This window comes from Thalia democratica, chromosome 7, assembly GCF_965202585.1.
Source record: "Thalia democratica chromosome 7, ktThaDemo2.hap1.1, whole genome shotgun sequence".
In the NCBI taxonomy this organism is placed as follows: Eukaryota; Metazoa; Chordata; class Thaliacea; order Salpida; family Salpidae; genus Thalia; species Thalia democratica.
In genome coordinates this window covers 52,808,152-52,952,330 of record NC_139171.1, presented here as the reverse complement: position 1 = coordinate 52,952,330, position 144,179 = coordinate 52,808,152, and the positions used below count along the sequence as shown (strand labels likewise).

General features: G+C 28.1%; 5 protein-coding genes across 5 annotated transcripts; 2 read left to right on the top strand and 3 right to left on the bottom strand.

Annotated features, from left to right (window-relative positions):
* The first annotated feature begins 1,144 nt into the window (after positions 1-1,144).
* On the top strand, positions 1,145-19,717 carry LOC145840143 (uncharacterized). Its single transcript, XM_082947289.1, has 13 exons — positions 1,145-1,382; positions 3,707-3,949; positions 5,950-6,099; positions 8,623-8,728; positions 9,957-9,985; positions 10,201-10,338; positions 10,651-10,769; positions 11,004-11,101; positions 12,476-12,663; positions 13,122-13,268; positions 16,275-16,596; positions 16,768-17,591; positions 17,733-19,717. Exons 1-13 carry the CDS (start codon positions 1,230-1,232, stop codon positions 19,224-19,226), a joined length of 4,011 nt encoding a protein of 1,336 aa, XP_082803415.1. The 5' UTR covers positions 1,145-1,229; the 3' UTR covers positions 19,227-19,717.
* Positions 19,718-67,623: 47,906 nt separating this feature from the next.
* On the bottom strand, positions 67,624-76,479 carry LOC145841566 (putative transporter HI_0519). The gene is made up of 15 exons (XM_082948922.1): positions 76,402-76,479; positions 76,277-76,332; positions 75,876-75,967; positions 74,936-75,125; positions 74,300-74,441; positions 72,975-73,103; positions 72,534-72,738; positions 71,988-72,133; positions 71,224-71,354; positions 70,678-70,843; positions 70,156-70,224; positions 69,503-69,722; positions 68,767-68,865; positions 68,139-68,247; positions 67,624-67,916 (listed from the first exon to the last, which is right to left on the bottom strand). The coding sequence occupies exons 1-15, from the start codon at positions 76,477-76,479 to the stop codon at positions 67,841-67,843; spliced, it is 1,908 nt and encodes a 635-aa protein (XP_082805048.1). The 3' UTR covers positions 67,624-67,840.
* A 7,004-nt stretch (positions 76,480-83,483) lies between these two features.
* Positions 83,484-95,913, bottom strand: LOC145841090 (lysosomal dipeptide transporter MFSD1-like). Its single transcript, XM_082948461.1, has 14 exons — positions 95,745-95,913; positions 95,362-95,458; positions 94,160-94,213; positions 93,738-93,811; positions 93,066-93,226; positions 92,361-92,457; positions 91,274-91,390; positions 90,769-90,886; positions 90,320-90,376; positions 89,018-89,174; positions 87,620-87,717; positions 86,531-86,643; positions 85,133-85,235; positions 83,484-84,433 (listed from the first exon to the last, which is right to left on the bottom strand). Exons 1-14 carry the CDS (start codon positions 95,896-95,898, stop codon positions 84,388-84,390), a joined length of 1,446 nt encoding a protein of 481 aa, XP_082804587.1. The 5' UTR covers positions 95,899-95,913; the 3' UTR covers positions 83,484-84,387.
* A 13,694-nt stretch (positions 95,914-109,607) lies between these two features.
* Positions 109,608-114,111, top strand: LOC145840951 (uncharacterized). Its single transcript, XM_082948308.1, has 3 exons — positions 109,608-109,684; positions 112,909-112,991; positions 113,292-114,111. Exons 1-3 carry the CDS (start codon positions 109,646-109,648, stop codon positions 113,986-113,988), a joined length of 819 nt encoding a protein of 272 aa, XP_082804434.1. The 5' UTR covers positions 109,608-109,645; the 3' UTR covers positions 113,989-114,111.
* A 3,982-nt stretch (positions 114,112-118,093) lies between these two features.
* On the bottom strand, positions 118,094-135,044 carry LOC145841565 (uncharacterized). The gene is made up of 15 exons (XM_082948921.1): positions 134,494-135,044; positions 128,475-128,652; positions 127,671-127,858; positions 127,187-127,346; positions 126,553-126,701; positions 125,711-125,862; positions 125,349-125,465; positions 124,547-124,750; positions 124,064-124,182; positions 123,242-123,485; positions 122,734-122,823; positions 120,761-120,966; positions 119,562-119,765; positions 118,816-118,978; positions 118,094-118,242 (listed from the first exon to the last, which is right to left on the bottom strand). The coding sequence occupies exons 1-15, from the start codon at positions 135,042-135,044 to the stop codon at positions 118,094-118,096; spliced, it is 2,874 nt and encodes a 957-aa protein (XP_082805047.1).
* Positions 135,045-144,179: the final 9,135 nt, after the last annotated feature.

Genomic DNA, 144,179 nt, shown 5'->3' with positions numbered 1-144,179 from the left:
TTCTCTCGTTTTTTCTAGAACGAGAGAGCGCAGAAGCGTAGTATTAGTTCGAGACTGCAGAAAGTTGCTGTGCAATTTTGAGGACAGCTGCTCGAACGCGCTAGTATTTGCATTTAAATATTTTGTTTCAACTTGGTTTTTGTTTTGCTCGGTAAGAAAGTTTTTTTTTTTGTTTTTTTCTGGAGCGTGGTGTTTTCTACACTGAAGCTTTTTGTTTACGTTATCTCGTTAGGCTTGGAAAGTTTTGTATTTAAAGAAACATTTATGTTGAACTTAGTTCCATTTTTTGTGTTTTTGTATGGGTTTAAAACAAATTTTGAATAAAAATAATTTAGTAAATAAATTGAAAGTTTTCGATAAACTGTATGTTTGGTCTGAACTGCTTTATTTTTAGTTTGCTAAGTTACTTTAAAAAAAGCCTACTCTTTAAAACTGTAAACAAACTCTAGTTAATACTACAGAAACCAGTCTTAATTACTTCCACATTAGAACAATTTGTTTAATTTAAACTTCCAACTTTTGATGCAAACTGCACATAAAAACGCGCAATAAATTAAGCGTGTTAATCTTGAAAGAAATAAATAATGACATACAGCGAATACCGCACAATTCACGCTAAAACGCCTGACATATCGCACACACGTTTAAACTATGTAAATTGCAACTTGAATTTTTTCCATCAAATTTTTATTTCGAAGCTCGACAAATTGCTCGGCTTTTAAGTTTAGACGAAACAATACAAACATCAAATACCTCACTACCTTTTTTAGAGTTTGTACAATTATTTGTTAATTTTATTAGTATCTTATATTTCAATGTAAGTGTTGTTTTTATTTTACAAAGTGTATTGTTAAGTATAGGTTCATTATAGTAAGTAAATTAATTTAACTAGTTTTCAATAATAGCTAGTTGTTTTTGTCCTTTTATTACTCTTTAAGTTACTTTATAATAACTTTTTACTATATAAGTTTAGAAGTTCTATCTCATGTTATTTTTCAATTGTTAAAAATTGCTCTTAGTACATCTTTTATACCAAATTGTGTCCTGCTTTTTACTATATAGTTACTAGTCGGAAATGTTTGATTATATTAAAAGGAAGTATGACAAAAATGTTTAACCCTTGCTACAGCTTTTTACAGATTAAAAATATTACAAACATCGAGCAAAACACCATACCTTTTTAAACAAAATACAACAGCCAAACGAAAAAAAAAAAAAAAAAAACTTAAATGGAATTTGCGGACGTCAACATGCAGATCGGAGGGTTTCGAGATTTTAACGAGGACAAAGACGAGGACAAAGATGAGGACAAAGATGAGGACAAAGAAGATGAGGAGGACCAAGAGGAAGATTACGAAACTTACCCGTTCGACGAAATCGAAGTTTGAACCTTTTTTTGATTATATTGGATAAAACTGATGTTATTAACTATGGTATTTTATGAATTTTTGATTTTTTTAAACCGATCTGAATTAAAACTTGTATTAAACTTTTTGGCGAAAGCGAAGTTCGGTTGTTTACATTTTATTCAATTTTGATTGTTCTTTTAATTTAGGTAGGCAACGTGTGGCCCGCTCCGTACGTTCTAGCTTAAAAAATATTTTAAACAAAACAAACTGAACAGATTTTTTTGAAATGAGCTTAATATTTTATTGTCAGCAAGCAACCTACTGAACGATCGTTTCAACAAAATTTTGCTTTTAATAGGGGTTTTAAGCTTTTTTAGTACATCTTTTTAAAATAAGCGTCCCTCAACCACTTTTGAACAAAATTGGTTATTAAACCCGTTTCTAAGTTATAAAACTTCTAATTCAACTAATCTCTGTTTCCATATGAATCTTATTCGCTTCCTTATTTATTATATAATGGTAATCGGTTTTTTCAATTTATATCAAAATTTTTGCCGTTATTTAAGTTACAAGCTATGCAAAGCTTTGTATGTTAAAAACAAAATTTCCAAAACATAGAATATTAATCTTAAATATAAAATAAAGGTTTTTTTCTTCCGTTCTTTATTAAAATCGATTTATTTTAGTTTATTTTTTTAAAACTTAATTCTGACCACTTTGTATTCTTTAAATTTTTTGATAGAAGTTTAATAAATTTATAGCGTAGAACTTTTGCAGTACAAAAAACTACTTACCTACTAAATGAGACACTGATATATAATAGTAGGTTTAATCTTTTGCTATTTTGACTAAATTTCCTAAACAAAGAGCATCCAAAAACTATTGATAAATCTTTTTTAGTTTTTATTTCTAACAATTAAACTGTATTCCTTAGAAGTATACAAAACAACTTTGTTTTTGGCAAGTGTTTTTTTTAAATTGATAGACGCCCCAAATTTAATCCAAGTTGTTTTCTGGCAAGGGAAGTTCTAAACAGGTTTATGGTTTCACACTTAGTATTATAATAAATTTAACAGTATTAACTTTACAAGTTAACCAAAAATAATCAAAGAAGCAAGCTTTAATCAAGTTAAAAATGCGTTTGAAATGTTTTGGCTTAAATTAAAGTACTAGACAATATGATTAAGGAATTTATGAACAACAGTAAGAAGTGAAAAACTGAAAAATAATCAGTCATTATAATTAAACTATTTTGTTTGAAATTTTGCAAAAAGTACTTTATTAAGTACTACGTAATATTTAAGTCGAAAAACTTCAACCTTAACTGTTTCATATCTCAAAAAAATCAGATATAAAATTGCTATTGACTAATCTAATTTAGGGTTTAGTATAAATTGTATCTCACAAAAAAAAAAAACTGAATTAAAAATAAATTACTTATATATTTTTTTTAAGTTATGTTCAAAAAAAAGAATATTAATATCTAATGTTATATTGTTGTAGTTTTGTGAAAATACTTATAAATCGATTGATTTTTTAAGATCTGTTTAATTTGATGGATAAGTTGTAAACAAGCGGTTCTTAACCTTTTTTTCATGTTTTACTCTTTTTTGGATGGTTGTTACTAAATTTACCCCCAATTTACAAAGTAGTGTTTAATTTTGAAAAATTTTTTTTTGAACTTTAAGCTTATTAATAGTTAAAATTCGTAAAATTTAAAGAGTTTATTTAACTTTTGAAAAATTACAGTTATACACTAACTTATAAATAAAAAGACAATTAATAAACATTAGTTTACATAACTTGTAATAAAGAAAATTTATCTCCTAAAACAGGGGAGTTTATCCCCAAGGTTAAGTTTGCCCCCCAGGTTAAGAATAGCTGTTTTAAAATCTAAACAATGCTGTTCAACATTAAAGTAGTTTTAAATAGCATTTACATTGTCGTTTGAAAACAAACTAATTATAACTTTTTAGTCATTGCAATAAAAGTTTGGTTTATTTTTAATATTTTATATTATTATTTTACATCAGTAAAAGCTTAAACCCAAGCTTTTTAAAGTTTAATAAGAAAATTGCACAACAAGATATAGAAATAAAACTTACAAGAAGTATATAAAACATAAACCAACCATAATGCCGCAGTAGACTAACAGACATAAAAAAATTTCACAGAATGTTTTACAAATAAATGAATATACATATACACAAAATAAACAAAACAATAAACCAACAGCAAAACCAATATTCCACTGTGGAGGAAATTTTATAATTGTATCTACTTGATATCTAGTATAAAATGTATAAAATACATCCATATATGTTAAAAAATGATGTGAAATAAACACATCTTTGCAGCAACAGAAGCAATCTTCAGCCGAGGAGGACAGCATTCAGAAGCAGAAGGATTCCAACAGGTCGTCCCGGGGTGAGGACCAGTCCTACGACATTCCGGTCACCTTCGTCAGGGTGCCGTACACGGACCTGAACTTCCTGCAGTGCTGCGGGGAGGGGTCGTTCGGGTCGGTGTACAGGGCCGAATGGAAGTCGCATCGGAACAAGATCGTGGCGGTGAAGAAGCTCAACCAGATCGACAAGGAGGTTTTTGAATTAAAGTATTCGCAACATTTCATTTTTTTTTAGTTTTCAGAGTAGTTGAGTTATTTTAGATCGCAAAACGTATCATTCTTTTGATAATTTTAAGTAGACCAATTAAAAGGTGAGGTGTTTTATGTTGAATTTTAAGGTGTTAAACGAAAAAGATGTTTTGAAAAAATTAGATGCTTTTTTAGTTCCAACCAAGATAAAGAGGTGCGGGTCGGGCAGTTTAAAAATATGTGTAATAAATTATTATACCGTTTTATTACATATAAAACCTTTTTTTTTCATTTTATGACTTTTAATAACAAAAGCTAAAGAAGTGCAAGTATTGTAATGAATTTTAAAGGTCAACAATAAAAGTTTTAATGATTTTATTTGAATTTATTTAGCTTTAACCGAACTTACCAAATTAATAAAGAGGTGCAAGTTTTTTTTAGTCAGTTTTTTAAACAGTTGAATGGTTTTAAAACATATCGAAGTTTATATTTGATGATATTGATATGATTTTTTAGCTGAAAGAGAAAATATTTTGTATTAATGTTTCGAAAAGTTTAACAGTTGTAGGCTGAAACGAAAACAAGTTGTTGGTGATAATTAATGGGAAACGGGTCAAAATTGCACGAAGAAAATTTTGCACGAAGATACTTTTGCACGAAGACAAAATTGCACGAGGAAAATTTTGCACCAAGGGTCAGTTTACGCGAGTTACAATTTTGCACAGTGCGTAATTTTCGCACGAGAGTAAAAAAAAAAAAAAAATATATATATAAAAACAGAAAAAAAATTAAAAGATTAATTACTAAAGGCACAAAATTAAAAAAAAAGTTACCGACCGAGGGTAAGGGTTAGGGGTAACAGTGATAAAAAATAAAATATATAAAAAATTTTATAAAATTTTTTTTTTAACTAATAAAAAAAAATTATTAAATCCGTACAAAAATGTCTCCGTGCAAAATTGTCTGCTCGTACAAAAATGTTCCCTCGTGCAAAAGTGTCTTCGTTCAAAAGTGTCTTTGTGAAATTTAGTCCCCTCGTGCAAACTTGACACCTACCCAGTTAATTTTTTTATTAATTAATAAACTCTAAAACTTTGTAATATATTTGCTTTCAATCGTTTTCAAAACACCGTTAGTAAGACTTGATAAATTTTCTTGGTGTGCATTCAAAAAAATTTAAAGGTAGAATAAATTCAAAAAAACTCAACTATATCTATAAGAAAATGCAGAATTCATTTATTCTTATATTCCAAGCTATTTTAATGTTGCTAAACCACAATGACATTTCGTTGTAATGATCTATTAAACTTCAATTACTAAAACTTTTGAATGCAATTAATTTTTTTTATTGTTTTTATTCATTTAAACAAAAAGTATTTAGTAATGAAAAATTGTTAACTGAGTTTTAACTAGTAACAAGACTTTTATTTGAGCTAATGATGTTAAAATTAATAAGATAACTTCAAAATTAATGAATAATTATGTTTTCTTTTAAAACACTATCTATTAAGGAAATAGAAATGTTGTATTTTACTAAAAATTGTCCTTTGGACAAAATAAAAAGCTGAAATGTAGTAACACTTATTAATAATGATGACAATGTAAACTGTAAACATACAATCAAACTTAATATTTAACATTTTTAGCTAACTAAGTTTTAATGGGTGAGTATGCTAGGTTAAAGTTTTCTAAAATAACTTCATAGCTGATTAGAAACTAAATTCTAGGTGCTTTGTATGATATTTTACTAATACTAAAACTATGTACAATGAAGGTTTTAATTTGTCCTATTTTAAATACATGATTTTGACAATTATAGAGCAAAAAAAAATCTTTTTAGTCAAAAAGTAGGGTTAAACGATTTATTTTAGTTATATAATTAGATTTAAATAACTTATAATTTAAAAAAGTATTTTTATTAAACTCTTACATTCGTTATTTTGTGTATTTATGAATATTAAAAAAACTTTAATTTGGATATCTAAAAAATATATATTTTTACAGGCGCACGTATTGAGTGTGTTGAGCCACAGAAACATCATACAATTTTATGGGGCCTGCATGGAAACCCCAAACTACTGCCTAGTTACGGAGTACGCCCCCTACGGCAGCTTGTTCGAATTTCTTGCCACTCCGGAGAGTAAAGATTTAGAAGTTAGTAAATAAATGTATCTAAGGAAATCTGTTTTGTTTAACTTTTCCAACAAAACAGTTAACAATTTGAGCTGAAGGTTACTTTCATGTTTATCTTAAGTATGTATAAATTGACTATAGACAAGACTTAAGGAAGCTACTTTAAGAGATAAATGAATAAAGAGACTTAGACGCTATTGTTTCACCAAAAAAACAACTTTTACTAAAAAAAACATACCCTTTTTCAAAATCAATTTAGTTTATTCAATAAACTAGGTTTTCGCTTTTGTCGTTAGTACATTTAAACTTTCACTGATATAGTACTAAAAGTAAGCTAAAAATTTAAGAGCTTTAGGATGAAATAAGTCAGCATTATAGTTAAGAAATTTAAGTTCTACAAACTTGTTTATCTTATAGAGATTTACCTGAAGTTTAAAAGTATCTAATATCATTCTCAGATACTTTAAGTTTAATCTAAATGCACTTTGAATTCAAACATTTTAGATTATCAGCTTTTTAAACCCTGTTTTTTTATGAGTTTCTTGCTTAACCTTTATAGAATTTATAAAATTAAGTTTTTTTAATTTCTAGGTTTTTCTCATAAAGTTTGAATGATAACAAAAATTTTTGTTTAAAACTTTGAAATACAGAATATGCTTGACAAAGAAAAATTACAATACAATTGTATTGTGATATTTTGCTCACTTTTTGTTTCATCCATAAATTTGTTTAAAGTTTTTAATTGATTAATATTTCATTCAAAAATACTTAAAAATAACTTGTATATAATTTTCAAACTGTTTGATTTTCTAATGTTTTTTTTTAGAAAATATTATTAGATACTTTCCTTTAAAAAGTAAAAAAATATAGCGCAAGTAAATACCAAATACATTAAATTTTTATGCAAACTAAAACTAACGATTTAAGGATTTCAAACAAAGACCTTAAATAGCTTTAATGCGATATGCGCCATAGTTGCCAATTAAGTAGTTTAAATTTTGATAAATTCGCAGCCACCAAAGCTACTAAACCCAAAATAAGCAGCTTCTAAATGGGTTGCGAAAAAACGCTGATAATTATGATTGATACGGTGCTGCCCATTCATTTTCACACCGCACACAACCATCCCACAAACTAACTAAAAACTGACTTTCAAAAAAAAATCTCCCAGTCTTTCTATTTTTACAAGCCAGACGACCAGAGTGCAAGCAATTAAAGTCTTGCCCTTTCCGTAGCAGCGTTAATTATAAAACGGGCGTTACGCTCGAGTGGTCACGCGTTGTTGGAAACCGAAACGTTTAAACTTCATATCAAAGAGCGGAAGACAGTCACGTTCAATTGCAAGTGCATTATGTTGGCAAGCACCAGAATACGCTTTTTGCTTTTCACGCTCGGTTAAAGTTTATGCTGTCGTAACTGGCTTCGATGAAAGTTTTAAAGTTTTGTTGGTCGGCCCTTTGTGTGTGTGCGTGTGGTCCCTTTCAAGTTTTTGGTTGTGCTAAAAATAAATTAAGGTTGAGTGCCATGGTGTATTGAAGTTAAGTTGTCTGAATCTTTTGATGGCTTTACTTTGGCGGCCATCATCAAAAGTTTGGTTTTTTAGGTTTTCACTTTTAACGACTAAATGCAAAAGTAAAAGTTTTGACTTGTTTAGCAACTTTGGTTACGGGTACGAAATTGTAAGGCACAACGTACGTACATGTTTACATTGTTTATGTTTGATATACAACACTTGTTTCCTAATTCAAATCTAGACAACAAGATATCAATTAAGAAGCCTTTTGAAAATCCACTCGCCCATATATATTTATTTTACAACAAATTTTATGCTGGTTTATTGGGTTTTAATAGTTAGCATAAAATCAAGCATTGTTTTTAACTAACTATTTAGAATGTTAAAAGTGACTTAAAGTTTTAACTTAATTGACATAACAAGTAAACAAAAAACTTTGAAAAACATTTATTTAGACTTAGTAGTTATAAAAAGTGTATGAAAACATTTCAAATTCAATGTTTAAAACTCCTTTTCACAAGTGGGACAAACATCATGTTCCTTCTGCTAAATCTTTCTATAATGCACCATAACTTGTAACATCAAAGCTTAATGATGTCGAATTTCGATATTTAATACCATTAAAGTATGGATAACCGTGAACCAAATTGACAGTAAATATATAAATACATGAACAATTTTGTACTGAGGCGAGCGCGTCAGAAAAATCAGCCAAACCACATGAAATAAACTTTGAATAATTAAATAAACTTTTTTTAAAAATTTTAGCCAAGGTAACGAATGACTCAAAAATATCGTTGACTAATCAAGACAATGTTGAGAAAGATATTAAAAAAAAAGATTCACTTATAATTGTATACAGGATAGTATTTTAAGAACTTAGTGTAAAACTAAACTTTTTTACTTTATGTTTTATAGTAAACATTTAAAAGCATACTCTAACCTGCTAGTTTAAATGGTTATTAAACTTTATTAGCTATTGTTTATACTTTTATATATACATATAACTTTAACGCATATTGTTCAAACAGTTCCAGCAGCTACTGATTTGGTCACGTGACATCGCATGCGGGATGAACTACTTGCACGAAGAAGCCCCGGTCACCGTCATACATCGCGATCTCAAGTCGAAAAACGGTTTGTTGTTTTAAACTGCGAATAAACAAACTAAAAAGTTTTCTACGTGGTTTTTTCACGTAAGCATGGTTTCTCGGAGATTTTTCAAAGTTATGTAATTGGCTTGCCAGTGTTTTTCCTTGAGTAGGCTAATTAAGACAAATAACGTGTCTGTCGAACTGTGTTAGGAGAATTGCGTACGAAATCATGTACAAAGAAATAATTTGCAAGCAGTATGAAAAAAACTTTTGCCGTTTCCGGAGAGGTTTGAATGTAGTAAACATTCATTTTTGCATTCATGACGTTTCTTTAATGGCTTTTTGATAATTGAATTAAATTGGGTTGGACGTTTTATAAACCACCCTTTTCGTGCTTAATTGTTGTTTTCAAATTTCGGTAAACCGTTTAAAATGAGAAAGGGTAGTACTTTTTTAATTTGATTTTTAATACATATACTTTTTTGTTCTGACTTAGTTTACATAGAAAATAAAGTTTTACTTACTCATTGCAAAGCGTGGCGCAGTTTTACAATGTAGCAGTCTCTGGGGAATTTCTAATCCATAAATGTGCGACATATTTGTTCGTCTCATACTAAATACACACTAATAATTGAATGATACGCTTGCCTTCTAACTGAAGGAAATTTTCAAATTTTTTTTATACAACCCAGATACAGATACTTAACAACCAAATATGGTATACGCTGAGCTGTGTGTTTTATTGAGAGTGCTTAAATTTAAAGATACAATCGGTCAGCTACTAGCCAACTATTCGTCTTGGATTTCAGCTTACAAAACAACGAGAGCACAAAACTCTGTAGTTGAACATCGGTTTGCATCACGTTTATCAGGTTAACTCTGGCGACGTGAAATGCCAATTTGAGCACGACACCAGCATGTAAGTAGGTTGTTTGCGTCGTTAACAACATCAGTGATTTGAACAAATTGAATGGAAAATATCGGGTAATTGTTTAAGTAGGCATTCAACTGGCTTACGCTCTTTTGATGTTTTTTGGGGGCTTTCAAACTTTCAGTCGAGATTGGAAAATAATTTATTGGCTAGACGAGTTTTAAGTCTTGCCCGCTGGTTAGAAGCGTTTTAAGTACTTAAATCCAGTTCGTGTTTGCCATTAGTTTATTATTTTGACAATAAAACAACTTTTAAGTAAAGACAACTTGTCTACTTTTTTTTCAATGTACGTAAGTAGTTTATATTTTTACAATTATTAATAAGAACTTTATTTTTACAGTTGTCATATGCCAGGACTTCACTTTAAAGGTTAGTCACACATTTTCTTTTCTTCAATGAAGTATTTCTACATACACTTTTAGTACATTTCGTGCTTAAAATTACGGCTGTTGTTACAAACAATAAATATTTATCAATAATGTCTTTTTGAAAAGCCTTTTTTACTGTAAAAACTATTTCTTAAATTCTAACAAGCAAATAATTAAAAAAAATATTATTCAATATTTAATAACATTTTTTCACAGTTATGCGATTTCGGGGCGTCGAGGTTTTTCGACGACACAGTTGTCATGACGGTGACGGGAACTTACCCCTGGATGGCGCCAGAACTTATACAGGGCCTCCCCACATCCGAACTATGCGACGTGTACTCGTTTGGCGTGGTTAGTTATTTTTTTTTCAGCTTACATTTTAAATGTAACAAGCTGACCTAAATCCCAGCTTAGCAGTCTTTTATTACTTCAGCAAGTTAGGGAATTGATAACTTATATATCAGTTATTAGTTATTTACCAACTATTTTATTTTATTAATTTTTTTAGCAACAAACTGACCAAAAAGATTCGTTAAAACAGTAAATAAAATTTTAAAAATCTTCCACAGTTATTATTTATTATCAGTAACTCACTGAGTTGCAACAAACTAGTCCAATTTCTTTGAAAGTAACAAGTTAGTGACTATAGAAATATTCCTGCAGGTTTTATGGGAGATTTTAACGAGAGAAGTCCCCTTCAAAGGGTTGGCGGGTTTCCAGGTGGCTTGGGTTGTCGTGGAAAACGGGGAGCGGCCCCTGATACCTGAAAACTGCCCTAAAAAGTAAGAAAACTGCATAACAGAAATAAGTAGAAGTGTTATTACATCCAATATTTTTAAATTTCGTTCGTGTGTGAAAATATCGAAAACTTTATTAAAAGTTCATAGAGCCCGAATACTGCTGAAAAGTAAGCAGATACTTAAACATAATAATAATACAAGTTTTTTAGACCACGGAAACAAAAATTAACTTAATTTCTCTTATTGCTATTAATTAACACAGTCACCTCTCAACAGGTTGGCCGGCTTGGTGGAAACGTGTTGGAACGGGGAACCGGTGAACCGACCCTCCTTTTCCACAATCGTCACTCAGCTCAACATCATGATGAACGATGGTGAGTTTTGTGCGGTTTAAAGCTAGAAGTGTTCGAATTATTTGTTTTGCAGTTTACACAGAAAATTTTATTTTGAAGATTTAAAAAACTAAAAAATCGTTTTAGTTTAGTTAGAATGTCATTTCTGCGCTATAACTCACAACAGTGTGGAATTTCGATTTTGAACTGTGCACACAGTCGTTATGGGCCATTAACTTAATTATCCGCCGCATTAACCTTTTTGCAACCCCATTTCAGACCAGTGGTTGCTGATGGCAGTTTAAAGTTTGTTGTTTGAGTTGTTTATATGCAGCATACACATATAAAGTTGTAGGTATAGTAAATAGTTTTTATTCAAGCATTTATGTTTAAAAACTTCTTTACATGCAAAACCTACTTAGTTGTTTCGTGTTTCTTTTTATACAAAACTAAGATACAAGCTTCTTTTAAGCAAAATAATATATACTGTACTCGCTGAAACACTACAACAGCTTTTTGTTTATAGTTTGGACACTTTTACCAAAATTTTATTTACATTATCAGTACTGTTTTTGACTCCAAATTAATTTTTGACTCAAAAAAGCTTGCATCAAGAAATTGTTCAAACAAAGCACTTGTCTTTTGAGAAAAAAAAGTTTAGGTAATACGAGGTTGCTCACAAACTGGCATAAGTACATGGTGTTAGCGGCTCTGAACAAAATTTGTTTGTGCGCGAACTGCTAACTATTCTGCAAACCTTATCGCGATTGAAAAATTACACGGTGTAGGAAGTTTGGGGGCAGGTTACGATTATGACGTCATAATTGTACAGAAATAAGCTGCAAATCGAAAATTAAATTAAGTGCGGTCATCACATTGTGAAATACCTTTTTGTTTTCGCTCAAGAAATACAATTAAACGGTAGTGCAAAAACTCATTAAAAACACAAAAAAAAATCAGCAGTTTAATGAGATTTGTCATTTGAAACGTTTCCCTTGGTGGCTGAAAACCTTAAAGGGCCGTGAAATACGATCCGTCCCACCAAAGTGCAATTACGGTGTTACGGATTACAGAGGCAAAGTTTAAGTTTAAGTACGCGAAGCTTTGCTAACTAGTGCTAATTCTAAAAAATGTATTTTTTTATTAGACATTTCCCCCTGTTTGGAAATTATTGTATTTTACGTAATACACAGTCAATTTAAAAAGATTAACTTCTTAATTAAAGCATTTAAGCATTGTGTGTTGAGATAATCCAACCGAATCGTTTTAATTTCGTATAGAAATAAAAATTTTGGTGGGAGACTTAAACCCGCACGATAAGAAAGTTTATTTTCTATCAATTAACACCGCTCAATCGAAATTCCCGCGGTTTTTTATTGAATTTAAAAATTAAAAACTTTTTGTGTTTTCTCGCAGAGGAGCTGGACGACGGAGCTTCCAAGTTCATGAAGAACAGGGAGGAGTGGATCGGGGAGGTGGAGGGCAAGATGGAGGAGCTGCAGGATCAGGAGAGGAAGCTGCAGGAGAAGTCGAAGCGGCTGGAAGAGCGGGAGAGGAAGCTGAAGGAGTGGGAGGAGAACCTGAAGAAGCAAGTGAAGAAGCAGGTTTCGGGGAGTTTTTATTTGATTAGCGGCCGAAAGATCATTTCACACCTTCGCAATTACCGAATGTGAATTTTTCAAATGATCAAAGCGCGCTTTAAAGTTTCCGATTTCAATTTGGCGCGCCGACAAACATCATGACTGTATGGCTGCGTTTTTGAAATTGTTAACCACGTGATAAACATTTGCAAGTATTGTTAATCTCGACTTAAAAAGTTTTTAATTACTATGTAGAAATTATAAATATAAATATAGTTTTAAAATATGTTAAATCACGTGGTTTGAAAACTGATATTTTCGTTAATTGAATTTTAAGTACTTGTAAATGTAAACTAGTAGTCGCAACGATGTCACTAAACCTTTTAGTCACTGGACTGAAAGAAGTTTTGCAAGTTTCTTAAAAAGGTATTTCTAAACCACTCATAAACTTTACTTTTTTCATTTAAACTTCTTTCGCACAGAAACTGGTGGCGGCAGTGAGGTACAGGAACGAGGTGAAGCAGCTGAAGTGCGAGATCGAGGGGAAGGGGGAGGGAGCGGTGGAAAGCGTGAAGGACGTGTTGAGCCACATCATGTCCAAATCAGGGTTGCAGAGCGAGGCGAGAAACGTGAGTCGTAAAAACAAGAAATTATTTCTTTGCAAAACACCGCCGCTTGATGCTTTTTATGCAAAGAAGTTAAATTTGCTTGAAAAAAAGGTGCGAGACATTTTTACAAAACTAAGCGAGGAACGTAAGTAATTCAAGAAAATATTTTGTGGCTTTTTATCGTTTTTGTAATGCCTATGTTTTACTAGCGTAAGTTTTGTAATAAGTTAAAAAGAAAGTAAACACAGGGTAAGTTAGCTGACAACGAAAAAGACTAAGAACGTTTATAAAAAATATTTTAACTTTGTTTTATTGTGTTTTTTTAAAAGCGAGTTGATGTTTGATGCTCATTATGTAAAAAGTTTGTAAACACTAGAAAATTAAGATTTTTAATAGAATACTGCTTAGTTTAAAAAAAATTAAAACATTAATAAAATACTAGCTTATTTTTCTAAAAGCCATCAAAAGCAATCAGAAACTAAATTTTACAAACAACTTTTGGCTCAAAACATGTGTGTTTTAATTACCAAAAGTATCAGCAAGATCGTGCTAAGTATTGCAATGTAGTAGGGATTACAAAGTAGACGAAGAACGTGCTTAACTAAAAAATTGTTTCTTAAATTTATTTCTTATGATTTTTCTTTCTATCGTTACGTAATACGTTTGCATAGATCTTAAATAGTAAAGATATTAAGTAAAGTTTCTTACACAGAGAAATTTAATTTATACGAATAAATTGTTAGAATGGTAACTTAATCAAAGTCTTTAGGTCTCTTTTAGAAAATCTTTCAAAACTTTTAAAAACTAAAAAGTTAAAACAAACTTTTAATTAAAGTATATTTTTTTGTTTCAACGACCAAAATATATCATCAGCAAATAGAAACACCAAGTAAATAAAAACACCAAGTATAAGAATATGAAATATAACGCTAATAAAATAATATCTTAACTAATGTATAAAACGTTGAACCGCAAACGCAATACTATTTTTTAAATTAACTCACGACAAACAGTTAAAAAGTTCAATTGAAAATTTTGAGTACAACTAGGTTTTGGCTGAAAGTTTAAGGCTTGTTCTAGCAATTAAGTATAACTATTTTTCCTTTTCTTGCTCAGCATTCTTCATCACTTTTAGCGAAAATTAATTAAAATAATGTTTTAAAAACAAAGTTTACAATGTGATTTTAAAACGTATGAATAAATTTAAGTTTAAAACTTTAACATCTAGTACAGTTTTTGCTTGAAAAGTAACCTCTATCTAAATAATGCAGTAAATTTACTTTTAATGTTAAACTTCAAAACAAGTTTTTCACACTTTTACAAGTATTGAATTATTAGCCTTTATAACAATGCTTCTAATTTTAAACATAGTCTAAAAGATTATTAAGAAAATAAACTTACAACCAAACTTTGTTGACGGTTTTTGCATTATCTTTGTAGTAAGTGAATTACTACGATGAGCAGTTTTGCACGCTGAAAAAGCACATAGGCTTTAGCTGAAGCCACATTTATATACATTTATATATATGTATGTTCCGACCTTGGCTACAACAAGCCACAATTACCTTAATCCTCGTAAATTACTCTACTTTATAGATTTTTCTTGTTTTCCACACAAACTTTACATAATCACATTAAACTTAGACGCGCTTAAAATCGCCTTTTCGGTTTTTCGCGTTGATTCATGATATTTGAACAATTTTCTGGGCGATTTATCAAAATTATTAATGAGATTAATAGTACTTTAACTTAATACCTCCTCTACTGTGTAAAAATGAGTAAAAAAGCAAAGTATTTTTAAGTTTAACTGAAATTGTTAATGTTGTGTCAAAAATTACTGTGTTAACAGGATACAAAAAAAAAAATTTAAAGAGTAAATCTTTACTTTTCCGAAACAAATTTACACTTATTTAATACTAATTAGCTTTATTAATGTCAAATTATGGGTTTCTTTAAGCTCTCACGAAATTTCTTAGTATTGTGTTGTTAAATATTTTAAGATTTATTATAATAAATATTAAAAGCTTTTTTCAAACTTTCTTAAAATAAATAAATTAAACTTGTCTAAACTTATATAAAAACAATGCTTACCTTTTTACAATGTAAAACTTTTATTTATACTTGTAAACTTTTAAGATTTCTTTTACTTATCAACTTTTAAATATTTGTTTGACCTTATTTAAACTATTTACAAACTAGGCATACACCTTTTTAAATTTTACAAAAGCAAAGTTTTAAAAATATCATTGTTGTATGTATCATTAAAGTCAGTTAGAAGAGAGCTTTATAGCTCATAATGTATTTTACTACTAAATTAAGTTATAACTGTATATATTTTTTCTTGCTATTGTATTAAGGTAAAATAAATGCTTAATGAATGTACTTTATCTATATTTAAACAACTATAAGATTTTTCTTAACTTAATTGTTTATGACTCTGCATATAATGTGGTTAAGATAAAAAAATATTTAAATTTTTGAAATAAATTATTTATTCATTTAGTTAAAATTTAACAGTCTGCTAATTAAAATAAAAAGTTATTGGGATTTTAGCAATTAAATAACTTTAATACGTGTTCAAAACTCACAAAACTTCTTCTACAAAATTAAAGATTTTGAAATCTTTGTTTAAAATATGTAACTGTCTTAAAAAGTTATAGCAATACTTAATGTAATAGTAAAAACAACATTTATAGCAGGGTTTCCAAAAGGGCGATTTTGGCAATCGGGGGCAGGAAATAACACGTAAGGGGCATATAAATAAATGGGTAATTAGTTAGTAAAAATGATATACTTAAAAGATAAGGGCAGTTATAAAATAGAGTTTTGGAAACCCTGTTTTTTTTAACCAATGCATAAACACTTACTTTACGTCTATAAAATTGAGAAAATAAAAACTAAGCTTGGCAGGAAAAATAACTTTTGCTTCTTTAAGTTTAGGGTTTTGCAGTTTTATTTCAATTTCATTACCAAAATGAAAACTATTAAGGTATGTTTTTAAGATAAACTTTATTTAAAAAACAACAGGTGAAACGAGGATCGCACTTCGATGGCGACTTCTTCGGCGAGCCTTCCAACTTTTCCTCTTCCTTCGACCGCCACAAACCCGCCATTGGCCATTTGAGGCAGCAGAGCGAAAATTTGCCTCCAGTGAGGAGAAAGAACCCGGAGATTCGCTCCAGCATCGATTTCACCGACAAGAAAATTGCCAGCGACGTCGACCTCTTTCAGGAGGGAATTTCAGGAGGGAAGGATCAGGAGTGGAGAAACGCGTCATCTAGCGGTCCAACCAACGGGAACGGAACGACCATCCAAAAGGAGGAGACGTCGGCGGCGTTCAACTTCGAAGGTTAGCACAATTTTTAACAACAGTTTGTCTCCTAGCTCGCAATGCTTGCACAGGACCATCTGAGCTTGTCAGTGAAAATAAATAAAACTGAAGCGCACAAATATACATCAAGTTAACTATCAAGTGGCAAAATAATCAGTAACATTTAATAATCAGTAATCAATTTTGAAGGTTCCAAGTTCCACAAGTCGACGACGAACAACACGGACGACCGGGAGGGAGAACCGAAGGTGGAGTCGTGGGAAACGGCGAAGGGCGACGCCGACGTCAAGAGGAGCAGCGAGAACTTGAGGTTTGGCGCCGACGGCGACCTGCAGCGTTTCGAATCGGGGACTTTCCCTAGTCAGGGGAGTTCCCGCAGAAGCGTGCCGTCGCTGCCAAAGCTGTCGGCGCCCAGGACGTCGAGGAGCGGATTCTCAGGCGGAGTGGGAAGCGGCAGCTTCTCGGATGAATTCATCGTGCCGAGCAGGGAAGTGCTTAAGGCGGCGCTGCAGAGGACCGGCAGCCAATTAGACGGCGCCCAGCTGGACGATTTCGTTGAAAGTTTGTCGCGCGAGCTGAAGATAATCGGGAGGCAGAAGCGCACTTTCGCCCGCTCGCCCAAGTCGTACAGCTTCGACTGCCCGGGGGAGAGCCCCTTTTCCGATAACTTCCGGTCGAAGTTCGACAACGACGATTTCGGCGACGACGCGGACTCGACGTTTGAAGCGCCGAAGGACCATCAGGGAAAGTACAAAATCTCGGAGGAGAACACGTCCGAGACGACGGAGCACAAGAAGTCGGAGTTGAGACGGCAGAAGACCACCGAGTTTTCCGACCTGTCCAACGTGCAAAAAGTTCCTCTGAAGAGACGGCTGTCGACGACGAGGACGAGGAGGAGCAGCGAGGAGACTTCCAGCTCGTCGACGGAGAAGGTGACTCAGACTTCGACGAAGAAGAAGGTGAACAGTGGGGATCTCACCCCGGATTCGGTGATCAGCTGCGACGGCAAGAAGGTACTAAAACTTGAAAAAAAAATATTATAAAACTTTTTTTATTTATTCTATACAATCTACCTCTATAATAGATAAATTAAATTGCTATGCACCCAAAGATAAATTTACTACAAAGTGTTCAGTATATCTGTTACGTTTCAGGTCATCTTACCGACTCACATCCAGACGGAGGAGTCGGTGGAAGAATCGTCTTCTATGACGTCACAGAGGGAAGAGACCAAGACGTCGCAGGTGAGGACGGAGGAGATCGAGGAGGTGATCGCCACGCCCATATTCGAGACCAAGGACTTTCTCACCGGCGGCGAGGAATGGGGCGCCACGGTGTACGACGTCTCCACTCAGACGGAACCCAAGTGCTTCGCCGACCAGTTTTCCCAAACGGGCCAGAACACGACCACGTGTGTTGAACAGCAAAATGGCACCAAAAAAATTAAGCAGCAAAATAACAAAGTGGCAAAAAGTTCAAAGGAGCTGAAAGAGTCTACAAACTTGAAAAGCGACAACTTCGAGTGCAGAAATCTCAAAATAAAAATACCTGACGCCAAGCTGAAAACGCTGAAATCAAAACCTCTTTCGGCCCCCTGCGCCGCCACCGAGGAGAAAACAACCAGAAAGTCAACGCAGAACAAAGAAAATGTGGTCAAGTCGAAATGCTCCAGCAGGGAGCGGCTGACGAGTAAAATTCTGCGCGACGAGAACCAATCAAAAAGCAGCTTTTCTCCTTTCAACAGGTCCTTCTCCTCCCCAGGATGCATGAACACTCTCTCACTGGCCGACGAAGTCGATTGTGACGTCATAGGGGTTTGCGACAAGCTGCCGCCGCTCAACCCCGCAACCAGCCGCAGGTCGTCGCTGAGCAGAAGCGAGGTGCAAATAGGAACTAACGAAAAAGGAGAAATGGGTGAAAGGACCAATGATAGCCCAACAAGCGCGTTCGAGCGGAACATCGGCGTCGAAGTTCCGACCGAGTTCAAGAGGTCGCATCACCACCAGAGGGCGAAGGTAGACTCGAGGAGGCCACCGCTCTCGACGGCGTCCGTAACCGAGCACAAGAGCCCGCAGCGCCGCATGTCGCGGTACAAGGAGATGCAGATGCGGAATTCCCCCAGTCCGGAAGTTCAAGCTTCGATCCTGCACCACCAGCCCAACGACGAGGTGATCATCAGGAAGAGCGGCAAGGCGAAGAGGTACCGCGTCAAGGACCACTACCAGGAGCCGGTCCAGAGGTGTGCGAGCCCTGCCCAGGACCCGCGGAGGTTCAGGTCGAGGGCGCAGGGGAGGGAAGTGCCGGTCGAGGTGCAGGGCCCGAGGCAGCAGGACTTTGTCGACGGTACGAACCTGAGGAGGGGGTCGGCGAGGAGGAGCAGCGCCAACCTGGAAGAGAGGAAGGATGACAGGAGGGCCGTAAACCCGGGATATCCCCAAAACAGAGACGTGTTTCACCAGAGGAGGCAGGACGGAGCGTCGAGGCCGCGGAGCGTGACGGGCAACTGGAAGCCGCAGAGCTACAGTCCCGTGATGGGGGAGACCCCTAGTACGATAAAGACCAGGGACAAGGTTTACAAGCCGCGGGAAGTTTACGAAACGGACGACTACACTTTCGTCATTTGCCCGAAAGGCAGCAGCCGCCGCTGAGGCTTTTCTGTGAACAATTTTGTTTCCTTTTGTAGTTTGTTTCAGAAAGCTATTTGATTTTTGAACGAAGTGGTTTAGTACTCATAGTTATAAAACAAGGCTGGTGTTTAATTTATTTTTAGCGAGAACTTTGTACTAGAAACTTTAAAAAGATTGCTCTACTTAATTTGTCGATTTTAAAGTTTAAAATTACTTATATTTTCTTGTACTGAGTTGATTTTATTGAATTTAGTTGGTTATACGTTTGCTAAACATACGTTGAGCTAAAAATGAAGTGCCTAAGGTTTTTAAAAGTATGCTTTAAAATAATTTTTTAACTTGGTTATGTTTTCGAATACTGTATTTTTATACGTTTTAAAGCATTTGTTTAAGATGCTAATTTTTATTTGCTTAATTTATATAAGTTAGTAATTGATTACTAAGAATTAAAAATTACTCAAATAGAAGTTTGATTTTTTAATCGTTTTAGTTGAACACAAATGAGTATTTTTATGAGCAATATTTTCGGTGAATCAAAATTGTTTTTCATAATTAATTTAACTAACATGTTAGATTAAACGTTCTAAAGAACTATGACGCTTTTTATAAACTAAAGTTTATTATTGAAAATAGAGGTAGAAAAAATATACTAAAACCAATCTCCTCTTTAGCTTTAACTTATAAAGTATATTAGAGATGTTGAAAATATACAAAAGTACAATAATAAGATAACTTTTAGTTTAAATAGTTCGTTTATAAATTTACTCAACATCTTTAAATTTATATTTTCAATTAAAAGATTGTTACATTTTGCGCAAATAAGCTCTACAAACTATTCATATTTTGAGTACTTTTCATACAAAGAGCAAAACTTTTTTACTTTTGAAATTAAATTGTTTCATTTCAATGCATCGCAAAACTTTAAAACTTAAAAAAGTGTTGCAAAAGGTTAAATGTTTATGAATATTTCAAAAATGGTATTTTATTTCTTATAAACCCGCAACTGGAAAAAGCATTTTTTTAAATTGGTGGCTAGAAAGGCAAAAATCTAGCGCAAGTAGTGCATATAAACAAATATAAAAGACTCGTCTACAACATATGTTATTTTAGTTGGCATGAAGCGTTGTGAAGGGCTTTTGCTATATATAAGTTTTTGTTAAATTTGAAAACAGCAAACAACTGGTTAAAAAAACTTTTAATGATTATTTTTTCATAATATAAATAATTTCTTTTATCATGTTTTAAAGATAAATCTTACAGACATCTACACATTTATTTTAACTTTAATTATTTATAATAGCATTTTCAACTACAAACTTTATGCAAACGAGTTAAAGGATTTCCTTTCACACGAAAGCTCTCATAAATTATAAACTAATTATGAAATTATTGAGGACTTATAATTTAAAATTTGTTACGACTGATCATCTCAAGGTACTCATAAAACAAAAGAAATGTGCTTAATTTAAGTTTACATATTGTTACAGTATTTGGTTGGCTATATTCAACATTTAAAGCTTTAGTATGAAAGCACAAGCAGTTCTACAACAACAAGTATTTGAATTACAAACGTCCTCAATTAATAATTTTAACTAATTTTTTTATCTTATTCAGCTATTTCAAGTATAGCACATGCACTAGGAAACAAGTCTGGATCTGCCTCTGGTGTGTATGTAAAATAACTATATTTTGTTCATTTATCTAAACGTTTAAAGAAAAAAATGCAATAAAACATCTAATTAGTTCTCTATAACTTCACTTTTCTAAACGCATGTAACTAGTGTAAAATTTAAAAAATATATTACAAACAAAATTATCATTAAATTGAGCACGGAGACAGTGTTGTTGCCTTTTATTTTCATTAGAACTTAACAAATTAAAAAAGCCAACTTAACTGTTTAGATAATCAAAAAACTTACTCCAAAAGAATGAAATAATAACAAAAAAACAAGCCAAGATAATAATGAAAACAAACAAAACATGAGTAGTTGTACTTGTGCAATATTTAAAGTCACAGGTTTCGGAACGAAATAGATAAATAGGTTGAATTAAAAATGATATTTACAAACATAAAAAGGGAAAAATTTTATTCAAATTAAAGAATTCTTAATTTCAATAAAATAAGCGAAAGACGGGCCAGACCAATTGATAGAAGATTAAGTTTAGGCACATTAATAAAAAGTAATAACACAATATAATTATATAGCAGAAAAAAAAGGGCAAAATTGTATTGAAATAAGCTTCCATAAAGCTTATAACTTTTAAACTATTTGTTAAATTATAAAAATAACATGTATTCAATCTTAAACTAATGTAGTACACTTAATCTAAAGCTCTTATTAGGATTTTTGAAGAAAAAAAAAAACAAAATATTGTTATCACTCCTAACAGCACATATCACTTTTAATATATAGATGAGAAACGAAAGATAAAAATCAAAAAAAGAGAACACTTATAAGTTTTTAACTACTGTTTTGATTTTAGTAAACAGAATGATATAAATTCAAGTTTTAATTTAGTAAAATTGAAAAATTTTTAGCTTAAAACTGTGTAACATGGCTAAGTTTTAATTTAGTCAAGTTACTTGCTTCTTAACTTTAAACAACGAAAGTATAGTAACTACATTTATCATATCAACAAGTGTAAAATTTTGTTATTTTGTGTTTAATTAAGAGCAAATTATTTAACCATATTTTATGATAGTTTTTAAGGTTTTTTGTTTAATGATTTTTAAATAAGCGGTAATTATAATTCTTATAAAAGTATAACTTTCATTAAACAATTTTTACTAAACCATATCTAAATAGTTTAGTTATGATATTGGTAATCTTGAAAATAAACTATAGCTTAAGTAATCAGTATCATTATATTACGTTATTAACAAAGTAAAACGTTTAATCAAACAATAACAAATCATAACAATGTCTTTAAAGAAAACGTTTATTCTTAATCTTATTCAGTTGTTTGAAAAAAAATCAAAGGTTTTTAATTTTGAATTAAAGTAATCTCAAGCTTTTTATCTTTTTTACTCTTATTTTTATAACAGCATTTAGTAATCTTTTAGATTATAGTCTATTAAATATACTTTATACTAAGCAACTGTTTTGAGGTTTGACCTGAGTGTAGGCGAGTCTAGTTGTCGTTCAACTAAAATCGAATTCCAGATGTATTATTAATAAACATGTTTATCTTATAGTAAAAATATTCTTATTTTTTGGTTGTTTTAGTTTTAAAAGTTCACTTAATACTCCAAAACATTACTATAGTTTTTTTTAAAACTAAATTCAAATATATGCTTTCAGTTAATAATTAGAGTAAAGTTAGTATTAGTAAAAGAGATTTTAGTAAGTTAGGACTGTAGCATTTAAAAATCAGATGTCTCTAAAATCTAGTTTAATTGAATTAAATAGTAATGTGATTTTAAAAAACAAATTAATAGTTTATTACATACACTCGATGAGTTTACATTTTTATATAAAGTTCTTGAGCGTCATATAATATACTTTATTTAGCTTTAGTTATGACAACTATAAGCTCAAACTTTTCTCCTAACAATGTTGTTATAAGCAATCATTTCCATGTTTTATTGTTATTATCCTAACAATTTTAAAACTTTTAAGCCATTTCCAATAATACAAGGTTTATTTTTAGATCAGTACTATTTAAAAATAGAATTTAATTTTTTGAAGGCTAAATAACATAGATAAAGCTTAAATTTTCCGAAAAAATATTATTTTTTAACTAGTTTTTAGATGTTTATTCTCTAAAAGTTTTAATAAAATTACACACATAATAAGTATTTGATGTTTTAAAATACTTATTATTAACATATATATAAGAACAACAAGTACTATTTTCTTATAACATCTAAATGTTGTAAGTTGATACATTTAAGTTATATTTTAAAAACAGCTTAACTTTTTAAACAGAATATTCTTTGAAATTTCATTCTAAAAGACCGTTTCAAAGTTTTTAGGTAAAATGTTATCAGTAATAACTTATTTACTTCCAACAAACTGGGGAAAAACAGAACACATTCTCCTGCTAATGTTTCTAAACCTGTTGTACGCTTCAGTTATTCTGTCCTGCACTTCACTACTAGCTCTGTTAATACTTGCAGTAATCAAATTAGAATTACAGTTTGGAAGCGTCATAGCTGCAATGTTATCAGGATTGATATTATCAGCCGTCGTGTCAACTGCTGGATTAATTCTTTCTTCATTGACAGTATATGGTCTCTACAAGAAGCTTCGAGCAGAAAAGATAGTGGATACACTTTTCCTGGTGGTCCTGTTTATCACTGGAGCAGCAGCTTTCCTGTTCACCGCAGGATTTTGTATCATCACAGTGAAAGCGGAATACATAATGAAAAGCGTGCACCTGATGATCACTCACGTGGTGGTGGGAGAAATTGTGAACATCCACAACTCTCTGTTGTCAAAAGAAGGGGTTTGGAGCGACATGATGAGAAATTTGCTGCATCCTGGCATCGTTGAGAAGATTAAAGTCAATCACAATTATAACAAAGAAACGTTGAAGCTGCTGGTTGGTGTGAATAATGTAGCTATTATGTTGTCGTTTTTGTTGCTTGTTGCGGTTATTTATTTGTGTATACGTCTGATCGTTATATTTTGTAAAAAAAAAATTGCTAAAACAACTTATGTATGATTTAAAAAATTCTTTGCCACATATTTGAAATTGCTGCTTTGCTAAGCAATCAAGTAGTTTGTTGTGCTGAGATATATGATATTGTATAAGTAGATTTCGTTTATTTTGAACCGTCTGTTTGGTTAATAAGGTTTGCAATTATTTTGTTTCTTAAATAAAATGCTATGTTTAAGTTGTTTGTCATTAATTTTATCTTAATTTAATGTTTGTCATTTAACAAAAAACAACAATTATTTTTTATAATACAGACTAGTTTTCGAAGAAGGGAATTATTATTTGTCTATTTATTATTGATCTTATTGTTTTTTAAATAAATCCTCTTAAAAAAACAATTATAAATTTAAAAAACCATAAAGCTCCAAACAGTCAAATAAACTTGATAACTTTGTATGTATAAGCTGAATACAAAAAATTTTGGATTTTCTCGTATAAAAAGTGAATCTATTTTACTTCCATAATAAATCAATAAAATTATGTAGTGTTTATTTAACGAAACTAAGTTTAGTCTTAGGACGAGGTGTAAGATAAAACCTTGGTTATCGAATCGTCCACTAATTAAATTATTTTCTAGCTTTTCATCATAGTCATAAGATAGTTCAATGAACTTATTTTAAGTAATCAGCTGTTTTTACACCTTAACACTGTTTACTGTAACGAAATCCCTTGATAGTAAAAAAGCAATTAAATTTTAAATAGTTTTTTGATATACTGACATTAAATTATAAGTTATAAAAAACAAGAAAAATTATTTATTGAAAAGTTCGTTGAAAAGAAGAAAAAAAAAAAATATTTATTATATACATTTAGTTATTAAAATGTATCAAAAAATAAAACTATGTATTTTAGGTTATAACAAAATAAAACATTACTCATTTTTGTTCCTTTTTATTTCTGCTTATAAAATTAAGCTTAAACTAAAACAACAAATACTTAAAAAAGTTAAATCTTTATAAGTACAAGTGTTTTAAAAAGTAAAACCATACAAATTTATTACAAATAAAAAATTATCAGTATTGATTAAATTTCAAAAAATTCTACATTTTCTTACATTAAACTATTACTTGAACAACCTTTATAGAAATGTTTGTTTTAAGTTTTTTAAATAAATAAATTTTATATGTTTTGTTTACTTTTCTGATATTGATCTATTGAAAAGTAGTAGTACGTAAAAGAAAAAAATAAATCACAAGCAAACCTTTGATAATCAGTTCCACAAAATTTAGCTATTCTATTTAAAAAAATTAATTGAACATAAATATAACAGCCTATTAAAACGAAACTCTGCTAGAAGTAACATATAGAATAATTGTACTTTAAAGAGTATTTGAAAACAAGTTTAGCTATAACCATCTATCATATGACCATTTATAATAGAATAAAAGCATTAATACGAAAGCTTAAATTAGATTTTGACTTATATAATTAACCAGCTTGATATTAAGTATATATGCTATTAGGATGGAACTTATATTGTGGGAAAAAAAATCATACAAAAAAGTGAACACAAAACTCTTCACATTTTTTTAACAAAAAATATGGTAAAGTAAACGATGCACATCTGTATCTTGTCATTCTTCTATTTTAGCACGAGATAAATTTAATATATTTCAGACAAATTAATCTTTCTTAGAAATCTTATAAAAGTTTTGTAAAGTTTGAAAAGTATCATTAAGATTAGTTATAATCTACAGATATTTTCATGAAATAGCAGTTTCACTTGCCGTGTTTTATTTAGTCAAAATTAATTAATGTAAAATCATTCAGCTTGAGCAAATGATTAATGTAAAAAGAAATTAAATAGAAGGAGAAAAAGGACTGATGTAGGTATTGATCATGATGGGAGAAATAGTATGTATGTATGAGTATGTTGAGAAGAAGTCAGTTCTATTGTGGTGAGCCTTAAGTCAAGACCTTCCAGATGTAGTTCCAGAACTAACTTATAACTAGTTTCTGATTTAAATTTGAATAGTTTAGTATATTTTTGTTCAAAACATTCTTAAGTATGTAGAACTTTAACTTAAAAAAATTAAATTTTTATTTTTTTAATTATTTTAAAGGTAAGCGTCGTTTTTTATTTCTATGTTATCGTTAACCAAAAACTTATGTTATGTTATTTACTTCGTCATAAATTTTATTAGTAAAATCAAGACACTGTAAACCAAAAAAAAATTGTTAAGTCATAGATAAAAAACGAAATGAACTAATAAAATGGACAGTTTACTAATTTACTAACATTACAATATGATGTCTATTTCAAACTTTAAACTAAATACAATAAAGCATAGAAAATTAAAAAGAATTAACCCTTACTAGGTACTTTAAAATTGCTTATAAGTTTTATTATAGCTTTAAACTTATACATACTGTCGTTGAAATTTTGTCTTTATTGTCAATAAATCCATACAATTACTTATAATGGTGATGTAGGGCTAAGGCTTGTTTAAATACAGACAAGTAGTACAAGTTGTTAAGACTTAATTGTAATCAAACTTAAATTGTGACATAATTAACTTTGAGTCTGGGCCAAAACAAGATTTATAGGTGTACTTTAACTTTTATAAACAGACAAACTGTAATATAATTGAAATAGCAGTTATTTTAGTTAGAAACTCTTGTCTTAGAATTTGCTACTTGTATGACATATTTCGTACTAAAATATAAGATCTAACGATATCGACGAAAGGTTTTTTTGTACACCAGGTCGTAGGACAAAATATTTGAGCGCTTTTTTTTTCGTTCAATAAACTGCTGTTCTAAAGTCGATTACAAAAAAAAAGTTGTAATAAATTTAATTACAATAACTATTCAAAACTGTTGAATTGTTGAAATATTGTTTTCATTTTCAAATAAATCCATGTTGTAAATCAAAGTTTAGAAACATTAGCATATAAATAAATAAAAATGTATATAAAAATTTATGTTCCAAATATATACAAAACATTGTTAAAAGTATTTCGAATGTAATCAGTATGAATTGTAAGTAGTAATATATACTTTTGAAAGGTGTGAAAAAGTGACAGTTTACATAAATACAACGATTTAAAAGTTACGCAGCTGATGACAGAAATACAATTTAGCTTTAGAAAAAGAATAAAGTAAACTAAAGTCTAAATGGCTATAAAAGTCATAAAATGGTACATTTGAACTTGCTTTAATTTTTTTATGCAAAAAACAAACTAATCAAAGTGTTTTCAATAATGACAAATAAAAGTTTACAATGTTTTAGGCATGGAATTTGAAAAGGCAACGATAGAACGAACAAATAAGATTAAATCAAGAAAACCATAGCAACAACATAAAACAACAATGTCATTCTGAATTAGTTCCATATAATTGATGAACTTGACTTATAGTATATTAGCCGGGTTATTTAGTTTAAATATATATAATTAGTAGTTTTTATAAAACTAATAAAGTAAGGTTAGGTTATTTTGGAAATTTAAAGTATTTCTCTATTTACGATGGGTGTTCTTTTTAGATTCATTAATTCAAAAAAATTCCATTAAATTAAAACTTTTATTTTGAGCTAACTAAGGACATTTTCTAATACAAATTCATTAACTTGTTTATACGACATAAGGTTTTTTAATTAAAACAAAAAAAAAGTGTTTGTTTTAAATATTTTAATTTTTATCATCTATTTCTGGGTAGCTGTCAAATTTTCACGAGCGCACAAAATTGCACAAGGAGACAAAATTGCTTGAATATACAATTTTTTTATTATAAGGTAGAGAAATTGCACAAAGATACTTTTGCACGAAGGGATAAAAATCAAGAAGATACTTTTGCACGAAGAAACTTTTTTCACGAGCAGACAACTTTGCACGGAGACAGTTTTGCACGGGTTGATCTTTTTTTTATATTAATATTATTATTTTTTTTTACTATTACTGTTACCCCTAACCCTTACCCTTGGTCGGTAAGTTATTTATATTTTTTGTACTTTTTTATTTTATTTTTATTTATTTTTCGCTATAACTGTTACCCCTAACCCTTACCCTCGGTCAGTGACTTTTTTCAAATTAAATTATTATTATTTAACTTTTTTCAGTTTTTTTATTTTTTTTATGTAATTTTTTACTCTCATGCAAAAATGTAACTCGTGCAAAATTAACCCTTGGTGCAAAATCGTCTTCGTGCAATTTTGTTCCCTCGTAAAAATTTGGCGTCGTGCAATTTTGTGCAATTTCGTGCACTCGTGCAATTTCGTTCTCGTGCAATTTAGTCCCCTAGTGCAATTTAGTAACCTCGTGCAATTTTGTCTTTGTGCAATTTAGACCCATTCCCCCGTAGTGTGTTAATCCGTTAACACACAGAAACATGTGTTAATGTAATAAAGAAAGGATACTGTATAATTTGTTATTATCATGCACATATATACCTACTTTAGCTTATATTCTTTCCTTACAGTATTAATTTTTTATACAGAGCTCTGTTTTTGTGTGTTAACCCGTTAACACATCCAGTGAACTAGTTTCGCTTGGATCTTTATTAGACGTTTAAATTTATAATTTTGAATAGTTAAAAATGTATAGCAATTAATACTTTTAAATTGTATCTAATGTAATTGTACAGTAGTCTTTGTATGATCATTTTCAGTTTAATTTAAAGTTAAAAAGAAACTAAAACTTGAATTATTAAATATTAACCTGTCGTTATGTTTTCAAAAACGTATTGTTGTTGTTATTTGCAATTTTGTACCTAAATAAAACATAAAAGTTATGCTCTTTATTACCTTCTCATAAACATGTTAAAGGCTTAATAAGTTTTTTCTAATTAAACTAAGGACTAAATTAGCATAAGAATTTACAAAACATTACCTACTAACTATATTACGTTACCGTAAAGATAAATTTTGACTTAACTATTTTCAAGCTCTATCAATAGTAGACTTGAACTAATAGGCAGTGTGGTTAATGGTATGCTGCTCTTTACGAAAAGCACAAATTAACTAGAACTAAAATTTAAAGTTTAACAATTGATAACAACAAACAAATATTTAACACCTAAGTATGTATGTATTAGTTTAAAAATTGTTGTATCGTTTTCCAAAAAGTAAAGAAAACTAATCAATCTGATTCATAAGCTTAATAAACTTTATTATTTAACTTAGCAACATTTATCAACATTTTATTCTTATTTCACGTACTTAAAGTCAAATAACAGTACTTAATAACTTTAATGTTATCGAAACTTACAAAACTTACGAGAAAAACATTTATGTTTAAATAAACTTTTGCTGTAAAAAGCAGTTTGTAAACATATTCGTTGATGCATAATAAATAGTATAAACATAATAAGTATATGCAAATAACTTTGAGATTTAAGCCAAATTTGCTATAAAATTACTCTAGGTATTTCTGAATTAACCAAAAATTGTAATAAATATACATTGTAAGGTAAAATAATATAAAGAAAAATGTGTAGAAATATTTGGTAATTACCTAGCATGATGTTGAACCAATATCAAACTGAAGTTATATTATATTTGATGTTTTTTAACCATAAAGTTTGGCTAAAAATCAATGTTTTGTGAGTAATATGTTTTAAACAAGCTGTATATGAAAGAAAGAAAAGAAAGAAAAAAAATGTGAACGCTCACAACTAAGGTCAATAGATTGGTGTGGAGAAAGACCTTTCGGTCATCGAGCTGCACACCATTTACTTGTAACTAATTCTTTGAGCTAACTTTAAAACAATAATGAAAAAACAAAAACTTAAAAAGTAACTGTATATACAATTTTTTTTTTTAAGTTTAAAAATGGTAAGCACCCTTTTTTAACCCATTACTGCCAATATTGACCATGGAAACCATAGTCTACCATGGGCTCCACACCGTCTCCTCCCCTAGATTTCTATTTTTATGATCATGTACATTCACATTTTTCTTGTTGCCCTTTCTACAAGAGCAATCACAAAAAATGCAACATATATCTCAAAATTGAATAAACGGGGAGAGTTAGTAATGTCAGTATACATAAAATATTTAGTAATGTCATAAAACTGATAAAGCACCATGTATTTTAAAATAGTGTCTTTAAATTTCTAGTATATGTGTTTGTAAGTAAATAAAAATAGAGCAAAAAAAAAAAAAAAGATTGTTTAACTGTTTTATAGATTTGTAAACAATTCAGTTTTAAACAATAAAATCTAGCACTAATAATTGATAGAATTTGTTTAAGCTACTTAAAATAAAATCACTTCTAACAATAAACAGTTAAATTTAAAAAAAATAATAATAAAACTTAACAAATACTCTGAAAAAAATAAGGTAATAATAAAAGTATTTTATTGAGTTAAATAAACTGTTTGTTAACCTAAAACTAATTTTTAACAAATAAAATTAAATAACCAGAATGTCTAAAAAATGTCAAGTTTTTAATTCTAAATTTAAAATCTCTATCTTCTGAAACAAATTGACAAATAATATATAGTAAACAAAAAGCTACAAAATAGAATTGAAAAAGAAAAATAAAACATCTACTTGTTTAATCACACTGTCAATGAGGACAAAGCAATACTATTAAATTTTATGTACAAGAAACAAATTAAAAAAGTATAAATAAAAAATAAAAATAATAAAACCAACCTATACAAATACAGCTCTACCTTCACCCAGTTTATAAGACCAACAGCAATCAGCCCAAAAAAAAAAGGTTTAAGACAAAGACCAATACAAATATATAAGTTTAACTATTGGTAAAGATTATGCTTGATATTTTTCTGATTATTACATAAATAGTTATTTGATTTTTAAAAAGTAAACAAGATAATAACTTTTTAGTTTGTATTTGTATACTATATATTATTTTAGTCAAATTACAAAGTTTTCTAATTGTTTTAAAGCTAAAATTTTAGATTGACCTTCAGAAAATGAATTGTAAAATATTATAACAATTAGTAAGAAAAACATTGTAGTTTGAGCCTAAAATTATTTTTAAAACGACATATAATTTCAGCTTGTTAAATATTTTTAGCCAAAATATATGGTTAAAAAAATTACAAATATAATAATATATTTTCAGTTTGATATTGGTGCAACATCATCCTAGGTACTTATCTAAAACTTGATGGAGGTTCTTTTAAATATCTAAATAATAAAAATTGTTTACAATTTGCTTAGGTTTCTCTTTATATGTATGTTACTCAGCATTAATCAACAAAATCTCCAACAAAAAAGTTAAGTATAAATATTGATATTAAATTATAAATATTAATATACAACTAAACCTAAAGTTTAACTTTAATTTCTATGGTTAAAAACATCTGTCTCAAATTTTGTTTTCTAGGCAAATACACATTTGTTACATCATGTTTAATTTAACCTGTCCCTTTGGTATTTGTTTTTTATTTAACCAAGTATTTAACTTTGTTACCTATTCAGGGTTGCCACTTTACCTGGAAACCTTGAAAAACCTGAAATTTGACAATTAAGGCAAAAATAACCTGGAATTTGAGAAGTTTTGAAAAAAATATGGAAAAACCTGGAAATTTGATCATAAAACCTGGAAAACCTTGAATTTTTAACAATTTTAACATTATCAGTAGTAAAATTTCAATTTGACAAGTATGGGAAAGTAAAAAACTCAAATTCCCAAGAAATTAAAAACAATATATAACTTAAAATAGGGGTGGGTAATGTTTTCAGCCAAAAAGTTGAAAAATTAAGGCCAGAGCCTTTCAATTTAATCACTAAAGTTGGTCAACTATTAAATAATTTTGGCAAAATACTGGTTTTATTTGACCTTTTTTACTGTATTTTGCGTAATTTTCAAATCTTCTGTAAGTTGTACCTAAGAACTTTCAATTAAATCTCAGAATATCCTTTTTAAGTTTTATAAATTGGTTTAGTGCAGGCTTAGTACATGCTGGGGCTATCTTTTGGAGCCACATTTCAATTAGTAGTTGCACAAGGGTTAGAGGTAACAGTGATGATTAAAAAAAGAAAAATACATTTAAACCAAGCTGAGTGCAAAAGTAACACTGACCTAACTAATATGGTTGCAAAGCTATTTAAGGCCATAGGGGGTAGGTCATGATCTTATTTTATAGAGTTTTTAATAAGCTTCTAAATGCTTTTTACCATTAAAAAAAAAATATTTTTTGAGATATGACCAGTCAAAGTTGGGCCGCATGATAGGTTCCTTATGGGAATGGAAAACTAAAACAGCAAAAAAGACATTTTATTTTTTGAAATAAAAGACTATTATTTTAAAGTATTGTCAAAAAATTTTTATATTTTAAGTTATTGAAGTTCATAAGTAACATTTTTTCATATAATATAATTAACATTTCCAGAAAATTTGGAGAAGATTGCTTAAAAATGAAGGAGGAGATAGATTTTTAGTGAACTTAAAAATTTCCAAGAAAATTGACCTCGAAATTTACGGTCAATACTTTGTATTCAGAAACTTATTACAAAATATAAAACTTAAAAAAGTTAACAAAAGTTAAATGATATTTTTGAATTCTATAAAAACTGGCTTGTAATTTGTACTTGAAGCTTCATATAAAAGCCAAAGTTAATTTTTGTAAAAAAAAGTGTTGGACCCCTCTATGGCCTTAAATTTGGGCAATCCAAATTCTGACAATCAAAATTTAAAAAAAATGTTTAACCTGCCATATCTCAAAAAGTAATATATGTTTGAAAAAATTAAAAAAATAGGATGTAAATACCTATAGTTGCTTATTTTTATTTTGCAAAGTTTTAAACTTTTTTTGAAATATGGTTCAAATATGCACAAAATTTTGCACAACAATTGCACAAAGTTAAAAAATAAGTAATAACCACTACTGACTAAGGGTTAGGGGTAACAGTGATAGTAAAAAAATAAATAAATATTTAAAGATTAAATTTTAAAAAAACAACCAAGGAAAAGGTTAGGGGTAACAGTGATTATAAATAAAAAAAGTTTCAACCTGTGCAAAAGTACCTGCCAAGTAACTGGGATCCTAGAAAAACATAGAATTTGACCATTTAGGCAAAAAAAAACCTGGAATTTCAAACAAAATGTTAAAACTAAAAAATGTTAAACTTTAAACTTATTCACGAGTAAAATTACAAAGTTTTGGGTACATGTGTAAAATCTATCATAATTATAATTTTTTTTGTACTATTAAAATATTTTCAAATAAAAAAAACATACTTAAAGTAGTATTACTGTATCTTTTCAATATAGTTGTACTTAGTAATCTACCAAACCCAAAAATTTTGGATTTGGCCAGATCCAAATCCAAGTCTTATTTTCAAATTAGAATTCAGCCAAACCTGAATCTTATTTTCAAATTAGGATTTAACTGAATCTAAATCCAAATCTGAGTTTTAAAATTTGGATTTGGCCTAATCAGAGTCCAAATTCAAATATTTTGATAATTTGAATTCTAAAGATTTAAGCTGCTTGTAATGTAAATACAATACAAGTTTATAAATAATAAATACTTATTATATTATTACTCATTTAGTAAATTAAGTTTGAACAATATTTTTAACTGATAACAAATAAATACATTATTATTTAAAACTATTTATTTTAAAAGCAAACAAAAAAACGAATGTGTTGCTAAAAAATTCAAGTTACATACACAAGAACTTAGTTTCAATATTTTGATATCCATGCAAGCAAAATTAACAATTAACTTTTATTTTTGTTATGCAAAATAAATAAATCATCGACTTAATAAATGCTTAAAGCAGAAAACAAATCACCAACAATGTTAACATTTTATGTTTAGCTTAAGAGCTAGTTTTTATTGTGACCATAAACTTTAGAACATAAACAGTTGCATTTTTAAAACAAAATGTAAATGAAAATAACATGGAGCCGTGAAAAATAGAAATATAATACTAACTATAGTAAAAGCCTAAAATAGAATAGGGATTACATTTGTAATAAAAGGTTTTTAAATCTCACTTAGGATTACACTTTTACCATTACAAAAAAGAAATATAACTTAACCTAACTTAGCAACTGTTTGAAAATATAAAACAAACTACAAATGCAAAAATGTTTTTTTTATCCTACAAAAGACTATTCTTGTTTTTTTAGTTGTGGTGGAAAAATAAAGTTTTTTTTTGGTCTTTGGAAGTAATCAATAACCTTTTCTTCATACAAATTACCATCTTCAGAATACACAGAAGATTATAGTGTAGTGATAAATATTTCCTTGCAAAGCTGGTAAGATATGGGTACTTTGTAGTGTTAAAGTTCCATCAGTTTAAGACTTGATTTTCTTCAGTTTCTGCATTCAAATTCTCTGTAGCAAAAAAGCCCTTTATTTCTGCTCAATTTCTTCATATTATAATCCTGTTGCTCGTTCTACTGTGTAGCTGTGTTTGATTTTTTTTAAAAGAAAGAATATCAAGTTGATAACTTCTTTGGATTAAAATTTACTGAGGGTTGTGGTTTTGCTTTCTCTGGTGACAATATATGAGAATCACATTTTTGATCAGTCTGGATTGAGATATGCTTTTTGAAATTAAATTTTAGCTGCTCTTTAACATTATTTTTGAGGTAAGAAGGGAAAGGGGAAAGTCAATACAGTGGATCAACCTGTTGTGACTAGTAGTAATTTGTTGTCATTCATGTTTAAGTTGTTTTTATTGGTATAGAATAGGAGTGGGCAATGTACAGCCCGAAGAGTTAAAATGACCAGTCCCCAACCGTTTTTTGATTTACAATCAAATTTGGCCCACAGATGAAAATGACCAGCTTGCAATAGAAGTGTCAGGCCCGCAAAGTTTAATGTTACAAAACTTTTATAAAATTTAGTATCATATTTTTACTAAACCAAACTGTAAGATTTTGACATAAAATCATGTGTAAAAATGGCTATTCAAATTAATATCTACTGATAAAAAACCATGTTGTCGTAATGTTTTGTGTTGTTCTAACTTAGTTGGAATATATTTTTGTCAAATACCTAAAGCAAATTGTTTGTTTAAATTTGATATTTTACATACCAATCTTTGTCAATTACTATATAAATTCTATTTGTACACATTACTTAAACATCTGACATGTCTCAATCTACATCTTAAGTTGTCACGTCTGAGAAATTTTTGTGAATTAGATGGAATCAGAAAAGTGATCAACTTCCAGCCGAATCCAAAACTTTTATTTAAGTTAGAATCCTACGGGAACCAGATCTCAATTTAAATTAGATCCGGTTAGTATTAGTATCCAATCAGATCTGCTAATGTTTTCAAATTAGTATCTGACTGGATTTGGATTTGAAAAGGCATTATCTGGATATTGGACATGGTAAATCACTAATTAAAAATGCTCCAGCCTGCCAAAAACAAAAATTTTTTGGATCAGTCCCGATTAAAAACGTTGCCCCTTCCTATTATAGAACCTTCTTTTGCAAGCCTCTCCTATATTTTAGACTAAAGTCTTACAAACATTTGATAATGCTTCTGAATTTTCAATAATGTCAACAAACTTTGTCAGCAATCTTGCATGCGGGATCAATCAATCTTGAGAGCAATGCATTGTTTTTACTACACTCTTTTGTTACAATAAAAAGGTTCGAGCAGTAGAATAATGTGATTAACCAGTTGCCATTTTTTTAGAAGTAATAATTGAATCTTGATTGTTCTTATTGATAGCCACATACTACCAGACACCTGATTTTAGATTTTTCAGTCTCTTAAGCATAAGATATGTAGAGTTCCACCTTGTATCCATATCTTGGACAAGAAGCAAGGCTTTTTGTTTTGTTTGTGCTTTTTAATGTTTTTTGCATTGTCTCAAAAAACAACTATAAAACTGAAAAGGATTTGATACAAACAGGGTTGCCACTTTACCTGGAAACCTGGAAAAACCTGGAATTTGAGGAATCTTGAAATAAACTTGGAAAAACCTGGAATTTTGAACAAAAGATATTAGAAATACCTGGAAAAACCCGGAATTTTAACAATTTTCACATGTTTAGTAGTAAAATTTTGATTTGACTCAAAAATCTACCATATAACTAAACTATTTTTGTCATCATCAAATTTCTTTTTATTAAAAACATATTTTTAATAGCTTTACAGTATCTTAACTTTAACTTAACTCTAAACTATAAATAGACACAAAAATGTGTACTTTTAAAAACCTGGAAGAAATTTGGAAAACCTGGAAAATTTTTGAAAAAACAAGTGGCAACCCTGTAAAAAGCTTTTAGATAAGACAATTACAGTATTTAAACAAACTAACAAATTAAGTTTTAATTAGTTTAATTTTATAACACTTAATAAACTAAAACTAATAGTAGTCTTAAAGCAATAACATACCTAATGCTAAAAAGAAAAACTTAATACAGATAAATAACTATTGTTTAAATTAATTAAATAAAAACTCTTTATATTTAAACAATAAAATAACACTACTTTTAATAAATTTACATGCAGTTTCTATGATACATTTACTAGATCTTTTACTCTTAGACAAGTGCTCTCAATAATCATAATTTCTAATAACGGAAAGTGATTTAAAATGTATTTTATATCTATATTAACATGCAATTGTCATGAAATTGTTTTGGCAGCGACTTTTTTTTTACAATTTTTTGATTTTTTTAGATTCTTTTTAATGAAGCAAAAACACATCCAAATCATATCTCCTCATGTGATTTTTACAATATGACCAAAAAAGTGCTTTACTCCCACCCCTATATACAAACAAATATTTTATACAAAAATTTGTGATTTTGTTATAAACTTATGTTTAAACCATGATTAAGTGTTTAGTAGTGAGCAACTTCATATTTTACAAAATTGGTCTAATTAGTCAGTCTTTTTAATGTTTTTTGGTAAACCATTTAATCTAGGACATTTTGATCTACTTAGTTGGTTTGATTCATATATGTCTTTGAAATAAAATCTTTTGAAACCAATTTCTTCAGTTTTGTTTTAAGTCTAATTAGATTGGAAAGCTTTTTTGTTTTTTACAGTCAATCACTATTGACAAATGAACATTAATAAATTTACTTAGATCTGTAAAAGTTCTTTTCATTTTGCTAATTTTATATTTATTCCATCATGCAAAATAATTTTCATTAATAGCTTTCAAAATGACTATATCAGTGTTGCCACAAAACCTGAAGTCCTGGGAAAATTTGGAATATTAAAGCTATTTCAACAAGTACAAAGTTTGACAGCCAAACAAAATTTGTTTACCACTTTTTTATTATGCAACTGAAAAAATACTTCAAGTTTTTTGTAGGTATTTAATCATAGAAAATATGGGTGCTTAATCAAAAAAAATCTACAGAGCCTAAGCTTGGACTTTCAAATGTCATGAAATAAGTTCAAGGTTTGATTATACCAATTTTATCATCAGACCACAAGCCTTTGGTAGACGGAGACCGGTTTTCTCCTTATAAGAACTCATCAGTCAGAAATACGATAGCACAGAGTTTTTTTGGTTTCAACTGGCTAAACAAGCTTTGATAAGAATGAAAAATGTGATCAAATTGGTATGATCAAATCTTGTAGTTATTCAAATCAGATGTACATTTTAGTTCAGTTTTTGTCTAACAATTTTATTTTGTCATAATCTTATCCAGCTTTTGTTCACCCAAGCCATCATTTTTACTTCAAAAAGTCGCAACCCGTAATGGGCCAAATGTGTGAAAAATTTCAGATGCTTTTTAAGTAAATGTATTTCACAAAGTACAATTAATTAAAATGCATTTTATTGCTTAATTTTTATGAAGTTATTGTATGTAAAAACTTAAAGCTAATGATGTATATACAGTCAGCTGTCATTTTGATTTTATTAATTAGAATAAATCACTAATAATTTATGTTATTAATAAAAGGAATTTACACAGGTATGTTTCAAAAAAATGTTTAAAAATTTGTGCAGAAAGAAAGTTAAAAAAACCTCAGTGAATGAAGAACCCTGCGAGTATAGCTCAAGCTCAGAGTCAAGCAACAATGAATTAGCTTACCAAAAGAAGTTTGTTTTCTTGAAAAAATATGAAGAAGGCTCAGACCACAACGTTAAAGTATCAAGGAAAAAAGTGCAGTATTTGAGGCAGAGAAGGAACAAGACGGTGTTCTTCAAGTTCTTCTTTGGAATATTTCTGCAGCACCTGGCGTACTTTTTTGTCAGCTACAACAAGTTCTGGAGCCTGACCCCTCTTTACGTGAGTGGAGCTGTTGGTTTTGTTGTTGCCGCCAGCATCTGCTTCTCGGACACGCTCTTCAGCGGAGTCCTGCTCAGCCTGCCGTACCTTTGCACGCGGGAGGGAAGGTCGTTGATACTGATCTACATGGCGCTTGTGCTTACAGGAGGACCAATGAGAACCATTGTGAGCAACTACCATGAAACGACCAGGGTCCTGTCCTGCACCGAGGAGCTCTCTTTGAACGCCAGCAACGGAATGAGGCAGGTTTTGAACGACGGTCAGCGAGCGGTCATGGAATCAATGAAAGGCTCAATTCAAAGAATGCACAGTCTGGCGGAAGAGTTAAAACAAAATATTCAAAAAGTTATTGATACTTACAATCAAGTAAATGAAGCTATTGAGGGTTCGCACACATTTTTGGACAATATTGATAAAAAGTGTAAAGAACTGTTTTGGGATATATTCTGCTATGTTCCAAACTGGATTATAAAAAAAATTTACAACCGAATAATAAAAACAGTCGGACCTGTGTTTAAAAAAATAAAAAAAGATTTTGATTTTGACATTAAATTTGTACACGAACTGTCCATTGACGTGAACTTTGAAACTCAACATGACGACTTGGCAAAGCACATAATAGAAGGAATCAAAGAAGACTTTGGGTTTGCCATCAACTTGTACAGGTGGGCGCATGCCTTGTTGGTGTTTTCTTTCATGTGGGTTTTCTACGCGGGCTTCCATTACAGGAGAAAGTACCTGACCTCCCTCGACTTTGACAACGTGTACTTGACCCCGTACTTTTTAAAAATTGACTGCAGGAAGCTGCACAGGCACCAGAACTACTTGCTGCCTCTCACCAAAAGAGAGTCGGGCAAGTACGTGGCAACAAAGAGCAAAAAGCTGTCTTCTCACGAAATTGGGCTGACGGGCATCGGATTGGTTTTGGTGACGGTCCACTTGATTTATTCCATCATTGTGTTCTTGCTCGACTATATGTTCTACCAGATACTGTTTGCTTTCAGTAAAATTGCCAGCACCGGCTCGTCGAAAGGAACCGTGTTTGAAGACTGGAAGGAGCTGATAATACAAGACGCCGTAACGTTGTTGAGGATTGCAACTCATGGTCAAGTGGACAGCGTGGATACGGTTGAAGAATTTGCTTTGCAGGTATTAGAAAAAATGTATTATTGAACTTATAAAAATATTATATATTTTAATTTTAGCTGTACAAGTTATTTTATACAAAGTTAAAGTTGTTTGTGACAAAACAATATATAAGTATTATTATTTGATAATTTAAATTAAATATACATAAAAATTGCATTAAAACTTGCATAATATGTCTTAGATTTTTTTAAATTAACAGTTACCACAAATAAATTCGTTTTAAACTTTAAAGAATTCAAACAGGTGTTCGCCCACATAAACACGGAGTTAAACTCTCAAAACGGCATCATGAGCAAGTTGTTCAACCAGATCAAGGACTCGATCAAAAGGCTGGCGATCGATCCGGCGTTCGAGCTGAACCCCAGCTTGTGCATACCGCAGCCTCAAGGGCCCGACTACAGCGTGTACATACTGTGCGCGGTCCTGTACTTGTTCGTCTACCTGGTGTGCTTCCTGCAGGCGTACATCCTGCGCTTGAGGAGGAGCATCATGACCTACTTCCACCCGGAGCAGGAGAGGGCGCGGGTGAGGTACCTGCACGCGAAAATATGGCAGGAAAGGGAGACCTTCTTCCACTCGGACATCGTCTACTTGCGCAACAAGAAGCTGGAGCCGCCGAAGAAGAAAAATTCCGGCAGGGTGCAGAAGCTGGTGGACTTTATTAAAGGCAACTACAAGTTCCGCTGCGACATATGCGGCGCGAAGGGCAAGGCGGACGAGGTGCGCAAGTTCAAGACGTGCGCCAACAGGAGCTGCGGCGCCGTCTACTGCAACCAGTGCTACCACCAGATGAACGAGATCTGCGTGAAGTGCCTGCAGGGCGGCGAGAACTACGACCCGAGCAAGCTGATCGCTGCAGTGAAGGACGAGGAGTACAGCGCCTTCTCCGACTCCTCCGACAACGACAGCTTCACCGAGCTGCGGGTGCGGAGGCTGCAGCTGAAGGCGAAGAGGAACAATCTGTACAAGCAGAACAGGTACAGGTAGTTTTCGTTTGTTTCTAAAAGTATTGAATGTTTTTATTTTATTTCTAATAATTTAAAATACTTTGTTAAGTGTTGAGTTTTAATTATATAAATTTTTGTTTAAAAGTGTAGCAATTATTTTTTACTGTGAGATGTAATAACTTTTATACTTTTTTGACTTCAGTTAGGAAAGATTTGTTTTATTAAGGTTTATTGTTGTCTTAGCTTTCAGAAAGACTTTTTAGTATCTAATTTATCATTATGCAAACTTATGCTTTTTTTAAACTTGTATGCTTTTAAATAATGGTTATTAGTCATAATTTGTTTTTTACTTAGTTCAGCTTTTTATTCTTTTTTTTTCAAAATACTTTTATTGATATTTTTGTACTTTCTTTTTAAAAATTGGAATTATTAATGCTTATTCATCTTCAAATTTTGTACGTCATACCACACTGTTAATAAACATTTTTAATTTTTTCACAATGTAATACATCACGTCACTAAACTTTCCCTAATATAAACCCGTGTGAAAATTGAAAAATTCAGAAAAAAGCAATTGAAAAGTGCGCATTTTTCATTTCTGAGTTCTTACTCTGAAATGTATTTACTTTGTGTAGTACTATTTATAAGTTATAAGGCTGTGACATTTATATATAGTTGACGTAAAATAGTTTGCTTTTGACAAAGGTAATCATTCAACAGTTAAGTTTAACAAATTGATAGCATTCCAAATTTAAAAGAGATTAAATCTTTTTTAATATAATTTTTATATGTATTTAAGCTGCACACCATCAGCCTATAGTTGCTGTTTTGAGATATTGAAGTTTTATTTTAAATAGTTAACTTTGTATCAGTATACTGACTTGAAATTTTAATAGGCTTGAATAATAAGTGTATATTGAAAGGTTACATATATATATATATATATATATATATATATATAGTAAAACTCAGGGTTGCAAAAAATTCAGTGATTCACGGATGACTTAGCTCAGATTGTTACCAAATAAACATAAAAACTCAGGCTAGTTTGGTTTCTTTCGGGTACAGGAATTTTTTTAATTAGTTTTGTAACTTTATTTTTTAAAACTTCAAACATTAGTAGCTTTTAATTAAATACATAACAAGTATAAAACACTCGCTCAAGTTTATTTTGTGACAGTTTAATACGTATTTCTCCACTTTTTGTCAGAAACTTATAGTAGAACAGAACATAAAATAATGAATAGTTTTTTTTCTAAAGACAAAAAAAACGTTTAAGCTAATAAAGTATTTATCGCAATAAATAATCAGTGTAAAGCAGGGTTTCCCAAACTTTTTTCAAATGGCCCACTTTAAAGAAATTAAAAAAGCTATGGCACCCTTCAACAAGACTCCTCAAATAACTACCATTTAAAACACCTAAGACCTTTTTTTTTGCTCTCCATCAACAACTCCAGAATATCTAGTTTAAGTTTTGAATTATGAACTCATGGCCCCTCCTTTGACCCCTTTGCTGCTCATAGCTCGCTGAGTATCTGTCATGGCCCCCTAAGGGGTCACTGGGTCCACATTGGGAAACCCTGGTGTAAAGTAATAATTAATTAAACTAAAATGCTGTTAACGGAAACAAAATGGGTAACTCAACTAAATAAAGACACTTTGTAATCAAATTATTTTTATTTGTGCTATTCTGGTTTCTTTAAAAATATAGAGATAGCTTCTAACTTAACGAGATCAAATACACTAGTACAATGATGAATTGTTTTTAATTAAGATATCTCATATTTCCTAGCACAGTCTCTATTGTTTATTAAATGTTCTGCAACTGAAGATCTTTAGCTGCGTTTTTAGTTGCCGTTGTATTAATTTCAGGTTCTTTTTCAATAAATTTCAACACGCAAGCAGGTAAATGTCCCTTTATCTTGGTTTTGAAATGCCTCGGAAGTTTTACCGATATAGCTTCTTTCGCAGAAGCAATTAAATTTGTATACTACATAACTTTTGTTTAGGTCTAGTATCGGATCCTTTAACTGCAATTTTAATGAAGGTTTTGAGCGAAATATAACTCTTGGACTAACTTGATTGTAAGTTGTTTTTGTTAAATCTTTTACTTTTTTCTCAAATACACGTGATTTTAAACTATATAGTAGTTTTCAACTGTTGGGAACTTCTCCGGTCCGTATATCATAGGTCTTTTTAGGTTATTGTCATGTGATTTCTAACCCTTTTAATCAAATCTCATGTGTATCCATTTTTTATTACAATGTTTTTTATTCTATTCACCTCAGAATGAAGGAGTTATTTAGAACAAGTCTTGTAGGCTCTATGGTATAGTGTTTTTATTAGTCAACTACCGGATCCAAGATCCGGAACCGGCCATCTTTTGCTTATAACCGGATCCGGTCGGATCCTTATTAAAAAAAGATCCGGATCCTAGCTGAAATTTGGCTGGGTCCGGATCCAGTTAGTTTAAAAACACTTTGTTTTCGCGATCAGCTGCTTCTTTCAATTTTATATTCTTAGATTATTGTGGTTTAAAGTTTAGTAGATATAAATTAGTCAAGCGAAGCAGACTAACTAAACTTTAGTTAATCAATCATTTGTTTTAGAAATGCAGGTACATGCAGTAGTTTATCAAAAATTTATTAAGTTCTCATCTTCACTATGACCATTATTTAATCTACTTTTGATGAAAATTTGAAAAAGTTTTAGGGTTCATAATAGTTTTTAAGTTCCATTAGATAAATTTAGGGAGATATGGTTTGCTTCTTCTTTTAAATGAGTAATTAGAAACAGGGTTTACGGTCAGGATAATTCAAGATAGTTTTGTAAATTCAAGAACATTTAAAGTTTCAGAAAATGTATGTTCTAGGTTTTAATTTAAATAAAATTTAGCTAAATTCAATTTTTTATAACCATATTTTTTGATAAAAACTTAAAGTTTAATAATTTTGAAAAACATTTTAAAGCATTTGATAAAACTCAAGATGACATAATATAGTTCCATTGGCAAAAAGAGTGGCAACCGTGTAGAAATAGAAGACTAATCATATTATTTTTAATATAATTAGTGTTTAACAGTTACATAAATTGTATCTCCTTAAATTAAAATGTCAATTGCATGGAAATTTTTCAACGTAAGTGAGGAAGACCCTTGTTGTGCAGTTTGCAGTCTTTGCAGCAAACTCATTAAAGTATGTAAGGCTAATTCCTACAGCACTTCTTCTTTACTAAAGCATTTGAATTCAAAACATCAAAGTGAAAATTTAGAGGTTAGAAAATCATCATCATCATCCAATAAGAACACGATTGCTATGGACAACCGAACACTTCAATTACTAGCGATCAAGGCTCCATAGACCTGTTGGCTGCTAAAGAGCCAGGTTACTTGATTTCGAGCACTACATACTTCACTGATATAATGCGTCCTCAGACTTATTAAAGTTTGAAGATAACAGCACAAACTGAGTTATTAGAAGCTTCGTTTTTGTCATTTACAAGTGACATATGGGCAAATTCGAAAACAAAAACATCATATCTTTGTTTAACAGCGCATTGGTTTAATGAAAGCTTTGAGTACAGACACCAAGCTTTGCACTGTAAGGAAATAGAAGATTCTCACACTGGCTTAAATATTTGTGAAAACATAAGGAGATGCTTGAAAATAGGGTAATAAAATGAATCGCATTCACGTTTTTCTGCGCGACAATGCATTTAACGTGAAGGCTGGTATGTTGATGTTATAATCCTCTTCAGCACCCTGTTTCATTCACATGCTTCAACTGACAATTAAAGATTCACTGTTTTAAGAAAGTAACATAAGTTTCTTAATAGCCTAGGCCCGCCAAACTATTGGCAACTTGACCATTCACTACAGCGTGCGAGAAACTAAAATCATCCAGGTCACTTTGGGTTCATCAGTGTCGATGCAAAAAGCCTTATTACTTGTGCAAGATGTTGAAACGAGGTGGAACTCAACCTACCTAATGCTCAAAAGATTATAAAAAATAAAAACAAGTATCCAGAACTACGTTGCTAACAACAAATTTAAAGCCGAAAATATTCTTACAGCTGATGAAGGGAGAACGCATTACTGTCAAGTGTAATCCCGCATGCAGCGGTACCAAAAAAGTATTTAGTCATAAAGATAATAGTCCACCAGGTCTAGATCAAAGTAGTTCTACAACCTTGGCAGAAAAATAGAAGACGCTTTCGAAAGAAGGTTTTATACTACTAATAACAGCACACGAATTAATGTTCATGATAACGACTTGTTTTTACTCATAACAGCTGTTGATCCACGGTATCGACTTGACTTTTTCCCTTCTAATCTCAAACAGAAGGTTGTAAGGCTACTGAAATCACAAGTAAAAAATAATAGTTGTCGTGAGACTGGTCAAAGTGGTCAAGTTCCTCTAGTACTGCCTAATAAATCTAAAGCTCAAATACATACAAATGATAGTCCCAAAGATTTTTGTAGTTCCATTCTACTTTTAAATCACAAAGAAGTGCAAACACTCACGAAAGTGAGCAACAAGATTCACTTCATCAGGAAATTGAGACATAAATTAAGGATTTTTTTGCTGAAGAAAATTTATCTGCTGAAGAAGTTAAAGAAGCTGAAGTCTTGTCTTAGTGGAACTCAAAGAAAAAAAAAACACACAAATCTTGCTAGGTCTGCAAGAAAGTATCTTTTAGCACCACCATCTTCTGTTTATTCTGAAAGGTTATTTTCAGAAGCTGGTAATTTTTACGAACAAAAGCGGAATCGATCGTTTCCAAAAACCGGCAAAATTTTTTATTTCTTTATCACAACTTGAAAAAACAAGAATATGTTTCTTTGTAGCTTAATGGCGTTGATATGAGTAAATGTTATTGCTAAATTACCTACCAAATTACTTACTTTTGTATATGTAAAAAGTTGCTAAAGAAGTTATTGTAAGTAAAAGTCTAATGTATAGCCTATCATAAAAAAGAAAGTTCGTTATTATTTTAAAGCATTGTAACATTTAATTTAGTTTTATTTTACGTCATACAAGTAAAAATTTCAAAATTAGTTGTATATGTAGCTTGAAATTTAACATTTAAACTAAGATTTCGTACACGTAGACTTTTATTTTTACAACTTTCTTTTTCCTAGTGTTCAAATAAAACATCCAGATTCCAGACAATAACATTGTTTTTTTTTTTCAACGAAATATTTGTACTAAACAAATTTTACTAATTAATAGTTTTCTAATAATTAAATTTTATAAGTTTGTTGTCCATTCAAACTACATAAAACTTGAAATATTTAGGATCCGGAACCGGCCGGATCTTAAATTAAAAAATAGATTCTAAACCGGATCTGGCAGGATCTTAATTTGAAAAATTATACCCGGAACCGGCCAGATCTTAAACAGTGGATTCGGTAGATCACTAGTTTTTATTACTTAGTAATCACTGATTTATCACTAGTTTACTTTTTGTTTCTTACAAAAACTAATTACAACTTCAATTAGTTTTCTTATTAAGGTTCTAAGAAAAAAACTGTTTATAGTTGCTATAAATTGTAACTTAAAAAGATTTTTTTATTTATAGTTCTACATTTGTAAAACAAATGTAACAAGTTTTAAATATCATACAGCAAAAAACGTTAAATTTTGTGTCAACTCAATCAAGTGAAAAGATGTTTTAAAATAAAAACAGATCGTCAGACTAGAATAAAGCTTTTTGAAATTAAGAATAATCGAAAGCCAATAAAACAAACTCTCATTTAAATGTCGTAGTTTAACTTTAACGCCCTTACTATTCATACACAAAAAATAAAAAAAAATTTTAGAAGTAGTTAAACTTTTGATATCTTAATATTAATTATTTTTTACGATCAACCTACTTAGTTGCCTTATTACAGCTCTAGATATATTGCATCATACAGTCTTAAAAATTGTTAAAGTCTCAACTTAAAAAAAAACAACTTAATGAAAGTTCCACTTTAAGAAGATGTCTAATTGAGTTAAATGTTTATTGAACGACAGTCAAGACAAACAATCAGAATAAACGAGTACAAGTTCAGTACTGTCCGTAAGCAAGAACCCACGAAACAACTTGCGAACAGCTTGTTAGCGTTTACCTTAAAATACAAATCAATTTTTTTAAACAAATGTTTTAAAACATTCTCTGGGTTTCAAAGCACAGTAGTGCTTGTTAATCCTGTTTTCTCTAATATTGATTTTAGTTTTTATACTTTTTCAAAATTAGGCAGATCAAAAAGTGGTTTGGACCTAAAAAAGAGCTTTTTAGTAAATCTGGCCCGCCGACTAGAAAACTTACCTACCCTAGTTTATTAGTAGAACTAGTATCGACGTAAATATTAAAAGAACACGCAGTTTATAAATAATTTTAATGTAATATAAATAAAAAAGGGGTGTTAATGACAAATAAATTAAATTTTGAAAAATAATTTTTAATATTATTTAAATTAGTTTTTAAAATAACAAAATGGCATGTTGACTCTATTTCTAAAAAACATATTATAATGAAGAAGTTTACTACAGCTTGTAAAAATATTCTGACTGCATATGATAGATAATATTTATCTATAAACTTTAAAATGTTAAAATATTAATCTTTTTTTCTTGGTTTTAAAGATAAAGTGAAAACATTAAGTATAATTGGAATACTAACGACTTTGTTACAATTTTGTAGTTGAAGTTAGCAGCACAAGTTTTCAGCAAACTAAAAAATTTTCAAACAACAATAAATAAAAACATTTGCACTACAAACAACACACAACTATTAAATTCTTTGCACATCAGTCAGGTCGAGACGATATACGGGAAGATCTGACATCGGTGACTCGGGTCTCAAACAGAAGTTGTCCGATGCGACATCAACGAACATCGGATCCTCATCACACATCGATCCTCCATCTTGCTCTTCCTCATTCCTCCACTCGTCATAGCTCTTTCCTCTCGGGAAGAACGTCCGTCGTTGTTCTGATGAGTCGGTGTCGAAATAGTACAAGTTGTTTCTGAACATGGGTTGCTGATAGATCCACGAGTCGAATTTTCTCCACATTCTTAAGTTCTCGTTTACAACGTAGAAAATGTTCCCGTCGATTGTGAATTGCTATAGCAAATATGTTAAGTGTAGTTTGAAGTTTAAAAATATAACAGTAAAAGTACATACTTATAAAACTTGTAGTAGTGATTCTAAACATTAAAAAAGTATCAGCTCCAAAATAGCTACATCAACAGCTTTACTAACATGTTTGAGATACTGTTACCATTCACTTAATATATGTGTATATATATATATATGTATATATATAGAATTAAGTTATTTAACTTAATAAATTAAATTTTTCACACTGAGCCTACCTTGAGGGCTTTATTATTAAAAAGGTTTATTTAAAGATGTAAAACTCAAAGGACTCGAATTTCGTGCCTATGCACTCATCAGCTTCAAAACAAGTTTAAAATAAAGCACAAAACAAAATCACAAATGAAAGTTAAAAATTTTTTGCATAAATAGATTATGCAAAAAATAAAACCTTTTTATTAATAAAGCCCTTAAGGTGGGCTCAGTGTGAAAAAAAAATAATTTATTAAGTTAAATAACTTAGTTCTATATGTATACTTCAAAGGACTCAAGTTTTGTGCCTATGCACTCATCAGCTTCAAAACAAGTTTTGTACTTTTTTAACTGGTTTTGAAGCTGATGAGTGCATAGGCACGAAACTCGAGTCCTTTGAGTTTTACATCTTGAAATAAACCTAGTTATTAATAAAGCCCTTAAGGTGGGCTCAGTGTGAAAGATTTAATTTATCAAGTTAAATAACTTAATTCTATATATATATATATGTGTTAAAGATTTTGTGAAAAGTTCTGGTTGATAGTGCTCGACAAATTTAATTGAAGCTAAATATTTATTTGATTATATAAAAAACAATAGTTTAGAGTTTAGACGACCGTTTCGTATATGAGATATAAAACCCTATATACTCCTCAGTAAGCTAAAGTTTATTACAATGTTTAAAAAAAATTAAAAATTTGAAAATTTTATAATAATTATGATGTAGTAATAGTAAATAGAGTTTATTGTAGAGTAAGCTGAGTTTGATTTTTCTAATATAACCTTTTTTTAACTTTTCAAAATGCACAAATTAACAAGTTCAGCGTATTTTTTTAAACTCAGCTTACTGTAAAAAAACTCTATCTACTATTCTACGTAATAATTATTATAAAATTCTCAGTTTCTGTTTAACATTGTAATAAACTTTAGCTTACTGAGGAGTATAGGGGTTTTATATCTCATATAAGAAATGGTCGTCTAAACTATTGTTTTTTATATAATCAAATATATATATGTTATTTTTACATATGTTTTTTTAAGTAATTACCATAAAGAGAAGATTAAAAGCTGAATAACTTTTAAATGTTTTCAAGCTAATAGTTTGAATTGGGTATGTTTTGATATAAGCCTTATTTTAATTTAGTAAAGTTACTGATGAACTTGTATATTTTATAGACTTTATCAAATAGAAACAGTCCTATTTCAAAAACTTTGTGTTATAAAATTGTTTATATTTGTGTGTATACATTTATACTTTATTCTTAATAGCGAATTAAAAAAAATTTAAACTCAAGTTTTCATTTAAAATAAAGACTTTAAAATCCCTTCCACGCAAGCTCAGCGAAAATGGATTTAGTTAAATAAACCTATTTCAAATTTATAATCATTTACTGATAAACAGACTACAAAAACAACAAACTTGTTCAGGCATAGTTCCATTCTTATCACTGACCGCAGCATTGCAAGTTCCGATTGCTCTCTTGGAATCGATGTTTGCAAAAACGTTGCTTTTCGCCAAGTTTCTCTGTCCGCAGTGAAATACCACGGCTGCGTCGCTTAAATCGTACAACCAGTTTTCTTTTACTGTAAAAAACATGTTCTGTTTAAATATCTAACACTTCAACGTTTTTTTAAAGTAAAAATCAAAAAGTGTTTGTCATGGATGTTATAGCTTTAAAATTAAACTGTCTTGGTTAGTTTATAGTTTAGTTTGATTTTTCTAATGTAATACGAACAACTTTGTCAGTTTAAGAACTTATGTTTAAACACAAAAAGTGAATTTAATTGCTTTAAAGTAAATAAATATATTATTTTTTAAATGTTTATTGCGGTTACACGACAACTCGAATTCGGACAACTCAAATTTCGACAATTCGATTCCTCAAAAAAAATACTTAAAAAGCTATATCTAAAAAAGTAATATAAATTTGAAAAAAATAAAACATACATATGTATATCTTATTAATATATACAAGCCACTTTTTTCTTTTTTGCAAAATCTTAAGTATTGTTCAAGATATTATAAAAGTACTAAAAATAACTATGTTTTTTACTTTTTTTGAGCCATATCTTAAAAGATATTTAATGTTTTGCAAAATGAAAAAAATGGCTTGTAAATATTAATATTACCTACATAAGTATTTTTTTAAGATGTAACGTTAAAAGGAGTTAAATCCTGGAGATCCTGATAAGCTAAGCTTATCGGAATATATACCACAGATGTTCTTGTGTTAAAACTTTATTTCAACTAACGGCGTATTTTTTGTAGACAATTTTATAATTTTATGTTTTTAAACCATAAAGTTCATTTATAGTTATTACCTACATAAACACTATACATAACTATACATACTTTTTCTGCTTTTTTCTAATCTGTGTTAATATTTTATAGACTCCGTAGATCTGTTCTTAAATCTATTTGAGAGCAGTGAAACGCCGTGAGTTGAAATAAAGTTTTAACACAAGAACATCTGTGGTATGTATTTTTTTATATTTGACAAATATACAATACTTTTTTAGTTGTGGCTCTTTCAACTTTTTTTAAAGATGTTGAATTGTCGGAATTTAAATTTTTCGAATTTGAATAGTCGTGTACCCGTTTAATGCACATAAACATGTTAAAAAAGAAAACCATACATTGAACAAAATTTCAATATTAACTTTTTAAGAGTACCGCCAGAAACATAAATAAAAAACAAGCAAAGCTTCATATGATAGTTAACACTAAATGAAATATAAAAAGTGTTTTAAAAAGTATATAAAATTAAACATGTTATACCTGTCAACGCAGAAGAGGAAGTGTCTCCGTAGACTCCAGATCCTCCGTATAGATAAGGTATTCCTCCGTGCACCACGTTGTTTTTTACCAAGGCGTGCAAATTGCATATTGACATGTCCTGAGGTGTGTTTAAGAAAAGTTATTTAACATTGTACAGTTCCAGTTGTTGTGATAGTTCTTTTTTTTCCGGTACCAAGTGGTAGGTTTTGAAAAGAAAAAGTTAGTTAAACTAAACATGGTTTATATACGTACACATGCTACACATGTTTATTATTTCCCGTTTATTTTTAGTTCTACATAAGCTTGTGTTTTATAGGCTTAAGCACAGTTTAAAGTAAAGTGTTTTGAAACAAATTGTCATGTTTTACAAAACTCTTATAGAAAATTAATTAACTTTGCGTAATGTAATTAGAATAGTTATATATAACCTACTGTCAATATTTTAAAATTACTGAGACAACCAAGTTTTAAAAAATTTGAGTTGTTCTCAGTAACACTGTAGAAAAACTTTTGTTTAAGATACTTTTAAACATTTTAACATAATAAGCACTTAACCTTTTAAGCTATACACTTGTGAAATTTCTCAATATTGTTACCTGTTTATCCTTGCAATCCGCAATGTTAGTTGACAGATAAATACCACCGAAATCATTCAAAATTCCCATTCCGTAATCACGAACGTGGTTGTGATCCACGTGGAATACGTATTCTCCTCTTGTGACGTAACTTGTACCAAACGCTTTCTGCCATCCCACCTGCAAATGGTGTGAATGCAGTTATTTTCTACGGAGGTTGTCAAAATGTACACAGTTTGTTTGTAGTATTTGTTACACTGTGTATAGAAAATTTGAATTAACGAACACACATACTTTTGTAGTAGTGTTTTTTGTTTGAAAATGTTTTTAAAAGTTATTTTTGGTTGTTTCAAACAAAATGTATTATATAAAAATAATTTTACTTATACTGTTTGCTTCTACTTTTACATCTAAACAATAAAGTTACTTGAAAAAAAAATCAACTTTATATCTAAGTCAATCATATTAAACTGAAAGATACTAGTTACTGTTTAAAGCTAAATTACACAAACCCTAATTCCAGCATAAGGTGTTATTTGAACACTGTTCCAGGACACTCTGATGTTTTCCGCTCCTCTTACGTGGATACAGCTGGGCTGTTGAAGAATTTCATAAAAAATAAGAAGAAGCAGTGAGCAATCTGCCATCATAACATTGTAAAACAAAAACTGATGCTCAAAAAACTTTTGTGAACTTTTCTACAGAGACGTTGTTGAAATGACTTACTTGAAACATGTTGATGACGCCACATCCTTTCAACGTGTTGTTCTTCACTAAAACGTTTTCAGTCGCAAGTTTACTGCCGGGCTGGTCGTTGTAGTCTACCGCTATTCCAATGTATCCAATGTCTTTGAAGTCGTTTTTCAAAATCTGAAAAATATCTTGTTGCTTCGATCGACTCTTTTGTAGTAGTTTAAATTAAAAAAATGCAATCATATAGTTGATTGTTTTATTTTTTTAATTAGTATACACGTTTTTTTTGTGCCGTTTAAATTGAATTTTCCCTAAAAACAATTAAGAAATATGAAGTTAGTTGTAAAATTGAGCTGTTTTATCTTTTTTAGTAGAAAAACAAAAACAAACAAGATTAAGAAGCAAACCTTAACGTTTCTTGTGCCTTGAGTGTAAATGCCATTGTAACCTATGTGATGAAACGAGCAGTTTGTGATAGTTACATACGAGCAATTGTCAAACATCAAGGCAGCTCTCGCTTGATTGTATCCGTGAAATCCTCCATTGCCAGTGTGTTTGAACGATATACCTCTGAAGGCGATGTTGCTTGCTCCCTTTGCTGTATGTTTTGGAAATAGTTTGAAAGTAAACTTTTATGCTAAGCTAGCTTTAAATTGAGATTAAGTTGTGTCTAGGCTGGAAAAATACTCAAGTAAAAAAAACTTACTGAAATAAGCATGTTTAAATTTAAGCAAGACAGCCGAATTTAAAAGTATAGTTTTAGTATGCAGTTGTCTTTTTACAGTAGTAAAATTTTATTATAAGTAACATTCAAAATAGGTTTTATCGACAAAAGTTTTGAGGTAGAGATCTAAAACATTTATATAAAATACTAAACTTTTTTACTTTAATTATTATTTTATGGATTTTACAACTCTTAAATTGTTAAACAACAATAATTAAATACTTTTAGACACGGGGAAATAACTTCATAAAGAAAAAACATCATTTTTAAATAAAATTTCTGCTTAATAAAGAACAGTTTTGTTTATTAACTTCATACTAAACTTTAGCTAATAAAAAAGTTAAAGTACTATTTTTATACTAGAATGGTTACAATTTAATTTATTATATCAATTCTTATTTGTTTTTTGTACATTATTACTATGGACTTACTTTTTATTACTTTATGTGAAAAAAATTTTCAAAACATTATATGTTCTTAAAATTTAACGAGTTTACATTGATTAGTTTGTATTAACACAATCTGGTTAAGTTATTTGAAATCATATTAAAATTTCGAAATAATTAAGCACCTATATTTTGCTAAAATTCAATACTAGTTGAAGCAGAGAAAATCAAAAATAATTCTCTAAATCAAAATTTTATGTTTTTCTTAGTAAATCATCACCAAAATTTTGTTCAACACAAAAGTAATCAACTTTAACTTAGTTATTTTTAAACTCAGTTAACAATACTTACCTTTAAAAATTTTAGACGTATCACCTACATAAACGTCGTCAAATAGAACTTCATTCCTCGGAAGTGCAAAAAATAGTTCCGATTCTTTCCCGTTAGTCGGCTCACAGTAAAACTCACCAGGGGCGTCCAACTCTACATGATAACAAAAGTGATTAGAAATGAATCAACAAATTCAAAAAAAACAAAATTTACCGCTTTTAATATTTTCAACAATGTATCTGTACCCAGATGAGAAGGGGTGACCCCCTACGGCCTTCTTGAGTGGTTTTTTGAACAGAACCCTGTTTTTTCGCTGGTCAATTTTGCCGATGGTGCCCCTTTCTGCGGTCCAGGCGTGGAACACGATTACATCCACACCGTGCTTGGACTTTATGGACGGTGTCCAGTCAGCGGTTATGTCGCCACGTTTGTAGACGAAACCCGATTTGTTTCTTATGGGACATTTCTAGAAATTGAAATATTTGAAAGATTTAAACGTTATCGGTTCGCCACCTCTTTAAATTAAAGATAAAATAACTTTTTGTAAATACCAGACTTTATAATCAAAAGTCGAAGAAAAAGAGCCGATTAAAATAAGTTCTTGAGCTGTAAACTTTATTTATCAGTGTTTGCAAGCTTTAATTGGTACTCCTGTATAGTTATAAGCAACATTTACTTGTCGAAATCTTCCTTTAGACTCGTAAGTACAACTTTTTGTTTCTTTAAGCAATCCATTGACTTTTAAGTAAGGCCCTTCTCCACTCATATTTTCGCCTGTCCATTGGACTAAATTGGGTTTTCTGTAGAAATATAATGTAAGAAAAAAACTTATTTTGATTGATAAATTGTGATTTTATTTATTGTTTTTCACGAGATTAAAACAATACTTAGAGCACAAGTCTTTACTTTTTTTTAAATACATTGTAGAAATGTAACTTAGAACAAATTGTTGTATTAATTACTTGCAAGCAGTTTATGTTTTTTTTGTGAACATTTACTTGTGTTTTGAACTACAATGCTTTAAATTCAGAATCCAAACTTTAAAAAATAAATAATTAAAAATTTTGCTTCTTGATAACTAACTATTCTCTAAAAAAACCTAAGTGTATGAATTAATATGTTTAATGAACAACAAACTTTTATTTTACAATCAGCTTTTTAAAATTATTAACTACTTTTTAACACATTAACCAAAAGTATTTTTATGACGAACCTGGCCCGCACAAGCCTTCTGCTCCCAACGAATGTATTTTGTGAACATTCGCCATCGAAAGTTGCTTTGTAAACTTTTATATCTTCATTTTCTCTGACCAAATCAAACTTCTCTTTTTTTATGATAATCGACCCGGTAATTATGACTTCTTCATTTCTATAACTAGTAATAGTAGTATTCGAATCCTGTATTTTTTGATTAAAAGTATACTAAAAAGTCAGTTTTTTTAGTCGTAGTTTTTCAATGCCAACCTGCGCAAAAAGCTCGATGTTTTTATCCACTACGTACATACCACCTCTGAGAATTATTTTCACACTGAAAGCTTCAGTTTTTCTCAACTTTCTTCCAACTCTGATGGCTTTTTGAATTGTCTTGAAAGGATTGTCAATGTTTCCGGTTCCTTTGTTGCTTCCTTCGTGTACAGATACATACAATTTAGTGCTAAGGGACGAGATGACCAGCTAGAAAAAAGAAAGTTCAAATCATACACTCTACATTGTATTTAGACATGTTAACTCGCTTTTGAAAACTTCTGAACAAAAGCAAGGTTTTGTAACTTCGATGTATTAATTATGCACGTTTATCTTTTCACATGCGATTAAAGGTTTTAAGCTTTTGATTTGAATGTTAGTTACGAGAATCTTTAGTAAAATACTATACTATTTGTTATTGTATTTTTATGTTAACCGTCAATTAAAATTCTAGCTTTAAATAGTTTAAAATTTGGTAGAATTAGATTAATAGTTGTGGTATGGTTATTTTTAGTTACAGAATATATATAAAAATCTATTTGAAACAATTTAAAATACTTTGAAAGATAATTGTTATACATCAAAGTTTCTTGAATCACGCCAGGAAAACTTACCGAGCAATAAAATAATAAACAGATCACGATCTTCATTTCCTTTTAATGGTAGTTTTGCTATCTAAAATATTTGGAAAAACTATCAGTTGGTTTCAAAATAATCCTTTAGTTATATTTGTGTAATATACACAACATAAAGTTAATTTAGATTAAAAGAAAAACTTATTTGGTATTAAATAAAGTTTATACTTCCTGACAGTAATAGAACTTTTACAATCCAAGTTTTTGTTATTCTAATTTAAACAGAAGATCACAATGTTACAATATAATAATATATGTAACACAAGTAAGCTTTCGCTAACTACGTTGTTGATATTTAAACATAAAACTATACTGCTGTACAAACACATTATAAAAAAATAATAGCTTTGTTTAAAAAAATAAGTTATAGAAAATATGATGAATAAAAATTGTTCTTTTTTTCTGTTAACTGTACGTTCGCTTTCCTTAAAATATTGAAAAGTGGTTAAATTGTCAGTTTGAAACACAGATGTCGAAATAAACTGAAAGTAGATTAATTTTAACGTATAGTGTTTACAATCAAATAGATTTTCGGACACTTAACATAAGGTGCTATCATACATTGATAAACAAACAAGTAAATCGATGAAAGCGATTTCAATGTTACAGCGTTTTATATTGATTGAAATTCAAAGTGTATATAAAAATAGATACTTATACTATGTCATTGAAAGCTCTAGCTGTTAAATATTTAAACAAAATTTGGTTGTTTTATTAAAAAACTTTACTTTGTATATTTTTATATTTTTTTTGTATTAGCTAAACGCATTGATTTTATTCTTAAACAAAATCTTTCTGTTATTCCATCTTTTTTGCTATTTCTTTTAAGTTATAAAACGATAGATATACACTTTGCAAATATATTTGTGTCTTTTACAAGTTGCTTGTGATTAACAACTTAGATTTATGTCTTTGTTATAAAATTATTTTATTTATGTTATATTACTTATTTATTTTATTTATTATTATTATTTTTTTTTTTATTTATACTAAATTAAAGTTATTTACTTTGCTAGAACTTTTATTTTCCACTATTAGTTTTTTGCTTTTTGATTTTATAAAACAACATAGTTTTATCGAAAATATTTGTAGTTTATCATATTCAACAATTTTTGTTAATAACTCAATACTATAATAAACGATAACAATATATTAATAATAATAATAATTTTAACTTTATAATGATTACAACATTTATTCAACCTTTATTTGAAAACTTTAAAAATAAATTACTTACTCTTTTTAGATTTAGTTTATTTTTAATGTATTATTTATTTACTTACATTCTATTTGAATAAAATTCTTATATGATTTAAAAACTGTATTGTTTTTATAGTCTGCAAAAAAAAATTATCTAGTAAAAAAAAACCTTTAATTTTTAAATCATTTATATTATTTTATTTTATAAAGTTTTTTGTATAACTTCTTCTACTTAAAAAGCAATTATATTTTTTTGGCATACGTTTAACTTCAAATACTTGGTTTACTATTAATTTGCTTATATAAAGCTTATTAATTTTTCTATCATGATATTTTTTTAAAGTTTTTTTTGATTGAAGCTTTTACAGCTGTAACGTGCTTAAATATTAGCTTAATTTTTTTTTGTATACATATACAGAAATAAACGAATTAATAAGTCTAAAATTCTCAATTAAGTCATTCAATACCTACAGATCGTGCTCTGAATAAAACAAAAAACATATTTTTAGTATCTCTACGCTAATATTTAGCTTTGTTTTGATTATTCATAAATAAACGAATGAAATTTAATAGTTAAGACTTTATTAGGAGCTACTACACAAAACAATTGCATAACTTTAAACTTTTTCAAAAGTATGGTAAAAAGACTTTTTTAGTTTTGCATATAAGTCATTAAACGACCGGAAAACACGTTGACTTTGTTGATTAAAAAAAGTATTTTTTATTAAAACGGTCTGTAAAAAAATTATGTATTTGTTTACATTACCAATATTAAAAAAAATAAGTACCTACAAACTAACATTAAAAACAAAATATATACCCATTTTGTTTTGGTCATTTTTGAAACATTTTTAAAGCGTATTTTAACAACAATAAAAGCTTTTTAGGAATTTTGCGTAACTTTCTGAAAAATACTTATGCATTTTTTGACTAAAACAAAAACTATAATGTAGAAATGGTTCAAAATCTTTTAAAAGTTATGCAAAGTAGAAAATAAACTTTGTGCACATTCGATATTTAAATAAATACTTTGTAATGCAAAAACTAAGTTTTTACGACGATGTTTAATAATAATATGCTAAAACTTGTTAGGAAATGTTACAAAACAACTAAATAATATGAAACAGAGAGCATTTACCTATTTTTAAAACAAATTCACCACTTATGGTTGACTAAATACTAACAGAAAAATAGTTTCTGTACACAGTTTCGGTCGCACTGCTTAAAAAAATGTACACATTTTAGCTTTTTTTTATGATTAAGTGTTTTCTCGATTTATCAATTGTTAGTTTAAAAAAGGGTCGGAAAACTTTTACAAGTAACATGGTAGATAGAGTTAAACATGTCTTAGCATACGGCTTTAATTTAAAAAAAGTTATACTAAAAACATTAAAATTACAGCTAAAAAGCAAAGTCATATTGATCATTTAACAAGAACTAATACTTATTCAGAGTCACAAAAAAAAGCATATTTAAATCATTATATACTTAAAAAAATCAATTCTGTCTTTTTAATACAAGTTGGTTTTACCGACAACTGATTTAAAAATTTTATTTTTAATTTTTTGTAATATTTTTACAAAAATAGTTTAAAAAATCATACATAAAACCTAACTATATATAGTGTATACATAAACCTTTGTTTGCTATTACATAGCAGTTTTGTACTTTTAAAAACTCTCAAGTCTTTTTGTTTTTATATGCAGAGTTATTAACTTTATCTGTCTCTGTTTGTACCTGATAGCTTACTTTTAAGAACTTAAAATAGTTTAAGATATTAACAATTACACCTTGTTTACTAAAATGTTTTTAGATAGATTATGACTGGCTATGTTTCTTTTTCTTAATTGTAAAAAATATCTTAGAAATAAGTATTTCTAAAATATAAATTTTAATAAGTAATATATTGAAAATATACGCTGATATTGATACTGATATTGAAATACATCAAACAATTTATATTTCACTAAAAATCCTGGGGAAGTGAAAAAAATGACCCAAGTTTTTAACAAGTAAAAATAATGATCATGTTTTTTACTTGATCCAAAAGATCTTTCAAAAACAATAAAGGTTTGGCTTTGATTTTAAACTAAACTTAAAGTCTACAAATTTTTTGTATACAATATAAATAAATTTGAAGAAAGTGAAAAATTTACATGCAGCTTCAAGTCGTTTGCAGTTGCAAAACATAAATTTTAGTTTTTGAAACGAATCTTTTAATTTGTAAAAAAGTTGTCATAACACCAAGACCTCTTGATATCCATTTACAAAACGTTTACTATAAACTCAAAAAATGATGCTACGAATAAACATAACTATCAATTAAATCATAACTAATTGATTTTTGAAACAAAGAATTTTAAAAGTTACATTATCAGTGCTACGAAAAATGATATAACGATAAATAATAAAAATAATTACACTATCTAAAATGACACTAACAAAAGGTAAACTAAAAACTTATTATAACAAATTAAAAAAAAAAAAACAGTTTAAAAAAAAAATGTTTAAAAATAGACATAGAGCAAATAAGGACAATCAAAAAAGAACAGACATTTTTTTTCACTGTATCAGTCTATATTTATATTTAGAAATAAACGCGTCAGTCGTATAACGTTAATGTTCAATTAAACATGTTTAACAAAGTTATAAAAACAACTAAAAAAATCATTTAGAATACGTTTTTCAAGTTTTGTTCCGAAAACAATCTCAAACATTCTGCTATCTGTAGTTACATTGCCTCCCTCCTACAAACTCCTCGTCTTTCAACACGATCTTCGCGTACATCCAATTATAAAAAGTAGCAACTTTCGTGTAAATCCCCGGAATTCCCCTTATTCCGCACTTCTTACCGTGGCTGGTCACCCCCCACAGCACGTAGCGGTTGTTGGGGCGATTGTGGTTGCTAAGGCGACTGCAGACTAGGGGGCCACCGCTGTCGTTGAGGCAGGCGTCCACCGATTTGATTGGATGTTGGTTGCCTTGCTCGTCGTACACAACCTGTTTGTTGTAATATAGATTCACATATTTATTAAAATGCATTTTGATATTGTAAAAGTTAATTTAATGTTATGTCAGTCTTCAGTTAATTGTTGTTTTCAAAAGCTGTTTCAATTAAAAATATGATTTGTAATTATTTAAGTTAACTTTTGTTTATTGATAAACAATTCACTGCAAAAATATAAGTATAAAATAATTAACTTATTAAAAAAAAGTATAAATATATGAGACAAAAGTAACTAAACTACTTGTTTTAATTTTTTTAATCTAAGTTACAAAAAACAATTTTAGTAAGAAAGAATAAACACAATTTATATTACCATCAACTAAACAGCAAATCCTTACAAGAAATTTACAACAACTTTTCAACTTACCCCGTTCGCGCAGAGTTGATGCTTCTTACTGAAGTATTTTTGTGTCTTGTAACAATCACCAGCCGGTTGAATGTTCACTCTTCCTTCTTGCAGTTCTTCCGTAAAGTCAAGATCGTCGACAAACTTTTTGAAGCTGAACTTTGCGCTCGTTGCTGTTATTAGTACATAATTAAGATTTTATATCTTTTTATTAAACTAAAACAGTATACTGACTTATTCGAATAATCAAAAAATATTTTTTTTTAAGTTTCTGTGTATCACTTAACGCATTATACTTTGGCTTCAAGTTTTAGCAAAGATTTCAACTTATCTACAAGTACATATCACACGACAAGTAAAATTTCAAACGTTTCTGTTTGACTTTGTAGGCTCCCCATCCGGTCACCTTGCAGCTGTCTCCTTCCACAAACTGACCTTCCATTGACGGCAGTTTTGCCGGTTTCACGTGTTCGCTGTTGCAAAACGGTTCAAGTGGTTATGAGATAATGACTTGGTAGTTTTAAACTGTACTTAGGTTTATTATTTGATAGCAGTTAAAGCAGCTTTTATATTTGTAAAACTACCAAGCAGAATAACAAAAAAAGTCTTAAAAACAATTTTAGCCAACTTTGACGATTTTAGCAAACAAAGCACAACAAATCTCCAACAACAATTTGTGCATACCAACAACTATGTACACAACACACGCACAATCAACAAAAATTTATCTTGAACAAATCCCGCTAATCTGCTGAAACACACTTTACCAAGCACTAACGACAATAACAAACACAGCTGGTTGTAATATTCACCGCATAAGCTGTGTTTACACACCGAATAACCGACCGAAACGGATTAAAATTCTGCTTGTTACAATTTTACGATGCAGCTTGACTCGGCAGCTAAAGTCCATCTTAAACTGATGTTTATGACGTTGTTTGTTGTCACTGCGTAAACTTAAAGCTGACTTGAGGTTACAGATTACTGTTTCACAAAAGTTGATAAAAATTATTTTTCCGTTTGAAACTATTTTAAACCCCTAAAAATTAAAACAAAAAAAACCAAACAACGTAAAGATTTTAAATGCTTTTAGTAAAAATAAAGTTTTTTAATAAACAAATTTTAATAAAGTTTTTGAATATACTATTAAGGTTTTAACCTTGTTAAGAAATTAGGGCCTTAAATATATTGATGCTTTCAAATTTTAGCAGTATTAAAAAATTCAATTTTCGAGCATCTTTTACATAACAAACTTAGATAAGTTTAAGCCTATCAAAAGGTATATACTTTTGTACAATTTTTGATTTAAAAATTTGTCTCATGTTACAGAAGTTACTATTTTTATATAACGTAAAAAACTATTTTTCTATTAATTAAACTACAAGATCAATGTTATAAAAATTAACACAACTGTTGAAGTTTCTGTGATAAAACTATACAACTGCTTAAACTAACTGCCGTTAATCAAACCTGTAAACAGCGCAAGTTCTCAGATGTATGAGGGAAATATCGAATCTGGAAGCTTCCCCCGTAACTCTGTTGAATTGCCCATGCACGTATATTCTTCTGATTTGCAAGTTTTGTGCACTCTTGTCATAACCGTCTTTGTATTGGCTGCCGATTGTGACCCAGTAGTTTTTGACGTCACTGTTAAAAATGTGGTGTTTTGTAAGCATGAAGATTCAAAACTGTTATTGTATCTATGTTTAGTGTAGCTGGTTAGTCATAATTTAAGTTTTAGTTGCAAGTTATTGAAAAGTTGAAACTGCTAACATATTTTTTAATGAAATACGTAATTATTTGAGGTTTGATGTTAAATATCTGAACACAAGCACAGTTAATAAACTAAAAACTATTTCTTCAGAAAAATATACTTAGTATTTAGCACTGCCTCTCCCAAAAACATTTTTTGACTATGTTAAACTTAAAATTTAATAGAAACTGTCAGATTGTTAAACCTAACAAAACTGTTGCTTAAAAGCCAGGTTTCAGAGTTTTACATCTAATGTAAATGTGACTCGATGTGCGAAAATATTAATAGTTTATGTGTAGTTGAAACAAGTATTGTCTGTGGAAGTTCTTACACGATTATTTATGAACAGACAATTTCTGTTTTATTGTTAATATAAATAAAAATACAACAAACTGGTAGTTGTGGTTGTGGAAACAGTGGGCAGCGGTCAGCAGCCAACACCTGTCAATCAGGGTCGCCCCGCAGAAAAACAAATCTTCGAAACTCGAGTTTGAAAGCGTCCTGTTCTTATGCAAAGACGCCTGTTAAAAAGTTTTTGAAGTTTTAATATACAAGTATTTTAATTGCGTTGATTTAGTCATTGTGTTAATTTTGTCATGCATTTTAAAGAGCAGTCATTTTTTGCAAACTAGTTGCTTTAAAACTTAACATTATTCAAATGCTCTAAATACTTTTAAGAGCAACGAACCTACTTTCATTTAAAAAGAAAAAAAAGTTGATTTAAAACAATACAAACTGTTAACCAAAATAGTAGAACATTAAAAAGAATACTTAACCTGCCAAGGGGCGGAAGTAATTTCTGCGTTTCTACCATTCACTACTCTTTTCGAAATATGATGAACTTGGTGTCTCGCTTGTAAATAATTTCCATGTTGATTGAAGGCAGATGAAATATGTTTTGCTGTAAATTTTAATAGGTTGTATAGAATAAATGATTTTTTATATACTGTAAAAACAAACAGTTAAGCTTCTTAAAAAATACTAACAACTGTTTATTTTTTGCTAAACAAATCAACATACTCAAAATGGTGTAAGAACATAAAAACATTATAAATGAAGTTTCATATAAAAACATTTTCTATTAAAAGTATACCACTTAAGTAGTTTAGATTCGGATATTGTTAAATCTAATTTTTTCTTTATTTTTTATACTTTTTATACTATTTTAATCTCAAAAACATTTTTTTTATCTGAGTTAAGAAAAAAAAGAAAAAAGCTAACAACATTGCTAAACTTTAACAATTGTTCGAGCATCGAAATAAGTTATTTGTTAATTTTAAATTAAGATAGCTGCAACTATTTTGAGCCATCGAAAAAACACATTTTTTCTAACCGAAGTCGTAGAAATTCATTTGATGTATTTTTGCTGCTTCTGTGTGCAACACCACAACTTTAGCTTCTTCTTTCAGTTGTTTTTCATCTAAATGCCTGGTAAAAAATTATGTAATGTTGTTCGGCTGCCTTAACACACAAAAATAACTTGCAATCAGTAAGTGTTTTTTAGGCAAACGCTCTCGGTTTAACATTTGTATTTCAAATCTATTTTTAGCTCTGGCCTTGACACAAAGGAGCAATATCCACTTAATTTAGCAACAAATATTTAAATTATTTCAAATATTCCAAGAATCCGCCGCAAATTACTACTGTCAACAGACAGCGATATTTACGATGCTTGCCGGCAGTTTGCATAAGAAATTGTTTCTGAAATATTTTAATGGGCGAGGCGCTGCTTGTTTACAAATAAATTTTGAGTAATTTTAAATAATTGCAGGTGTATTAGGCGGTAATGATGGGCCGGTTTGTGAAATGTGAAATCGATTACAGTTGAGATTATCAGTTTACTTTGACTGATAAAAAACAGCGAGATTTTGGCAGTTATTTCGACTGAAACGATTTAGTCAAACGTATTTTGGTGTTTTAACTAAAAGATAAAAAATTTGACTGTTGCATTAAACTTGAACTTCTGTTATGACTGATAAACTTCAGCCGCTACTTCAACTAAAACGATTCAGTAAGTTAAGTCAGAATTCTTTTGAATAAAACAAGATTAAACTTGGTCGGTTGAACTAACGGAATGGTGAAGAGTAGCTTGTTGTCCAGGAAGAAGTTGTACTGTTTTTGCTGAAACTGAATCTTAATGTTGAATTCCGCTCCCTTTTGTATCAAGCTGCTGTTGACTGAGCATGTTTTGACGTTCGCTCGTTTCGACTTTGAAGCAGTTCTGACTGAAACCTTGTTGTGGAGTAGATTGGGTTATGAAAAGTTTAATTTGATATCTAAGTTATTTTTACATAGCTTCACATAAAAAAAATAAATTAGGTTAGAATGAACAAAATCAGTTCAGAGGTTTTAAACTAAACATTGTATTTTGCAAAATCATACAAAACTAATGCTTGACACGCTAGATAAGTGTTGAAATATGTTAATAAGCAATTGTTTACATATTAAAGCTTTAGCTACGTTTATCCCTAAACCAGCAACCGATTATAAACTTAAATAACCTTTTAAGTGTTTTTATTGCAGCAAGCGTATTGGCGTTTTAAACATCATAAACTCGCGTTTTGAGCTCAACCAATCGTTTAAATGCTTTTATAATAACTTACCGCCTTTAATTTACAAATAAATTGTGAGTGATAAAATTTATGAAAATAAATTATTTAATTACAATAATGAAATTGAGTATAACCTGATGCATGCAGCTTTTTACGTTGAGGTTGAAAAGTTTCCTGCCGTCACGTGACAACAAGAAAAGTTTTGCGGGAACGCACCGTGACGTCATCGGCTTTCCCTTCCACGTGATGACGTCACCGGGGGTGAATCCCCTCCTGAACGTCACTACTTTTTTCGGATTGGCGACTGGGAATTTTTTTTGTAAATAAAACACTCAACATTTTAAAACAGTTTTTTGTGAACTTAACAATCGCTGTTTGAGGTGCTAAGATGAAAATTGCACTAGTAAATGCGTCTAACTATTTGTGTTAGTAAATATTGTGTAAAACGTTTTTTTAATACAATAAGTAGTCTTTAGCTTTATCAGTTTTGATTTTGTCATCTGTTTATAAATAGGTTAAAAGAAAATTTAGCAAAAACAGTTTTTTTTTAAATTAAAATTTGAACTTAAAATGTTTCTAAAACATCTAAATGCGTTTAAAGAACAAAAAGACTCTTTTGAAAGCCCAAAAAAAAATCAAAAGAAAAAAAGTAATATATAAAACAATTTTTACCTCCTTGGCAGTGTAAAACAATAATGCAGAGAAATGAGATCTTCACAGTTAACTTCATAATAAAAAATATAAAAACTGTATTTCATAATTTATTAATTATCAAAAGTGTTAGCAAAATTTAAATAATTTTCAAACTACTTGCTACAAAAAACTTTATTTTTTCAAAGGCACAAGAAAATGAAACAAAAATAAAACAGTGGTAGGTGTAATACTCTGTTTTGTTTAAATTTGTACATACGGTGCGAAAATTTTAGGTATAAATCTGTTCTTAATATATTTTACTAATTAAAGTTGTTTTACAACGATGTGTAGGTTAGCAAGTTTTTCAAAATAAAACCTATAATCGCATTAGCCAAAAACTAACAAGTTTAAGTGTGAATTATATTTATCGTAGTGCACAAAATTTATTTACGTGCTACTCTTGCAAGCATTTAAATTTCAAATGAAAGTAATAACTTTAACAAATTTTATATAAATCGTTGTTGTAAATAAAAATATTTCAAGAATTCTAAATTAGTTTCGGCTTAACAAACCAAATTAAGTGTAACAAAGCATAATGCTTATCATATGCAAGTAACTTACATAAGCAAACCCATCACTCGCAAGTTCGTAGAAAAGTTTGAATATTTCTGTTTTAACAAGATTTGAACGATATCCAAATATGGATAATATGTTAAAATTATGCTTTTAGTAAATATAACAAATTATAAATGTTTACTTTAACTTATAGTCTAGTAAATCTTAGAAACAAAAATTGAAAGACTTATAAAACTTTTCGTTTCTTAATAAACACACACTAAAATATGCTTGCAACTGAACAAAGTAAATATGAACGAATACTGCGTTATGACTAATTCTTACCGGAGCGCGCGCCTTCGACAGCTACTTTTTTTCTACTTTCAATAAAATGCTTTACTTTTCACGTCCCTCAAAGTCTCTTGCAAGCTGGCAAGCTTCTATCGAAGTTCTCAACAGTCAGTTTGTGGATTTCAAGTGAAAGAAAAACAATTTTTACGATATGAAAGCTGCAACTGGAGTTGTGTGTTTTTGCTTTTAAGTTGTTTACCAACGTAGCGATATATAAACGAAATGACTTTTTTATGAAATAGTTTTGTTAGTACTTTATAAAGAAAACTATCTTGTTACTTATCTGTCTCATAAAAAAGTGCTTATAATTTTTTGAAAAACTTTTAATTAGTTTTTTACGAGTATTAATTTTATTTTTTGTAGTGTAAAAAAGTGCACTACTGTGATCACATATACTTTTATTGAGCTAAGTAGTAAACAAAAGTTTATTTTCTACCTGGTTTTGAAACTGTCTGTGGAAAATTTACGCCTGTGAAAAATAATAGTTATTAGAAAAAATATTTAAATAGCTTTGACCAAATTGTTTTCATAATGAACTTTTTTAAAGTTTGTTACCATAGAACATATTTAAAAAAGTCTTTTATAGCACAATTTTTAGCTATGTTAGAGCTCTTCATTTGAATTCAATTATTTATCTATATTTACAACCAATAAAATATAATGAAAAATAGTAAAACTTAAAAAAAACTATTAGTAAGTTCTTGCTACGGGGGTTGACCAACAACGGTAAAAAGCGCGGGGTGAAGGGGGAGTCCCGAAAGTTGTGAGTTCTTATGATTGAATGTACGCGAATATCGTGCTATAAGATGAGGAGTTGATAGGAGGGAAACAATATAATCACAGATAGCGGAGTTTTTGACAATTTTACATTAAGTTAAACTAATTGTTTAATTTTAAACTTTATATTAAAAATGATTTCTTTTACTTATGGAAGATAATGTTATGATAATTACAGATAGCAGAATATTTTAGTGATTTTAAATTTAAACCTAATCAATTCTTTAAAATCAAAACATTTTATTTCGAAAACTGAAATACTATTGAATGTTTTTAAATAGTTCGAATAGTTACAAATAGTGGAGCTTTAAACTTTGTTTAAAAGTTTATGGTTGAAACACGTATTTAATTTTTTTGATTGTTTCATAACTTTGTTAAACATGTATTGTAACCTTATCCGACTGACGCGTTTAGGTTTAAATTTTTAATAGACTCAATAAATTGTCAGTAGAGATTTGATATGATGAAAAGTTATTTTTTCAACGGGCCTCTTTTACTACATGTCTTGATTTGAGTTTTTGTTGTTTCAAGATTATCTCACCTTTTGTAGTGTATCTTTCATTAACAAAATTATCGTTGAGGCATTCTACGTATCAATTATAATTTCAAAAACTTTAGCTTAAAAATCAAGTATTGCTGTTGCAAATGATAACAATACTTGTTTGTAGAATCATTTTTTAGTTTTTATTAGAAATTGTGTGACATTTTGATAGTACTGTTATGTTGTTTTGTTTACTTTTTTACCGTTTTAAAGAGTATGTTTCGTTGAACTTTTTTTTTATCCTGCAAATGACTTTTAGCTACATTTAGTTTTTTAGTTTAAGTTAAATTAGTTATTGTTCTTTGCAAAACTAGTTTTCTAAATAACAGAGAAAATTTTCTAGACTTTAAGCTTTGTTTTAAACAGAAAACCAAAACTAATACAACAAATTTTCTTCAAAAGAATGACTCTACATTTTTTAGTTAACTTTGATTTATATAAGATATTTTCTTTTTTTATGATTTTTTCGACAAGAAATTTAAACTTTTAGGCTAACTTTAGTAGTTTGTCACTCCTTTCAGCCAAAAAAATTAAAGTTGACTTTAAAAAACATAGTGAATATTTTTTATATTAAAAATTATAAATATATTTTCTAACTAATAGCATCAATAAACGATTGGAAGACAGTTTTCTAATGTGATATCTTATTTACTTCTTAGTTATACATAAAAGATTTATCATTTAAAAAAACTTATGTACTACTACTAACAATCGCTATAAAAGTTATAAAAACTTACAACAAAATAAGTTATTAACAAAATTTACGCACAGTGAATACATTTATTGTGTTTCAATACAAACATCCTATTTCTTATTAAATTTTAGAACTTATTGAAGAGTAATACCTAATTCAGTAAAGAAAAAAGAAGCCATGTCAAAAAAAAATGTCTATAAACTTTGAGTATACAAAATAATTCAGTATAAGATAAAATATAAGCCTATCAACAAAAATAAAGTAACTCAAAACACTTTCTGTCTACATAACAACTATAAAAAAATAATTAAATAAGCATTATTTTATGCAAAAAGTGTAGACGCTATAATAAAAGGGAAAATAAACTACGAAATTGAAAATAGTACAAAGGTTTTGTAAAAAAAGCTAAAACAGTAAATCTGTTGGTTGCATCGCCAAACTCTGGCTCCAATTCTTCGCTACGCAGTCGCTTATTGTTGTGCTAAACAAAAAAGAAAGTTTAAATTATTTTGTTCTAAACAAATTAAAAGTTTGGATACAGATTAAAAGTTAAGGGTTTTAGCTAAGAGTTGAAAGTTAGTCTCAATACATGTTTTAAATTGTTTCAGTCTAACTATCGTCAGTTCTGATGTACATAAAACATGATTATTTGATATGAAAAAAACATTATTTATTATTATTATTTTAAATTTTAAAAACTAACGCGTTCCTCAGGCAGCAAACGTCCAATCTGTCCTTGAGAACAACTTGGGAGAAGTTGCCGTAATTCAAAATTGTTTCGCAGTTTATTGGTTGCGGGACGTACAGAAAACCTGAAACGAGATTTTTGTTTGGCGCAAGAATCTTTTTAAACATTCAAGTTGAGAATAAACGAAAGTTGATGCAACAACTTTTTTATTGAGCTTACCAAAACTATATTTTTAGCTTTCGGCCGAATACGTTTAAAATAAAACCTTAACCTAGTATTTCAATTGTTATTTTTCTGATGTTCAAGTTAAAACAGCAGTAATCAAAAAGTGAAGAAATAACTTTTTGTTAAGCTTCTCAAAATTTGAAAGTTTTTTGGGTTTATATCAAATATCAGTCTGGAGTAAATTATTCTTTATAAATGACAATAACGACACAAAATTAAAACGAACAAGTTTTTAGCTATTTAAAAAGTGTTGTAAAGTTTTTGGTATTGTAAGTAGTTAAAGTAATACAAAATTTAACATTTATATTATATTAAACAAACCAGTAATGGATGAAAAACAAACTACGGAATTGAATGGTGTTTAGTACTGACACCATGAAACTTATTATATTTATTTTTCACATTTTATTGAACAAACCAGCAATGCACGCGTTGAGTACTGACACCATCACTCCGCACATGAGACATTTTGCCACAATCCTGGACACTTCTCCTCTCCTCTCCTTCGCCATCTCTCCTACGTTTCATTGAAAGTGAAAAATTGAAACGTTCACAAGATTTAAATGACTTCTAAAACAGTCTTTAAAGGAGTTTCTAAACAAACCTAATCTTAAATGAAAGTTTCGAAACATGTTTGATTGATGCTTGGAATACAAGTAAAAGTAATTGATTACATAAAAAATTGTTTTTAATTATACGTTGTTATAAAGATTGTTCTTAATCTTTTGCTTATTAATTTTGTTTAACAACAAGAGTAAGGTGCAAATATATTTATTAACTTTTTATTGATATACAAAAACAAAATCTAACTTCGCTTTAACTTTAGTACGTTAAAGGTATTGATTTGAAAAAATAATCAACTTATTTAATTTAGTTTTTCGAATTATCTAGTACTTTAACTTCAACTAATCAAGACATATTTATAAACTTGGACAAACACAAATCAAAAATATATTCTTGAGTTTTATAATATGAAGTTAATATAATAAAAAATCTAACGGAATAAAACAAAAAAAAAAAAAACCAAACAAAAACCTGACCGAGTTTTTAACAGAAAAGGCTTTAAGCTCAGTTTTGACTTCAAGTTTTTAAATTTTCCAACATTTATGAAAATATTAATAATAAAAAAAAACTCCAAGTGACAAACTCCGAACCAAATATTCCGAGCACGATTCCCAGCGAGCCGATGTTGGCGAACCCGCACAGAGCGTAAGTGGCTATGGCCTCGCTCTTCTCGTCCAGCCAGTTCACAACAGTGCCGTCCTGTGACGTCATAGAAACCAGTCCCGAGTCACGGACGTCGACGAGAGTGGCCAGTTGGTTGTATGCCACGAACTCGTTCACGAACACCTTGATGCCGATCAGTTCTGCCACCTAGTGTTTAGAATAATTATAAATGTATAGTTTTATAAAATAAAATATCTATAAAGCTGTTCGTTAGACTAAAGTTGTTTATTTGTTTAGCTACCAGCGTTTTATTTAGCAATGAAATATTAATCAGATCAGCCACCTAGTGTTTATTAAAAACTATATTGTACTTAAAACAAAAAAAAAGTTCTTGTGTGTTTACTATATGTTACAGTTTCACAATATTTAACCTAGTTGTTGGTTTTTTTTCTAAACTTAAGCTTAGTGCAAACGTTTTTTTTTTATAAAACTGTAGTTCTTCAACCAGTAATAAAAAACTTTAACGAATTTTTTTTTAATGTGGTAATACAAAACCGTGTAACATTGATTTTATCAAATTTTAAATTAAAACTTAATTGAAGTTGTTTTAAAACATGAAATACATATAACCAGTACTAACTGTCGATATAAATTCTGATTGAACTCCAATAAGCCAAGCAACAGGGTAGAACAAGTACGCACAGAAATCCTGTAAAATATTGTAGTTTTATTAAAAGTTTTAGATGTTATAAAAACATTAACCAGGACTGGACATTAAACTGTATCCTGGTGTATGACGATAACCGAAAGGTTTTTTCGCACACCAGGTCCTTGAGCGCTTTTTTTCGTTCAATAAACAACATTAAAACCAGCATAGAAAAATGGAAAAAGTGGTTTTACGTCAATAAAAACATATTTAGTGTAATATAGTTGTTATAAATAATGAACAAAAGTAAAAAATATCAGTTATACTATACATGTAACTGAGATTTTTAATTTTTAGTTACTTTTGTCGGCCAATGATAGATATTCCAAGTTCTACTTAAGTGCTTTATAAAATAAATAGATCAAAGTGTTTTACCTTTTTAACACCGTTAAATGTTTTTTAGTTATGCTTTAAGATATAAACACAAAGCTGTATACATCATTTTAACAAACAAGCCTGGAAAGTGTAGCCGTGGCCGCCAAGCTGGGTCAGCCAGAAGCAGAATCCGTTCAGAGCGGCCAAGAGGGAGAGGAAGGCGATGAGACTGGCGCTGATTCCGGACACTAGAGGCACTGCTCTCACCGCACCAGCCTGTACCGCGTCGATAGCAGTGCTGTACGGACTGTAAAAAAGTTTGTGAATTAACGTTTTATGCTTTTAGTTAAAAAATATAGAGTTCTTGACTCTATCTTTTGCATTGGAAAATACAAATTAAATCAATCAGAAGTTTATAACAACGGAATGGTTATTGAAACATTGTATTATATAAAATACATTTATCAAACGTATACATGTAAGCTTGTCTAATAAAAGGCATGTAAATAGTAGAAATGAAATTGGTTTATAGTTTCTGTAAGTAAAACTGCTTTAAGCTTATAAAAAGCTATATTAAAAAAACTATATTAAAGTAGTAAACCTCAACACTTTTAAGTTATTAGTCTTTTATAATTTTACAAGAATTGAAACTTTGTTATTCTAACAAAATTAAAACTTCATAACTACCTCTCTCCGATGTCGAGGGAGTCGATTGTCTCGTACTTGGACTTTTTGGTTTCTGGGTACACCAGTTTGGCGAGGGCGAGGGCGCAAGGGGCGGCCATGACGCAAGCAGTTATTACGTATACTGGTTTGATCTGTTGAGTGATATTAATAGTATTAGCTTTTAAAAGTACAAGTGGAAGTTTATAAACACTTTAGTTGACAATGGTTTGAAATGTGAAGTGATACAGTTAAATAAATATATAAAATGAAGTACAACAACAACGATTATGATAACAGTAATAAGTATAGGAGTTTATAAATAAATTATTTTGTTTTTTTAGTTTTTATAAAAGCTTTTTGCATAAATTTACGTTTGTTCGATTAATAGCAGCGATAAATCATAATGGTTTGATATGTTTTGGGAGAATTTTACAGATAAAAAAATAAAACAACAAAAATAATAAAGTTAATAATAGTTAAAAGTAATGATAATGTTAATAGTAATAACAGTAATGAGCATAATAATTTTATAAACGTTTTAGTTGATTTACTAGTTTTATCTGTTGATAATAGTAATAGTATTTATAACAGCGATAGTAGCAATAATAATAGTACTGATAACAACAACAATAGCAATAAGTATAAAAGTTTATAAACAACAGTTAATTAAGTCCGAAGTTTGTGTAGCCACCCAATGCTCAATCCACAAAAAACAAATTAAAAATTACAAGATAAACACTCGAATTTTAATAATACTACTTTATATCAATATATTTCCATCTGACCCCGAAGTTGATGTATGCGCCAAGCACGCTTCCCGACACAGTACCGAAACCACACACCATGACTGCAAACAACTCGCTGGTGGTCAGGTTCTTGATGTAAGGTTCGATCAGTAGAGGGGCTTCGGTCTGACCGACGAAAATGTTGCCTGTTAAATAAAATATGAGTTTTCATTAAGAAACTTCATCAGAAATGTATATATACTTACAAAACTATTTGTGCTCGAGAAAAGCTGTATTTTAAAAGTTTAACTACCAAAACTCATTAACTATGTGTTTAATATGTTAAATTGAGTAAAGTTATATTAGTTTGATTTAAAGTGATTAAATATATGAGTATTTAATATGTTAAGAACTTAATATACACCAACTTATCAATTTGCATGCTTAAAAATAGTATTTTTAAATTATTTATTATATAGAGAAAAACAATTTCTGCAATAGCGAAGCTTGCTGTAAAAAATTATGATGTAAAAGCCTTATTGAAAAAGTTTACAAGCAATGAAATGTTTATTATTTTATTTATTATACTTCTACTTAACAGCTTACCTGCTCCAACCATGGATTCGGGGGCGGAGGTCCCAATAGCCTTCTGCATGAACCACGCGATCACCCTGATGACTTTCTGCATCAGTCCCAGGTGGTACAACAAGGATATCAACCCGCTGAAGTAGATGATGATCGCTAATACTTTGAAAGCGAAGAAGTGATCGCCGAAGTTGGCGCCAAACAGGAACGTTACTCCTACGTCAACCTAATTGTTTGATTATTGTTTGATAATTTCTTTTATCTAATTGCATTAACTAATTAATTTTGATTTTTTATTGCGTTTAAATATTTTAACCTTTTTGACTTTTTTTTTAAATATTTTATTTTGTTATTTCTTAAAAGTTTTAATTGTTTCGGTTTTTTATTTTATCTTGTTAGTAATGATTTGTTTCTATTTTATTTCTAGTTTAAAAAATATGTATCAACATTTATTTTTTAAACCTTGTTAATGAAGGTCTGCACGACGTCTCCCATCATCCTGAAACCCTCAAACGCGGGCTTGAACCTGAGGACGAGGACTGCGAAGAGGAACTGAACCAGGCATCCTCCAATCACAGGTCTCCATTTGACCTGCGGGGAACAAGTCAGTGTTATAAAAGTTAACTGCAATGTTTTTGGGTAAAAGTATATATTCTTTATCATAAACATAAGGGAGAAGCAACTATTTAGAAGACCATGATAAAGTTTCCGAGATAAAACTATGTACATACTTTGTTTATTCTATTTTTAAACTGATAGTGAGAATTGTAGCATTTAGAGATTAGAAAAAAGTACTGTATTTTCTACGACTGGTCTCCTATCGCTAGTATATATATTACCTGAAGGGGAAGCGAAATATGATAGGGGTTCCAAAAATATTATTTTCATACATATATTTAAGTTTATATTTTTTTAAAACGCTATGGCGAGAGTTTTAGATAAAGACTTACTCGAGTTTTATTTAAACTTTGAAAAGTAAACGACGCTGGTTTTTTGAAATAATTTTGCAAGAAAACAAACCAGCTAAGACTGTAAAAATTAAAGCAGTTACTCTTGTTATAAAGTTGCAGTTTAAAAACGCGTGTGTACTATGATAAACAAATGGTCTTTATTTTTATTTCAACGATTACAAAAGTTAAAAGAAACTTTACAAAAGTTGTTTCTTTTTTAATAAGTCAACTTTTTAGTAAACTCTTTTTTTTATAAGCTGTGACAATATGAAACAAAGGTGTTAGCTGCTACGTCTCAAAAATACTTAAACTAAAACATTGATAACACTTAATTAAGTTTAGAAAACTTTTAAATAATCAAAATAAATAAACTCAAATGAACTTTTTACATGTTGAGGATTGATTTACTTATTAACAAGTCTTACTTTTTTTTGTATGACAGTTTAAAGCAAAAGTTACATATCTTATGTCTTTACAATTTTTGATAAAAAACAATGATGATACTGAATTAAGTTGAATACAAAATTTAACTAAAGTTTTGAGAAGCTAAACTTAGAAAATGTTAACTTTTTTTGATCCAATTAATTTCTTAATCCAAGGTATGACAGTATAAAAAAAGTATTACCTTTTACGTCTTAACAATACTTAATTACCAGACAGTTCTACACAGTCATAAAAAACAGTAGTAAAGTAACAACTTAGTCAAAATACTAACAACAGTTTATCATACTGAACAAAATCAATTACATAGTTCAGTAAACGTGTTGAAGAGCGGCTAAAAATATTGATAACATCTATTTAACTTGTTGAAAACTGTTCAAATTAAAACAAATCAACGTGCTGAGGAGCTGCAGAGAAGAAGAACATTGTAACGATGATGGTGAGGTATCCAAACAAAGAGGTGATCTGCTGGGGTCTCTTCATCGTGTCCATGTAGATCCACGCTCCCAACAGTGACAAGCCGATTCCTACTCCTATGCTGTAAAACATATATAAAGTTAAGTAAACTTGCATTATTTAACAAATGTTTAAACAAGTTTCCATGCTCCCAATAAGCTCGACTCGATACAGGCTCAAATATTGTTAAAAATTTTAGTTGTGTATTAATTATTGCTGTGATAAAAGGCAAAATTCAACTTTGTTCTTCCATATACTAAACTAGAGTTTTAATAATGACAAGCCGATCCCTGCCTCGATGCTTTTACGAGACAAAATATTTTGTATAAATTAAAAACAAATTGTGTTATTTAATTTAATTGGAGATCTTTCCAAGCTTTAAAGGGAAGGTTCAATTTTTACACGCCAAGTAAACAAAATTTATGCAAACTAAAAAAAAAACAAGCTTGTGTACCTCCAGCATTAAATAAAGTTTTGTCAATGTTTAATATAAATTTAAAGCAATATTTGTGTCTGCCAAAAATTAACTTATCAATATTATTAACAAGAGGTAAGTGTTTTGATCCAAATACTCACCACTTTACCACCAAACTGTTCTTGCTGCACACCTTCTGAAAACTCGCCAAAAATTTCTTGAACAAGTTGACTGCTTTTTCAGGGATGAGCTTCAATAAACTGACCAGTACGAAAATCGCCCAGGTGATGGTCAGCGGAAGTGCAGAGTTCAAGTCCCTGGAGGCAACGTACGCTATATACGACGTGTATCCTACAGAAAAAAAAAACTTTACACAAAATATGAACTAGTAGATGTTTTGATCATATATAGAAACTTTGGCTTAAGGAAAAGTTTGCAAAAATTTATCATTATAATAATTATACGCTGTATTGGACGTCCATCCTACGAAACATAAGAATAAATTAAAAGAAAATAAGTAAAACAATAAAAATAAATTGCTAAACATAAAATGAATTATTAGATGTTTGTTTTAGGTGGAAAGCTTTTGACTATGAAAAAATTATCCTAATTTTGTAGGACGTGTACCTTAAAACAAAATAAAGTTGTATACAAAAACAAGCTAGTAGGTGTTTTAATTAGACGTATAAATTTTTGCTTTGATTTTAGTTTATAGAGTTTTAAATATGACTATCGCCTTACTACGCTTATAACTTTTTTCTTTTTATTTTTGAAAAAAATAACAATTGTTATCTTTGATCAATAAAATTGTGTCAAAATAATATTCACATGTTTCTGTAAGCATTATTATACTATCTGAACATCAAGAACTGTAAAAATTATAAAGGTACTAAAATTAAATTCTTCAAAATTCGAAAAAAAAATTTTTTAACTAATATAAAAATGTTAGATTTTATTAAATATATGTACTTTTTAGTTTAAAAGTAATAAGAAAAAGTAATAAATTAACAAGTACTATTTGTTTTCAATCGAAAATAGAAAAAATAAAAAAATTAATAGACTTTTTTATCTCTAATTTTTATTTAATATATTTAGATTTACCTATAAAGCATCCAACTTTGATGAGTTGTTTAAGTAGTTCCTTGTTCTTTTGAACATTTTCGGACAAAAAATTTCTTGGTCTTAATATGAACCTAAAGATAAAGTGAGATTTAAAAATATATACATCATATGATTGACTTTAAATTATAATTTTTTTACATATTCATTGAACACTACACATTTATAAATATTTTAGTATAGCATTTTGTTACAAATTTAACATTACATTTTTAGCTTTGCATATAGTTTCAATCTAAAAAAATAACAAGTGCTTTCATTTTAAAGAACAATATTTCAAGTAGAAGATTAATTTTTTTTTATACCTAGTTAATAACTAGACAAGTACATGCATATTTAAAGCAAAAGATTATTCAAAAAAAACTCAAAAAGTCACCAATGACCTTTCGGCAAATTTATTTGTAATCAATTCTTCTCCTTCCTTGTTTTCAGACTCTTCCTATAATTTTTGTTTTCAAATAATATGCATGTGTAATTAAGTTTTAAAACATACAAAACAAGTACCAACATCAAGTTCTTTATTGTCTACCATGGGTAGTTTCGATAGTTCTATATCAACAAATTTGTCTTCTTGTGGGTTTGTCATGAGTATAGTAAGTGTAATTTCTAAACAAGTTTTAGGTTATAAAATTTTTAAAATATAAAAAGTTTGTGAAAAAGCTTTTATGAACGACTAAACTAAATGCAAGTAATTGGCAATAAATAAGCTTTACTTTATCAACATTTTTTTTGTATGAATTAAAAGCTATTTTTTGTTTAAAAATTAAACAAAGTTATTAAACGTTAAAAAGCCTTAACAAGTTTTACTGAAAATTCTAATGTAGTAAAAACTAATAAAGAAAGCAAACAAAAAGTTCATGAATAATTTTTTTTTTTTAAGAAATTAAAAATAACAAAATTTAGTCAGTTTAGGTTTTCAACGTATGCTGATCTAATACTAAGCTAGTATTACTGACTAAATATATCACAAGTAAAAATTAAGAACTATAGCCTATCTATAAGTATAGTTTTTCTATCACTATAAGCCAAGTAAAGATCTTGAAAAACACTTAAACTTCAATCTGAAAAAAAAAACAATGTAAAGTGAGTTAAACTAAAAATAAAAAATAATTTTTGTACAGTTATTTTTATATAAAACAAAAAAGTATATTATATATGATTTGTAATGCTCAGATTAGTAACAAAAAAATTTGAATTTAAAATTTGCCAACATAGAAAAAATATTTTTTAATAAAAATACAGTCAATAAACTTTTTTATTTTGGCAATAAACATTTAGGATAAACATTATTTAAAAGAATATTTTTTAAATGATATTTTACAAGTTAAACTCTTAAAAACCACTAAAAATAATATAAAAAACTTTTTTTATACTTTTTAACTATAATTTTATCCGGTTTTAGTGTTAAATAGGTTCAACAAGAAAAGATAAAAGTAATTAAAGAAGTGTAAAAAAAATAAACATATTTTTTTTTAAGAGTTGTAAGTCACAAGCTTAAACCTTTTTTACTTTACTTAAAAACTTAACTAGTCAAAAACCATTTTAAAAGTAATTTTAAGCTTATTTTGATTAAATATTCTGAGAGATAGATACGCACAAAGTTATAAACCTTTTCTATATTCATTGTGCTTCTGCTTAATTATATAAAAAATTGTTTAAAAATATTGTATAAAATCTTTTAAATCATATAAAAAAGTTTTAAAAACAAATTTATCTATATACTTACTTTTTTAAAGATACAATTAATATGTTTGAGTCTAAAACTAAAAATTAGATTGATTTTCATGAAACTAACTAACAAAAATATAAATTAAATTAACTGATTTAGTTATATAAACGTCTATCATGATTAATAATTTTGTTAGTAAATTTGAAATAATTTAGTTGATATATAATTAAATTTAGATAGGTAAAAGTCTTATGACCTTTTTAATGTTTCTTTCTAATAATTAAACAATTTAGTTATACTTGTAGAGAATAAAATACTGTAAACTTATATAACTAGTAGTTGTTAGTTAATTTGACTAAACTACAAATCTACTTAAAATACAGCTTAAAAATTAATAATGTATGAAGCTAAATTTAAGATTATAAGCTGTATGATATTTTTAATCTTAAAATATAAATAATTTTGAATAGATAGACTTAAATTTTCAGTCACTGCAAAAAAAATAAAATTCCAAATACTTTACATAGAATCGATTTACTTTAATTATTTTAAAGCAGGCTTATGGTCTTAAGTTAAGCTTTGCACAACTTTAATTTTTAGCTGTATGTTTTTGTAGATTTGTAGTCTTATTTGTTGTAAAACTTTTTTAATCTTGTAAGTGTTAGAGGAGATTTAGTTCTTTAAAAAAACTTGAAATTAATACTTAAAATTATCTAATAAACTATTTTGCAGACGGCTAGTTAAAAAGCAAAACATGAAAGAACAGTCTTAACGTTTTTACAATACATTATTTCGTACATTAAGTGATAACAAAATAAAATAAGATAAACATAAGGCAATAAAAAACTTTAAATTTGTCAAACAAACATGCTTAAAAAAACTGCCACACTTAGATTCGCGACTCTCGAAGTAATTAAATTTTTCGTTCTAACACTCTAAATAATTTAAAAAAAAGTCTACTACTAAGAAATTACTAGTAATTAACAAACTAGTTAAAATTATTAAACTTATGTTTCAAAAGTTAGTGAATCAGCACAAACTGCTCTGACAGACAGTAGTAATAGTAACTGTTTAGTCAGTGGTTTCAAACTACACTTGACTTGTTTTTACTAGTATTGCGCTAAACAAACTTTTCATGTATAACTTAATAACAGTTGTATAACAGTTTTATAGTAATTTAATAACAATAGAAAAAAATGATAAATACAATTAGCAAACGAGTAAGTTACTAGACGTCATGACTATTTGTGTAGCAGTTGAATATATCAAATAAACAAATTGATTTGAATATAATTTAATTTAATTAACTTAATTTAGGTGCTAATTTATTTATTTTTTTCTAATTCTAGCACATCCATGTATGCTAATTATTTTATGAACCATTTGAGTGTTTGGAATAAAGTTATTTTAACTAAATTAGTAAGATTTTTAAAAAATAGTACCTAGCTGGTACTACTAAGTTTAAAAAATAAGTATTTTTTGAATCTTTTGAAAACAATAAAGTTTAAATTCTCGTGTTTTTTGTAAAAGTTTTAAGAATATTTTTTACTATAAAAATTTTAAACAGGTTTTTACAATTAATCATTAATTTTTAGGATACTTTACAATAAAGTATTACATTTTTTGTTACTTTATTACTCTTATAAAAAATTAAAAGTTTAACAACATAAGGTATTGGTTATACTATAATTCATTATCAAGAATATTTTTAAATCACACTATAATAATGCTAGTTTTGATAAATAATACTCTCTTTTATGACTTTTATAAGTCACTAAAAAAAATTCTTAGAGTTTATGTTTGTAAAAAAACACTCGCTCACAAACTAAAATTTAATATTTAGTTATATACCAAACATAATGAGTAGGCACACACTTATGTACAGACATTTTTCTGCTTTTAAACTATTTTCAGTTGCAGTCGACTTAGAAGTTTATCAAGTTGAAAATTTTTAAGTCGAAAAAATTTATACACACTTACTATTTTAATATTTAAAAACCTATGAACTTTCTCTCGAATAGTTTTTAAATTAGGTTAATTATTACCTACCGAAAATTGAGGTTACTTTAGTTAAGACAATTGTATGGTTATGTTAAACTTTAAATCCTAACTACTAACCATAAATAAATTAAAACATTTACCTAACTATATGATGCTTTTAAATAAACTCGGCATAACAAATGAGTAGCTATACTTTATATAAAGAACAAAAAACGGTAGCTATGTAAAGAAACTGGTACTTCTACTCAAGATGTGTGCACAAATCGCACTCCATGACAAATACGGAGTTTGGTCACAATCTTCGGAGTCCACCTGTTACTGCTGATGTAATATGTTGCCTTGCAAGACGGTTGTCTTGACTTCAGTTTTTGTAAATCTAGTGGATGCCAGTTCTACTTATATCGCTATGCGGCTATTGTTGACAAATAAAGAGCACAAGACAGTTTAAGCCTGCTTTTGTTAAAAAAGTTTTATAGATAACTAATCTGTCTCAAAAAAATTTAATCTTGGCTGTGAAGTTGCAGCCTAGTAGCTGGGTTAATTTTTTAAATATGAATGGAGAGGTAGTATGGTATTTACAAACTTTAAACAAAACTTAAATATGCTTTACATGAGTTTTATTTTAATCTAAATTAAAGTTTACTGAGTTTGAAACAAATACTAGCATAGAAGCTAACCTAAACAGTTGTCTAAAATTCTAAAGTAATCAAAAGTTTCGAAATGTAAAAATCGAACTGTAAAAAGAACATTTTTTCGTCGCTTGTTTTACCTTCTTACAGATATATTGTTTTTTTTTTCATGGAATAAAGTTACATCAATTTTTATTTAATTAAGTTACATAATTAAGTTACCTAATGAAGTTTCAACATTTAATAATAGAAATTCACATGAAGGCATTAGTGTTCTTTTTATTTTCTTAATTCTTTTGTCTAAATAGAATCTCTCAAAATCCTTCTATCTTGTTTTACTGTTTTATTTTAAGTAAACTACAGCCATTTTCTTAAATTTTGTTATTTACATACTTAATCGTATTTAGTGTTGATATTTCAACCTTGTTAGCCTAATAATGTTTTATAAAAGGTTTTTTCAGTTAAAATAGACAGTTTTCACGTTTGGTTATTTAAATGTAACTTTTTAAGGGGCAAGTAGAATTACACATGACTTTATTTACTTGCTTGACCTTCAATAAAAACGGTTATCTTTGTAAAAAGAATGGTAAAACTGATGTTTACTACTCTAAAAATTGTTAAAGAACTTATTAACTCTAATTGTTAAAGTATTGTTTATTTAACGACAAAAAAGCGCTCAGAATATTTTCTCCTAAAACCTAGTGCACAAAAAAACATTTCGGTTATCGAGTCGCACATCACGGATACCATTTAATGTCTTGTGCAGGACAATAAGTGGAATATCATGAAACGAAAATTTATATGTAGCCTAATACTAAATAAAAACATACTTATTTAAAAATAAAACAACGTTCATGTATCATAATCAAGTTTTAGTTGTTTCTAATGATACTGAATATGATAGGAATTGTTAAGTATTAGTAACAGTATTAGTTTAATGTAACAGTAAGTAATTGTTGCAATATTAGAACTAGATTGACACGATAAAGCATTGCTTCAGTCTAATGAATAAAAAAATTAGAACAATAAAGTAAATTAAAAAATGAGAGTAAAACAAAAGTATATTTTTGCCCTACATTAAATCCTATGCAAACTAATGTGTACACTGATGGAAAATATAATATATTATGTTAAATAATCTCGTTTTATGATGCACGATGTGTTGTTTGCTTATTAAAGGTACTCTATTTTAAGTTTAGGATTATTTTGAACATAGTTTAAAGAAGTATTAACGAATATTTTGACACAGGGTTAGGTATTACACAGCCCATAAGTTACTTTTACTTATCAAAACTCTTGTACAAAATAATTAAAAAATATTATACAAATCTAATTTTCATTTAACTCTGTGGTACTAAATTGATTATTTCTTTTTATTATTTTCAGTATAAAACGGTAGGAACGCAAACGTCTTTTTATGAATATTCGGATTATAAAAAAGACTACCAAATTAGGCCCGCTTAATAGATTAGCCCAGACTCAGCTGTTTTAAAACACATTTTCATTAAAAAAAACTAGGTTTAAGTTTAAGCAAAATATGTAATGGTTAAGCAGCAGTCTATAATTGTTCTGAAAGTTTAACAAACAAATCTACAAAGTAAAACAAAAATTAACTTGGTAAGTGTAAAGTAATCAAGTAAAAAAAATATGTAGTGTGTTTGTTTCTTAATAAAAATATAAAAAAGGTTCAAAAATCTTCAAGTTTTATTTTAGATTTTTTTCTTATACTTGCGTTTATTTGTAAGCAACGCCTTTCCCCTAAGAATAATAAGTCCCTTTACCGTCGCCTTACAGTATATTTATTTATTTTATTAGTTTGCTTTATGCTAAAGTCCTTTAGATTGTGAACTTTATGTAGTAAATGTTATTTATGGTATTAAGTGTTTTAGTTATTACTTGTGCTCAGCAAGGTTCATCATACAGAATTACTCTGGAAACATTTTAAATTGAAGGTAAAATACTCCAACTGTACTTTATTTCTGTACTTTATATGTATCTAACCCGCGTTTACTTAGTGCCGTGGTATTTATCTATGACTTCAAGTTTCAACTTACGTTTTACAATTTGTTAATAAATAAATTTTTTTTTGTATTTCAGTTTAATTAGCCCAAGTTTTGATTCTAGTGTTTGACAATAACAAAAAATAACAGTTTTTCCTTAACAGTATTAAGTAAGTAAACATTATATTTGTAACTCTGCGTCACATACAAAAAGGTTTAAGTAAGTTTTAAGTTCTATAATTATCAAATTGAGTCTTAGAATACTTTTCAGGTTTTTAATCAGCAGAACAAGCTATTCTAATGGATTAATATTTTTATATATAAATTTATAGAAGCTACAACTAAAAAGTTAACTATTACTAAAAACAAATTTTATTTAATAACTTTGTTTAAGAACTAAATATACATGTTCTTAAAAAGTCAAGTTATTTTAAATACGAATTATAGAAATGGCTTAAAGTATTCACTTACTTATATATCCGTTATCTTCAGACCAAAACTTTTTTCAGTGACATTAACAAAAACAATTTAATGTCGTTAATGTTGTACTCATGTCTCAGTTGTTACTTTTAAACATTTGTGGACCATAAATCGTATTTAGTAATCAACTTTATTAAATAAAACGCGAACATAAAGTTAAAAAAATTATGGCATTTTTTATTGTATAGAAAAACTTTTTAGTTTTGCAAAAATATAAGTCAATGTTTGCAACTTAAGTTAATTAACATCCTACACAACGACAGACATTATAAGTATTAACATCAAGCAAACAAACAATTAAGTTTATTTTAAAATTGAATTGTGATCACAGTAATACATTTTTAGAAAACGCTGAATTAATGTTCATTAAAAAGATTTTGTTACACAAATTGATTTTTAAACTTATCAATCACCGACACCATAATAACACTTTTACACTTTTTTATTTTTAAGTATAAAAAGTATGGAAACTTATAAGTTTTATTTTCTTACTTCTAAAACTTTTGCTTGTAAATTTAAATGTTGATCTGATGTAAAGTCTATCCTATAATTAAATACCGATAGCACCATTAGTCGTTTTTAAAAACTAACACATACTATCAAGTATAACAAATTAAAACCATCAACTGTGTTTTTTTAATGAAATACAAGTTATGTTTAAGGTTTATATTTACATATTATATATGTAACAATTTAAGCTGAAAGCTCGTTATATATACATATATATATACATACATATAAAAAGCTTTCAGCTTAAATTGTTACAAAGTGAAAACAAAACTTTATAAATAAAGTGTGCAACAATATAGTGTAGTACGGTTGTTTTTATTTATAAAAATACGAAAAAAAAATGTACAGTGAGTTTTAGATTATTCTTCGGTACTGAAAACAGTTGTAAAACTGAAGTTTTTAAAGTTTATTTATATAAGCATAACCAAGAAAGCTGTTCAGAAAAAATTGTTTAAACTTATTGTCAACTCCTTAAAAGGAACACATCTTTGAACATAACATACACAAGTTTTAGAAAAAAAATAAACAGTCAACGAACTAAAATAACTTATGAAACTGTGATTTGAAAAAAAAAACCATATAAAGAACAATACTGGATATGAAAAGTATTTTTTTAAAGGCAAGGCTGGAATTGCTAAAAAATGTACAAATTAGTAAAATAATGAAACAATTTGTGGATTTGTAAATATGAGATAGTTTAAACAAAATTTAAACATTTAATTTATGTAAACAAATAAAACTATAGATTAGTCATTGATTTAAGTTTTTACTATTTCGTTCTTGTTAAATTATGCATAATGAAAATAAAAACAAAATCAACCAGAGTAGTTTACAAAATTGTTTTTTTTTCAATGAGTTATATTAGTTACTAAATTTTAATAAATTTTCTATAAGAATTTCTTTAACTTTTGGTATAGCAATAACTTTATAGAAAAAAGCAAACGGTTTTCAAAGTTATATAAAAACTATAAGAAAGCGTTGTAACTTCGATATATTACAGTGAGCTATGAAAATATTCAAACTATTTTTGATCCTGGAAACAAGTAATGAAAAAAAAAACATCCATGTCTTGCAAACATATAAAATAAAATCACAAACTTACAATCATGAAGCAGCCTTAAATGAGATGATGAATCAAAGATGTGCTAGATACTTTAATTTTTTTTAGTAAAACAAGATATTTTAAGACACACACGTGAATATAATTAAATGGCTTCAAAACTCCCCTCTTTCTTTATCGGCTGTTGATTTCTGAAAAAAAAATTGCTGTATTTTTACTTTTTTATCTTATACTAAATTGTTATTATAAAATGTGGCAATTTCAATAAGGAACCAGTAAAATTTATGAAACATTAAAATTAAATGTTACATTTTTTGTTTTATATTTTATATTATTTTTTCACGATTCATATGTCATACAGGGTTGCCACTTTATAATTATTTTATAAACTAAACATTATAACAACAACATATTTTCAGAATTTCATCGAAGTTAAGGTTAAAAAAGGTTAAATATTTCAAAAAAAAGTCTTAACTAGTGGTATCTATGTTTATAGTAATTAAAAATATGGTTAAACTTTGTTTTTACTTTAGCAAAGATCAAATGCTTTATAAAGTATAATAATGTTTAAAGACACTTAAAAGTTTAAATGCACTTTCCTCCTAAAAAAAACTTTACTCAATCATAAAAAACTTAATCGAAAGTTTTCACAACAAAACAAAAATATTGCAGCTGTTTGCAATTTGTTTGTATTGCCGGTTTTGTTGTTTTCAACTAAAAAAGAATGTTTGGATAATTTAAAAATTCAAGCTGAACTTTATAAAAAATTATCACTGCTTTTAATTATTTATCCAAAAAATTTCATCTTGAATAACTAAAACAATTATTATAGACCTAAATTTATATTATTTTTTTTTGTAAACTAATTTTAGTTATTTACAACGACTTACTCCAACAAGCTAGACAATTCGTTTCTTTTTTTGGCAGAAATGTTCAGATTTGATTTTTCGTTCGCATCAATAATAAAAAGAAGCAGAGCAAATGCAAAAGCAGCTGAAAAAAAAACTAATAATTTACATAAACTACATTTAATTATTATTTATTATTTAATTATGGAAAAAAAAGTAAATTAGCTATTAACAAAAGGTATTTTTTTATTTGAATAGTTTACCTAAAGTTATCTTAAAAAAATTACATTGAAAAACTTACCTCAAACGATAATAAATCAAATTAATAAACAGTTATGAATATATGTTGGGTGTAACATCCATTAGTGCAGTTATTACGCTGAATTTACTAAGTTGTTACAAATGATTACAAGTTATAAACATTTATAAAAAAAAAATATACATAATACAGGGTTCGTCCGCGAATTTTTTTTCATTTAGCCTGACTGAGACCAATTTAGCCTGACATTTTTTAAAGTAAGTAAAATCCCCTTTAGAAGTCATTTTAGGTATTGGGGGGTCTTGATTAGTACGATTATAGTCTCCGACTTCAATCAGCTTTATCTCAAAAATATTTTGAGCTTTAAAAATCTGCAAAAAGCAACTCATAGTTTAGTTATAACTCAATAAAATAAGACTAAATTGTGAAAAAGGTGATTGACCCCCCCACTCTATATATTTTATACCCTTAAAATAACAAATTCAGTAACGAGTTTTAAAATAAGTGTTATATCTAATCTATTACTAGTGTAAAAATTTAATATATATTACTAAACACAATTGTTCAATTTAATTAATCTATAAGTAAAAACATTATAACCAAAAGATTTATATTAAAACGACGTGCATTGTCGTGTTTTATTAAAATGAAACGCTTACACGAGTATTAAAATTCAAACAAACAGTTAAGTTGTTGAACTAAACTGTAATGTTTAAACTGTATTTGTTTAATGAATTTTCATAATTATGACGTATATAACCTACTCAAAACAAAATGTTAAAAAGATTCTTAAAATTTTTTTTAGAGATACAACAAACGGTTTTAAGCATTTATTTTTACAATTACTGACTGATTTTGTCTTTAATAACTAAATCTTTATTTAGAAATAAATTCACACCTTAATTTGATCTTTAAAGGATTTCTCAATTTTTTTTTGGTCAAAAATTTTCAAGCATTGAAAAAACTGATTTTCTCAAATTTTTAAATAATAAACTGATTTAGCCTGACGTTTTTCAACTTTTTTCAAAAATACTGATTTAGCCTGACTTGGCCTGATTTAGCCTGACGCGCACGAACCCTAATAATAATAATAAAAAATTAACACCCAGTCGGGAAAACAATAAATACAAGTTGTAGCATACATTAGTATTAATTATTAATATAATGTTACAACAAATTACCAGTAAGGAAAACAACAAATACAAGTTGTAGGGTGTAGTATCCATTGGTATCGAGTATTCTTCCTGATAATATGGACATCACACCTATACCCAAGTTCTGTATTGACTGCATCCTGGTTAAAAAAAAATATTTGTTTGGTATTTTGAACTGGTAGTTTGAAATAAAAAGTTCATAAGAAAAACACTACTTTTAAAAATAGTTAAAAGTATGCCACTTTTTTGGCTGTAATAAATGGTGTTTTAGTTTAATTTTAAATATGCTATGACCGGGGTTGCCGAATGTTTTTGGAAAATTTTCTCCAGGTTTCAAACGTACACATTTTTAAGTCTATTTTAGTTTAGAGTTATGTTTAAGGTAAAAGACTGTGTTAAATAGTATTAAAACATTGAAAAGGTACTGTATAGCTACTTCAAATGTGTTTTTTAATAAAACAAAATTTGATGATGACAAAAAAAATTATTTATGTGATAGATTTCTTGTCTAAAATCAAAATCTTTTCTACTTAACATATAAAAGTTGTTTAAAATTCCAGGTTTTTCCAGGTTATTTTTTTAAGTTTCTCAAACTCCAGGTTTTTCCAGGTTTCCAAGTTTTTTGGCAACCCTGTATGAAGTTCGGACAATTCAAACTCAGAAAATTCAATTTCTTAAATTTACTTTAAGAACTTTAAATCAAAAAGTAATGTAAATTAAAAAAAAAATAAAGATAATGTATGTTTGTTTTGTTAATATCTACATGCCTTTTTTTTTTGAATTTTTTTAAATATTTTTTGAGGTATGGCTAAAATAAGCTTAAAAATATAGTTATTTTTAGTAATTTCTAAATATCTTAATAAATATTTAAAAGTTTACAAAAAAAATGGCCTGTAGATATCAATAAGACCTACAAATTTATTTTTAATTTTTTCAAAAATACATTAACTGTTGAGACATGGTCTCTTAAATGTTTCTTTAAGAATTTTGATTGTCGGAATTTGAATTGTCCGAATGTGAATTGTCATGTAACCACTTATTATTATACTAATATCATAATTAAAACAAGACAAAAATATTTAGCAGAACAAGTTGTGTACAATCAACTCAACTGACAGTCCGTACGCAGTGCCGTGCTGGTGTTTGGGAACAATGTAGGCGATGAGCGGCCACAAAGAGCAAGCCGTCATCGAGTAAGACACTCCCAACATCGACTGTGAAACATAAAATTATTTATTAATATTTATTTTCATCTAGTATTGACTGCAGTGAGTTACTTTATATGTGAAATAAAAAATACCATTTATATGCTTATTGATACCTAATATTGCCTGTAGTTTACATTCAAAATATTAAATAAAACATTATGATATTTGTTTATTTATTCACACCCAACATTGACTGCAAATAAGAGTAAAATTTATAGATGAAGTATTTGGTAAAATAATAAAGTTATTTGTTATATATACTTTTTATGTCCTAAAATAGCCTGTGATAGTTTTTTTTTCAATCTAATTTAGTTGCTGTTGTTGTTTTAAATAGTTAATTTTGAGTTTTTTAAAATATAAAACACATCATAAAATACTGATAACCAACGCTTAAAACTTTTTAGTATATTACGCTTACAAATTGTAGTGTATGTAAAACACAAGATGTTTGTGCTTACAAAGTTCAGATTACAAGTTAACAAGCTTTTTAACTTTTATACGTTTCAATCACTTAGTTTTAAAAACAATAAATGCAGATTGTAACAAAAACTATTCACATCTATAACAGACAGTTTTGTATGTACACAAACATTTAATCAACCAAAACACACCAAAAAAATAACAAGACGATAAGGTTGAAGTTAACTTGTACTTTTAACTAGTATTATTAAAAAGTATTTTAAAACCGTCCATACTCATATAGAAAACTATTAGCCGACAGTTGCCACGTGATTGAAAACAAAACTACTCTTAATAATTTACCATAACTTTTGAATGATTAGAAATAGCTTAACTATAGTTATGTATTTAAATAAATGTTGATAACACCCAAATTTTTTAATAAATAGAAAAAAATAATACTTAGATGTACAGTTTAGGCCGGCGGTAGTTAAAAATGATAAATTTATTGTAGAGTACATTTATTTTTTCAATTTGACCATCAAATTAAATAACCCATACTTTTTCAAAAGCAATAACTTTTTATTTTTGAACTAAAGGACATTTGATGTTTTACCAAAAAGCTTAATTAACTCAGTATTAAAAATATAAAGAGATTTTATTTCATTATAACTTAGAAAAAGAGGTACTATTCAAAAATACAAAAGTGTCTTATATCAATAAAACAATTAAAGCTTTATATATAACTTTAATAAAATAAATGTTTTTATTTTACTTTAAGATAACAAAGACATGCTCTTTTTTTTAAATACAAAAGCATGTTCAATCAATAAAACACTCAAACTAATAAAACTCTATATGTTCAAACAAACCAACAACAAAAATCTACAAAACCCGAACAACGAACCATGGACACCCAGGGGTTGACAAATGTAGTTGCCATGAGAAAGTGACTGATGGTTGCTAGGATACATGACAACATGACCCATATCACGTGGTAACCGAACATGTCTATCATGAAACCAAATATCGGGGACAGTATGGCCGATAACAAGTACACTATGCTGTAAAATAAAAAATATAAGTTTTTCATTTGTATTTATAGAATCTTTATTTGTTTGTAAACACTATGCTGTTTTTATCTAGTTTTAAAAAATTGTAAAGTATTTATTAAAATATTTGTTAATATACTTTTGATGAAAGGTAAACGCGTTAATATTTTTTTATATATTTATTGTTTTACTCTACGCTGTTCTGATGCAAGACTGTTAATACTTTTAGTAAATTTTTATTTAATATTCATATTATTTTGATATAATTTTACGTTGTTTAAAAAGTTTATTAAGTATTATTTAACATACTTGCTGTTATAATTTTAAAACAACATCTTTGGACTCATCTAACGATGTACTTTGTTTGAATTTACAAAGTGTCAGTTTTGATTACATTTAAACTCTGCTAATAATAACAAGTGCATGTTATATAATACAAGTAGCTGTTTTGATGTAATTTAGTTTTAAACGTTAAATATATTTGTATACACTGTTTAGATAGAATGTTATTTTTTCTTTAAAATGTTTGTAGCATTTTTCTTATATAACATTGATGCTGTTTTGATATAATATACATTTAGTTTAAGTACTTATGAAATTTTTGAAAACTTACTTTGTTTAAATTTATAAATCATCGATTTTTTAAGTAAGCATTTTTCAAAACTTGTTTTGAAAAATACTTATTTTAAAAAATTGTATGTCCATTTTTATGTTAGTAATTATTTAATAAGAGTATGGAACACATATTTTAACCTTATTTTTATGCTAAATATTCAATTTATGAGAAATTATCATGATATACACTACCCAGTTATGGATTCTTTGTTTCTCGAAGTAATTAAATTGATTTTCATAGAGCACAAATGTTTTGTCAAAAATTACACTTACTGTGTTCTATACTATCTTATGTGACTTGTGATAACTTCAAACATTTTTAACAGTTCTTATAATAAAAATAGCTATACTTTTAAAATATCATTTTTCATTGACAAACAATTTGGTAATTGTCTAGTGTTCGTAGAGTTTTTATTTAAAAATCTACTGTGAAAGATTTTCGAAACGTTTTGGGAATTAATGCTTAAATTTATATTAATAGATTAACTATATGCTAGCAGAACTATTGATTTTTGTTCATCTTAATATAAAATTTCAATTACCTGTTTATTGCAGCCGCTTGCGTTGCAGAAAAACCGAACTTTGATACAAATATTTTTCTGCAATAAAACAAAGTTTTATCATTAGTTAACAGTCATTAAAAATACTGTTTATCAAATTATTCAACTTTTTTCAATTAAAAAGTTACATTAGTTTTTAACCAGCAAAAAATGTTGTTTTTCTATGTAACTCTAAATTTAATTCAGAAATCACATAGATTTATTATAAAAATTAGTCTAAAAATATTAATTTCTATAAATTAAAATAATAAGCTCGTTATATTTTGCATGATATAATCCAAATTTCTATATAATATAACATACTTCAAAATTAAATATCGTGTCATTCTGGTACTAAACTGACAATTTGATTCGAAATGAAAAGTTGTTCAAAAAAAACTATTTAAACACACTTTTATGCAACAACTTAACTTGAAAATTCAAACACTCACGTTGCAACGCTGATGAAGCAGAAGATGCCGATGTAGTAGGTGACGCAAATGATGAATATGATCCAAGTCTGAATGTTGAACGTGAACACATCAGTCAGTTTCACCACTTCCCCTTCGTCTAATAAGTTGTTTATTGTTAATATAATTCAAGTGACAAGCACCAGATGAACGTTTAAACTTCAGTGTACAAGTAAATCTTTGTGTTGAAAATATTAAGTCAATTAAGCCAGATTTTCTGTTGACAACGTTTCGGTATTCAAAACTTGAAAAACAAGATGCAAAAAAATTGCGTCCACGCCTTGTGTATAAAAACTGTTAATTGTATTGATTAAAAATACAATCTTGAATACAAAACAACTGTTTTATACTAATACTATACGTAAGAAAAATATTTTGTCTTATCTGAAAACGTTATGTAATTTATAAGGAGTCTATACAATTTAACACTAATTTAATCTAGCAAAAGTGCTGTTTTCTCATGTGAAATTAATCAAACAAAACTTGCCTTCCTTCTTCACAGTGGTTTCAGTCATGTTTCTGTTGCTTTCAATCCTGTGCTTTCTTTTGTCGAGCAGGGCGAGTATGGCCGCGCAAAGGAACGAAAACAGACACGTTGAAGCCGCTGTTTGTAATTTTGATATTCAGTTAATTTTGATACTCAGAACAACTACTTTTTGTGATGATAACCTGAAACCTTCTTTAAGGTAGTTGGTGGAAAAAATATTTAGGTCTTTAAAAATACCAAAATTTAACTTGTAAGTATATTCAAATTAGTATCAGAAACTCAACTTGATACTTTTGTTACTTTAGTGCAGAAAAAATCTTATACACTAAACAATTTATTAGAGTTGATCATATAATTATATAAACATAATTGAATGACATTCACAAAGATGCATCTCTAATCATATAAGCATGAAATATTTAAGATTTTTTATTTAAAAACGTATAAGTAAACTTTTTAACACAAAATAAATTATAGTGTATATAAAAACACATACATTGATAATATTGGTGTTCATACTAAAGTAAAAAAAAAACTTATGGACTTATTTATTTATGGATAAATATTCCAACATTTTTTCATAAAAATTTCAAAGTTATTGTAAACTTTTAAAATTTAATCAGAAAAATATAATGAACAAAAAACAATTGGATAAATAGCTTATATTATTTAAACACATATAATAATTCATCATTACTTTGGGCTTTATCTTTACTAAGCAAGTAAAATTTTCAGTATAGAAGAAAATAATAAACTGAATTTCTTTCCTAAAATTAAATTATTTATTTTATAAAGAAAGAAACTTAAGTAAAACCAGTCTTTTAACAAAAAAGTAACAATGAGTGTTTGTTTGATTTATAATTAACAAAAAGGTTAACTTACTAAAATGTCAAACCTTACTTTTTACAATACTCAAAATATGTATTGTAATGTTTATGCGCAGCAAAACAACTAGTAAACTTGTTGAACAGTTGAAAGCGAAAAATAGTCATTCAGAATTTGTGTTTTTTTAATTTTTTTGCTAATTATATTTACCAAAAACTTGAACGTACAACATACATGTTTGTTAGGAAATGTTCAAACTCACCAACATACAGGGAAATAGCGAGCGGGTCGCTTGTATTGAAGTGCGATTTTATCGAATTGTAAATTGGTATCATGGCATTCATGTTGACTGTGCTGCCCTGTTGCATGAGAAGAATTAATTTAACAAAAACTGTCAGGTTTTCGCATTCGGAAACTCCGAGCCAACAAAAACACTCGTTTTCCCACATATTTAAAATCTAGGAAAAGAAAAGTGTCCATAGGCAGAAAGTTTTACAAAAATGGAAAAAAAAAAATTTTAACGAGTTCTTCAGGCTGCCTGTTATGATAAGATCAAAATGTTTGGCTAAGAATAGTGAGAAAAATAGTTTAATAAAAACACTTACAGGGCATCAATAAAAAAACTGATAATATTTTATACATTTTACTAAATTACACACATTTATGAAACTTGTCAAGTTAGAAAGCTTGTATGTTAAAATGTTTTGATGTTTCTAAATAACACACAAATTAAAGTTCATAATTTTAGGAAAAAAAAATCAGATAAGATAATAAATTGAGCAATAATTACTAAAAAAGTACATATTGTGGTAGTATGCTCATAGTGAAAAAACTGAATAAAGTTATTAACAAAAAAACTAATAAAAATTAAAACATTGTTTTGCTCATATTTCTAGTGAACATAATAATTTGTTTTGACTATAGTTTTTACAAACCATACAAATATATTTTTATAACAAAATCTCACAATTCTGGCCATGCTCAGCTGCAGTCCAAACACCAGGTTGAGCTCCTTCCCTGCGAACCACTGGTAAGCGTACGTGTTCTGCGCCACGCACAAAGTTTCACCGCCTATACCGAACAAGAACCTCCCCAGACACATAACGAACAACGAGTTCTTCAGCGCGCCTGTTAGAATATAACATTTGTAAGTTCTCATCAGATTTTGGAGGTATTGTGCCAATAGTCTCGCTTGTTTTTAACAGATTTTAAATATCTGGAGAAAAAAAGTACATCCATTGGCAAAAAATTTCACTAAAAAAAAGTTTCCTCTTATGAAAAAATTAAGTTGATAATCTAAAAATAGAGAAAGAAAGTGGTCTTAATGGTGTGCACCTTGCGCGACAGTGTGCATAGAAATGATTTTACTGAGCACAGAAATTTTGGCAAGGTATAAAATATTTTTCGAATTCATTTTTTTGGTCTGTTTGTATTAGAAAACAGGCTAATTTAAGACAATTTAACAGTTTTTAGACATTATTTATATAAAAAGATTTGAAAATAGTATTTTTAATAACAATTCATATTTTCAATATTCTAATGTGCACAAAATTTATTTCTAAGTAATTTATTGTGCACAGCTTTTCAAAAGGTAGAAAAACACTGGCAGAGAAAATACTGATTTTATTTTAAGAATTACCTGTAGCAAAAAGCATCTGCCCAGCTAGTAGAAAAAAGCAGCACAAAATACTTCCCAAGCGAACTCCAACTACTCTGTTGGAAAATAATTGTTTGGAAGCTATGCTAATATCTTTTATATGTTATATTTATAGTTGTATTTTTAGCCTACATTTGTTTTTTAATAAAAGTTGTTAGAGTTAGTTTTCATTGAAAAAAAAGAGTTTAAAAGTTAAAAATACACATATTTATTCGTTAAAAGGAATTTTTAGACATTTAATAATACAAAGAAAAATCATTATAAAAATATCTAAGTTTGTTAGCTATTAATTATGTTAGCTTAATACATGCACTATTTCAAAAATTCTTAGTTTACTTTAAGAAAAAAAAAAGCTGATAATTGTTCTTAAAACATTTTATTCGGTAATAAACAAGTAAACTCACCTGTCAATGATAAAACCTCCGAGGAAACATAAAACAACTGTTGGCCATGAGTACCTGAATGTAAAATAAATTCAGCATATTTGAGATGTATTCTTTTAAGCTATAAAGTTTACTGGCATAAAAGAAATGCTACTGTTCACATGTAGTTTAAAACACAAGTGTGAAGTTAGCTTGGTAACGGTTATCAAGAATTTAAAAAAAATGTCCAAACTTTAGATCCAATTATTTTCTTTATCTTAAAAGATAAATAAAAACGTTTTGTTTTATTTTAGAGAGCGGTCCTTTGTCTTTAATATACAAAAAAAAATCCATTGGATTGGGGCTTTACTTATAGTGTGGGGCCCCTTAGAAAAAACGAGTTTTTTTATAAATTTTTACTTGGCTCGAATTAAAAAATAAAAACAAAAAACAAAATTATTATTTTTTCTTTTAATATTTATATTTATTAGCAAATAATTTTATATAACACTTTTTTTTCCAACTGTTAATATTTTGTGCTATTTAGCCTTATTATAGATTTCCTAATTACGAAATAAGGCCAAATAAAACAAAATATTAACAAATGAAAAAAATAATTGTTTAACATTACTCACATACAATATTAAAAAAAAATAATTTAACTTATACATTTTTATTTTTAATTCGACCTAAGTAAAAATCAATAACAAAACTCATATTTCGTACTGTTTGGCCTTATTCCGGAATTAGGAATTCTAGAATAAGGCTAAATAGTACAAAATATTAACAGTTGGAAAAAATAAGTGTTATATAAAATTTATTTGCTAATAAATATAAATATTAAAAAAAAAAAATTCTTTTTTTAAATTTGAGCTAAGTAAAAATTGATAAAAAAAACTCTTTTTTTCTAAGAGGCCCCACACTAAAAGTCAAGCGCCAATCCAATGGATTTTTTTTGTATATTAAAGACAAAGGACCGCTCTTTAAAACAATAAATTTAATTTTCTTATTTAGCTATTAAGATAAGGAAAATAATTGGATCTAAAGTTTGGACATTTAAAAAAAGATTATTCAAGCTAACTTCACACTTATGTTTAAAACAGGTACAAAAATTCAGTTGCCATTACAAAATGAAACAAATTATTTTCAGTATAAAATTTAGTAAAATAAAGTAATAAAGTAAATAAGTAAAGTACAGTTGTGTCTCTATGAAAAAATAAAAACTACAATTCAAATTAGCTAACCAAGAGTATAGGAGCATATATTGAGTTTCAGAAAGGTGCAAGTCATCAGTAAACTGCTGATGCAAGGCTGTGGGGTTGTCAAAGCAAAAGTAGCTACCTGCGCAAGTTAACTGAAAGTTAGCAATGAACTACTACTACAAGTACAATTGTTAAAAACCTAACAAAACTTGGAAAGCACATGAAAAAAAGAACAAGCACAATATATGAATGAAAAAAACGAACACTAGTTCACATGTGTTTCTTACCAGATGTTTTATGCATTTTTACTTAGAATAATTATTTATTTTTAAGAGAATTTAGTATATGCAAAAATTTAAGTAAAATGAATGTTTTAACATTTTCAATTTTTTTTTTTCAAACTACAAGCACAGGAATGAACTAACCAAAGCTCAGAAAGCACATGAAAAACAGAACTATCAGCCTGTGGGGCAAGCTGCCGGGGTCTTTTACTTTACCGCAGCATGACTGGCTATTTGTTGTTGTTGTTGTGGCAGTTTCTTTTTGTATGAGGCTGCTCCTTTCAGTAGGCTCATCCATTTGAATTTGTATAAACAAGCTAGAGTTACAAATTAAAATACAGGATAAAAAGTCATTGTGAAATTATCGATACAAATTAATTAGTTAGTTTAACTTTTAATGTGTAATTATTGTTAAAAAAAGCCACAGGAGATGTTCTAATCACCCATTCTTTAGGATGGCTTGGAATTAGATATGATCAAACTTTTACCTAAACCACTACTATTACCCTAACTTTTAGCCTAACTGTAACAGTTTTACCAAAAACTTACTCAAGCCTACCAATGTAAAACTGCAATTTAAAGCAGTCCTACAAATGTGTCCTATAAATTTAAGCCACCCATCTTTTACAAGCAGGTCTTATTTTGTAGTGTTATGTCACCTCTACAAGATACCTTTTTTCAGAGGTACACAAAACTATATTTTCGAGATACAAAATGTCAAAATCGATAAGCCCAATTGTTTTATAATAGGATGTACACAACCTATAAAAGTGAAAAAAGATTATTTCAGGGTTGCTATTGGTTATTGAGAATTTACTCCAGGATTTCTGAATTTCTTCCAGGTTATTGAAAGTACACTTTTTCATTCTATTTTTAGTTTAAAGTTAAGTTTAAGGTAAAAAACGGTGTTTTATAGTATATTAATTTTGAGAATATACTGTCGAGCTACTTTAAATGTGTTTTTTAATTTTTGATGTTGACAAAAAATGTGATAGATTTTTCATGTGAAATCATATTTTTACTACTTAACCTGTAAAAGTTGTTTAAAAGTCCAGGTTTTTTAGTAGTTTTTGTTATAAATTCAAGAGTTTTTTAGCCAAAATTGTCAAATTCCAATTTTATTCAGGATTTCAGGTTTTGTGGCAACCCTATTATTACATAAAGATATCTCATCTTCAAGTTTAAAACCAATCTACTTTAAACATTCAGTTTTTATGTGTATTAAATTTTTTATCTAAGTATTTTCAATTAAAAGGCCTTAATTACAAAATAGAGAATGCTTTTTTGGTTGATTTTCTCATTAAATTTTTATATTTAATGTTTTTAAAAACTAGCATTCATTGGATAAACTATAACAAAATAGTTTCATGAAAATTGGTGGTCTTTATTTCAAAAACATTAGAAGATTCATTATGAGTGGATTTTGAAAATTCTAAAAATATTTTTAACATAAAACCAGCCATCAATTCCTATGTATTCAAAACTTTTTACAAAACTGCCTAAACCTTGAAAGCTAATCTAAAATGTTTTATTCTTAAAAAAGTAGTTTGTAAAAAGCTTTTACTTATGGTATTTTACATTAAAAAAAGTCTACACCCATATATCTCACTTACTTCACAAAATAAATGAATTAAAAATAAACAATTAGAAAATTTAGAGTATTTGATAAGAAACTTATAAATATATTAAAAACTTATTTTCCTATTCATTTTTTGGTTTGCGCCTTCCATAAAAAAACCTATTAAGCTTACTGACTTTGATTGCTTATATCTCAGAAGTTACTTTGAATTTAGTTAAGCAGCTAAAAATGTCTAATAGCTAAGATAAGCTTGTAAAAAACAGTTGGACCCCTCTAAGCCCTTAAATTCTACAACTATTATTTTTTTCATGTACTTTTTCATCAGCTAATAAAACTAAAACTTGAATTTTTTTTATGGAACTTATCTTGCCTTGATTAATTTTAAGATTTATATAAGTTTTTCAAATTATTAAAAGAGGTAATACATAAAATTTAAATAAATTTATAACATCAAAAACTAGTAATAAACATGCATATAGGATATTAGTGTGGTTTTATCTATTTCAATTCTGAAACTTATCTTTTTACATTTAGTTTTCACAACAATGTTACAAATATTTTGTTTTAAAAATGTATCTATATTATTTATTTTTTTCTGTACATTGGTGCATAACTCAGAGTGGCCGCTGGTTTTTAAGAAATTTCTTCCAGGTTTTATAAAGTACACTTTTTGGGTTTATTTCTAGTCTAAAATGAACTTAAAAATTAAGACAAAGCATTTTGAAGAAATAGTATCCGAGTCCGTCCGGATAATGCCTTTTTAGATCGGCAGGATTCTAATTTGAAAATATTACTTGAAACTGGCTGGGAACTTATTTGTAAAAAAAAAAACTTGTATCCAGCCGGTACTAATTTAATAGATCTGATTAATCACTACTTTGAATTCCTAAACTTCTCTACTTGACATTTAAAGTTTATTTAAAATATTTATTTGAATTTGTGATTATTATAACCATAGGAAGAATTTTTACTAATTTTATAAATATTTCTATTTTTTCTTAAAGTTACTCAAGTGTAACAATTTAAGCTAAAAGATACAACAATTTTGATAAGTATTAATCATTTATTTTTGACAACCCTCGGCTGGAGTATCACACTAATAATATAAAATTTACTGGAACAAATTCTATAATATTGATGTTGGCAGGCCAGACTGAATTGGATTTTTAAAAAGGCTAGGGGCGATCATTTTTACTTTGCAGGCCTAATACAGCCCTTGGGCCGTACGTTGCCCACCCCTACTGTAAAACTACTTTAAATGCGCTTTTTAGTAAAAAAAAATTGATAATGAGAAATTTTTTTTATCTATATGATATACTTTTACGTAATATCGAAATTTCACTACTAAACACATAAAATTTGTTTAAAATTCTAGTTTTTTTAGTGATTTTTGTTAAAAAATCCAGGTTATTCTGTGTATTTTTTAATTTTTCAAATTCCAGGTTTTTCCAGAAATCCAGGTTTAGTGGCCACCCTAATAACTATATTGGTATTTAAACTTCAGGATAGCTACATTAATTAATCTTATTACCTAATACTTAAAGTTAGTTAGTGTTGACCGTAGAATACATTTTTAATTTTTTTAAGTATAAATTAAATTTGTTTTGATAACTAATAAAAAGTTAATTGTTCATAGGATCTGGTAAAACTAAATAATATAATTTTCACTTGCTTAATTAAAAAAAAAAACTTTATCTGTTTATAAAAGGGAAAAGTGATACTGATGAAATTTTAGAGATTAAGTCTCTTTGAGATCTATTTTTTTAAACTCTAATTTTGTAAGGAACTATGTTGTAAGATAAAGTTTAAGAGTTTTTACACCCAAATTATCTTAAATAAAATTATCTCAATTCATTTAAAAACATATCTGAAAAGTTTTATTTGTTTATAGAATGATTTGTTTGTAAAAAATGTCAAGAAGTACTAACTTATATTTTTGAGCCAAGGAAAACAGGTCCCAATGAGACACCAATACTTTTGTGGTTAACTTTGTAGAGAAGTTTAAAGATAAAAGACAAATAAAACGGCAATTGGTTGAGGGAAATTGTGTGGTTATATAGACTTAAATTGTAACTTTTATGGTCAATATTAGCAATAAATAATTTAATTTTAAAACTTGGTCACTGTTTTATTAAATAAGCGTGTCTAGTTCAATAAGCTATTATTTGATAAATTTAATACTCTTACTGTTTTACTTATTAAATAGCTCTAAATAGTTACAATAATTACATACTATGTACTTCAGCAACATCAAGGTTCTGCACTCCAGGTCAATTAATTTATAACTGATTTTTAATAATCATAATAAAATCTTTTTACAATGTAATTCATAGCTTAATCCATGGGTTGACAAACAAGAAATACAGCCAACAAAATACAATATTAAGTTAAAAACAACTTATGAAATAAAAAAAGAGTTTTTATGTATTAGGCTTTTCAAAATATGTTCTTAGTTTAATAAAACAGTAGTGCTTGGAAAATAGTAATTTAACTAAAACATTGTTTTTGAGAGTTTTTACTATTGAAGTATATTTTTTTAACCAGAAAAACTTGCAAAAATTTTTGTTCTAATTGATCAACTTTACTCAAAAACAGTTGCTTCAGAACTTTGTACTTGGCACATTTGATAAGATCTCAACAGCAGCTTCTTGCGACAACAGCAGCTTCTTCCTAATAAGGACAAAACCAGTCGTAGGTTGTCTTGGATCTGTTGTTGTTGGTTGTGTAGTGAAGTTATTCTATTCGAACAAGAACTAGAGTTAATGTTTTAAACTGTTTGTGTTTTGTTTGTCTTAAAATTGAGTAGCAAGGATGTCCAAAAAGCTGTCAGGCAGCACAAAATTAGACAATACGTCATGGATCCAACTTTTCCCGAGCCATATTCAATGGACTGCGTTAAGTTTGATCAGACAATTAAAGAGTAATAAATTGTTTATTGAGCAAAAAAAAAACTCAAAAATTTAGTCTGAGGACCAGGTGTACGAAAAAACTTTGGTAATTACCTGAAATAATGTCTCACCAAAATCAAACTGTAAATATGCTATATTCAATATCTTTTTCGACCATAAATATATGCTAAATATCAATGGTTTAAGTTTTATATGTTTAATCTAAAAAGATACTTTATTTTCAACAAGTTATATAAATACATAATAAGATTGAATTTATTTATGATAAACTAAAATATTTAATCAACTTTATTTTACAATAATGTAATCAATATAACATATTGTATTGATACAATCTTTTTATATTGTCAAATAAGAGCGATTTAATATTTAAGTTTTATTAGTTCATAATGAGTAAGTTTAACTTTATTTTTGTGTATTAATAAAATACAAATATTTAGCAAAAAAAAATATGGTCAAAAATGACTTCAAATAAAATATATTTTTAGTTTAATATTGGTGCAACATCATCCTAGGTAATTACCAAAACTTTTTGGTTATCAAGTCATACACCAGGATACAGTTTAATGTCATGTCCAGGACAAAAAAATAAAGAAAATTTAAGTTCAGTATTTATTTTTCCATGTTGGAAGTATTTTTATTTTAAAAATTCTGGTTGTGTAGTTTATTTTTTATAAACTTGGCACCTTACTCTATTGAATTGAAATTTAGACTGGTAGCCGTTTAAAGAAAGTCACTGCTTTTGATAAAAATATATATGTATGTTGTTGTTGTTTTGTAGTATGGTGTCATGTGAGGTAAATTTGTTTTCAATCAAAATTTGGTATACCCCTTTAGAAAAACTAAGTTTTAACAAGTAACTTTCAGTGACTTCACACTTCACAGTTCACACCATAACTCATTTATATGCTCTCCTCTCACTGTCTTGTTATGTAAAAACCTCTAAATTTTTAAAGTTTTAAACTTTCAAACGAATAAACAAAAAATTTAATTAACTAACTAAAAATTACTGTAAAGAAACTAAGTAAAAGATAATTTTTAGATAGTGTTTACATAAGTTATAAAACTGTATGAATAAGACTGCTCAAATCAATAGATAAGAGCTAGACTATCCTTTTTTTTTTGTTCAACGACTGTTACTTTAGCTGACAATGTTTCTTCTAAAAGGATCTTCAGAGCTTTTCAGTTAAATTTTACTTAAAAAGCTCTGAAGATCCTTTAAGGAGAAACAAAGTCAGCTGAATTAACAATTGTTTAATAAAAACTTTGATAGGTAGTGATTTGGTATTTTCTATATAAAAATATAATTTTTTTACTGTATTATTAACAAAAAATAACATTAGTATAAGTTTTTCAAAGCTTTATACAGGTGTGCAAATTAAATATTTTATTCACGATCCGGTTTCGGTGACATAAAAATTGCAACCTCTCCAAGTTAAATAAAATAGTAAACTAAAATACAAAAGGGAAAAAATCTAAACCAGGAACAATGACATGCATATTGTGCTTAAAAGAACCTTTATTAATACTCGAATCCGCTACAAATTGCATTAACAAAAGAACGGAACTGATGAACTCATGCAGACACAGAAACAATTTTTTATTATTAAATTGAAAAGCAGACAAAACTTAAATCAGATTATAATACTAGTGAAATATAGGTTTTTTACTTTTTCATTGAGTTTTTGTTGATTGGTTTAAATTACAATTTTTAGATAGTTCTGGAAATCTTAATTCGACTTGTCCTGGGTATGACGTTAAACTGTTTTGGTGTATGACTCGATAACCAAAAGGTTTTTTGTACACCAGGTCATTGACCAAAACTTTTGAGCGTATTTTTTGTCGGTCAAAAAACAATGATAGATAAATTTTAAGATTTATTTTTAGATAGTTCTTAAATCCGTTTAAATTTTGACTTTTACATTAACTTAAAACAAATTTGATTTTGAAATTTTCAGTAATTTAGAGTTTTGTTAATAATTGTTGATACTTGACTTAAAATTCCAAATTTAGATAGTTTTTAATTCAATTTAGATAAATTCTTAGATATAAATATCTTTAAGTTTTTTTAAAAAAGCTCTTAGTTCAGTTTTTTTTTTGACTCATTATAGTAATTAAATTCGTTTTACAACTAATACCAATTTTACCCAATTATACTCTGACAAAATTTTAATTTTCGAATGTGTAACTTTTTTGTTTTTTCTTAGATTTTCACGCATGAAAAAGTTTTCTTATAAGATTATAGATAACCAACACTGTTATGTACAGTTAACTATTTTACACCGAAACCCGGTCGTAAATATTTTATTTGCACACTTCGACTTGAATCATCTTTTGAAAACAAATCTAGGTGTATTACAATTAAAAGCTTATTTTGAAAAAAAAAAAGTAAAACCTTTTTGCTAAAGGTAAAATAATTCACTTCTATAAACTGTGCAAACTATGAATAAAATGAAAAAAGTAAAACAAGTACTAAATACTACACTTTTAAGTGAAAAATATTTAAAACCTACTAAACTAAATACACAAACTTTATTTAGACAAACTGAAGTTATAATAAAGCTACATAAGAAGCTTCTGAGTATTAGAAACTTTGCAAACAGGGTAATGCTCCCGGTGTTACCGGCGTCCCCAGATTCCTCTGAAGCCAACCCTGTAACAGGTTCAGCAGCCTCAACAGGAGCTAGATTCGCGGTAGTTCCGGGGCATTCTTCTGAAGTATTCTCGGTTTGCGATAGTACTTCGGTTCTGGATCGAGTTCTTGGGGGTTTAAGAACCTTTTTTAAGGTTCTTTCAATAGAGGACATTTAATTAGATTAGATACAATGAGTTTTTTATAGTTTCAGTTTATTATTTACAACAAAAAATACAAAAAAACAAGTAACACACAAATAACTGCAAAGTTCAGCTAAATTAGGAAAATGAGCAGAAATATGCTTTCTGCTCTGTTTCACTGCGGTGTGACGAGTGGTTGTTTTGCTCAGACTCCGTTGATGGTTTACCTCGAAGGGTTGGGCTGGGCACGTTCTCTTGGTCGTGGTCGTTGAATTGTGATCGTGCGATAAGCGAAATAAAATTTTAATTTACACAAGAAATATTTACAAAATAAATGTACACTATTTTGAGTGTTGGGTTGCTGAACAAAGACTTAATCAGAACAATACCACTCGCAATGGTTTCGTTAGGAATTATCTATCAAATAACTTAGCTATACGCTATAATTCTAAAGCACGTTACAAACTCAAGTCGAGTTTGACGCCCCGATATTTATAAGTTATAAAATTAAAGACACGCAAACCTCAATTTGAGCTATGCGCCTCGTTGAAGTAATTAAATTAGAATCACTCAAGAAAACGCTTTGAATGATTAATTTGAAGTGCTTGTGCGGCCACAATCACTGATTGTGACGTAATGAGATAAGATTTGAGATCTTCGATTGACGTTGTAATTTCAAAATGGCGACTGTCGCTTCGGACTGAAACTGGCGTAGTGGTGCTTCTTGTTAACGTTGAAATCCAAATGATCTGCCTTCTCGTTCGCTCGGCTCTTTTTATACGCTTTTCTTACATAACATCACCTGGTCAAGACATGATTGTATGATGTAACATGCTGATTAAGGCATGAAAACCCGGCGTGATCGGTGGTTGATTCTATATTGAGTTCAAAACGAATATTATAATTTAAAGTGGTTTTTATAGGAATGAGTTTTGTGATTTAACAAAACAACGAAATTTTTTTAAAAATAACTTTAAATGAGTTCAATTTTAAGGCAATCGACGTGAAAGTAATAAGACCTTCACGTTGATGTCCAACAAGGGTTTTAAAGAGATAAATACCACAAAATAAACTAAGTTTAGGTACATTTGCATATATGTTTATACCTAGCTAAGTTTTGTAAAAAAAGGAAATGAAAACATTGTTTAATGAAAAAAATTAGTTTATAAACTCAAAAATATGATCATGAGTGTAAAGCATATAGTCGAGTAGTTGTATATAGGGATAAAAATACAGCGACCCAAGATCAAGTCACCTGCACTCCAATTTTTATTATAAGATAATCTTACATTTTTTAACTTGCATTTATTAAAACGTCTTATACAGTAAAGTTTTGAATCGAAGAAAAATTAATAAACATAGCTAAACAAACTAATTAAAAATACTTTCACCAATGATCAGTGTAATAAAATTTAAAAGAACTTTGATCAGCTAAAAAGAATTGTTATTTACAACATACTGTTCTAAAATTATATTAAGTTTTTATGTTTAATGTTCATATAAAAGAACATAATTTTAGAATTTTAACTTATTAGTAGTTATATTAATTTTTATGTCTTGAATGATAAAGCTAAGCAAAATCAAACTTTCTCTCTTAAAAGTGTAAAATATATGTATTCTTACGTTACTATAACCTAACTTATTTTAGGAGCTCTTCTGAAAACATGCATACTGTTTAGTATCAAGAAAATTATGACCAGTTAGTACTCTTGTGTTTTAGAAATCAGATCAATTATAACTTTAGAGTCTAAAGTTTAGACAATGGATTGGATAAACTTCCAAAAATTGTTAGTTAATTCTATATTATTTAATTTACAGGTAGGCATAAGCAAATTTTGTTTTATTGTCTTGTACGCTTATAATTATATTTAACTAAGGTTTATAATTAAGTTTCAATAACTTTGTTTAAACAAGTAATTTAAAGTTATTTTTATTGAAAAATATTTAAAAGTTTGAAATAATTAAAACAGAAAAGTTATGCAAAAAACTACTTAAAGTCGTTCACTAAAAAGTTTGATGTTTTTCTTATCATAATCATATCTTGATGCATTTTCAAAGTTAAGGTAAAACTGTTGTTACACTTATACTTTAAAAGTTGATTGGTGTGTATCTATTTTAAAACAAGTAAACTTTTTATTAACGAAAAAACTTTAGGGAATTTTAGTTTGTTTGATAAATGAGAGATCGTTTAGATCTGTTTTATTCATAGTTCAAAGTTAAGTATTTTCTTTTACAATTACTAAAAAAAAAATAACAAAACTATTACTAATTTTGTTGAACATGACCACTACAATTATGCATTTTCATGATCAAAATTTAAGATGAATTGTTTTGAAAACAAATTAAGCAACTTATAAATCATTACCATAATATACAACTGTACAATAAGAAAGTTAAAATCAGAAAAAATATTATCTATATGCAAATTCGATTATATAAGCAAAATAATGAACTAGAAGTTAATAATCGCCAGACTATAAGTCTAATTGTCTTTAATTTTAATTTTATACATTTATTTTGCGTTATTTCAAAAGTTACGTTTATAAGTAATAGTTAAAAAATAAAAATATCCCTTTGTTTTTATCATATGAATCAAAATTTCTAATAAAATAATTTTAAGTATAAAATATAATAGATGTTTTAATGCATGTTAATAAGTAATATACTGTAACAAATGAATTAGGTGCATCTAAAACAAATTAATAATATTATTTTTTAGTCATTAATACTATTAGATCTATTGAACAATGGTTTAAAGTCATTTGACTAGTGTTTCAGAAATCATGTTTTTAGTTAAGCTTGTTACGGTAGTTGTACTTCTTATTTGTATGTATGGATGAAAAACATACGTGGGTTCTCAATGTATAGATTCGTGTATTTACTAACATAAGATTTTTAATGTAAGTTTATTTATAAAGCCTCCTCAGTCCTCAATATTTAAGATAAAATGCATATTATATCTCGATAAGTTCAAACAATAAATTTAAGCAATGCTTAATGTCTAATTTAGTTAGTAATTTTCTTTAAAGATCTCTACTGTTTTAAATATTCAGTTTTTGTTTTACATGAATGAAACCTTTTTTTAACTTTCTATAATTCTTCAGCAAATATCAGTATGTGTAAAACAAGGCATTATTTTCCAACGCTCATGTTAAACGGTTTTAGCAGAGTTTTATGATGTTAAAGATAAGCATCTGTTTTCGCTTAGAAGCTTTTAAAAAATATTTGTTTATTACGTTATTAAAATTAAATGGCTTCTTACTCAAATTAATTTAAATACTAACTTACATAACTTAATTGTAATAAGTAATTTTAGAAAAAAAAAGTTTCAGCATTAAAATTTTTCAAATAATTCAAACCTTAAAAATAAAATTATCAGTACAACACAAACTTTTATTAAATAACTGTTACGTTATTAAAAATTAAATCTCAAGTATTTAGTAATGAGCATGCAAAATAATTCAATACTTCTAAACATAAATTGTATTTTCTATTATGTAGCACTGTTAGAACTTACTATTTCTTTAAAAAGTAATTGCAAGCTTAAAAACTAAATAAACGGTTAAACTTTGTTACTAATAAACAGTTTAATTACAAATTCAAATTGTTATTTGGCGAAAATTTTTCTAATTAATTATTAGAATTATCAAAACTGTTGGTAACAGATTTAAAGACTAGTAGTATTACAACTCATTTGTCATTTCTTTCTTTTGTAAAATATCAGCTAGTTCTAAAGCTTTTTACAAAAAATAACAACTTTTATTACTAGTTGTGTATTCTTAAAACATATCTGTTTAATAAGTGCCGTAATAAAAACTTATATTGTCGACATAATATTTCATTACTGACATATAATCGTATAAATTTAAATCCTTGTTAGGTTGTTTGAAAAATAGCATTAGAAATAAGATAAAGCTAATTGAACATGAATACTGTCCTACATTTTTGACCATATTTTTAAAACTTATGCAGTTTTGTTTAATAAAAATCTTTCTAGTTTTAAAATTTAATCAAGGTAAGACATAAACAATGATCATTATACTTTATTCTGACAAAATACTTACTTCGTTAACTGTCCATCGCCATAAAAACGACTTTAAAGGTTTTTGTTTTAATTTACTTTAATACACAACACTCCTAATTAAAAGTATTACTTTTCAAGCTAAAACCAATACGAAATATATCAATCAATTTTTTTATATATAATTATTATAGAAACATAGGTAAATCAGTTAAAAACTTAATTTAAATGATTACGAAAAAATTTTAAAGTAACTAAAGTTATTAAATTTTTAGGAAACTCTTATTATAAAGAAAAAAAAAGTAGTGATTTTACTAAAATTTGTTTTTTACTAATCTAATCAAAATAATTAAACTAGTAGGGTTAGTATGTTGAAAAAATATTGCAATTTTAAGGTCTTTGGAATTAAACTATTACTCTAACACTGTTCAGTTAACAGTACACTTTTGTCATGAAAAAGACAGTACGAAACTTCTGCTTGAACATTTTCAAATGTACGAAGCTGTACTTACCAATCATTAATCCTTTATTCATCAGGAATTTTTGCGTAAGTGTGGCAATGAGTCATTACTAAAGACCATGCCTACGAGAATCTATGTACTCAAGTGCGGCATACAAGCTGTACATTACTAACCACTGGCGTCGCTTATGAATGATCTAATCTAAGGTATAAAGCTTGTTTAAAATTAGCAAGTTTATGATTTGTAAACTCTACATCGTTTATTTGTAAATTAAATATGTTTGGAGGAACTAAAAAATATTTTTTCTATTAGCAATTATACCATTATTGCGCAATTTTCATGTGCAAGGTATATAATTTTCAAAAAAACCCTTCGAAACAAAGCTTTAAGGTCTTATCAAGACTAATTTTTTCGTTCAACAGAAAAATAATTGGTAAACAAAAAGTGTACAAACCCATCTTTTATAGGGTTTTGACAGTTTTGCTTTTAGTAAGATTTCTCAAACGAAATCAAAAAAATTGATCAATTGCTGTTGAGTGTTCAAAATTTGAAGAAACATCAACAATAATTGAACCGCTTTCTTTTGTTCTATTTAAACTGCATTGTCGAAACTGCTGAAATAAGTACAAACTGTTGAACAACAACACAATTTCAAAGATATTTTTTACGTTAAAGTAGGTAGTACGGTACGCTAACAATTTACAAGGCAATCGCAAAGTATTAAGTATATTTTAGTTATCTTATTATATATAATACTTTCATATTACTATTATATTATCATTACTATTTTATAGAAAAGTAAATCCCAACATAAAAATACGTTAAAAAGTTAATAAAGATTTAAGCAGTACTGTTTTATAACTTATTGTTTTTTTAGTATTAGTAAATTGTATTATTATTTCAAACAATTTTGGTAAGAAGTTTACAGTAATCTAAAACTAATCTATTTTAGTTTAAGCTCTAGATTATATCCGTTAGATGCCAATGAAAACACAAAAAAACAAAACTTTTAAATCAGTTATAAAAAGTCATTTTAATTTAAATCTGTTTACTTTGTGATACTTAAAATTTAAAGTTCAGTTAGTTGATAGTAAAATAATTAACAGTAGAGGACTACACATAAAGATAATGTGTTTAGTAAATCTAATATATTTTGTAAGGAATATTTATATCAGGATTTCTTAAAGCTAATTTTATAATAACCCACCTAAAATCTAAATAGAAAAACAAATTCCCTTTTATATTAAATATTACGTTTACTTTATTATTTACCCGTTTACTAGTTTTTGCATACTGATGATTAAAATTGCCCCAAAAGATTTTTTTTAAACATTACTGTTATTTCAATCAGTTTTTACTATGTTAAGTATGATTTGAGTTTAGAATAACAAATAGCTAATTACTTATCATAAAACTTGAAAAAATAACTTAAATAGACATTTTTCTACAAATAATATACCGTTTTTCGTATACAAGCGTTAATAAAGCAGATCAAACCTTATTAAAGGATTTAAATAGAAAATTACAGAGCAACGTTTCCGTACTAAAGCAAAATAATCTGAAACTACTTCTAAATTGATCTCAGTTGGAATGATTTAAATGTATGACAAAAACAATGAACTTTATTGCTTTATCGTTTAAAACTGATCTAAAGTTGCAATCTTTAAATAGAGCTCGTTTTATTTTTACTAGTTTATTAACATGTTTGTAAACATTGTATTTATTCTAGTTATAGACTGACTTTTTCTTTTTTTTTAAAGATTATATTTGTTAAAAACACAGTCGTATAACGTTTTAATGATCTCATTATAAGCTCAATTTTACTTCACTTTCCGCTTTAACCTTTATTTCTTACTAGTAGAGATGAAAGTTTGCTTGCATTTTCAATCAATGATTAAAAGTTTCAATTTATTTAATTTGAATGCGACTTTTTTGGAATAACTAATTGCAAATTATAAAACATAAGATCGATAATAGTTGTTTAAAATTATATTTTTCAAGTGAGTAAAACTGAAAAACTAAACTAAATATTTTAAATTGAAAGCTTTCTCAGCTTTTTTGTTTCTCAAAATTTTATTTAGATAATTAAATTTATTTAAAATTGATAAATATTTACACTATCTTGTATTATAAATAAAACACTCACGAGAGTTACAACGAATAACATACAAACAAAAAAGGAGAGCGTTTAAAGAAAAAAAAACATTTAAAACCAGCGCCGATTTTACATACAGACTATTTTCAGTTGGAAATTTCGGAGAAGAGACTTGAGACGCTGTGACGTAATAAAGACTCGAGACATGTCATCGCAAGACGTTAGATTGAAAATGGGGCGGCACGTTAGTTAAAGCGAGTCAAGTTCGAATAATTTATTTTTTCTTTTAATTAGTTTTTAACTAAGAAGCATACGCTTGAGGTTGCAGGCTTTTTTTTTTGTTATGCTTTACTGTAAGTATAATTCAAAAGTTTATGTTTGAGTTTTAATTTTTTCGTATATGTATATATATATATTTAGTTTGTTCATATATTTAATTAGAGTACTTTAGTATAACTATTTACAAAAATTTAAGCTTAACCATGTAAACAACAGTTTATATCTCTTTTTTATGTAAAACTTCAAAAATATATAACATACAAACTACATGTGACGTTAAGCTAATTTGTAGTAAGACTGTTTGTATTAGTTAGTTAAAATTAAGCTTGATTCTAGACTTGTATTCGTAGTTATACTTAATAACACTTTGTATATAGTACTATGTTTAAAATTAAACTGACTTAAACAGTTATAATTGAATCGCTTTTAACCAAAATTCTAATAAAATTGTTTCTATTTAACTGAACATAACTTTTCCTTCTTATCAAAAATTAATAGCTGGTTTTGTTTTCTTTCCAAGATTATCTTACTAAGTTGATCTATACTTTATTACTATAATATTTTATGCTTCTTCTGATTAAAATTTATGATAAATTTTCTTCTTAAACCTTTGTAATAACAGCAAAAATTGTTACAATTATACAAGAGAAAAGTTTTTATGTAAAACGTGCAAAATTCAACCAAAGTTTTTTTTCCAAAGAAAAAACTTTTATAACTTTTGAATTTGAAACTTGTGTACTTAATTCAAGCTGAAAAATACCTTAACGCCAGCCGCGAACCTTGATAAACTTCTTGGTGAAATTAAACCACAGTTTTTGTTTAGTATGAGTTGATGTATCGGCCAGTTTCAGAGAAAACGTGTGTAAAAAACAGATTGCTCAAAAACAGAAACTATAAGGAAAATAAATAAAACACTTTATTTTTTATCTTGAATTATAAGCGGTTTTACACTATTTATTTTCACAAACTTATGTGTTTAAGCGCAAGAAAAAGTAACGTAAGACACTTCATAAACATTTTTTTAATAATAAGCTTGTATTATAAACAATTTGTTAGGTAATAGTAAACAAATTATACTAAATTTATCACTTTAATCATTGTTTTTAAAATATACTTTATTGTTATACAAAAGTTTTATTATGTTAGACAACAAAATTTGGGAAAAAAACAAAACTTTCGTTCAATCGGTATTCATTTCTCGTGCATCGTAATACCCAAAGAACACAAAAACAAACCCAATTACCGGTTTTAACTAGCCGAAAAACATAAGTAACGTTAAACGTTGTTGAACGCAATTTATGGGAGATTACAGAATTAAAAAAATTCCCTTTCGTCAACGACGACTTGCATGTTGTTACGTCATAACAACTTACAAGAAAACTGGTAAACAATCGATCTTTCAAATAAGTGTTTAGTTGTGTGCGCACAAAAACTTTTTCGACTTTTTTTCTGCCTTCTTTTTCGAGTGATTTCTTTCTGTTTCGCGTTTTCACACGTTTGTCATTTCATTGTTCATTGCTGAGTTTATTTGTATAGACTGTTAGAAAAATTAAAGATATGTTTACAGTTTAGTAGCTTGATTGTTAATAAAAAATAAAGTGTTTAATAGAACTAAAAAAGTTTTCATAAGACTTAAAACTTTTTTTTTCTTTTGATTTTGTTTTGAAATAGATGGAAACTTTTTTGGCAGATTTTTTATCATCGTAAAAACCTATAGATAAGATTTTTACGTTGTTGTTAAAAATTGATTGTTTGACTTTAGAGAAATTGAATTTGTTAACAAGTTTTTTTTTTGTTTATTGCGTATTTGGTTTGAGTTTATTTTTTACAGTTTTATTTTTGAAAAAACTGCGAAACTTTATTAAAAAATTATTACTTTTGACATTTTTTATGAACTATAAGTAATAAGAACAGATATAAACAGTTAATTTGATGATATGACTTTAAAAAACCAATGAAGTACAATATAAAACTAGATAAATTTATATAGTCTTAAATCAGCAAACTTTGCTTCTTTTGTATGAAATAAATATAAAATGTAATACCAGCTTGATAAAATACCAGTTGTTTTTTGCGTTTTTATTATTATCATATATTTTTTTTGTTTTGATAGCTTACCTTTCATTTAGTAATTTTTTTTCAAGTTTAAATAAATATAAATCAGGTTTATTCTTAGTTTTGTATTATTTGTTGTCTTTTAAGTTATTTAAAGGTTGGTCTTTACCATAAAGGTCAAATATTAATGACTTTTAAATTTTTAATGATATACATCTTCTTAATGTCAAACTTTTATTATGCTTTATCATTGCTCTTTTTTTTCAAAATTAAGCTATACAACAAACAACTGTTTACTTATTTTGTAAACAAAACAAAAAAATAACAATTAATTGTTTTTTCCTTGTACGTTTATCTAATTTAGTTAAAACAATTTCAAATCGCTTTTAAATTTTCATAAAAGGGAGTAGTTTTACAACTGTAAAAAAAAGAACAATAAAGCGCTCAATCTTTTTAAAAGATGCAGTATTTCATTATCAGCTTGTCAAACATTAATATTTGATGTGCAATTGCTTGCTTTTTATGTTATTACAAATCTTTTAATAGAGTTTTTCTATTGAGTTTTATAGTAAGAGCCTTTTGAACTATATAACTTTTTTTATTTGTTCAGTTTATCATTTAAATTTCTTAAAAATACAGTTTTAATTGTTGATTTTTATTAAAACTTTCAAACAAAACAAAACCTTGTTAAAATTGTTTAAAAACAAAAAGCTTTTATTTGTATACATATGTAATTTTTGATACGGTTATTTATACTATATATATATGTAATAGTTAAATTTATTCTTTAAAAAATGTATAAAGAGTTTTTAGAATTACATAAGTTTTTAATATACATTATTAACTATAAAAATATCAATATAATTTTGATAAAAGATAATTTTTAAACTGTTTGATTTCTTTTTTTTTAGGATTACATAAAATATTTTTATTTACATCAAAAACTATAAAAAAAAACAATATAATTTTGATTAAAGTTAATTTTTTGATACATCTGTTCAATGTATATTTTTACGTCAAAATTTGGAGAATTTTTTCATTTTGTTAGATATTAATTATAAAAGCTTGTTTAGAACATATTTTAAACATCTAAATACGATAAAATTTAGTATAAAAGTACAAATATTTAAAAAGATGTCGAGCGATTTTACGAGTGAGAAAAGAAGCGTCAATCTCGTCCAGAACATTACTCGTCCAAAGAGGGGTCATCCAGTTTTGTAAGTTTTAAACTACAAAACTATCTAGTTTGCTGATAGCTTTTTACAATTATATATACATCATTTATGAGATATAATTAAATGATAGTTATAAAAAATTGTTGTGAATTTATATAAAACTAATGTAATGAAAACTTTCAATTAGAAAATATAAAAAAAAATGTTAAAACTTTAAAGAAATTAGTGTTTAGTGTTGAACTTTTTTTGAAAACTTAATATAATTTTTCATAAGTAAATAGATAATGTCACAAAACCGAAACTTTACAAAACATCTTTTATTAAAAACAATTATTTTTACAGCCCCCCACATTTACCACCTAAACCGAGACCTCCCAAAACAAGACCTCCCCCTATGGCGTACCAGCGCAACTTTCTGTCCAAGTGCCTGTACGACGTGCGGTCGTACCTGGAAAAATCCCCCAAGGCGAGACCGGGAATATGCACGCTGATAGTGGGATTTTTTTGGCTCCTGACCGCCCTGACGTTGCTCATTTTGAACGGCGTCCACCCCACCTGGGTATCGCTGCTCCTCATCAGCATTTCCCTGCTGATAATCGCCATCGGGTCACTGGCGCTCATCAGACTTTATACAAAACCAAAAGAGAGAAAAGTTACTTTTGTACCGGAGATCCGCATAGACGAGACGGACAAGCAGTTGATCGAGGTGACGGCGTCGGAGCAACAGGCGAACAACTGCAACTCCAAGTGCCTGATGGTGCCGACGTCGGCGAAGCTCAGGTCCGACGCGAACCACCACAACTTGTTTCGAATCGACACGGCGACGAGGATATTCAGGGTGTACAAGGACCCGCTGGTGCTGAGGGGAATCACCGAAATAAAGTACAAGTGCGGGTCCGAGTTTTCGGAAAAACAAGTCGACGACGACGTCACGAACTCTGATTCGAAGCGCGATGACGTATTTTTTGTCGATGACGCGACGGGTTGTGATGAGAGGAAGTCGATGAGCGAATTGCCGACAATGAAAAGTTCTTTGTAAGTTCCGATGTGCGTTCCGTTTTTTTTTTTTGTTTTAACATAGTGCATTAGAACAAATTTGTTTTTTTTGCAGATGTTCACTGTTTTTGTTTACAAAAGAAACGCAGCATTTTAAAGTTGAAAACTTTTTGAAAATAAAAAAAGTACGAGACAAAAAAGATATTCATAAAATGAATTGTTTTAACTTTTTCAAAGTGGTGTGAAATCTAAAGTTTAACTGTGAAAATTTAGAACCGATTGATTTATTTATTTTTAAAGATTAATCGTTCAAAAAACACGTTTTAAAATTACTTTTCCTGTTTTGTTTAACTCATGTTTAAAAAAGTATAACTTTTTTTAATCAAAATTAATACTGATTAGAATAAGTTAAATTTATTAATCTAAAGTCAAAAGTATATATTACATTTTAAATTTTAACTTTAAAAGCTACTTTTTTTATAACATCATTTAGTTAATGAATATTAAGGTGTAAGAACTTACGCTTTTTGCGTTTTTTAATTAAGAAAAAGTAAGTAAACTGTTGTGAAGCTATAAACTTAAGTTGGTTTTCAGTTGTCTATGTTTAAATTATGTTTAATCATTTAAAAGTAATTACAGTGCAGTAAATCAAATACAACTTTTTATTACGTAAACATTAATATACACGCTTTAGTTTGTTTCTAAAGATGTTGATTTATATTTTTGTATGTAATTATACTTAATTGACATACAAATGTTCATTATAGTACGTCATTAAATCTTTTTATAAACAACTTTTGATATGTCAGTTTGAGTAAGGTATCTTTAAAAGCATATATTTTAAAGTAAAAGTTTCATGTTATTTTTTTATATAAAAATCTAACTTTCTAAATTAAAAGAAAATAGATCATTATTTTCTTAATTCTAAGTGTAGAAAATTAATTTACTCGTAATTTAGATTTAAATTTTTATTGAATTTAGTTCAAACTTAAATAGAATAAAACTTCTTGTAATTTAAACAAAAGTCATAAGTAAAACAGATTTATGTGTAGACATTTATGGTAACTTATTTCTGCTTCAATTCATTTAAAATTTCTAAAGCCGACAAAACAAAACACCTAATGATTTGATTTATGTAAACCTGAACTTTGACAATTAACATTTTTATAATATAAAAAATCCTAAGTGCTTAAGAATCGAACATAAGCCTATTATTTTATAAAGTTAATAAGCTTAGCAAGCACTTTAAATGAGCTTTACAGCCGTCAGCAGCAGTCGAAAACAAAAACACGTTTTACAATAACATTGCTACAAAGTTTCTTCAAGTTTATAGGTTCATATACTTCACAATACAAACCAGTTTTAGTGTTTCGTTAGTGTGAGGCTACTGTTAACCTTTCGCAGTGCTTTGATAGATAATTATGAGCTGTTGAGGTTATGTACTTTCATGCTTAAACGGCAAGATTATTGATAAATCTAAATATATACTTTTATTCACGTTTCTTATATTATTTGTTTTTTAATTTGAAACTGGTCTATTCTAACATGACATGTAGATTTAAAATTAAAATTTTTTAGCATTGTACCTTTGTGTAAATTCTACAGCATTATTTAATCATAAAAATTGTAAAGTATAGCTCTAATAAGCTAACTTGCTATTCATTATGTATAAAAGTTTTTGAATTGTTATTATGTACATGTTTGTTTATCTATACTTCATTTTAAAACTTACGTTTATAAAATACTGTTTATAAAAAAAATGTTTTCAGCCAGCATTTTTGTTAGCTGAAGATTAAGTAAAAAATATACCTTACTTTTATTTTTTATAGTTTATACATACTACTTATATTAATAGTGTAATAGTTTGAAAACAAAGTATTAGTTTCAAGTAGGTTAGGAGTGCTACATAAACAAAACTTACTTCTAAAACTTTAAGTTGCAAACATCTTATTCGTTTTGTTTTAAAATAAAAATATTTTATAATAACTAATAATCGGTCTTTTCTAAATAATTAAATCTATTAAAACTTCCTAAATTTTCTTTAATAAAGTTAACTTTTGCTGAATTTATTAAAGTTAAAAAGTATTGAAAAAACATTTGAAAGTTTTCTGTTGATTAATTTTTAACATTTTTGCTTACATTTATATACGAGAAGGTACTAAAATATAAAACTCTAATACATATATACTTTTCTATGAAAAATTAACTTGAAATTTTAAACTGAAAATTTACATATGAATTTCAATCAGACTTTAAACTCGTTTTCCTGAGCACAGTCAGACTCTTAAACTCGATTTCAAGAAAACTTGCAATTTTATGTGACAAGTCAGCTGTTTGATGCTTTGACGCGTTGTCTTAAAGGCAACAAAGCGACAAACTTCATTAAAATTTGTCAGCAATTAACTTTGGCACCGCCATGAGCAATTATAAGATTTCTATCCAGCGAGCGATACCAGACTCTTTGAAACAAAGAAAGTTTCAACCGGTTGTTATTGATTTAGTTTTGATCCTTCTGCTGTTTATGTAATGTCAATTTTATAGCCTAATATTTAAGAATTCACTGTTTGTGATCACTAGCTTTATTGATTTTGTATGTTTAATTTAATTTTGACTTTTTATGTAACAAAAAAGCTGTTTTGAATGTTAAGACGTGCTCAATGTAATGTAAAGTCTCTTGAACTATTACTGAGTTTCTACAATAAAGTTTAAGTTTTGCACTTGATTTTAACTCTTCTAATTTTTTTGTTTCTTTCATATCTAGCTTGATGTTTTCGTAATAGTTTTGTTTAGTTTACAACATCATCAAAAAAAATTCTTAATTGTTTTTATATAACTTACGCTAGTTATATAGTTTTTTTTTTTCTCAAAAGCTTTTAGTTAACTGTTAGCTTTATTTTTTATATTATTTCATAAAACTACTACTTATACACCTTTTTTTAAGCTACTAAATAAATTTATTGGTATTTTTCACAGGTATACTTATCGATATTAATATTCAATTTTATAAACATGATATTTTAACTTATTAAAATAAACATAGTTTCAAAGTTCATTCTTTTTAAAACCCCAGAAAGTATATCAAAATTTTATTAGACTTGTCTTAATACTAAAAAAGTCCAGAAATTATAATTTTTGAAAGTAATCAGAAATAGTTTCTGACTTTAGCATACCATACTAAAGTGTTTACATTATTTATTATTATGGCACTAATGTTTATTGAAAATATAAATCTTAATGATCTATAGTTTCATATACGAGCAGTTAATCCGATAAACATGACTAAGCACTATGTTTAAGCTATAATCGATCAAAAAAAAACTTGTATTATATCGTAAACTGTTTGCCTTTAAAATGTAATATTACTCCTTTTTTTGTTACTAAAAGTTTATAAAGTATTGAAAAGTTATTAAGCAATAATTTATTGAAAATTTACGAAACCTTATTAATTTTACAAGTTTAGTAAATGAAAAACATACAAACTTTATACTTGGTATTTAGCATCATAAAAAACAATTATAGTTTTTATAAATATTCTGTATTTGCACGCTATCTCTCTAGAGCAAAATATTTATACTTGAACATATAATTTAATTTAGAAGTAAGTATTTTAAAGTTTAAGCTTGTGTATTTACTAATAATCAACACAGTATCTTAATGTAAGACTTATTTTCCAATAACTTATGTGTTAAATTTAAAGTAAAAACAAATTGTTGCTTTATTTTGTAAAGCTTTAATTTACATTGTCTATTTATACACTTCAAAAATATAATACTAAAACATAGCTCTGTTTTTCGTTTTAATTATTTAAGTGGATTTCTTATGTTTTTTTTTAATTTTATGCATTTTTAAAGTTTGATGTATACTTTAAATAAATAAATTCAAAACTTATAATTGAAAAAAAAGTAACTTTTTGAGATAAAATAAAAACGTTTTAGTTTAACAAATTTTCATATAATTGAATTATGTTTACTCATGAGTCATGTTTAAGTAAAGTGTTTTTTATTAAGAAATACATGTGGCTTGCAACTAATTATATTGTACGAAATTTAAAGTTAAGTAATGAAATAAAATACAAAAAAAACTTTTTTTTTGAAACACAAAATAAACTTGTACTAAATAAATGTGTGTAGTTTAATTTAAATAAGTTTTTAAAGTTCGCACTGATCGAGCAGAATCTCGTCGCCATGGTAACGATACTCGGTTTCTAGGACTTCTGAGGGGACCCTCCTGGCTTGACCTGGTTGCTGACCCCCGACAAACACCATGAAACCACCCGGCTCCAAGTAATAGTTCCAACCTGTTTTTGTTTTTATAAAAATATTAGTTTTTCCGTCTAAAATCTTGTTTTTACTTTAAATTAACCTTGAGTTTAATTAGTAAGCAAACATTTAATGTTTAAGTTGGAATTTTAAAAATTAGTTTAAACTCGTAGCTAAAAAAATCATTATAAATAATAATTCTTAAACATTTTGATAGTACTGGTGTTTAGTTTGCATAATAAATTTATAAAAGAATAAAAGTTTAATGTTTTGGTTAATAAAAATTAAAAGCATCTATTTTGCGATTGGTTTAAAAAAGATTGTATGACCCAAACAATAAAGGTTTTTTGTTCAATAAATATGTTTTTTACGACAAAAAATATTAAAACTTGACATTTTTTATTTCATGTGTTGTATGATTTAGTTAAGTTTGAGTTATGTAACCGTATAGCTTGTTTTTATTTATTTATACCATTTTCTTTTTAATTAAGGACTAAATTAAATAACACTTAAGTAAATGAAAACTTTTCAACTATTTTTTTAACAACAATTCTACCTTTACCTTACCTTTGTTTTATTAGGAAATGTTATTAATTGTTAACAAATATTACCTTTACTTCCCTGCTTCCACACAGCAACTGCTTCGTGCGGAATGCTGATGTGCAGTTTACGGGATTCCCCGGATTTTATAAACACTCTCTCGAAAGCCACCAGTTTGTGGTTCAACTTGGTGTCCACCTTGGATTCGTACGGCCTCACATACACTTGCACCACCTGGAATTGAAATAAACAGTTTTTCAATTGAGATTTAGTGTGAGATGCTTTCACTGTTGATAACAGTAATTGTTTTCTTGTGTCTTGTTTTTATTCTAAAAGTACAATTGAATAACTACAAACAAATAATAAAAAAATATTTTTGCTAAAATGCCTAAAGACGCCTGTGGCAAGTTATAACTTAAGCATGACAGTAAAAAGAACCAACAAATTCAAAAATATTTTTCTATTATACTTAACTTTAAATATTTTTTATTATTTATAGTATTTATAATGAACAAACAGGTAATATGTTGTTTTATTCAATTTTGTATAAAACAAACTACTTTTCATAGGCAAGTTAAAGCAATTTATAAATTAAATAAAACAGACACTTCTTAACATGTGGTTCGGGCTTGGCTATAAATTAAAACTAATCAACAAACATTATCAACCTCTTCACCACACATCTTTTTCAATAAAAATCTGTTACAAGACATAACATAAGCATGAAGCATACAAACAAGCAACGCAAGCAAATATTTTTCTATCAAACAATCAATGAAATTAAAGCGTATATAAACAACAAGCATCATCGTAATACCTCATCACCGTCGAAGTAACCGTCGTTCATCAGGTCGACCTCCACCACGACCTGCTCGCAGCCGTAGTAGTCCCGCGGGGTGATCACCGCTTGCTGGTACACGAAGTGGGTGTACGTCAGCCCGTATCCGAAGGGCAGCAGGGGCTCCGCAAGAAGGTACTTGTAAGTCCGCCCTTCCATGGAGTAGTTGGTGATCGGAGGCACCTGTTTAGGGGGTTTTCAACAATTAAACTTTTTTTTTATTTTATGAAAAGTAAATAAATCGGCATTATTTAGTCACCATTTATTGTTTAAATTTATGTATAAAAAGGTTAAAACGCTAAACTACAGTTTTCGATATTGAGTAGTGTTTATTAATAATCGTACAACTATAATTATAAATTTGTTTTGGTGTTTAAATTTCTAGAAAATGAACTAATCTACTCGGCGGTATCTGTTTCAGAGATTTTTTAAAATTAAAAGTTAACCTTGTTACTCAAAACTAAGATATGTTTTTAAAAAGACAGTTGTGCTGCGAAATATATTTAAATGTTGAAAGTACTAAGTTTTCGTCATTACCAAACTTTTAATCTGTCAAGATATATTTTGCGATATTTAAATTATAAATATTTTGTAGCACTTGAATATCGACAGTATAATTCTTTTATTTCTGCTTTAAAATGTTATAAAAGCAAATAGGACCACATTAAAAAGTCACATGGCTAGAATTGTTTAGTTCTATACTGAATAAACATAAAAAAGTATTCCTTTTAAGTCTAATAAGTTGAAAAAACTTTTCAAAAATCATAGAACTTAAGGTTACTTACCAATACCAAAAAAACAAGTGTTTATACCGGGGCTTCCAAAACTCATTTTCACTACCACCAAGGTGGCAGAAAAAAAGTCCAGTTTTATCTGATATCGCCCATTTACTATTTATTATTAGGGGTCCAATTTTAAATTAAAGATGTTTCCCCTAATATTTGCTGAGTCAGCATTTTTAAAATCTACTTTTTTTTATTTTTATTTATACCCTTAACCCTAACCCACCATACCCAAACATATCAAAAACCAATGAAAAAAAAATTAATGTTTTTTTACGCTGACTCAGCAAATGTTGGGGAAACACCTAGAATCTCAATAAGACTCAATTATTAGTGAACTTATTACCCCCTGATAGTCAAATTTGCCGCTTTGGAAACCCGACCCGTTTCACCAACCTGATCGATGTCCCTGTACCAGGTGTTGGGCAGCCTTCCCGCCGGGTTCACCTGCCCGGTCAGCACCTTGTATATGGCGCCCCCAGCGGCCTGACCCGGGAAGAAGCACTCGAGCACCGCCGAGATCCTGTGGTGTGTGAGGGCGGGCTCGATCAGCAGGGGTCCGGCGTTGAAGAGGAGGAGAACGATCCTCGCGTCCTCCGGAGCTGTATGGGATAAGATGTAAATATATAAAAATATAAAGAAAGTTTTTGCTAATCATAATTAACTTTGTACTCGCGTGGAGCTGTTTGGTTAGAATGATTAATAAAAATAAAAGTTAATAAAAAATTTATGTAAACATTAGATGTATGTATGTTGTTTTGTTTTATTTAGCGAAAAGGTTTTTTATAAATTTGCTTTTTTAGTAATTTTTTTTTAACACTTTTTTTCCTAATAAATCCTCGCATTCTCTGGAGCTGTTTGGGATAAAACAGTATAAAAGAGTATATACTTGGTTGCTTTTATTAAATTAATAAATTGTTTTTCAAAAGTTTATTTTTTTTTAGCAAAAGCGTTATATTTTCAATTATCTTTTTAATAAGAAAACTAAAAAGTACACATTAGAAATATACTTGGCGGTTTTTATTATATTTCTTAGATTTTTTTTTTCAATTGAGTAAAATTATTTAGCAAAAACTTATACGTTTTCAATACTTTTTCTGACAGAAAACGCTTCTATATTAATCGTTTTTAGAAATAAAACAGTTTTCAAAATGATTGTGTATAATAAAATCATAATCAATAATGTTGATTTACAGTAGACTCCGGGACCACTATTGAGAAATTTTACGAATACAGCAACCCAATTTCTAAAGCCATCTTAATTTAAAAGCTTTAAAAAAATGTTTGAGAACAATCAAAAAATTTAGAATAAGTATGTGCAGATTACCTTTTCTTAAAAAAATAAAATATTGATTAAGCTTAATAGATAATAGATAAGTTTAAAGTACATTTCGTTGTACAATGTAGTACCAACTAATATTTTGTTACTACTACATGTAGAAAATAGATTACTAAAAGCTTGACAATTATCTTAATTTGTATTGAAATAACTTAAGTCAATGTAACTCAACGAGACGTGTAAATCACAAAAATGTAAACAACAAACAACACAATTTTGTTTGTCTTTTTGGTGTACTTATTGGTGTCAAGAGCTATAAAACCGATGGCTAAAACTTAAACATGCAAAAAAAAAGTACAAACTATTTTCTGTCGTATTGATTTATTTTGAAAATTAACGCAGTTTGGCCATAAAAATAATCAACTTGCAAAAACTGAGCTTTTTTTAAGTTTTGATACTTAATTTTAAATAATTAAAAAATTGTTTAGAGTATATATACATTATAAACATGTATTGGTTTTTGAAATAGCTGTTTAAAACTTTATAACGATGATTTACAAACGGTATTTTCTTAAAACGTTTTAAAACAGTAGTTTTGTAAAAATTTATTAAAAAAAACTACTCTTTTAATATTTGTTTAAAATCTCGGGCGCTAAACGCTTAAATTTGTTATTTAGCTCTTAATATTTTACATAAATTGTGAACTGGATTAAAATAAGCTTATCAATCAATAATACTTTTTAGTAAACACTAGAGTTGCTTGTTGAAGTTTTTTGAGAACGTATTTAAAACATTTTATTTGAAAACTATCGTATCTACGCAAACTATTCAAAACCCAAACTAGCTTAAAATAATGCGTAACTAACTAACCGTTGGTTTAGTAATAAAAGGACTTAAAGAACCTCAATTTAAACCACTTAAAGTTAACTATTAGTAGCTAGTTTAAACAGTAAACATCACTACCCGTTAACAATACAAACATTTAAAATTTGAAAAACATCGCATGTACATAAATTATCGTAAGCTCTCAAAATTCAAACAAAATTTAACTCAGTTACACAAACAGTTTTAAATTTAAAATCTCACTAACCGTTGATGACAACATCCATTATTATGTCAACTTGTTTTCCCGGTAAGTTCATGTCTGCTCTATCTGTGAACTCGGCTTCCACACCAGGTCCTTTAAAGTGTTTGTTCGACTACTTTGTTTTGTTAAAGTATAGGTTTTTGTTTAACTGAAAGCGTTTTCAATTTGATATTGAAGACTTAATAAACTTCATATGTAGACTGTTTCAAAACACTTTTAGAAATGAAATTGTTTTAATATACTTTTACCGACTGACACAAAGTCATATTATCTTAGTTTTTCTTTTTTGTAATGTTTAAGAAAGCATAAAATACCAGTCATAAAAACAGCAATTTACAGTTTTTTTTTAAACTCTTTACTTTTTTATTTTTATTACTTATCATTTTTGCACTACTCTATCAGCCTCCAATTCAAATAAATCAGATAGTCAATAAAAGGTAAACTTCGTGATAGAAAAGTTGTTTTAAGTTTTTTATAAGTTAGTCTTAGCAACAACCACACTCCATCAAACCTGTCCCCAAGGTAAGCAGTATCAAATGCGCGTCCTTCACTGCCTCCTTCACCTCCGTCCTGTTGTACTCCTCACACTTGGCCAACTGCGAATCGACCTTCCCTGTACAGCCAGTAACAGCCACGTACGACTCGTAAGCGAGCGCTTTGGCGGCCTCTTCCGGATAAGAGAATTTCACTCCGTCCCACATGTAAGCGTAATCTCCCACCAGTGCGGGTCCGTTGCCCACAAACGGGCCGACCATCTGAAAAAGTTTCGAGTTTTTTGATTTGTTGAGCACATTTTAATTTTTTTAATGTATTTTTAGAAAATAGGAATGTATAAAAGCTTAAACACTTTCAAAGTTGTTAAAATACTATCCGACCATCTGAAAATATTCGAGGTGTTTAAGTTCTTGTTGAGTTCAAAAGATAAAAGTTTCACTGTAATTGAGGAATTTTATATTTGTAATTGTTGTTTTTATCGCTTAAGTTTGTTTGAAATTGCTAGTTAAGCGTTTTACTAGTGCATACATTTGAAAAATAAAAGTTACGCAAGCGACATTGTTGTAATTTAAGTAAGATTAGTTTAAAGCACGGCAACAGTTTCTATTTTGAGTAAAATTGAGTTACTCAGTAAGCTTCAACGTGATTTTATTATCAACAAAACTTGCTTAGATGTTGCTGCTATACACAAGTGTTAGTTTAAAAATAAAATGTTTGTTAAGTTTATGTATATTATGTACATTATAACACTTTGATGTGAATTAAAGTAAAAAGTGTTTTTTCAAACAAGACGTTTTTGACATTTATTTAATAAATATTCAAATAACTGTAAACTTACAGCAACTTTTTTAATTTCATGGTTTTCCTGGATAGGCAGAAATCCGTCGTTTTTGAGAAGAACGAAGCTTTTAGCTGCTATTTCTTCTGCAAGTCTCAAATGGTCTTCACTTTGAACGACTTGAAAATATTAGTTGATATTTATCAAAGTAAAATATTACTGGTTAGCTTAAACTGTTTTTATGCATCTTAATCAAGAAAAAATCTGTTTTTTTGTATTGTTTTTGTTTTAAAGTTAAAAGTCATAAAATTTTACTTTTTGCTGTTCATTCAAAAAGGCTACTAGTTTACTTAAACTTTTTTTTGCATGTTAAATAGCAAAATGATAGCATTTAAAAATTTTAATTTTTCAATTAATTATGAAAAAATATTAATATAAACGTTGGCATCATTCCGAGCACAAGAATATATATATATATATACGTTTACGAGTCGTATATATATATATATATATGTGAAGACATTATATTAAATTTCCACCAACTCTCAATGGGTATGTTCCTCCAAGGCACCATCTCCGGAGGGTCGAACTCTCCTAAGCTCATCCTGGTGAAGAACAACCTTGTTGCTGATTGCTCCACATCCTCTTTAGTGATGTTACCTGATTTCAAGAGTGGTCCCAACAATGCGTACCGGTTGTTCTTGCCGAAGGAGGTGAGCTCCAAGTCGCAACCAGCTTTCAAGCAAGCTGGAAACAAGTTTATTGTGAATAATAATTATTAGAACTGTTAACGTTTCAAAAATTTTAATATTTTAGTTTTATTTTTTATGAAGTTATTTTACTCGAATTTTATGATTATTTTAACCGAATACAACCTAAACATAAATTTAAGAGAACAGCTCCAGGGCGTAACCGGCTTTTAAGCAAGCTGAAGTTGTTTCAAATATTTAATATTAGAACTGTTACAATTTTTAAACTAATGCTGTTTTAATTTTTTTTTTGTAAGAAGCCAGTTTTACTCATGTTTAACGACTGTTTTTTAAACCTAGTACAAATTAAACATAAACATAAGAGGGTGGCTCGAGGTAGCAAACGGCTGAAAATAGTTGTTATCAGTTTTGATATCTAGGGATTTTGAGTATTTTGAACAAACAGCAGACAAACTGAATTATTTTTAAAAACGACTGTTATATGAGTTTCTGAGCCTTAAATGAAACGACTAACCAGCTCGAGTGCCTTAATACAACTTCTTTAAACAGTTATTTTAAAATATTCATAAAACGCTTCGTTTTTTAATATTAAATCTTTTAATGCTAATTCATAAGTAGAATAAAAAACAACTGACCGACAGCAGTGCCGTTTTCTGATTTTGTGTAGTGAAAATTGAGGTCGACGTTTTCAATTGCATTTTCGTCACTCACCACGTATCCCTTGAATCCGAACATGTCTCTTAGTATGTCCTCTAAAAAAGGTTTTAAAAGTTGATTACAACAAAGTATAATAAAGTGCTATATGTACAGAAACCATGCAGCTCTAATGTTTTTGTCCAAAACATTTTTATTTTCAACTTTATTATCAAAAAGTATGCAAAAAGTTTTTTGAAGAAAAAATATAAATATTAGTTTAGATTTTTTAAGCATAGACTATATAAATTTTTATCAAACTTATTTAATTCAATTATAACATAAAATTGTCAAACAAACTAACGCATCATCATCTTATTGGCGCAGGCGGGAACCCCGTTTATCGCGTTGTAGCTGCACATAACTGCGTGCGCGCCGCTATTGACACATTTCCTGAAGGCCGGGAGAAATGTCGTGCCCAAATCGTGCTGTGTCACCTCCGAGTTGAAACTGAACCTGTGAAACAAATTCGAAGTGATTTAGAAATTATCACATGCATAACAATTATAGTTGAAGCTAAACCTGTGTCAATTGTTAAGGTTCTTAAATATTGGTCAATAATTTGTGCTTGTTACGTTAGTTGTAAGCAAAGGTCTGAAGACTTTTTTAAGTCTAGTTAATGCGATTTTTATTATTAGAATGCGTAAAATGTAAAATGTATAAAGTTTTTTATTTTAGTACCAAAATAAAAAATTTTACAAACCTGATCCTCTTTTGATGTATAAGATTTCAATTATATAAACTGATGTTGAGGAAAAAAAAAAACATTAGAAAGCACTTAAAAGAATAAAGGACAATATATCGACAAAACAAATACAATGTAATGAAAATAGGCCTTCTTACAGCTTTGCTAGATTAAACTTAAAAGTTCATTAATTTTTCAATTCAAACAAGTACAAACTCTTAAAATATTTGACTTATTTTTAGTTTTAAAAATAAAATTTTTAAGTTTATGACGTTTGCTACAACATTGCTAGTTTCAAACTTAAATTTTTTTTATCTTTAATCCGGACGACCTACTCACACTTATGTTCTCGGAATTAGTTTTGCAGTATAACGTCAATGAAAATCAAACATTCGTTCAAACTAACAAAAGCATAGTATAACTATTCAATTATTTCACTAAAAACTAGAAATCGAGCCTACCTGCTCACAGGTATGTTCTCCGGACCACCGTGGACTCCGAAGTGCTTGCAGGTCGCGGTGGCAGGTCTGATCTCCATGTCTCCTTGGAGTCCCTGGACGTAAGAGTGAGCCATTTCCCCCGTCAAAACAGGGTCTTCCCCGTATGTCTCCTGCATAAATATTTTTTATATAATTGAAAAACTGTAGGTGAAAATAGTTTTTATTTGCTTGATGAATAAATTCATACTTTTTTATTGACGTGTAAGTGTTTTGCAATCTTTAAAATTTTAAATATGTTAAATAAGTAAGCTTTTTTACGACTGCTAGTTTAATTCTTATTTGTACTGTTTTTATAATGAGAATAAATACAGTTTAATTGTCTTACACGTTAAAAAATTTAAAATTTAAATAAAAAAAGCGCAAAGTTTTAAACTAAACATCTTTAAACTTTATTTTTTACACACATAGAATTGAGTTACACTAACATTTTTTATACAATATAAAACTAATACTAAACTACTCAAACTTAAATATCTGCAGACATTTTTTTTTCTTGCCGACAGAATATCGCTTTTTATGATATAAAACTAATGTTGAAAAATTCAAATTTAGTAATGAACAAAATATTTTTGTTTGTCTATTTATCTTTATATACCTGATTTCTACCCCACAGAGGGTGTCGAAGTATGTTGATGACAGGGGCGAAACAGCTCAATCCGGTCTGGTCCCCGTAATTTGTCTGGTTCATGAACATGTTGTGTTTCGCCCTAGCTTCCATGCTAATCACGTGAGCCATCTCGGATATCAGCGACTTGCTATATATAAATTATCTTGTATTAGCAATTTTCTGTATAGATAAATAAGGTTTTTTGAAGCTACGGGCTTCATGTAACCTGTTGTTTTTTTATAAATAATTGAAAAACTAAAAATAATATATTTTAAATTTTAACACTCTTAAATAAACTGTACCATTTTTCTTATAGTTTAGTAGCTCGATTAGTATAGATATAAGTTCTTAAAACATAATGTGAAAAAAAAAATTAATAAAAAGAAACTTATAAAATTCATTTTTTTAAAGTTTACCATTTTTTACTGTTTTAAACATAAATGATTGCTTAATTTTTTATTTAATAACAAACTCGAAAGTGGCGGCCAGACCGAGGGCTTGCGGGAAGATGGTGGCCTGGTTCATGTAACCATGGAGACATTCCGTGGTCCACTGGTACGGTTTGATGCCCAGCCTGTCTATGGCGGGGGCAGGTCCGTTGTCACCGGCCCCTCCCCTGGTTATCTGCAGTAAGAGCTCGTCCGTCGTCAGTCGGGATATCTGCAGATAATTTTTTTAGATTTTTGTTTAGACTATTTTGCAAGGAAAATTTTATTTATTTTCAATACAAACTTTATCTTTATTATATTACAAAAAAAATTTAACGTTTTTTTAGTTGAATGTAGATTAAACTTTTAAGTCCTTTACAACATTGTTATCGTTTTTTATTTTTCAAGAAATTTCAAACATTAAGAACGAAACCGTATGATCAATTTTTTTGAAACAATTTTGTTTTTCAAAATAAAAACTTTGAAAAATTTTTTACTTCCACGTAGAATTATTTTTCTATAAAAAAGCCTAGGTGAAAAAATAGTTTTATTCTATATTACAATCATGTATTGGCTTTATATTACCGGTAACAGCTGAAAGCTCAATGACTTGCATTTTACGAAGAAAACTTTCACAGTTTTTAAAGTTATCAGTCAGCTTGTAAAAAAATGTTGATAAAACATTGCTCATCGACACAATATTATGCTCAAATTTAAAAAAAATTCAAGCGCACCTACTTTTTCTTAAAATGATAAAGCAACCTTTTTTAATAGATAAATGAGATATAGAACGTAGATTTGAAACAAATAAGATGTCCTTCATAGATATACTATAAAAACATAGTTACCAAATCCGCCACTCTTTCCTTGCGGGACAAGCTGATGTTTCTGAAGGGAGGCACGCTGTCTGTCAGCTTCAACTTCTCATCTTTCTGCTTGGTGTACTGCCGAGATATGTCCCTGAGACGCTCGTACCTTTCTAGTATTGTCGGGTCTTTGTGGAACTGCAGTCCCTTGTCGGCAAAACTCGAAAGCGAAAACAAAAGTGTTAAAGCAAAGTATTTCAAAAATATCATGTCAAATAAAATTCTAAATTGATCAAACTATTTTAGATACTTCGTTCAATACTTCATGATAAAATGCTATAATTTCTGTATCATAACATTGAAAAACGTACTGGTTTTAGTTTTAAATAGTACAAACTAGTTTTAAAACACCAAGTAAGGTTATTTTTATAAAGATCTAAATCATTAGTTTATTCAATAGCTTTCGCATAATACTCCATGATAAAATTTTATGATTTTAAAATAATAAACGAAAAAAGGCAGAAGTTTTAGTTCTGTATAAATAAAACTAGCTTTAAAACACCTAACAGGAAATACTCAACTTGCAACCACTATGGGAAAAATAATTGAAGCGTATGTTTATATATACATATATAGTGAAGGTTTTAAGTTAATAAATAGGTGGTTGGCACTGAACGCTATGCAAACATTATACAGTATAAATTTTATCTATGTCTTATCACTGACTGTTTAAACAGGTTTAGGTGACAATGCATGGATAAAGTTTATAAAGCAAACAAAAAATTAGCAGATTTTTCGGTTTGTTTACTTTTTAATTGCAAGCTAATAAAATCTGGCTTATAAGATTAGATAAATTTAAAAAAAAAGTTTTGAAACACTTTTTAAGTGCGTTTTTAAAGTTTACCGTGTAAAAAATTGTATTTTCTTCAGGTAAATTACTTTGTTTAATAAACTTGATAGACAAAAAATTATACAACAATTTTTTTTGATTAAATATTGGTGTTTGAAAAGTAATACAAATTTTGATGTTAACACTTAACTTTTTTATTATCATTTTATTTAATAAATGTCGTACATATGAAAAAATTAACACCTAATTTTTTTTCTGAGACAAAACAAGTTTTTTCCGCAAGTATACTTGGTAGTCGCTTCTGATTGGCTAAAATTTTATTTTTGTATATTTTAAACTTTAATTTATAAAACTCTTTTTTAAATTTATTTGTTATATGTTAAGGTAAACGGGTTAGAAGTAAGGGTATCGGATACAGCTAAATTAAAAATTGTGAGAAAAATTGGTTAGAAAAGGGATTTAGATATTATAAATATACTTTTCTGTGATTACTCTACTGCATTATCATAATAAAATATAATAAAAAAACTCGAAACCTTACTACGACAACTGGCCTACTAATTATTGAATTGTTTTATAACTTTAAACACTTTGCAGTTGTTATGTAATTTTATAAAACATACAAAGCTCTTGTTTGTTTTCAATTCTTATTTAACAAATTTTTTAAATGGAATATATTGCATAAGACGATACCAATGTGTATTTTTCTATTAGAGAAATTATTTATTAAGTTGCAATAGGTTTTATTTCTAAACTCTCATAAAGTCTAGTTTAAGCTTTTTAACTTCAGACATTAAACTTTTTAACAGGCTAGTGTTTAAAAAGACACTTCATACGATTTTAAGTTTTTTTTTGTAATCTTTTGCATACTTTAATCTGTTCTTTTTTTAGAAGTTTTACTTATGTACTATTTTTTTATCATAACAAATTTACGCTTATTAAAGCATATTGAGAAACTAATAATTAATAAACTAGATGTCAACTATTTTTAATAACTGATTGTTCATTTTAAGATACAAATTTGTTTCCACAACTACTTAATTTTTATCTTACTTAATTAATGTTATTAACTACAAATAATGAATTACATTATTAACTTATTCTCGCGGTTACACGTTTTATCAAAATTTTATGAAAATGTTATTACATATATCCTAAATACCTTTTTTTAGCTTATAACAATCTATACAATAAAGATCACGTTTCATTATGTAATATTTACGTGCTAAAGATTTAGCAGAGACAAAAATAAATTAACTAATAGCTAGAAAGCATTTTAATATAATTGTTACCAACAACAGATAGTTAAGTATGCAAGACTTTTAAATATCAGTTATTTTAAAGGTAACTTTTGTGATTTTTGGTAAAAATATAATTTAAAAATAACCGTGTAATTTATTATTTGTTGTCATAAGTATTAATTTAAAAACTTATGAAAAAATATTCATTGAGAGTGTTTGAAAAGATGAATACTTTTTAAAATTACCAACGGTAAATTAATTATTAATATTATCTAGGAAAGCAAAAAGCTGCAATACTTGCAATATGCTCTGCAGCTAACTAAAAAAGTTTATAATGAAAATCTTTGCCTTCTTCTGTTAACTGAATGCCCTCAAGCTTTTCTTCTTTTAATGTTTGCTTTTCGTCACTCAACAAATAAATGAAAAGCTATGAAGTGAAAAGCAGTCGTCTCGAAAAAAATTTATTAAAAATGAAAGCTATCTAAAAAATTAATCTTCAAACATCCTAGTACTCACTTATGTTAAAGTACTTGGTTTTTTTTTTTTAATTATAAAATTTGGTAGTTTTTTATCAAAAACATATACTTTAAAGACTCAAATTATTTATAAAGAAAAGTTTATAAAATACTATCTGTAAGTAAGCTGAAACATGTTTTAGTTTTATGAACAATTTGTAACAAAAACAAGTCGTACTTAAACTTAATCAAATAAGTTGATTTCAATATTTTATCTAAGTAACTAAAACTCATTTGATTAGATCTTTTATATAAAAACGTCTTAGTTACTGCATAGTTTAAAGATTAAAACTTTGTAAGAAACGTTTTAAATTTTAGCTCTCTTTTTTGGTCAACTCTCTTTTTATGAAATAAAAGTTTATCTTAGTAATCTATTAATTATAATTTATTTTAGCTTCCGATTTTCGCATAAATTATATAAACTAACAAGCTTGATATTCAAAACAGTTTACTTATTTAATATTAATGTTTAACTTGGTTTCTTAGCAGTTAAACATATTAATCTAAAAGATTAAAAACTTATCAAATTATTTTTATATTAATGCTGTGGACTTTTTATATGGTGGTTAAATACTTCTATTAAGTACTTTTAATATTTTGGTTATTTTGCTATTTTATAAAAGATTTCTAGTCATACTGAAGAAAAACAAAACATATATACTGATTTATTATTTAATTTATTTAGTTGATAAGTTCCTTTTACAAGAACAATTTTCAAAACTAATCACTTTATTAACGTACTTTTTAACTTCAAATAAGTGTTAAGTTCTATCTTATTTGAACAAGTCTTGGTTGATTTATGCTAGTCATAGTACAGAGGAACGTCGTTAGTTTTATCAAGACAAGTACTTTTGAAAATTTTTGTTATTATATTCTTTTAACTCGTGTTATTTGGATCTTTTGCTAGAAAAAAAGAGCTTGTATTTTAAAAAAATAACTATCTAATGACTAATATTCCGTTTAATTTTTTTTTTTTTTGAGTACTTGTTTTACATTTAATTTAAAACATAATGCCGAGAGATAGTTTAAAACTTATTTATAATTTATGACTGCAATAAATAATTATTATTTGAATAACGTTTACAAAGGATTCACTGTTTTTAGTAGAACGTAACATAGTTTAAAACATATTTTAGGCTACCACAATAAAATATTTTAGTTAGATTTGAAAAAAAATCAATCATAAAATAACCTTGGTAAATCAGCTTTATAAATTTCATCTAGATTCTTTGTCTATCGTTAAGCTTTTTAAAAACAAGTTATACAAAGTTATACTTTAAAATATATTAAACAGCTTAACCTATATCGTCTACACCAGTGGAGACTCTTAACAAAAACTTGTTAAAGTAATAACTGAAAATAAGTTTTGTATAGTCAATTTGAAGAACACTTTCAACTTATTTTTTATCAAAAAAGCATAATTTAAAATTGTTACTTGCAAAAACAAATTAAGCATGTGTTACACAATATGTAAATGATTATATGCATTTTTTTATAAAACAAGACTTATTTGCACATTAAACATATTGAGTTCCACATTCCTACAATTTAGTTTTATCAAGGTTGCAAACTACTTACTACAAAAACTATGAATTACATAAAAAAGGTAAATTAAAACAGTAAACACATAATTAACTTCTTTATTATTAAATATGATTGACAAAACTATACATATATGTTTAAACTACAACACTTTGTAACAAAACTATTTTGAGCTAACTTTAAATTTTCTACATTTAGTTTGTGTTTACTCTAAATAACTTATTTAAACATAATTTCATATATAGTGCATTTCAAAACTAAATTAAACTACACCAGTGTGCTTTTAATTTCTCTACTTTAAACATTTTTTCGCAAAGTAAGTAATTTTAAAACTATTAATAATTTTATAAACTTTCATCATTGTATGCGTTCATTCTCAGTATTTTACTGCCATTTTCTTCAGCGTATAGATATTTTAAACGGTTCAGTATCATTTTGTAATCCTTCATTTTATCTTTGTTAAATTTTCTGAGTTTAGAAACGAAAGCTTTGTTTAGTACTACGGCTTCTGACGAACTTTTATTTTTCAACTTTTTTTCTATATTTTTGCTCTTCTTCGTGTTCTCTTAAAACAAGATAGTAAAAATTTATTAAACACTTTAAGACATTTTTTAATTACTTCGTTATTAAACCTTTTAAAAATAACAATTTAAAAAACAAACTTGAAAAAAAACCAACTGTGTAAACAAACAAAGCACTTTAGATCTGGAGCTTTTGCATCGACTTCAGCTGTAACATCTACAACATTTGATTTGATGTTTGCCTGAAACTTAATCAACTACTAATTTGTAATATATATATAAACCAACCTTTGTATATTTAAATGTTCTACTGACTGACAACGTTTCGCTGCCAATAAAAAATAAAAATGAAGAGCTCAACCTGTGACAGTTTAATGTACATCGGAAAAAATGCACGCGAAAGTTGTATAAAATAGAATTTGTGAGTTTGTTTTATTTATCTCAGCATAAATCATTAAATAAAGTTCATATAAAAGTAAAAGTCTAAATTTAAATACCTTATTTCAAAATTTAATTCATGAACACCAGAAGGGTTTTATTGTATTTGTTTATCTAAAGTTTATACTATATGATCAATGCAAGTGTTAAAAGTAAAGCTGTAAAACTAAAAGTCGTGATATAAAACATTAAGTTCATAAAGTATGAAAAGAACTTTTAAAAGCTCACATTTTGTATAAACTGACTTAACTTACCTTGTTTTTCTTTGAAAGTTTTCTAAAGGTCAATGATATTGGAGCAAAATTTTTTTTGACAATAACAAATTTGAAAAGTTCGTAAATTAGCTTTATTGCAATTTTCGTAATTATGAAAATTATCTTCACTGTGCTTGACACGATATAATAAACTGCAGCCTCTATTCTAAAATTTTATTGTTTTCAGTTTCAAATAGTAATTAAAAAAACTTTTAAGGGTAAATATTTTAAAATTTAAGTAAACTTTGAAAGTTTTGGTAATGCTGTTTTAATAAAGTAACAGAAAAAATAGTTAACCTAATCCTATGAAATCAATATATTCTTAAAACACTTTTTTATAAATATATTCTAGCTTAAATTTCTAAAGTTTTGCTTTATTAACAAGCTAACAAAAGATATTCAACATATTCTTTTCAATTTTCTAAATTGAAGCAGTTTAATCTCTTACAATATAAAGTTATAAAGCAAACTATAACTTGATTATATGTGTTGTGTATAACAACTTTGAACTGTAAAATAAATAGAATTAAGTTCTATCGTCAGGATAGCAAGTACAAACTATCAAATAAGACAAAAACTAAATTAATTAAATATATGTTTAAAATACTTATCACCTACGATAGCTGAAGGTTTTTTGTGCACTAGTTCCTATGTTTATTTTAAGTGTATTTTTCTCGTTTAATAAACAACAAAACTTTACCTTGAAGCTATACAAGTAACAAAAATAATTGTGAAAATGTCATCCATTTGGAGGTCCTCTATTTTTCTATCACCGTTCATAATATCAGACACAATTTCCATTGACCTGTTAATCTTTTGTTCGGCTAGTTGTTGTATTAGTTGTAGCAACGTTAGCTTTTCTTCAGTATTTGGTTCAAGTTGTATCAGCATTGTAATTATTTCGATGAGTGAATAATCAGATGAATTATTCAAAGCAGATTTTTCAAACGAACTTTTCAAAGGAGCTTTTTCTATTAAGCTTTTCGGGTGTACTTTTTCTACTAAGCATTCTGTAGGTGCTTTTTCAGTTATGGTTTTCAAAAGTGCTTTTTCGACAATATTTTTTGGAGGAGCTTTTTCGACCAAGTTCATTGTGGGAACAATGTCATTTTCAAAGTTTTCTTCAAAACTCTCAACCTCATACTCGATTTTAAACTGTTCTTCAAGTGTGTAAGTGGTATTCGATTTGTCTCTAAAAACATCAGTACAGCCGCTCAGAATAGCAAATAACGTGAAAAACTTTCCGCCCATTTTTATTGTTGGTTATATATATACTTTTTATTAAAAAGTTAACGTATTTTATATCTGCAAAAAATTATCTCAAACTTTTTTATTCATTATCAGTGCAGACAAAATATCAAAATTTCAATTAAGTATGATACTTTTCAGAACTAAGATTTCTAGTATTTAAGAGTTTCATTATAAAAAACCTAAGGTTTTGAATCAAAAGGGTTTATCATGTCAACGCGACCATCAGACCACAAGTCTTTAGTGGACTGAGACCGGTTTTGTTTTTATCAGGACTCATCAGTCAGTCACAACCGAAAAACTTGCAGTCATCAATCTACAGCTTTCGCATGAATCAACCGCTTGCTGGCACTAGGCTGTGACTGAGTGATGAATCCCAATCAGGACGAAACCGGTCTCAGTCTTCCGAAGGCCTGTGGTCTGATGATCGAACCGGTATGGTCAACCCCTTTGTTAAACTTGAGCTTTTCAACGGCATGCAAACGTCCAAGCTTCTGCTCCGCAGACTTTCGCCGATATTTTGTTGATCGTTTTCAAACCAATTAAGAGTTTAGAAAAAAAATTTTAGTATATTTTTACACTTGCTTGAAGAAAGTTTTCAAAAATATAGATTTTAAATTTTCACCAGGAAACTGCTAAGGACAAAACTTAATAGTTTTTGTTTAAAATACTTTAAACGAGCTTAAGTTCAAGTTTAAAATCGCGTTTATAATATTGTTTTTTTTTAATTTCTCAAAAACTTTTGTGTACACTGTACAAATATTTTTTTGAAAAAACTGGTCTTAAGTAGTTTATGTAATACTGGCAGGTTTTTATTTAAGTGCTTTTAGTTTAAAATTAATAAAATTTTTAAACTTAAAATTTTTTTAATTGATTTGATTGTAATATAATATTTTTGTATATTTATTATTTCGTTACCTTATATTTCATCACTTAAAAATTGTTATTTGTAACAATTTTATGTAAATATCAAAACAGTTATGTAAATTTTCTTAATCAGCATTAAAATTAAGTAGAACACTACTTGTAAAAAATATTTAGATAAGTTAAGAGTACAAAAAAATTTTAAGATGTGAAAGTTTTAAATAAGATTTTCATACAGCTTTTACAATGGTTTCTTTTAGAAATATTTAAAAAGTTCACTAAATGCTGAAAAGTTCTTTTCATCAAAACATGATATATAAAAATTCTATCTAAAACTAAATGTAAAAAAAAACTTCAGCTATTTTTGATGAAGTAAACATACCAAAAACTAGTAAATCACAAAATTATTTAGTTTTGCTGCAAAATACAAGTATCACAATAGTCATAAAAAATCACTGAATAAGCGTCTTTAAAAAACAACTTTTTACAAACTCTTTTACTAAGCATTTTTAGAATTAAACAAACTATTTTTTCACTCATTATTTAGAAGCCATTTAAAAAAAACTAAATGCAGAAAATTTATTAAGCATGTAACCTTCATAAACTAATAAAAATTCATGCATACTGTTAAAAGTTAAACAATCATTACTAGTTTATATTAAATAAGACAAATGCAAACAAGATTTAAAGCTTATAGTTGTAAAGTTTCTCAATTTATTTTATTGTTTTGTTGTTTTTACTTAGAATAATCTAGTTAAAATTAGAATAACAACAGTCGCTAATTTTAGTAGTGTATTATGTTTTACTTTCTTAATCTTTTAAACAATCCGTTTTCTCATTTTGAAATAAAAGTTAGCTTATAAGGCACAGTAAAGAAAGTACTATAATGGTCAATAAAACTATAGTCAAACGACCTGGAAATTAGACAAATTTAAACAATTATAAAAGTGTTTTAATTACTTATAATTACCACAAATCATAAACATATACTTAAAATTTTATCTGTATTACTTTTACAAGAAAATGAATTTAGATACTGATATGAGCTTTTGCAGAGCTTACGTGCGAAAATTTAAAATAGGATGTATTTACAAACTCCATGTTTATTAATCGTTAGTGTAAATACCTAATTATAAACAGTTAGACAGTAATTTATAGTGATGTTTACAGCTGTATTGTGTATTTTTTTACTTTACTTAGTTGTAATAGCTGAATAGTTATCAAAAAAGCCGCTTACCTAAGCTACAAAAACACATATATCTAGTATTTTAGAAGCTACGTGCTCGTGCAGTCTTATTAGTTACCATACTTTGATAATTTTTTTTTTGTTCTACTCACAAGTAATTATGTATTTTCATAGATAAAACTATAAAATTGATACAAAACTAGCTTTTATTTTTATTTAAGACTAGTGATTTACCGGACTCACTATCCGGGTCCGGATCCGGCCGGATACTGCCATTTTTGTCTGATAACTGGATCCGGCCGGATCTTGATATGAAAAAAAAGTCCGGATCCGGTTCCGGCCGGATCATAATTTGAAAAAAAAAGTCCGGATCCGGGTCCGGTACATCACTATTTAAGACCCAACGAATACTTTTAAAGTTCTTTGTAAGAATGAAAAAAACCTGTTTGTGACCTTCAAACACCTGAACAAGTGTGGGTGATTTTTTAATTGTGAACTCAAACTTTAATGTTCCTTCTTAATCTTTGAACAATCATGAAACCTCTTACATTGTTTAAGTAATAAAGCCACTAATTTTGTATTTAAAATTTTTAATTAATGGTGATTAGCTTGACAATATATTACTGATTAACAATTATACTTTGTTTTATACATTTTTTAAAACTTAAAAAAAAATATTTTTTATAATGTGACTTTTCGTTATGACTTTTTTTTCCGTTAACTTCATTTTAAAAAAATCAACAAGACCTATTGTAATTAATTTGAACAACAGCTTTCTGAAATTTATGTTTTATTGATTACTGTTAATTCTTATTTATAACTAAATCAACGCTTTACGTTATAACTACCTCTTTATAAGAAAGATGACATATTTTTTTTAATGATAATCAAAATATTTTAAAATAATTTTTTCAACAAAAAAAAAGGATTAATAAGTAAACAAAAAAAAAACGTAGGTTGAAACTACAACATAATAAAAACGTATCCGCGGACTGTAATGAAATACATAACGTTTAATTGTATTTAACTGTTTATTGAAAAGAATCGAATTTAACTGTTTATTGAAGAGAGCCCCTTATTCCAAAAAGTTTTTACAACTGCAATTTGTAAACATAGTTATAAATAAGGGGCTCGCTTGTGTTAAAAACAGTAACTATCTGTCATGTTTTATTATCGATGATACAAAAAAACTTACAAGTATTAACATATTACAAGCGAAGTACATGTAACTAAAATGTTTAATTGGTTTATATACTACTTAAAAGTATACATCTACATACTAAACAAACCTAAAAAGGACAGAGAATATACTTTAAAATTGTAGAAGAAAAGTTACGAAAAAAAACACTTTGATTAATTTTTCCAAGACAAAAGACTGTGAAAAATCTTCCCAGGTTGTAGCGTTAGACTTTTTTAATCAAAAAATCAAATACTATTCTATCTAAAAAATCAAATCTAATTACATTCATGTTATTTATTTTATTTTGTATAGCTGCTGTTTTATTTTATTTTTTACCTAACTATAGATATAATTTTGTTTAGTTTTACAACAATGAAAACCAACTAATTTGTTTTTATATAAACTTTATAGAATTAGAACAATTTCAAACAAAGATGATTTACGTTTTTTACTTTTATATGGAAAAATATAAACACTTAATTTTTTTATTTTAACATTAAATCTGGGCCATTAAATTCGACCCGCAGTCTGTTTTTAGTTTTAGTCAGTTGTTCACTGACGTTTTATTAAAAAACATGCAAGCTAGAGAAAGGTAGACTAAAATAATTAAATTCGTAAGCTTACAAAAATTATCAAAAGTTTAATTATGAAACTAAAAATTTTGGTGAGATTCTTAAAGTTCAAGGCCTAAATTAAAGAATTTAAAATAATAGTAGTTTTTAGCTTGGGTAGGTTAGGACTAAGAATTAGTCTATGATTAAGAGTATATAAAATGTCTTAATTTTTCATTAAAAATAATGTAGATGGAAGTGGTTTAACTTCCGTATATTACTATTATTTATTAAAAAAAGCGCTTTAAAAGTTTAATCTAAGGACCTGGTGTACAAAAATACCTTTCCGTTATTGAGTCGTAACCAATTGGCAATTGGATACCTTTTAACGTCTTGTCCAGGACATAAAAATGTGTTACGTACATAAAGTAAATAAATATTCTACAAACTTATCAAAAAAGTTCTTTTAATCTTAAAATTAAAATATTTCTAATAAAATGTCTGGTGCAGAGTTTTTCGTACGAAAAAACTGATGCAAACATTTCTAACTAAAAAATATCATGAATACAAGTCTTTATAGTAGTTTAATTAAAAAATTATATTATGAGTAAAAAAATTGCTATGCTTGGCGCTTTAAGGACGTAACAAAAATTCAAACAGATACTAAGATAAAAACTAAGATTTGAAAATTTCTTCTTTCTACTAGTTTTTATGTTTAAGCCGTTTTTAAGTAATACTTTATCGTACTTTGATCAGGCTTGCCATTTTTTTTTTGGCAAAATAGTCAAGCGAAAAATTAAAAAAAAGTTTATCTAGTAATCTGTTTATTGAACGACAAAAATAAAAAGGCGCTTAAGAAGTGTTGTCCAAGAACTTGGTGCACGAAAAAACCATTAGGTTATTGAGTCGTACACCACGGATACAGTTTTATGTCTTATCCAGGACAAGCGTTCAGCTTGCATAGCAAGATTAGCATTTTAACAACCCTGATTTTGATTGTACCTTTTTAGCAAAATAATTTTTGAAAAGAACAAAGAACTACAGGTTTTTTTTGTAACTTCTAATCCTATTAAATAATTGTCAGCTTTTAAAGTTTTTATTAAAAGCTTTAGTTGAACTAAAAATAAAAACTAAGTTTAACTCCTTGCTTTAATGAAATATGTTTTCTGTTTTAAATGCAAAATGTTTTATGTTTACTCAAGCATAAAATAAGCAACCATTTAAGTCCTAGTAAGACATGGGTATACATTTAATAAAATAAGAAACCCAGATAATGTACACAATTACCCAAAAAATAATTGAAACCTTATTAAAAATTTACTACAGTTGTTTTTTCAAATTAGTATGATAGTTCATTAAAAATATGTGTTACAAATTTGTTCTTTGCTGAGCTTTTTGGCAGGCCCCTGAAATTTTGCTACTATTAAAAGGCTGATGTTTTTAACAATTGGGTGTACTTAAAGAACACCAAACAGGTGTCAGTGCCTAGTAACCTGATCAATAAGATATTGGTGGGACCAAGCAATTAAAACTATTCTGTGTTGAAGTTGTTTCATATACATATAAATATTTATTTCAACATAATTTTTGTATACTTTGAGATGGTATCTGTTTTGTGCTGTGTGCAGAGTTGCTTCTCACTCAGATAAATCTTATCATCAAAGTTTCTAATCACTTATTTAAAATTTGATTTTTTTATCATCTCAAAAGGTAGAGTTCAATAGATGTGTAAAAAGAACTTGCAATTATCAAGCTGTATTTTTCTTTGAGTTTTAAATATATTTTCTCTTAATCTGTTTTTCCTATATTTTAAGCTGATCTTAGTTAGAAAGCCTTTAGATTTCCTGCCTCAGGCTGGTATTTTGCTTAAGTAAATACAAACATTTATAACAATTGTTTTTTGGGTTTTAATCTTACAATCTTAAAGAGTTTAAATTTGTCATCAGTACCTCTACACCATCAGGCCACAAGTTTTATTAAATTCAACTCCTTCCTTGACATTTGTAGTTTATTGTTGCTTAAAAAAGCAAGTACTGGTGTTTTTACACCAAAAATACTTCCTTCACTCTTGCCACTCACTCAGACTAGTTTGATTTTTTTCTAAGCTCAGGTATTTGAATTCATTATTAAAGTTTGAGTGAAATTGAATTGCTTCAGTATGTAAATTTTTAGTAAACTTGTGATTTACCATAAATTTTTCTGTTAATTAATTATATTGTATTTGTTTAAACGATTTTGTCAAACTTTCTGTTGCTATGCTATTTTGTCAAACTTTCTCTAAATCATTTGTGTCTCTTTGGGTTTCATTTTGGCTTCAGTTTTGTAGGCTACCATGATAATCAAAATAATAAGTTGCTATGCATAAGTTACAAACAAAATAAATTACTACCATTGAGATTAAACATTGAACAACATAACATGGCTGCAAATGTTTTAGTTGTTTATATGAAGAATTGCTTAAATTAGAAGTCAAATGTTGTAAGTCTACAAAATTGTAGCCTAGTACAGGGTTGCCACTTAATATGGAAACCTGGTAAAACCTGGAATTTGACAATTTAGGCAAAAACAATGAACTGAAAAAACCTGGAATTTTCACATGTTCAGTAGTAAAAATTTCAATTTGACTCATAAAATCTGTTATATTTAAAAAATCTCTCTTTTTGTCATCATCAAATTTTTCTTTTATTATAAAACATATTTAAATTAGCTTTACAGTATCTTTTTATTGTTTTTATGCTATTTAACACAGTTTCTTATCCTAAAGTTAACTTTAAACTAAAAATAGAACTAAAAATGTGTACTTTTAAAAATCTGGAAGAAATTTGGAAAACCTGAAAATTTTTTTTTAAATGAGTGGCAACCCTGCTAGTAAAATTATGCCCAAATATACACTAATGCTCTACTTTAATAATAAAAGATAAATTGTATTGTAGCTTTGGTAATTAATGAATTAAGTTTAATAGGGTTGCCTGACATTCATGCTACTGAGGCTAAATCTAGGTTAAGTAAAGTAGACAGAAGAATCTTGCTAGACAAGCAAAGGTCATAAGAGTGTAAGTAAACTTTTTAATAAAACTATGCTTATTTTTTACATTAATGGTTTAGCTACAAGTTCTTTTTTGAACATTTTTTTTAGTTCAAAGTAACTTATAAAAATTTAAGTAATCATAGTTGGATAGTTTTATAGTTTCTTATTGAAGGCTCCGGGTAATAACGCAAATACTTCATTAGATAGCTATCTCCTACAGTTTTTGACTAAATTATATTTCTGAAAAATAAACAAAAATTAAAAAGAAAAGCATTTTGGTAATTTTTTTTCAAAAGTTTGCTTTATACAAGTTGTTACAGGTATAGCAAAGAGTATTAAAAAACGTGGGTAACTCGCTTTAAATACAAGAGGAGATACATACATGTTTTAAAAAATTACAAATTTGACCATTAAAGTTTTTGCTCCATCCATATTAATGATGCTTTTATATTTAAACGGCTTTTGTTTACACACTACAATATATCATATTCACACTGGCTTGAAGAAAACAGCACAAGAAAAACTTATAAGACTTTCTAAGCTCAAGATAGCTTTACTGTCCCAGAAGTGGCAACGTTGTAAAGTGTAAGTGGTACAAAAATAAGATATAAATAAATATATATTTTAAAAATTGTTTAATATATGAGTTGGGTGCTGAATTTGGGTATGGAATATTTGTAGTGGTAATGCTTCAGTTTCTTAAACTTAGATTGTTAAAGAAGTAGAAGTTTTGAAACAGCTAGAATTAGCTTGTGACTTAGTCTGCTTTTATAAATAATAGTTAAGGGAAAAATACCAGAACAAATTAAAAATATTTTTTCTTGACAAGTATGGTCGGGTGTTATTATGTTAGAAACTAAGAAATAAACTTATACCCCATAGTTTTAAGTTTTATTTTAAGGGCATAGGGGGGTAAACACCCTTTTTTGGTTTTTGATCTAATTTTATATAGTTTTTACTAAGCTACATGATGCTTTTTACAGATTTAAAAAATTCAAAATAATGACAACAATAGGATCCTTATGGGAGGCGCAAACTAAAACGGCAAATAACTAGAAAACATTTAAAATCTATCTCCTCTTAAGTCTTTTTAGATAACTACCTCAAATTTTCTGGAAATGTTCCTTGCAAAATTTAAAAAAATTTGTTGAAACAGAACTTTAAAAAAATTAAAATAAAAAAAAGACTGTTTTTTTTCTTTATTTTTATATAAAATTTTTATTTTTTAATTTTTCAAAAGTTCTTTCCGTCAGAATTTTCTCTATATATTAAGGAACATTTCCTGAAAATTTGAGGTAGTTATCTCAAAAAACGTAGGAGAAGATAGATTTTTAGTGAAATAGTCTATTTTTGCTGTTTGAGTTTGAGCCTCCCATAAGAAACCTATTGTTGCCTCCAACTTTGACCCGCCATATCTCAAAAATTATTTTGAATTTTTCAAATCTGTAAAAAGCATTTTGTAGCTTAGTAAAAACTGTATAAAATAAGATCAAAAACCAAAAAAGGTGTTAACCCCCCTATGCCCTTAAGCTATAGGTATAATGCCATAAGTTCAATTTTTATATAGCTAATATCAGAGTGTAAGTTGCCAGAACAATTTTTCTTAATGCATTCTGGCATTTTTTCTTAATTCACTTTAGGAAACACTTTAATTTTTGAAAAGATAAAAAAGATTGCTTCAATGAACAGCTACAATAAAAGCCATTTTATTTCTGGCAAGTATGTTAAAAGTATTAAACAATTCACTGACATACTTTTTGGCTTCAAAACCAGAGCCATCTCATAATACTCCAGGTTTGACTATATATATTTATCAGTAAAATGAATAAAAATTGTTCAAGGGGATGTCGTTTTCTTGTGGTTTATGAAAACTTATGTGTTTGAGACTAGTCTTTATATTTGTGGGTTCAAATGGCTTTGGTCTAGTCTAGGTTAAGGCTATAGGGGGGGGGGGGGGGGGGTAGCCTTGTTTTTTACTAGTTGATCTTATTTTATAGAGTTTTTTCTAAGCTTCAAGATGCTTTTTATCGTTTTAAAAAGTTTGATTATTTTTTGAGATATGAAAAAAAGACTATTTTATTTAAAATCTATCTCCTACATTTTTCAAGCAATCTTCTTCAAACTTTCACAGTCTAATCTTTATAAAATAACAAAAAACGTTACTATGAACTTTAAAAACATTTTTGTAAATTTTTTTTTTAATTTTTGTGATAAAATTTTTATTTTTTAAAAGTATTAAAATACATAAGTAACAATTTTTCTTTTAATATAAGGAACATTTCCTAAAAAAATGAAGAAGATTGCTTGAAAAATTAAGGAGGAAATAGAT

What these genes read in the sequence shown, in the direction of transcription:
- LOC145840143 (XM_082947289.1), top strand. Translation starts at nt 1,230, where the DNA reads ATGGAATTTGCGGACGTCAACATGCAGATCGGAGGGTTTCGAGATTTT. An exon ending in ACCCGTTCGACGAAATCGAA is followed by an intron (nt 1,383 to 3,706) that starts GTTTGAACCTTT and finishes ACATCTTTGCAG; the next exon opens with CAACAGAAGCAATCTTCAGC. An exon ending in CCTGAAAACTGCCCTAAAAA is followed by an intron (nt 10,770 to 11,003) that starts GTAAGAAAACTG and finishes ACCTCTCAACAG; the next exon opens with GTTGGCCGGCTTGGTGGAAA.
- LOC145841566 (XM_082948922.1), bottom strand. Translation starts at nt 76,479, where the DNA reads ATGACAAACCCACAAGAAGACAAATTTGTTGATATAGAACTATCGAAA. An exon ending in TGCAGACCTTCATTAACAAG is followed by an intron (nt 72,739 to 72,974) that starts GTTTAAAAAATA and finishes TCAAACAATTAG; the next exon opens with GTTGACGTAGGAGTAACGTT. An exon ending in TCCCTCGACATCGGAGAGAG is followed by an intron (nt 70,844 to 71,223) that starts GTAGTTATGAAG and finishes ACTTTTTTACAG; the next exon opens with TCCGTACAGCACTGCTATCG.
- LOC145841090 (XM_082948461.1), bottom strand. Translation starts at nt 95,898, where the DNA reads ATGGATGAGCCTACTGAAAGGAGCAGCCTCATACAAAAAGAAACTGCC. An exon ending in AACCACTGTGAAGAAGGAAG is followed by an intron (nt 90,887 to 91,273) that starts GCAAGTTTTGTT and finishes ACAACTTATTAG; the next exon opens with ACGAAGGGGAAGTGGTGAAA. An exon ending in ATTTGTTGTTTTCCTTACTG is followed by an intron (nt 85,236 to 86,530) that starts GTAATTTGTTGT and finishes TTTTTTTTTCAG; the next exon opens with CTGCTTTTGCATTTGCTCTG.
- LOC145840951 (XM_082948308.1), top strand. Translation starts at nt 109,646, where the DNA reads ATGTCATCGCAAGACGTTAGATTGAAAATGGGGCGGCAC. An exon ending in GATTGAAAATGGGGCGGCAC is followed by an intron (nt 109,685 to 112,908) that starts GTTAGTTAAAGC and finishes ATATTTAAAAAG; the next exon opens with ATGTCGAGCGATTTTACGAG. An exon ending in AAGAGGGGTCATCCAGTTTT is followed by an intron (nt 112,992 to 113,291) that starts GTAAGTTTTAAA and finishes TTATTTTTACAG; the next exon opens with CCCCCCACATTTACCACCTA.
- LOC145841565 (XM_082948921.1), bottom strand. Translation starts at nt 135,044, where the DNA reads ATGGGCGGAAAGTTTTTCACGTTATTTGCTATTCTGAGCGGCTGTACT. An exon ending in GTTACTTGTATAGCTTCAAG is followed by an intron (nt 128,653 to 134,493) that starts GTAAAGTTTTGT and finishes TTCGCTTTCGAG; the next exon opens with TTTTGCCGACAAGGGACTGC. An exon ending in ACTGCTTACCTTGGGGACAG is followed by an intron (nt 122,824 to 123,241) that starts GTTTGATGGAGT and finishes AACACTTTAAAG; the next exon opens with GACCTGGTGTGGAAGCCGAG.